The 109,911-nt window shown below is 44.3% G+C and overlaps 2 protein-coding genes and 1 pseudogene across 3 annotated transcripts; 2 read left to right on the top strand and 1 right to left on the bottom strand.

The window, feature by feature from the left end:
- Positions 1-27,047: 27,047 nt before the first annotated feature.
- Positions 27,048-30,186, top strand: LOC134731769 (uncharacterized). The gene is made up of 5 exons (XM_063612587.1): positions 27,048-27,099; positions 27,844-27,936; positions 28,126-28,221; positions 28,307-28,460; positions 29,700-30,186. The coding sequence occupies exons 1-5, from the start codon at positions 27,048-27,050 to the stop codon at positions 30,184-30,186; spliced, it is 882 nt and encodes a 293-aa protein (XP_063468657.1).
- On the bottom strand, positions 29,769-101,032 carry N4BP1 (NEDD4 binding protein 1). Of its 2 annotated transcripts, none has more exons than XM_055297901.2 (7): positions 100,589-101,032; positions 51,720-53,407; positions 44,562-44,692; positions 42,417-42,513; positions 39,026-39,133; positions 37,169-37,276; positions 29,769-34,292 (listed from the first exon to the last, which is right to left on the bottom strand). In XM_055297901.2, the coding sequence occupies exons 1-7, from the start codon at positions 100,784-100,786 to the stop codon at positions 33,935-33,937; spliced, it is 2,688 nt and encodes an 895-aa protein (XP_055153876.1). In that variant the 5' UTR covers positions 100,787-101,032; the 3' UTR covers positions 29,769-33,934. The 2 variants fall into 2 exon arrangements, with proteins under 2 accessions (XP_055153876.1, XP_063467959.1); XM_063611889.1 differs by lacking the exon at positions 100,589-101,032 and adding an exon at positions 100,234-100,363.
- LOC129492708 (probable ribosome biogenesis protein RLP24) lies at positions 90,990-91,658 on the top strand (annotated as a pseudogene).
- Positions 101,033-109,911: the final 8,879 nt, after the last annotated feature.

Below are 109,911 nucleotides of genomic sequence, written 5' to 3'. Positions count from 1 at the left end.
CCCCCAGCAGTGCCGGCCCACCAGCACTGCTCTCGATTTCTCGCAGGGCTTTAGCTGCCTCCCCGTGGGGCAGGGCTCAGGACCTGCAGCCCGCCATGCCTGAGCCTCCCTGCCTCCATGGGCTGCTGTGCCACCCGAGCCTCCCCGACGAGTGCCGCCCCCTGCTCCACGGTGTCCAGTCCCATTGATCACCCAAGGGCTGAGGAGTGCAGGCGCATGGCACGGGACTGGCAGGCAGCTCCACCTGCGCCCCGGTGCGGGATCCACTAAGTGAAGCCAGCTGGGCTCCTGACTCTAGTGGGCACTTGGAGAACCTTTATGTCTACCTAAGGGATTGTAAACACACCAGTCAGCACCCTGTGTCTAGCTCAGGGTTTGTGAATACACCAATCGACACTCTGTATCTAGCTACTCTGGTGGGGACTTGGAGAACCTTGTGTCTACACTCTGTATCTAGCTAATCTAGTGGGGACGTGGAAAACTTTTGTGTCTAGCTCAGGGATTGCAAACGCACCAATCAGCACCCTGTCAAAACAGACCACTTGGCTCTCTGTAAAATGGACCAATCAACAGGATGTGGGTGGGGCCAGATAAGAGAATAAAAGCAGGCTGCCCGAGCCAGCAGTGGCAACCCGCTGGGGTCCCCTTCCGTACTGTGGAAGCTTTGTTCTTTCGCTCTTTGCAATTAATCTTGCTACTGCTCACTCTTTGGGTCTGCACTGCCTTTATGAGCTGTAACACTGTGAAGGTCTACAGCTTCACTCCTGAAGCCAGCGAGACCACAAACCCACTGGGAGGAAAAAACAACTCCAGACGCGCAGCCTTAAGAGCTGTAACACTCACCTCGAAGGTCTGCAGCTTCACTTCTGAAGCCAGCGAGACCACGAACCCACTAGAAGGAAGAAACTCTGAATACATCCGAACATCAGAAGGAACAAACTCCAGATGCGCCACCTTAAGAGCTGTAACATTCACCGCGAGTGTCCGCGGCTTCATTCTTGAAGTCAGTGAGACCAAGAACCCACCAATTCCGGACACACTACCATAGGAACATGCCATGCCCTGGCAAGGTTGAGTTCCTATACTGTCTGCCCTTACAGCACATATGGCATTTACAATTGTTCACTTCCGCATGTGCTCTTCTGACCGTCTCTTATCTCCACTCCACTACACCAGAAGCTTTGGAGGGCAAGGACTGCATCTGTTTTTTTTTTCCTCCATTTCATTCCCAGTGTAGAGTCCAGGGCCTGCCACATAAATGGCCCTCCAGTCAACTAGGATTTGGAGTAACAGTGAGTGAACTCTTAAAGTGGTGACAAAATAAGGACAAAAGAAGTAAGGAGTCCAATCGCTGAACTCGTGCTTATGGCGTGGTGACCTGTGATTGTTGGGAATTCAGGCTTGCTCTCAGTGGTGGCTCAGCTATTCACCACTCTTGGCTTCCACATTGTGCTCTGTGATGACTGCTCAAGTCATCACTTCCAAATTCCAGCCAGCACAGCGGGAGGAGATGAGGATGATGCTTCCATTTTTAAGAATGTTGTATGAAGTTGTGTATACACTACTTCTACTTATATCCACAAGTCACATCACATCACCACATATGCAAGGGTGTTCCTAGATGGAAGTTAGGGCTCAATTTCCAAGAAGGGGAGAGTCACCAGCAGTGCCTGCCACAGCCCTCAATAAATATGTATTGACTGGAGGAATGATCTTAGTCTGCACAACAACCCTCTGAGATAGGTGGTATTATTCCCATTTTATAGATGAATACACTGAGGATCAGAGAGGTTAAAACAGCCTGCCAAAGATGGTAAATGGGTGGCCCTGCAGCCCTGGGGCATCTCACCCCAGGTTTGGCCAGCTGTTGGCTTCCTGTAGCAACCTGGACATTGTCCGCCCCACTCCAGGCCTATTTTTCTGCCTGTCCTGTAAGCCTGTGGGTCTTTCCAGCTCTGACCTTCTGAATTTCCATGACAAGCCTGTAGTCCCTCTGCTCAGAAGAGCCAGAACCTTCTAGTTCCCTGCACGGGGCTACATCAGGTGACGGTGGAAGTCTAAGACTAGCTCCATGAGGGCCTGGCCTCCATTGCTCCCACTGAGGACTCTGACCACCCAGGGAGGACGTACTCCTGACCCCAGCTGCCCAGCAGGCCCCCGTCCTCGCTGTCCCTCAGGCCCCATGCGCCTCCACCATCCTGCTTTGTTTCCTGCATCCCAACCCAGATCCCGCCTCCCAGCCAATGCAAGGCCCCTGATGCTGGGCCAGAAGAGCCATCACAGGCTGCAACTGCTGGTGGTGGGCACAGGTGGGGCTGTCCTCTGCCCACACGCTGCACATGAGTCAGGAGCTGCTGGGAACGCTGTCTGGTTTCTGGGTGTCTGGTCCCAACAAGCTCTCCTCCCATCCCAGACCTGCCTGCCGTCTCCTGCCTGCCTTTGACAGGAGCTGCAGACTAGAGTGAAATGCTTTCCTTCCCTGCCAACCCAATGCTTCCACCAATGAAATCCCAACCTTTGCATAATCCACAAGGAATTTGGCCTCTGGCTGCAAGATTGTCTTGCTGACTGTTTCCTGGACGCCTGTGAGGCTCACCCTCCACAGCCTTCCCATCACATGACGTAGGCTCCCTAACACATTTAATCCCTTCTGCAGAGTGGGGGACTCACCTCCTCTCCCATCTCTTCATCTGCTCACTACATATTTATTGAGCACCTACTCTACGCCACATTGTGCCAAGCATAGGAAATACAGTGCTGAAAAATTGAGTCCCCATGGCCTAAAGAGAGAGATGGGCATTATATACAATCTCTCCATGAACATTTGATGACAGCATGAGCCATGTGTGCTAAAGGAAGGGAACACATTTCTATGTGCTCGTTTATGCCACAAAGATTTATTGAAGGCCTTCTGTGTCGCAGGCTGTGTTCCATGACAGTGTATTAGAAAATTCCAGCCTAGGCTGGAGCTGAGGCTACCTGAGTTATTATGAAGGATGAGTCAGAGTTACCTGGAAAAGCTGAGAAGGGAGCCTGGGGTGGAGGGGTGGGTACGGAAGTGCTCTTGACCGAGGGAGAGCTTGTGCGGACCTGGCTTAGTCTGTCCCTCCAAGAGGAAGGCAGTGTGGCTGAAGGATGGAGAGCCGGGAGTGGGGGAGGGGATGACATTGGGTCCCTGTGTCTCCTTCTTGTCCATTTCACTGGTCAAATCTCACCTTCTCAGTATATGTTGATCACTTTCTGCCTTTAGATCCCCGATGTCACCTGCATGGGCCTGTCCCTGTGTAGGGAGGGGTCTCTGGAGGGCAGGCATTCAAAGGCAGATGAAGGGGCCAGGTGCAGTGGCTCATGCCTGTAATCCCAGCACTTTGGGAGGCTGAGATGGGCAGATCACTTGAGGTCAGGAGTTCAAAACATGGTGAAACCGTCTCTACTAAAAATACAAAAATTATCCGAGAGTGGTGGTGCATGCCTGTAGTCCCAGGTACTCGGGAGGCTGAGGCACGACAATCGTTTGCACCCAGGAGGCAGAGGCTGCAGTGAGCCAAGATCAAGCCACTGCACTCCAGCCTGGGCAACACAGCAAGACTCCATCTCAAAAAAAAAAAAAAAAGAGAAGGCAGAGGAAGAGACATCCAGGTTCCAGCCTGGCAAGTAAGGAGCTTAGGAGCAGCCATACTGTCCACACAACAAGTAATCAACAAAGGAAACAGAACAATCAACAACCTTTCTTAGAATCATCCACGAGGTGAGGTCACAGGGTATACCACTGCCCCCCTCCATTGGAGAGACAGACAGGCGAACACAGAGAACCACACCTTACTGAAGCACAAACCTGCCTATGAGCTGAAACCACTGGAGGAATCACTGCAGGGCTATGGAAACTGGAATTGTAATTGACACATTGCTGGAGGCTCAGTGTGGACAAGCCTAAGAGACAAAATTCCAGTGCCACCCAGTCATGAGGGGCTTCCATGCTGTTGTGAATTTTACCCCGGGAGCTCTACCAGGTCCACGTGGTAATTATAGGAGAAAAATTCCCTTATGCTTCCAGCAAGGTAAGAGAAACATTTTTGAAATTTTGAAAAATGTCAGAGCATTCTGTTCCTCTCAACAAGATCTGCCTTCAGGAAAAACTGTTCTACCAGCTCCTAAACTTCTGAGGTTTTATCAGAGCTTTATTAACCCAGGGAAAGGATAACACCCAACTCCAGCCCTCTTTATAGCAATCCTGTCCGATTTATGGGGGAAACACTGAAAAGCACAGGTGTTCAGTCCAGGGACAGACTCACCAAAAGACTGAGACCTGCTGGGCATGATGGGTCACACCTGTAATCTCAGCACTTTGGGAGGTTGAGGCGGGAGGATCATTTGAGGCCAAGAATTCAAGACTAGCCTGGGCAATAGAGTGAGACTTCATCTCTATGAAAAATTTTAAAAATTGGCCAGGCATGGTGGCTCATGCCTGTAATCCCAGCACTTTGGGATGCCAAGGCGGGCAGATCACTTGAGGTCAGGAGTTAGAGATCAGCCTGGTTAACATGGCAAAACCCCATTCTATTAAAAATACAAAAATTAGCTGGGCGTGGTTGCCCTTGCCTATAATCCCAGCTACTTGGGAGGCTGAGGCAGGAGAATCACTTGAACCTGGGAGGTGGAGGTTGCAGTGAGCCAAGATCGTACCACTGCACTCCAGCCTGGGCAACAGAGTGAATATGTGTCTTAAATAAATAAATTAATTAATTAAATTAAATAATAAAAATATTTTAAAAAGCCAGATGTTGTGGCGTGTGCCTGTAGTCCCAGCTACTCAAGAGGCTGAGGTGGAAGGATCACTTGAGCCCAGGAGCTCAAGGCTGTAGTGAGCTATGGTTGTGCCACGGCACTCTGGCCTGGGTGACAGAGTGAGACCCTGTCTCAAGAAAAAAAAAGACTGAGACCTAATCACAGGACTATAGAAAGCTTCCCTTCCCCCAACTACCATGCCACTAAAGGCCTATTTCCTATAGTTCCTTTTACCCAGGACATCATGTCCACCTTTCAACAAAACTATAAGATGTGTTAGAAAGAAAAAAACACAATTTGAAGAGACTGAGCAGGCATCAGAACAAGACTCAGTGGAGGCTGCAGGGAGCTGAAATCGCACCACTTCACTCCAGCTTGGGCGACAGAGCAAGACTCCGTCTCAAAAAAAAAAAAAAAAGGAAAGAAATGGAAGGATTAAGGTATAGAGTGTCTGGAAAAAAAATTTAACAAAGGAAAGAAATCGAAGGATCAAAAGTAAAAAATCCTGAAGAAGCCACAACAAAAACCATCTTAGCTAAAGAGAAACAAAAATAAAAACTGCATCTAATTTATTCTTAGAAACCACTTAGGAAGATGGGAGTAAACATTTAAAGTCTTAAGAAAAAAATCCACCAACCCAGAATTCTGTATCCTACAAATTTGTCCTCCAGAAGTGAAGAAGAAATAAAAACTTTCTCATACAAACAAAAATTGAGACCAGCCTGGCCAACATGGTGAAACCCCAGCTCTACTAAAAATACAGTGGTGATGCATGCCTGTAATTCCAGCTACTTGGGTTGGGGGTTGCTGAGGCCAGAGAATTGCTTGAACCCAGGAGGCGGAGGTTGCAGTGAGCCGAGATCGCGCCACTGCAGTCCAGCCTGGGTAACAGAGTAAGACACCCTGTCTCAAATAAATAAATAAGTAAATAAATAAATAAATAGAGGGAATTTGTTGCCAAAAGATTTGTTTTGCAAAAAATGTTAAAATAAGTTCTTCAGAGAGAATGAAAATAGTATCGGTCAGAAACACAGATCTACATAAAGAAAAAAAGAGCATGAGAGAATGAATAAGTACAGGCAAAATAAAAGCTTTTATTTTTTTAAATCCATCTATCACATAACAGTTTGCTCAAAACAGGAACAATATATTCAATTATGTATGCTGGCAGGGTGTGGTGACTCACACCTGTAATCTCCGCACTTTGGGAGGCTGAGGCTGGCAGATCACCTGAGGTGAGGAGGTCGAGACCATCCTGGCCAACTTGGTGAAACTCCGTTTCTACTAAAAACACAAAAGTTAGCCAGGCGTGGTGGCAGGCGCCTGTACTCCCAGCTACTTGGGAGGCTGCCTGAATTGATTGAACCAGGAGGTGGAGGTTGCAGTCAGCCAAGATGGCACCACTGCACTCCAGCCTGGGTGACAGAGTGAGATTCCGTGTCAAAAAAAATAAAATTATGTATGCTTAAATACACATGCTTATGGATGCTTATGTATAAGTGAAATGAATGATAACAATGAAACAAGGAACAGGAGAGAGAAATTAGAAATATTTTGTTATTATAAGGCACATGCACTACCCTTAAAAAGGTGCAGTGTTATTTGAAATCAGTCTTGATTTAGTTTCAAACGTATATTGATTTGTGTGTGTCTGTTTATAAAGAAAAATTTTTAAAAATGTATATTGCAAGTTTTAAGGCAACCACTAAAATATTTTTTTAAAGTATAAGTAATATACTAAGCAAGGAGAGAAAATAGAATCCTACAAAATGCCTAATTAAAACCACAAAAGGCAGAGACAGAGTAAAAGACAAAAATAGGAACAAAGAATAAGGGCAGCAGATTTTAAAATATGGTGGATAATAATCCAATTATGTCAACAATTACTTTGAAACCCAATGGTCTAAATGTACCAATTAAGGACAGAGATTATCACAGTATATCAAAAAATAAGATTCAACTGTAAGTTGTCTACAAAAAACCCACTTTAAATATAAAAACACATATACTTTAAAAGTAAAGAGATAAAGAAAGATATTCCATGCCAATGCACATCATAAGAAAGCAGAAGTAGTTATATTAATTTCAGACAGAGCCAACTTCAGCAAGGAAAGTGATCAGGAATAAAGAAGGCATTACAGAATGAGGGAGGGCTCAGTTCTCCAAGGCAACAATACTTAATATGTATGCACCTAACAACAGAGCATTGGTGTCTGAGAGGCAAAAAACTGACAGACCTTCAAGAAGAAATAATGAACCCACTTTTAAAGTTGGAGATTTTGGCTGGGCGCAGTGGCTCACACCTGTAATCCCAGCACTTTGAGAGGCTGAGGAGGGCAGTTCACCTGAGGTCAGGAGTTTGAGACCAGCCTGGCCAACATGGTGAAACCCCATCTCTACTAAAAGTACAAAAATTAGCTGGGTGTGTTGGTATGCACCTGTAATCCCAGCTACTCAGGAGGCTGAGGGAGGAGAATCACTTGAACCTGGGAAGCAGAGTTTGCAGTGAGCCAAGATCGCACCACTGCACTGCAGCCTGGGTGACAGAGCAAGACTCCATCTAAATAAATAAATAGGTTGGAGATTTTAACACCCCTTTAACAGAAATGGACAGATCCAGCAGGCAGAACTCAGTAGTACCATTAACAGCTGGATATATTGATCTATAAATGGCCTCACCCAACAACAGCAGATTACACATTCTTCTGAAGCTCACATGGAATATTCACCAAGACAGACCACATTCAGGGCCATAAAAAACACCTTAAGGCCGGGTGTGATGGCTCACACCTGTAATCCCAGCACTTTGGGAGGCCGAGGCAGGCAGATCACAAGGTCAGGAATTTGAGACCAGCTTGGCCAACATAATGAAACCCTGTCTCTCCTAAAAATGCAAAAATTAGCCAGGCATGGTGGCATGCACCTGTAGTCCCAGCTACTTGGGAGGCTGAGGCAGGAGAATCGCTTGAACCCAGGAGGCAGAGGTTGTGGTGAGCCGAGATTGCACCACTGCACTCCATCCTGGGCGACAGAGCAAGACTCTGTCTCAAAAATAAATAAATAAATAAATAAAAACAAAAAAAATCTTAATACATTTAAAAGAATAGAAACCATCCAATGTCTGGCCTCAGACCACACTGAAATTAAACTAGAAATCAGTAAGAGAAAGATAGCTGGAAAATCCCCAAATACTTGGGGATTAAACAAAACACTTCTGCATAACACATAGGTCAAAAAAGAACTCTCAAGAAAAATTTAAAAATATTTTGAACTAAGTGAAAATGAGAACACAACTTATCAAAATTGTGTGATATAGTGAAAGTAGTGCTTAGAGAGAAATTGATAATATTGAATATATGTATCAAAAAGAGATCTAAAATCAACAATTTAAGCTTCCCCTTTAGGAAACTAGAAAAAAAAAAAAAGAACAAATTAAATTTACACAAAGCAGAAGAAAAGAAATAATAAAAGCCAAAGTAAAACTCAATGAAATTGAAAACAGGAAATCAATAGAGAAAATCAATGAAACTAAAGGGTGGGTCTTTGCAAGACCAATAAAATTGATAAGCCTCTAGCCAGACTAGGAAAAAAGAGAGCAGACACAAATGATTAATATCAGAACTGTAATTCACTACAGATGAATTAAAAGAATAAATTCATGACTTAAAAGAATAAAAAATAATATTATGAACAATTCTATGCCCACCAATTTTCTAAAAAATAATATTATGAACAATTCTATGCCCACCAATTTTATGATCTAGATAAAATACACACATTCCTTGAAAGATATAATCTGCCAATCTACAATGGAGCAAAGATAGTCTTTTCAACAAATGGTGCTGGAATAACTGAACATCCACATGTCAAAAAATGAATCTAGGCTGGGTGCAGTGACTCATACCTGTAATCCCAGCACTTTGGGATGCCCAGGCGAGAGGATCCCTTGAGCCCAGGAGTTCAAGACAAGCTTGGGCAATATAGTGAGATCTTGTCTGTACAAAAAAAAAATAGAAAAATTAACCAGTTGTGGTGGTGCACACCTGTGGTCCCAGCTACTCGGGAGGCTGAGGCAGGAGGATCAGTTGAGCCCAAGAGGTCAAGGCTGCAGTGTGCTGTGATTGTGCCACTGTACTACTCCCATCTGGGTGACAGAGTGAGACCCTGTCTCAAAAAAAAAAAAAAATCTAGACACAGAACTTATACTCTTCATAAAAATTAACTCAAAATGTATCATAGCCCTAAATGTAGAAATGCAAAACTATAAGACTCCTAGAAGATGACATAGGAGAGAACCTTGATGGCCTTGAGTATGGCAATGAAGTTTTAGATGCAACACCAAAGACCTGATCCACGAAATAAATAATAGACAAGCTGGACTTGATTTAAATTTTAAAACTTCTGCTCCATGAAAGACAATGTCAAGACAATGACAAGACAAGCCAGAGACTGGGAGAAAATACTTGCAAAAGACATATCTGATGAAGGACTCTTATCCAAATATACAAAGAACTCTTGAAACCCAACAATAAGACAACGAATAATGCTATTTAAGAATGGGCCAATGGCCTTATCAGATACTTCACAAAAGGAGACATACAGACTGCAACTAGCATATGAAAAGATGCTCCACATCATATGTCATCAGGGAAATGCAAATTAAAACAACGAGATACCACTATGAACCTATTAGAATGGCCAAAATCCAGAACACAAACAACACTAAATGCTGATGAGGATGTGGAACAACAGAAACTCTCATTCACTCCTGGTGGGAATGTAAAATGGTACAGCCATTTTGGAAGACATTTTGGCAGGTTTTACAACACTAAACATCATCTCACATCAAACATCACATCAAACATCATTTGATCTAGCAATTGCACTCCTGGGTATTTACCCAAATGAGCTGAAAACTCATGCCTACACGAAATGCTGCAATAGGTCAGGTGCAGTGGCTCAGGCCTGTAATCCCAGCACTTTGGGAGGCCAAGGCAAGAGGATTTCTTGAGCCCAGGAGTTCGAGACCAGCCTGGACAAAACAGCTCAACCCCATCTCTACAAAAAAGTTAAAAAATTAGCTGAGTGTGGTGGCGTGCACCTGTAGTTCCAAGTACTCAGGAGGCTGAGGTGAGAAGATCGCTTGAGCCTGACAGATCAAGGCTGCAGTGAGCCATGATTGCACCACTGCACTCCAGCTTGGGTGACAGAGTGAGACCCTGTCTCAAAAACGCAAAAAAAAGCTGCACATAGAAGTTTGTAGCAGCTTTATTTATGTGTCAAAATTTGGAAGCAATCAAGATGTCCTTCAGTAGTGAATGGATAAATAAACTTTGGCACATTCAAACAATGGAGTGTTATTCAACATTAAAAAGAAATTAGCTATGAACCCATAAAGAGACATGGAAGAAATTTAAATGAACATTAGTAGGTGAAAGAAGCCAATCTGAAAAGGCTACATACTGTATGATTCCAACTATATGACATTCTGGAAAAGGCAAAACTATGGGAGCAATAAAAAGATCAGTGGTTGCAGCCGGGTGCGGTGGCTCATGCCTGTAATCCTAGCACTTTGGGAGGCCGAGGCTGGCGGATTGCCTGAGCTCAGGAGTTCGAGACCAGCCTAGGCAACATGGTGAAACCCCATCTCTACTAAAATACAAAAAATTAGCCAGGTATGGCGGCGTTTGCCTGTAATCCCAGCTACTCGGGAGGCTGAGGCAGGAGAACTGCTTGAACCCAGGAGGCGGAGGTAGCAATGAGCCGAGATCACACCACTGCACTCCAGCCTGTACCACAGAGCGAGACTCCATCTCCAAAAAAAAAAAAAAAAAAGATCAGTGGTTGCCAGAAGTTAAGGGGAGAGAAAGATGAATAGGGGGAGCACAGAGGATGTTTGGGGCAGGGCAACTCCTCTAATGTATAGTACTACAGTGGTGGACACGTGGCATTATGCATTTGTCAGAACCCACAGAATGTACAATACCCAGAATGAATTCTCATGCGAACTATGAACTTTGGGTGATGGTGTGTGGAGGCAGGTTCATCACTTTTAACGAATGTATCACTCTGTTGGGGGATGTTGATGGTGAGGGAGGCTGCTGGGCATGTGTGGGAACAGGGTGTATATGGGAACTCTCTGTACTTTCCATTCGATTTTTCTGTGAACCCATAACTGTTCTAAGAAAGAACATTTATTAATTTAAAATTTTTTTAAATGCTGGGCATGGTAGTGCATGCCAATAGTCCCAACTACTAGGGAGGCTGAGGCAGGAGGACTGCTTGATCCCAGGACTTTGGGTTCAGCCTGGGCAGCATAGTGAGACCCCTGTCTCTAAAGATAAAACAAAGTTTGGCCGGGCGTGGTGGCTCAAGCCTGTAATCCTAGCACTTTGGGAGGCCGAGGTGGGCAGATCACGAGGTCAGGAGTTCGAGACCATCCTGGCCAACATAGTGAAACCCTGTCTCTACTAAAACTACAAAAAAATTAGTAGGGCGTGGCGGCGGGCGCCTGTAGTCCCAGCTACTCTGGAGGCTGAGGCAGGAGAATGGCGTGAACCCGGGAGGTGGAGCTTGCAGTGAGCCGAGATGGTGCCACTGCACTCCAGCCTGGGGGACAGAGCCAGACTCTGTCTCAAAAAAAAAAAAAAAAAAGTTCAAAAAAAAAAAAAAAAAAAGGCAGAGGAAGGCCAGGCAGTTTTCCTTCTTGCCTCCCAGCACTCAGCAGTCATCCATCCTGGCTCCCTGGACTACCTGGGGTCATGTTGCTTATCCCCAATGTGGAGGGAGACCTGCTACGCTTAGACCTTGGGAACACAGATAAATAAGGCTCAGCTGCTCTCAGGGCGCTCACAGTCTACTGCAGCTGTTCTCAGCCTGGTTGTACGTTGCAGTCACAGGAGGAGATTTAAAATTGTCCCTGCCCAGGCCATACTCCAGACAGCTGAATCAGAATCTCTGGGGGTGGTAGCTGGGCACAGTGGCTCATGTCTGTAATCCCAGCACTTTGGGAGTCCGAGGCAGCCAGATCACTTGAGCTCAGGAGTTCGAGACCAGCCTGGCCAACATGGTGAAACCCCGTCTCTACTAAAAATACAAAAATTAGCTCGGCATGGTGGTGCACACTGGTAGTCCCAGCTACTCGAGAGGCTGAGGTGGGAGGATTGCTTGAGCCCAGTAGGCAGAGGTTTCAGTGAGCCAAGACTGCACCACTGCACTCCAAACTGAGCGACAGAGTGAGACTCCGTTTCAAAAAAAAAAATCTGATTTAAAGTTCCTCCAGTGAGAAAGACTGACTGCAGGAGAAACAGAGCTATGAACAAGCAGATACAACCCACGGAAGAGTTCCTCAAGTGACATTGCTGAGGGCTGGTAACGTGGCCTGGGAGCTATGGAGAAGCTGTTCTGGAGAAAGTGATTTAAAGGAGGAGTCGGAGCATGTCAAGCAAAGCAGGTGGAGTGGAGAGATGTCCCTGCAGAGGGGACAACAGGCACCTAGGCCAGGAGGAACAGGGAGGGCCTATAGTCTACACTAAGGAATTTGGACTCTACCCCAGGTAAACGGGGAGCCATTGAAGGCTTTTATTTATTTATTTTTTTCCTTTGAGATGGAGTGCAATGGTGCGATCTCTGCTCACTGCAACCTCTGCCTTCCAGGTTCAAGTGATTCTCTGCCTCAGCCTTCTGAGTAGCTGGGATTACAGGCATGCACCACCACCACGCCCAGCTAATTTTGTATTTCAAGTAGAGACGGGGTTTCACCATGTTGGTCAGGCTGGTCTCAAACTCCTGACCTTGGGTGATCCACCCACCTTGGGCCCCCAAAGTGCTGGGATTACGGGCGTGAGCCACCACACCCGGCCCATTGAGGAGCTTTAAGCAGAGGAGGAATGTGGCCCACTAGGGAGCGTGTTGGAGACTGGCTTGCAGAGACCAGGCTGGCAGCCTCTAACCTTAGGCTTGGAACCAGCTCCTCGAACTTGGAGCTTGGAACCAGCTCATTCCTCCATTGATTGCTTGTTTCCAAACCTGACTGAAATGTTACAGGCAGGACCGTCGGTGTCCCTTGGCAAAAAGTACATGCTCAGTAACCATTTCATCGTTGATGTTATTTGTCAACCAAGTCAATGCGATGCACACAAATGCCCCAGTGGGAACAGGGAAGGGAGTACTAGAGAGGATGGGACTCAGTGCCTGATTTTTCCTGTCTTCACATACCAGTCAGGCCCTGTGGAGCCACCGTGGGTGACTCTGAGACCATCTTCCAGAGGTTGGGAGAGGGAATTTGGAGAGGAGAGAGTGGTGAGGCAAGGGGGTCCCAGGTGGAAATCTGAACTCTCAAGAGCCAACCCCACCTACTATGGGGCTGGCTCATTACCAGGAATAGACAGTTTTCTGGGGGCTGGGGTGGGAGACTCACCTAGGGGGGGCTCCAATTTCCAGTCCTGCAGAAGGGAAATCTGGAGCAGAGGTTGCTGGGAGTTTCTCGATCCACAGCGGGTAAAGTGGGGCCCAGTTTCCCCCACCACCAGCTTTACTGGCAGATGGGTGGGGTGCAGCGTTCAGAGGGAACCAGGCTGCTCTATGGAAAAGCCACCTGGAAAGCCCCAGCGCAGGCCTTGGGGTTGGGGACCATCTGGCTGAGACAGCTCTTGAGGGAGGCCTGTCCTGACCCACAGGATGTGCTGTTTTCCTGGAAGAAGGCGCCTAGCAACCCAAATAGACCAAGGGGCGGGGTGGGGAGCGAAGCAGTGCAGGCTGGGGTTGGGGGTGGTGGGCCAGGAAAAGATGTGTGGACAGAAGGTGCATGGGCCTGTGTTGAATCCTGGGCCTGGACTGACTCCTTGGTGAGATGGGGACTCAGCAGGACTTACGTGGATGTCAACTTGTTCAACAGGCACATGGCACGTGGTGGAGCCATTGATAAGTGGGAAGCTGTTATTTGGCCCCAAGACAGAGTCTGAGTTTGTTGGCATTGCCCTGGAAACCCAGAGCATGCCCAGGATCCTGGTGAGAAGATGCCCTGACTCCAGGCACAGCACTGAGGGGAGAGGATGACTTTCGGATGAGGGTGGAGTGACAGACACAGACACAAAAAAGTAAAAGGACAATGGAGGGGTCAGGAGGAGAGAGGAATCTTGGACTCCAAATGTAGAGGGCACTCAGGGGCAGGCAAGAGCCCTTCCCACTGGTGAGGCTTGGATGGAAGTTCAGAGCTGAATTCTAGCTCAGGGCCCAGAGTGCTAAAGACAGGCTCACCAGGGACTGGGCAGCCTAGGCTCCCAGCTCTAGGCTGAGCCTCCCCCATCTTGGGCAAGGGAAGAGCGAGGTGGCCCTGCCACCAAACTTCACCCAAGATGGAGCCACCAAAGGCCTTAAAATCCACTCCCTGGCTGGGTGTGGTGGCTCACACCTTTAATCCCAAACACTTTGGGGGGTCAAGCCTGGACGATCCCTTGAGGCCAGGAGTTTGAGACCAGCCTGGTCAAGAAAGTAAGACTCCTATCTCTAGAAGAATTTAAAAAGAAAAAAAAATTATCCAGGCAGAGTGGCCCACGCCTGTAGTCCCTGCTACTCAGAAGGCTGAGGTGGGAGGATTGCTCACCCTCCTGAGCCCAGGATTTTGAGACTCCAGTGAGCTATGACTTTGCCACTGTACTCCAGCCTGGGTGACAGCATGAGACCCTGTCTCTGAAAAAAAAAAAATAATAAAAACAAATCTGCCCCCTGCCTCCATGCTCCAGAGCAGGCCTTGGCTCCTGGATTCAGGTCTGCCAGGATCCCTAAGTGTTCCAGGGAAGGTGTCCTCATCTGGCATCCAGACGGGCAACTTGCAGGGGCAACCAGGCGGCTGGAAAGAGCGTGTTGGGTTTTGTTTTGGAAGCATGTATGGGAAGACAAGAAAAGGCCGCCTTTGTTTAGGAGGCTGGCCCTGGCTGGTGAGGCGTGCTCTCACTGGGCGGTGGCTGTCTGCCTTTTTGAGAGCAGCTGATGGACTGTCTGCAGGCACTGCCCACCAGGCCTAGGGCGAGTTCTCCCCTCCCTGCTAATGCTGCCTAGGACTCCAGTCACTTGGTATTTCAGCACAGTTGGGCCAGTCCTTCTCTCCACTGTTGGGGAAACTGAGGTACCACCACACTGTCACCAAGAGGATGCTACGGGATGAGTTGCTTATACATGTGACCGGGGCCTGCTTTGCACTACTACCAACACTGCACAGAGGTCAGTGTGTCTCCACGGGATGCAGAAGTCAGGCCTGTGACCTTCCTTAGGAGCATGGAGTAAAATGAGGGGCTTTGTGTTTTCCAGGCAGAACTCTTCAGAGAGGCTTAGGCTTATGAGGCGGGGAGAGGATGGACCCCACCCTAGGAGCTGAACTCCAGGAAGGTGGCAATTCTCCCCTTGGTGGAGACCTGGGACCCCTCACACCCAGCACCCGAGAGTGGCTGGGCCAGGGTGGCAGTGGTGTGACATCCCATGTCAACCTCAACAACACCCCTGTGGCAGCCCTAAGCACAGAGATATTTGTCTTCAAATGAACCCATTAGTCTAACCAGGAGTCCCCGGAGGGGGATAGTCCAGAGGGGCCTGGCCCTGGAGAGCCTGCATGGAAAAGTCCTGGAGCCCTTGCAAGCCTTAGCATGGGGAAGGGGCAAAATGTGGCTGGCATTGGTGTCTCTGCAACCTTGGCAAGTGGGGGTTCCAAACAGATTTAATTTGATTTAGAAGATCAAGAAATGTGATTTAGAAATGCCAAGAAGACACATTTTCACCTGGAGTGCCTCAGGTGGACTTGTGCCTGTTGTAGGTATTTGTCAAGGTTTCTTCTCTAGGTCAAGTAGTTTATCTCCGCCAGGCCTTGGCTCACATTGGCTCGTGCCCCCCAATGCCTCTCTCTCTGCTCCCAGCTCCACCCTGCCAGTCCCACCCAGCTTCCTCCAGGAGCCTTCCTTGCACCCTTAGATGGGATGGGTCCTCTCTCGTCTCTTCCCAGGCATGTGGGTTCTCAGATGCAGGCAGAACTGATGCATCTGTCTTCATTCCTCTAAAGTACCCTTCACACCTCAGGGCTGTCCCACAGGCAATTCCTTCTGCCCTTGTGGAACTTATGAGACATCACTCAAATGCACATGTAAACAGCATGATGTCAATGTGATCACTGCAAAGAGGAAACCTGCACACTTGCCCCATCCAAAGTACCCTCCACACCTCAGAGCTGTCCCACCGGGAATTCCCTCTGCCCAGAATGCGCCTTCCCAGAACTGGCTAACGCCAGCTCTGATGGCCCCAGCCAGGCCCCTAGGGAGTGAATGATCTTTTGGGTCATCCCAGCACCCAGCCTTCAAGTCTTTAGCTGAGTCCTCAGATACCATGAAGTAGAGACAGGCCAGACTCAGTGTCCTTTTTACATTTCCGACCCACAGTAACGTGGAAGATAATAAATAACTATTGTTGAAGCCACTGCTCTTGGGCGTAATTTGTTACACAGCAGTAGATGTGAGGGCTGACTCCCCACTCCTGCCTCTCCGTCTGTGAGATGCTCACAGCACCCTACTGGTTTCCTCTTTGCACTGACCACATTGTCACCATGCCTGTTGGCATGCATATTTGAGTGACGTCTCATTAGCTCCACGAGGGCAGGAACCTTGGCTGCTGTGCCTACTGTTTTGTCCCTAGCGGCGAGCACAGCATGGTGCCTGGCTCTGTGTTCAAAACATGAACCTTGAATGAATAAATGAAGCTGGTAAGAGGCAGGAGCCTCTCTCAGTGACCTGGAGGTGGAATTTGAATCCTTCCGAGAACCTCCTGTCTCCTCCTTCTGGGAACCAGCAGATGACAGTGAGTGAGGTGGTATAGGGGGCTGGAGGGGGAGAGAGTAGTAGGTGGCAGCCAAGGGTAGATCCCCACGGCCACCAGCGCAGGGAGGATTTCAGACTCTGATCCACTGGCAGCGCTTCCTCCTCTTTGTCTCCTTTGGCCTCTTCTCATTGTTTTGGACACACCACCTGCTTCCTGTGGCACACCTGGAGAATGGGCAGCGCTGTCCCTCGGCACCCTCCCACAGGCTGTGCTCTCACATCTTTCATGCCCACTCCCACAGGGCCCACATGTTTCTCCTCCGAGGAGACTCCCAGGTTACCCTGAGGCTCAGGCACCTGCTGGTTCCTGTTACCGCCCCAGGGCCCCTCATCAGCACTAGGGAAGCAGGCAGCGTGACGTCTTTAGGTCACTTGAAATGAATATAAGTTGACTAAGACTCAAAACAACAAAATACACAAACAACCCCCACCCCAAACTCCTTCCCTCTACCCATACCATAGCAACCATCATCTGACAAGTAACAGACACCTTAGGTGACCCAAGAGGCACCTTTGCCGCCGTCTCTCCTTGGAGGCGGTACCCTCCCAGGAGGCTCCCACCCAATCCCCTTGTCTTCTTGTCTCTGAGGCTTTTTCTAAGGTCGGGGGAGGGGGCATCTTCCCCTCTATCCAGCATAACTTGGTTGGGTGCTGTGGCATGGACCTTGCTTGGGTAAGGGAGTGCCCTGTGCCCTCCTGCCATCCCTAGTTCCAGGTTTCCTTTATTCTAATTTTCTAGCTTGATGAAAACGTTGGCATGTTTATAGGACCACGAACAAAATGCAGTAAAATTTACCTTTTGCATTCCCTGAAACAGCCTGTTTCCTGAAACAAGCTTCCTTGACCTTTGAACATTCCAGGAGTCACATTTCCCACCCCACGCTGCCCCCACCCACTGGCTAGCTGATCCTTCCACTGTGCTGGGCTAAGGCTATGCTTACGTTGACATCACTGAAACCCTACATGCCAAGCTGTGCGAAGAGGAAGGCAAAGTGTTCTAGGAAGCAAGGGAGAACAGGTGGTCCCTGGCGGCTCGGTCTGCAGGTGAAAAAATGCAGGTGGGGGGTGTTTTTGAGGGCTGTATAGGGACTGATCTGGGAATCAGCCAAGGGAGCATAAAACCTGGCACCACCTCCCATAATCTGGGTGCCCAGCACCCTCCATTTAACTCTGGCATGGTGGAACCCCCTTGCACTTCCCTCCACGAGTGCCACTTGGGTCACAAGCCACCATTCTGTTCATTCACCTTCTCCTAGTCCCTGTACCTCTGACACACACAGATGATGGTGAGTTGACTCCACCTGGTGGCTCCTTGAGTTATCAGTGATGACTCAAGGCTGAGCTGCCTATTTCCTGGGAGGTGCTTCTTAGAAAGGGATAGGCCCTGCCACTTCCCAGGTAGCTTTCAGCAGCCCCTACCACCTCTCCCACGTGCCTTCGACAGAGTTGCTTGCCAGCCTTCTCAGCCGGGGCTTCCTGGCAACTGTACCTTGCTGGGGCTTGCAGCCCAGCAGCATGGCAGGGGCTGATGGCCACAGGCATGTCATGGGAAGCACCAGAGGGCCACAGGATCCCTAGCCTGGGCCTGTCTCCAGGTAACCTCAGAATGCGGGCATGGAAAAGGATCAACCCCTTGTTGGGTAGCAGAGGAGACTGAGGCAAAGAGAAGAAACCTTTCTGATGTGCTCCTCCTCACTGGACCTTTCTTGTCCAGCTTCCCTTCCGCGGCCCACACCAGGAGGCAGCAATTGGCTGGCTGTGCACAAGGATGGAAATGGATTAGACCAGGGTGTGCACTGACCCAGGAACCATGCGTCCAAATGCTGGTAAGCCACCTAGGAAGGATGCCCACGGGGTGGCATCAACTAAGCCAACCAGATTGGCATCAGACTAAAGAATATATGGGGACTGGGGCCTAGAAGCAAGAGGAGACAAGATGGACCAAAGAGCCTGGAGCCAAGGCTGTTGCTGCCCCCAAACCACCTGAGGCACTGTGGACCCCAAGTCCTGATGGGCCCCCAAACCACCTCAGGCACTGTGGACCCCAAGTCCTGATGGGCCTCAACCAGGCTCTCCCTGCATCACGTCACCCTCATCAGGGCTCCTATGTTGGCTGCCCCCTGTCCAAATATATCTACCCACATTCGGTGTTTTCATATTTTTTTCCTGTAAGCTTTATAGTTTTACATTTAGACATGATCCACTTTTTTTGTTTGTTTGAGACACAGCCTTGCTCCGTCACCTAGGCTGGAGTGGATCTTTGCTCACTGCAACCTCCACCTCCTGGGTTCAGGTGATTCTTGTGCCTCAGCCTCCTGAATAGCTGGGATTACAGACAGCTGGGTAGCTGTACCACCATGCCCAGCTAGTTTTTGCATTTTTAGTAGAGATGGGGTTTTGCCATGTTATCCAGGCTGATCTTAAACTGCTGGCCTCATGTAATCTGCCATCTTGGCCTCCCAAAGTGCTGGGATTACAGGCATGAGCCACTGCGCCTGGCCATAATCCATTTCTATTTAATTTTTGTATATGATATGAATATGGGTAGAGGTTCATTTTTGGTTTATGGATTATATCAGTTTTCTGTGCTGCATAAAGACCACAAACTTAGCAGCTTAAAGCAATACACATTTATTTTATCACAGCTTCTGTGGGGCCAGGAGTGTCTGCACAGTTTGGCTGCATCCTCTTCTTAGAATCTCCCCAGGCTGCAATCAGGGTGTCCCTGGGCTGTGTTCTCATCTGGAGGCTTGACTGGAGAGAATCTGTTCTAAGCTCATTCAGATTGTTGGTGGAATTCATTTCCTTGCAGCTGGAGTACTGAGGGCTCCAGCTCCCTGCTGGTCACTCACAGTTCCTAGAGGTCTCCTACAAGTCTCTGTCACATGGACTTCCCAAACATAACTGCTTACTTAATCAAGCCAGCAAGGAGAGTCTGGAGCAGTCAGCTAGCAAGATGGAATCTTATATAATGTAACATAATCATGAAAATGACCTCCTGTAGCTTGTCATGCTCTATTGATTAGAAGCAAATCACAGGTCCCACCCATACTCAAGGGGAGGGATTCCACTAAGGTGTGAACACCAAAAGGCAAGGGACCCTGGGAGTCATCTAAAAGTGAGTCTGCCTGCCATGTGGACACATTATTTGTTAAAAAGAATATCCGTTCTCCATTGAATTGTCATCACAGTGGGGTTTCTTTGTTTGTTTTTGTTTTTTGAGACAGAGTCTCGCTCTGTGTCACGCAGGCTGGAGTGCAGTGGCACGATCTCAGGTCACTGCAACTCCCACCTCCCAGGCTCAAGCAATTCTCATGCCTCAGCCTCCCGAGTAGCTGGGATTACAGGTGTGAGCCACCATGCCCAGCTAATTATTTTCTATTTTTTAGTAGAGACAGAGTTTCACCATATTGGCCGGGCTGGTCTGCAACTCTGGCCTGAAGTGATCCGCCCACCTCGGCCTCCCAAAGTGCTAGGATTACAGGCGTGAGCTACTGTGCCCGGCCCACAGTGTTTTAAAAGAACCAGCCAATCATATTTGAGTGAGCTTATTTCTGGACACTGCCATCTATTCCATTGATCTTTTGTCCATCCTTTTGCCAATAACATTATGTCCTAGGCGGGGTGCGGTGGCTCTTGCCTATAATCCCAGCACTTTGGGAGGCCAAAGCTAGAGGATTGCTTGAGGCCAGGAGCTCAAGACCAGCCTGGGCAACATAATGAGACTCCACCTCTACAAAAACAAACAAGCCCGTAACATACTGTAGCTTTATAATAAATCTAGAAATCAGGTAGTGTGAGTTCTCCAACTTGGCTGTTCTTTTTCAAAATTATTTTTGGATATTTTAGGTCCTTTGCCCTTCCATATACACTTTACAATCAGTTTGCAAATTTTCATCCAAAGAAGCCTGCTGGAATTTTTATTGGGATTGCTTTGAATCTATAGAAGTAATCAAAAAGTTTGAGCCAAGATTTAAAAATTGATGTGAGTTGACATGTTAACAACTTCAGATTTCTCAGTTTTCTGGAAAATGGGAAGAGGGGGCACCACCAGGCCTGCAATCCTACAGGGCAACAACCAACTCCCCTCCTCCCTCGATGGCCACATGCTCAGTGCACCTGCGCTTCCCCCGCCCCTCCACCACGGGGACTCACACTCTCCTCTTCACACTTTGTTGCTGGCCTGGTCCTCTTAGACACTGGAGTTGGTGGCTCCTGTGTTAGATTCTCTTGGCTCTGACTGACTTTTGGGGGGCAGGATGCTCTCCCTCCCACTCTTGGCCTGGCTGTCTTCTCATCCTTCAGAACTCAGGGCTCCAGGAGACCTTCCCATACCCAAGTGAGGTGAGGACTCCAGGCTTGTGATCTTGGAGCTCCCTGTGCTTATCCTCAGTCCTTGCCCCAGGAGTGAGGTGCTTGTTGGGGTGATCAGTAACTCAATGTCTGTCTCCCAGCAAGCTCCCTCAGGCCAGGAACCACGTCTTTCGGTCACTGCTGTATCTCCAGTGCCCACCATGTCTGGCTCATAGTACATGCTCAATAAATGTTCACAGGATAAATGAGCCCTTCTCCCAGGCTGTGGCTGATATCCTAGAAGAGCTCCTGCTGTCCTCCTAGCTCCCCAGCTCACTCCCTTGGTCCTCTTGTTTGATGATGTTCCTGTGAAAAATGACTAAGTAGGACTCTCACGTTCCTGGCCTGGAAACTGCTAACTTCTACCAAGATAGATAAGCTCTTCAGAGCCTACGGCAGGCCCTGGCTGGACACGCAGGACACAGCCCCGTGTGTTGCTCTGAGGGCTCTAGCTTCTTTTCTGGTCGCAATCATTTTAAGAAATTAAAGCATTATTTACATACATTAAAATGCACAGACCCTAATTGTTCAATGTTTTCACAGTTGTATACTCATATAACCACCATGCAAAACAAGATATAGGACATTTCCACCATCCCAGAAAGTCCCTTCACGTGCTTCCCCTCCCCACCACTCTCTGGCTGCTGTTCCCATGTAGTTTTGCCTGTTCTTGAAATTTATATAAATGGAGTCATCCAGTGTGTACTCTTTGTGCCTGGCTTCTTAAACACAACATAATGCCTGGGAGATTCATCCACCTTGCTGCATCTGCCTGTGCAGTCTGCATATACTCTATGTACTAGTCTGCATATCTGTTGCATAGTATTCCATTGTATGAGTGTTCCACAGTTACATGATGCATTCACTTACCTGTTGCACACTTGGGTTGTTTCCAGCTTTGGCTATCAGGAACAAGAAGGCTGCTATTCACATTCTTGTGCAAGTCTTGTGTGTGTGTGTGGACATATGGTTCATGCTCTTAGGTAAATACCTAGGAATGGCACTCCTGGGTCATAGGGTGGATAGGTACGCCATTTTGTTTTCGAAGGCAGCCTTGGCTTGTTCTTCCTGCTGTTGACCTCCTCTGCTCTGGATGGGAAGGGGAGATTCCAAGAATCAGGGCAGGTTGGAGCTGTAAGAGCCTTCAGAGGTCAGCCCCCAGCTCTCATCCTGATACGGGGATCTAGGCTTATGAGGGCATTGCTCATCCATGATGCGCAGAGCCAGACAGGGCCAGAATGGCAACTGGGCCTAGACTCTGGCCCAGCAGAGATGGAGAGGGTGTCTGGATAGCAGTGATGGCAGTGGTGCCAGGCCTGGCTTCTGCAGATGTCGGTGCTCCTGATACATTTGCTTCTGGCGTCAGCCAGGTTGGGAGGGTGTCTGTTCTTGCAAGTAAAAGTTTCTTGATGGAAACATGTAGAAGTGCAAGGTGCGGACCCTGCTCACTGCCCTGTACCCCAACCTAGTGGGAGTAATGGGAGATGCCAACCAGCTGAGTGATTGAAGCCACAGCTGCACAAGGGCAGAAGCCATGCTGAGTTGCTCACAGCCATGTGCTTCCTGTGCCTGACTGAACACAGAAGCTGCCCAAAAAATGACAGCTGCATGGAGGGACAGTACAAGCTGCCAGAGGCTGATGTACTCAGGTGGGGCTCCATAGGAGACTTCCTGGAAGAGGGGGCCTGGAGCTGATGCTGAAGCACCGCCTCTCCCAAATCTCACAGCGCTCTCCTAGTCCTCCATGGGTTCACAGCCGCCCCATCCAGCAGCCGGGTGGGGACTCTCACGTATGTTCGCGCACTTGGACCCTGACACCCTGAGAAGGGAAGGGGCAAGCCCAAGGGAGTCCACAGCAGAGCTGGAATCAGAACTGGGCTGTGCTTGACTGAGAGGAGATGGCTGTGGGTGACACAGGGAGGGACATCCACCCTCGCTGCCCTACAACGATCCTCCAGAGAGCAGCGGTGCCTGGGCCTGGAAGTGTGAGTTTCCACTCTGAACAGATGGTTGCAATTACCAAGTGCAGGATGGGCAGGCGAGGAGCACACTCCCATAGAGGGAGGGGAGCAGAGTGCTGCAGAGACATCCTGAGCACAGGCCAGCTGGACCACGATTCCTCCAGCACTCCAACTTCAAACATGAAACTGCCTTCTTTTTTCTGCTTCTCTCCACCACCTGGGCATATGATTCTGACAATTTCATACAATTTTTAAAGAAAAGAAAAAAGCTCTCTTTTTCTTGGAAAGCTGTGCCCAGTTGGTTTTTTATAGATTTGCTCTCTGGAGGTTGCCCTTGGCAGGAGGTCAAAGCCTTAGGGGAGGCGGGGTCCCCCCAGCTCTCGGGCTTGGCAATTCTGAACATGACAAAGGCTGTGGGCGACGATTTCTCCTCAGCCATGGAAATCAGGTGTTCCAATGCACAGGAGCCCTGGCCCTGCCTTTCCACACTCTCTCTCCACTCCAGGCCCTCACCCCCCACCCCCCACCGCCGTCTCTGTCTCTCTTTCTCTCCCTGCTCTTTAAAAAGGGTCCTTGGCTGACCCAGTTGCTCACGCCTGTAATCCCAGTGCTTTAGGAGGTTGAAGCAGGAGGATCGCTTGAGGCCAGTGTTAGAGACCAGTGTAGGTAGCTCGATCCCTTCTCTAAAGATACATAAGTAACTAAAAATAACAAAATACAATGAAAAGGGTCCTGTTCTGTCCTGTACAGGAGGAAGATGAGTGAAGCCGTTTTTTTTCCTTTGAGGTGGAGTCTCGCTCTGTTGCTCAGGCTGGAGCACAATGGCGTGATCTTGGCTCACTTCAACCTCCGCCTCCCAGGTTCAAGTAATTCTCCTGCCTCAGCCTCCCGAGTAGCTGGGATTACAGGCACATGCCACCACGCCCAGCTATTTTTTTTTTTTGTATTTTTAGTAGAGATGGGGTTTCACCATATTGGTCAGGCTGGTCTCAAACTCCTGACCTCAGGTGATCCGCCCGCCTTGGCCTCCCAAAGTGCTGGGATTACAGGCATGAGCCACCATGCCTGGCCAACCTTTTTTTTTTTTTTTTTTTTTTTCCAAATTTAACTTTTAAGTTTAGGGGTACCTGTACAGGTTTGTTATATAAGGGAACTTGTGTCATGGGGGTTTGTTGTGCATTCTTTTTCCTAATCTTCTCCTTCCTCCCATCCTCCACCCTCCAATAGACTCCAGTGTCTGTTGTTCCCCTCTTTGTGTCCATGAGTTCTCATCATTTATTAATAGCTCCCACCTATAAGTGAGAACATGCGGTATTTGGTATTCTATTCCTGTGTTAGTTTGCTAAGGATAATGGCCTCCAGCTACATCTATATTTCTACAAAATACATGATCTCATTCTTTTTTGTGGCTGCACAGTATTCCAGAGTGAAGCCTTTTAAAAATTCATACAAAGTTGAGGTTGTGGCTGGGTGCGGTGGCTCACAGGCGGGTGGGTCACCTGAGGTCAGGAGTTCAAGACCAGCCTGGCCAACATGGCAAAACCCTGTCTCTACTAAAAAGTACAAAAATTAGCCGGGCGTGGTGGCAGGCACCTGTAATCCCAGCTACTTGAGAGGCTGACGCGGGAGAATTGCTTGAACCCAGGAGGCAGAGGTTGCAGTGAGCTGAGATTGTGCCACTGCACTCCAGCCCGGATGACATAGCAAAACTTTGCCTAAAAAAAAAAAAATAAATAAAAATAAAAATAAAAAAGTTGACTAAAGGGAAAAGAATTACCCCAACCCTGGTTATGTAGGACTTGCTGGATGTAAATGGACAATGGTATTCGCTTGCAAACCAGGGTAACCAAGTGTACAGGTAGGGGACACTGAGACTCCAGGCAGTTAAGGGATCCTCTTGAGTGGAAGTTACATACATTAAGTCATGGTTAGGAATGACTGTGCTCCATTAAAAAAAAACAAAAAAACAAAAAAACAAAAAACAAAAACCAACTTGATTTTTTTTTCCCCAAAGAGGATCCAGATGCATTTTCCTGCTCCCAGAGAAGGCTGTGAACTGTGCAGTCTTAGGCAGCTGGGCTAACTTTCCCCTGGGTCCTGGCCCTTCAAGGAGGGTGCACATGGAGGCCAGAGGTGCAGACAGACTGTGGGTTCTGCAGAGGAGCTGGCTCATCTCAGCGGTCTTGGGAAGACTGAGCCCCATCATCTGGTACCAGGACCTTTGGGCCATCTCATGCTACTGACAGGCTGAGCCCTCCAGAACAGACATTGGGAGCAGCTGAACAGTGAGTCCTCCATGCATTGAAGGCCCCCATCTCGACCTTGCCACCCCTTAATACGCCCCCAGGAATAGAGCTAGGTTAACTGGAAACTCAGGTTGCCCTCTTGTTACAAGAGTCAGTGAGGGCTGGAGCCAGAGTTGTCTCCAAGGTCAGAAACACAGGCTTGGGAAGGGTTTTCCAGAGGAGAGTGTGCACCTAGCTGGCCTTCCATGCTGGGGAGAGGAGGCAGAATACATTCCTTAGGATATAGCCAGACCCTCTTCCCTGACTTCTCCAGCTCCAAGATACTTACAAGTTCCCCTAAAGCTCCCCCATGGAATCTTCCTTTCCATTTTCTGTTTCCCTGTGTGAGCGCTCTCCTATCTGCAGCACCCCTCCCCAGCCCAGTTAGCTCCCTTCCACCCCATCTGTACTTCCAGGCTCTGATTTCCCTGCCCTGTGAGGCTGTCAGCCTCCACAGTGGCCCATCCCAGCAGACATTTAGTATGCAGAAGCTATAAACAGAGGATGGTAGACATCAAGGCATGAATGAATGGCCATCTTCCTGGTGGTCCCTGTGATACTGGGATTCCAAGCCCCAAAGGGGTGGTTTGGGCTGGGGATAGTAATTCTGATAAACTGGAGTGCTCGAAAGTCTGGGATGGACGCCACCTCCGCAGAGGCCAAATGGTGGACAAGGGCCTCTTCCATCTATGCCTCGTGCCTTCTTACAGCCAGAGTTCTTGGAGGGAGGGACCAGGTGACTGGCAGTCCTGCTCTACCGTCCCCACCTCTACGGGTGTGATATGCTCTGGGTGGTCCTCAAAGCCAGAGTTCCTGGGCTGGGGAGGTGGGGGTTATTAAAGCTGGGAGTGTCAGACAACTGGAAAAGGCTCACAGGGAAAATAAACTCTTATCTTCAGGGGAGGCAGTGGAAAGAACAAATGTGGGAATAAGACCTGGACTCAGTCCTGCCTTACCAAACAGCTGATGGCCATGGGCAACCCAAGCCAGCTGGGCCTCTGTCCACACTGCAACTGTGAAACGAGGGCTCTCCCCTGGGTGGCCTCCTCCTTCCCTTCTCAGCTGTGTGGCTGGCCCCACTGGGCTCTCAGGTCCCTGGTGCCTGTGGGATGGTGACCAGGGTTTGCAGCAAGTGCGCAGTGGGGAGGATGAAGGTGCTGCTTTGTGGAAAGAAGCTTGCAAGCTCAATGGGTACTAGCTGCTCTCCTCCCTCTTGTGCAGAAATTGTCCCCACATGTAATTAAGCCAGCTTCTGTCAGGAGGTGAGGACACACAGTGGGGCCAGGTCGGGAGAAACACCTGATGCCAAGGCCAGCCCCACTGGTACTCCAGGAACCAGGAGGGAGCCAGAGGGGTCCTGGCCTCCCCTGGTCTGTGCCCCACTCTGCGCCCCACTCTGCGTCCTGCCTCTGTAGGGCCTTGGATTTGAAAACCACCAAAGGTCAGATGAGGCCCTGAGGGACCCTCGCTAGAGCCACATGTATTCTAGGGAACACTCATTGGCCTGGGTGCAAAGGTGCCTTCCTCACCGTGGGACTCAGGATAGGAAGGACTCTCCCAGGAGCCAGGCCCATTTCTTAGGATTCAGTCCTGGTTGCAACCATTGCAACTACTCTTTAGTAGGGAGGTGTTTCTCAACCATGAGGGCACGCCGGGTCACTTGGGATTACCAGAAAACATGGAAGTGAGATTCTGATCTCCAGGGTCTGGGGTGTGGCCTGGGCAGCGCTGTCCCCGGGGATCCCGATGCACAGCCAGGGTCACAGACCACCAGGTCTGAGGGCAGCAGCACTAGCCCATGACAGATGAGGGCCCGAGGCCTTGAGAGGCTGCGTGACTTTCTCAAGGTCACGGAGAGTAAGTGCAGGAGCAGGCGATGCCCTCACTCCACGGGCTGGCTGGGCATGAGGTCTTCAGAAAAAGGGCCATTCTGGTTGTTCTCTCCCTTCCCTGGCACTGTCCCCTGCATGAAGTGGCTGCTCAAGATCAGGGATGGAGGAACCCTGGAGGGGCTGGGAAGGTGCAGCATCCGGAGGGGATGAGGGGTTTGGGCCCCACCCCTCACCAGCTGGGCCACACAGGGGGAAGAAGTAAGGGTTCCCAGTCCTTCTCAGAGTGGAGGTGTGACATGCCAGGGATCCTGAGGGGCTGGCAAGGGGAGAGGGTCCTGCTGGCATTGAGAGACACCCTGGTTTGGGGGAAGTCCCCTGAACAAGTCCATGTGCGCAGCTGCTGGGGGCAGGCTGCGGGAGGCCCTCTCCTTCCTGCTGCCTGTTTTGGTGGCTGAAACTTTAGACTGATCCAGGAGCCAGACGGGCGGGCAGACAAGCGCATTCTTTTTCGGGGAGGCTGCCGCCTCCTCTTCTCGCTAGAAGCAGGGAGGAGGGGAGGACAGGGCATGCCTGGGCTTGACCCCAGTCTGGGTTTCAGGCTGTGGGGCCAAGCAGGGCTCCCTGGGGACTCGGGGCTGGGGAAGGAAAGCCCCAAAGGCTGGAGTCTGCGGTTTGGAGTCCTGTGACTCTGGGAGCTGAAGCCACCAGGCAGGAGGGGTGAAAGCGGGCTGGTTCAAGAAGCCCTAAGCCTCTGGGCTTTTGGCTCCAGCACTGGCTGTGGGTACTTCTGCTCTGTTTCTGGGCAACTCCCTGCCTGCCCAGCCCATTTCCCCAGTGAATGCCCCTAGCCCTGGCATCCTCGGTGTGGAGGGGATTAGAACCTGAGCTGGGAAAAAGGCCACGTTCAGTTTCCAATCAACATCAACTCATCTGTGTTTCCCGAAATGAAGCGCAAGACGGCTCTGATGCATACATGGACTCACTCCTGACACAGCTTCTGCAGAACTGGTCAACTTCTTTAAAAAAATATGCTCTTGGCATCCTCCCATAGGAACAGGGCTGGATACAGGCCCACCAAGCAGGAAGTGGGGAGGCAGCTTCCTTCCGCGGTCTCCCTGTGCCCTGAAGACTGACAGCCTTGACCCAGGTCTGTCATGGGCCCTCAATTCTTTTCCTTGAAGGGTGGAGGGATCTTAGGCGCCATACCAGCTGCTGAGTCACCTGTGGTGCAGCTTTGCCTTTCAGGGAGGTGGGATGGCCCTTTGGAATTCAAATCCTAAATCCTGGACATCTTAGCTTGAAGAAATGGAAGTTCCTGAGCATCTCTGTACCTCAGTTTCCTCCTCTGCAAAATGGAGATAATAACAGCAGCACTTCAGGAGTGAGGTGAGGATTAAAGGAGACAGAAGCTTGCTGGGCACACGGGGTGGTGAGGTCATGGCACTGGTTGCCGGCCTCAGCTTTCTCAGCACCCTGCGGGCAGGCAGTGGCTGTGCTCACTTCCTCCGGGTGCTCTCTCTGGTGATGGCACCCGAGGGACTCTCCTGAGTGCTTGCCTTGTTCAAGGAACAGTGCCCTCTCTAGACCACAGCTAGACTTCCCAAGGCCCTGCTGAGGCACTGAAAGAAATGTAGGCCCTAGCCTAAGCACCCTCATCATTGGCCCACAGGGATAAAGGAGTGCAGCCACCGAGCGGGGCTCTGGGTTGGGCACAGTTCTAAGCACGTTTATTCCTCATGTCACCCTTGAAGTAGAAAGCATTATTATGCCTATTTTACAGATGAGGAACTAAGTTTCCTTATCTGTAAAACAGACATAATAAAATAATGCTTAGTTACACTTCTGAAGTATACGGAAAGTCAAACTCCAAATGAACAGTGCTGGCATCTGCCCAACTAGGGAACTGGGGAAAAGAACTGCCGTCAGGGGACTGAAGAGGCAGTGGGATGGGCACAGAGCCACGGCAGCAGGGAACAGCTCGAGGGTCAGGCTGAGTTCTCTGCTGAGGGGCCCCAGGCCTGAGTTTCAAGTTACTCAACTCCGAAATGGTCGGCCCCTTCCAGCATTTTCTGACTGGGGTGGATACTCCTGAAGCCCCGTTTGTGCAGGTCTTTGAACCTTTCTAAACAACCTGCAAATCCTTGCTAAAGACAGTAACACGTGTTACTCAAGACTCTCGATTTCAAAGGACGTAAATCCAATTGGAATGACCAGCTTAAGCAAAAAGGGAAGTGTGTTAGAATACTGGGGTGTGGTGATGTCCGAGGAAGGGCTTTCCTGACAACAGGAACCTGAGGCTCATGCTGCCAGGAACCTCTCTCAGGTCGCCGCTTCTTTCCTGCCACAGGTTGGCTTCCCTCAGGGTGGAAAATGGCTTCTGACAGACCTGGGCCTGGCATCCCACGATTCCCACCACCACAGAGGAACTCCCCAGGAGTGACTCGGACTGGTGTAGCTTGGGCCGGGTGTCGGCCCTGGCCAGGAAGCCTGAGTGCATCTGGTACGCAGCCTGCGCCAGGTACCCCTCCCCGGACCTGTGTGCCCAGGATGCCATGTGCTGGAGCCTGGCAGGGGAGGGAGAAGGGAGTGGAGTGACCCCAGCCCCACCCCACTGTCTCCCCGCAGGGCGGTGGATCACGGCGTCTTACTGGTCCTGCTGCCAGATGCCGCAGTCAAGAAGGCACTGTCCTCCAGTTCAGTTGAGCAGACATTTATTAAGCACCTATCAAGTGCAAGGCACTGTGCTAGGCGCCGTGGAAATACAGAGAACACAGGCGGTCCCTGCCCGCGAGGAGCTCACAGTCTAGAAAGGACAGCAAGACAGTACACAATCAGCGGCAACAGCACCAGCCAGAGTGGCAAGTGCCTAAAGCAAGACACAAAGCGCTGTGCAGTCACAGAACATCATGGGGATGCTTCTGGCAGAAGCACTGGAAAGGGGACCAGGAGGACTCAGGCTGGGCCTTCCAGGAGGGAAGCCATTTGGGAGAAGGGCATCTCTAGTGGAGAGAGGTCCATCTGCAGAGCCCACAGGCCATGGGAAACGTGTGGCCACAGGGAGAGTTTGGGGACAGTCAAGTATGGCCGGGAGGTAGACAGCCACGGACACTAAGCTCAGGAGGTGTGAACTTTGTGGTCTGGTCAAACAGCCACTGCAGATCACTTCGCAGGAGGAGGGGTGACTAGAAGTGTTACTGGAAGGTAAATCTGGCTGCACTGCGGCATCTGGACGGCAGAGGGCAGCGCTGGGAGGGGCTGGCCAGTTAGGGCCCACCACCCCTGGGTGTCTGAGAGCGGGAGTAGCAGGCAGGGGCCAGCAAAGCACGAGGGCAGAGCAGGGGACCATACGGAGGGTGGGTGTAGAAGGAGGGAGGGGCCCCGTGCAAGCTTCAGGTCTGGGGAGCCTGATGATGCCTTAGGGCTTCCTGGTAGAGTGGAAAGTGCACTCCTGAAGGTCAGGGCCGGTCACTACAGAGAGGGGACAGCGGGGAGAGGGACAGTGTGGCCCTAAGGGTGACTGCAGTTTCTCAACATGTGGTCCGTGGATCACCTGCATGGGAACTGCCTGGGGAATGAGCTCATTTGCAGATTCCCGGGCCTTCCTCCAGAACTACTGGGCAAGCATCTGCCGGGTCATGCCCGGTAACCTGCATTCTTAACACCAGCTGCCCTCTCCACCACCACGAGCCCCAAAGGTGGGGCAAAGTCTGCAAACCACCTGCTGAGGAAGAATAGGGTGTTAAGGACTGGCTTTAGGCAAAAAGAAGAGACAAAAAGAATGAGGGAGGTCTGGGAGTGAGGGAAGTGGTGGGAAGAAGGTAAAGTCCGGTCAAGCCATGTGCACCACCAAGACAGAGCCGCAGCGCGGCCTTGCAGCCAGGCACCGGGCCATCCCCAAGGGCTGCTCTCAGTCCGCTTTCACTTGGTGGGCGAAAGCCACATTTGCAAACTGGGAGGTGGAGAGTGGGAGGTGAGGGGAAGCACTAGCAATGAATGAAGAGTATTCTTCCGGGAATCAGGCTGTTTCAATCTAAAACATCCAAGATAAGTGGAAACACTGGGGAGGAAGGTGATGAACAGATGGAGGTGAGCCAGAGACACCGCCTGGGCAAGTTGGCCAGGAGGCGGGAGGCGTGGGTCAGAGACACTGCAGGAACTGGGTGAGGACAAGGAGGTGCGAGGAAAGTGGTTGGGGTGATGGTCCCACAGGCAGTCACACCTGAGGCGTGGGAGGCAGGTAGGAGCTGGGGGAGGGTGGGGAGAAGAGTGGTTTCTGTGTGTAGATCTGAGTCCTCCCTCACATCCCAGCCGTGCCACAAGCCTGCATGGGCATGAGGCTGGCTCTCCCTTCACTGGTCTCAAAAGCCACCCAGGCCCGAGTCCCGGCCACACAGCCGAGCCTGCCTAGCAATGCTGACCGGCCGTCCAGGTTGGCCCAGACACCTTCTGTCTCCTGAATGCAGCCTACAGGGGTTCAAACACACTGCTTGCATTAAGGTCAGACAAGGCTCTTTTACTCCCAGAGACAGCGGCCTGGAGCCTCGGGAAGAATGTAGGCCTGGGAATCACCCAGCCCCTCAGGACAACCTCTCTGAGCAACAGACATCCTGCCTGTTGAATGAGGGTGACATCTCTGCCCTGCTAGCCACTTTACATGGATGCCACGAAGTGGGAGAGCCTGAGCAGTAGACAGGGAAGCGGGAGCGGCCCTGCTGCAGGAGGTAGACAGGCTACAGATACTTACGCAGCAGCCACACTGAGGCTAGTACTGGAGGAGGCTGAGAACCAGTAATGAGTTCTTAATGGTTTGATAATTTGGGTTTTTAAATATTAAATATGAGGAGTTTCGGAAGGAATGATGAATTCCATCTCATGCTGTAACTGAAGAAGGGAACCAATGAGTGCTTTGCTCATCCTTCCTTCCCATAGCCGAGAAAGGGAAAGGGGACAGGCCAATCCCTCTGAAGCAATAAGTCAGAACAAAAAGACACAGAACTCAAACGTCAAGGGTCAAGTAGCTTCTAGAGCCGGAAGAAGTGGTGACCCCCTCAGCCTAGCCAGAACCAGCCAGCATGGGTGGAGACTCAGCCTGGCAGTAAGGGAATCTCCTGGGTTTCCTCTGAAGCAGAGGAGAAATAGTGGGTCAGCCAGGCTGCTGGACCGAACAGTGAGCCAGAAGGCCAGAGTCACTGCAAGACAGCCCCAGCCCGCACACCTCAGTTGTGCTTTTGAAAACAGGTGCAAAGCTGAGGCATGGGAGCTGTGACTGAAGTCGCCCTTCTGGCTGGCCTCGTCTTCTACCTCTGCTTCCACAGCTGGGTGACTTGGCCATAGACCCAAACAATGGACAATCAGTTCCACATCAGGAGGCATCACGGACGCATCTGAGAGGAAACATGATTGAAGGACAAGCCTGGCCTCATGGAGGGCTCTGGATTCATCCCTTGAAGAACGTAGCGATCAAACAAAACCAAGAAGCAGGCCTGGAGGGAGCACTCTGGGATGCCACCCAGTCCCCTCACCATTTACAAACCAGCACTGAGTCCTCAGCCCCTGCTCCTCAGGGCCAGGAGACAAGATCCGGACAGTCAGGAAGCCGACTGTGAGCAGCCTGGGGGTGCAGGTGTAAAATACAAAGCCCTTTGAAGGTCCAGACAACAAGAGTAAAGATGTTAAGATTGCCCAGGAAAAGAACTTCACTGACACTGAATTTGGGCAACACCTAGAACAGACAATATTAAGATATCAATTCTGAGAAAGACTCACGGGAAAGGCTGTTTAGGAGGACACTAGAGAGACAAACACAGGGAAAATAAATACAGGGGCTCTGGGATCCCCCCACAGAAGCTACTAATGCTATTTATTGGCTTGGGTCACTTTTGAGAATAGAAAACCATTTTTTGGCAAAGTTGTACAAACTCCACATCGGGGCGTCTCCTGCAGTTGTGGACACAAGATGGCCAAAGTGACCGGGCTCTTCATTAAACTTCCTCACAACCCGCTACGGTGTTCAGAAGCTAAGACGTGACTTCCAGAGCCAGGCCAGGCATGTGGAGGCCCCTGCCTGTGAGCGTGTCAAGCCCTGGCTGGGGAGCCTGCTGCCTGCCCGGCCACTCCTCAGCTGTGGCTGTGGGCATGGCCGGATGGTGCGCACACTGGGCCGTCCCCTTTTGTGCAGGGTGGAAGGGAAAGGAGGGTGGGACTCCATGGGCTCCACAATGTCTTCTAGCCCTGGCATTCTGTGAGTCTAACTTCGCCCTGGTCATTCACCATGGCTAGGCACCAAGTGCCATCTAGTGGCACCGCGGGTCCACTTTCACAATGCTCCAACCAAATGACTGCAGAACAAACCAACTCTTACCCACTTTAACTCCGGGGGTGAGGGCAGAGGAGGCTGGAAGGGTGAGCACACTTCATGGTAGTGACGGGACATATTCATCTCAAGAAAATATACTTTAAGAGGTCTTGCTTTCCTTAAGAAAGCAACTCTTTATTTATTTATTTATAAAGGCTAACCATAACCATTTGTCAATATTTTCGGCTTTAAGGAAAATAGTTTAAAAAACATAAAAAGGTAAATACACTCAAGAGTAACTGCTATTAAACAGTTCTGAACAGGCAGAAAATGTAGACTTTCCTTTAACAGAAAATGTTAAATCTGTAATAGCAGCATAATTTATATATAGAAAAAAGCTGGTTTTGAAAACCCAGATTTATACACAAAACATTTTTTTTCTATACAACTGCGTTTACACTGGGAAATAAGCTTCTTCACATTATGTTCATTCCCATCAGATACAGGTGTGAGCTTGAATTTGATCAGCCAGCCCTGAGCGCAAGCTCAGCGCTCAGCACAATCTTCAATCCAACACCATGGCAGAGAGTGCGTTTAGATCTTTCATGTATGGGTGGGCCACCAAGATCTGGTCTATTTTCAGTCTTTGCTCTGAGTCAGGGAAGATCTTCAGAAGGGCTTCCCTCAGCTCGTTAGTTTCTGCAGAAGATCTCTGAGCTGGCATGGGCAGGTTCTGCTGGAGATTGGGGAGGGCTGGCAGCAGTGGGAAGTGGGGCTGCTGAGGGAGCCAGTGGCTTGAAGGGGCTCCCTGAATCCGGGTCGGAGGCTGGTGGCTGGTGCTGGCTGCCTGGGTGCCAGGGACTCTGAAGCTGGGGTCAAACATGCCCACATTTGGCAGGGCACTGAGTAGGGGCTGCATATCTCTGTGAATGGAAGCGAGTCCTGGTGAGTTGGGTTATAAGTAAACAAAAAATCATGGAGCTATTTTAGAAGGTAACTGCGGCAGGCCTTGAGGCTCAGGATGCCGCTCCCTGGCTTCCAAAGGCAGCATGCAAGACTGAGGTGGAGGTGGTGACATCAGACACCCACAGAGGAGCCTGCGAGGATTCCACTGACGCCATCTCAAGGCATGCCAGGGAATGAATGCGCTCTATGAGGGAGCACCACCCTCCCAGGTCTTCTGCTGTGAGGACTGACCCCATCCAGCTGTTTGGCTCTAACCAGGGTGCCCTTGGGAGCTTTCAAAAGGTTTAACAGGGTCTTACTCTTCTGAAGATTTTCATTTTGTGCAGGACCCTGGTTAACAGAAATTAGAACAGACTCCTTTTGGGGAGAGTGGCAGTCCCCACCGACTCAGTCTAGATGAGGTGTGGGTGGGTGCCCACACTTGTACGCACATGGGTGTGTGCGAGTATGTGTGTACAGGGAGGGCATCTGTATCGCTCAAAAGCCTCCCATTGGACTTGGCCTGCAGGCGAGAAATGAGGCTAGCTGAAGTTTCCCCAACTTCAAAAGCTCAACTAACTTCAACAGCCCCTCTGTGATGGAAGTGATTCCCAACTTCTTAACTGATTTGTGAACAGCTCTACAAAGAGCCACCAGGTGAGAGTGAAAAGGCAGGCAGGACAGACCCTGTGCCAGGTTGCTCAAGGAGTGGGAGGAAGTAGAGGACTCTCCTTCTGGTAACTCTGACCCACGGACCTGACTGATGCTCACACACAGGCCTCAGGCCTGAAGCCCAGCAGGGGATTTCCAAGTTCAGATGTCGGGAAGGAAAATGAGATGGACTGATGAGCGTAGCAGGTGTGGAAAATGGCTGCCATTCTCTTCATGTGGGTAGAAAAGCATGGCGTTTGGGAATTAAGTCCTCATCTGTGTCATAAAACCCAAAGGCTCAAAAGAGAAATGATTCACAAGACCAGGGAGTTGAAATTGTAGTGGTCTCCTAGGTAGAAGAGACCACCATATAAAAAAAAAAAACCCATCACCACCTACCACTGAATCCAAACCTACAACTCCCAATGGTTCCTGTTGCAAATGGAAAAGATCGACTGGAAAGTGTGACTGCCTAAAAATGCTGAGAGAGCTGTGTGTCTTCCTCTCAGCTTAGATCCCCCATCACACCCTCATGCACATATCAGCTGGGAATGCACAGAAGTGCAGCCTGGTTTAGTTTTTAAAAAGAGTAAACATCAGTCATGGGGTCATATGATCTCCCTGTTAGGTTCACAGGAATCTTTAGTTAATGTCTGTTACCGAAGAATTCTGAAAACAGAAACAATCACTAACAAGGTGTCCTAAAAACAAAACAAACCCAAACTACAACAAAGAAAACCTAAACTACCAAATCATTTTCAGATAAATATGGAATACTGGCTTTTCCATTCAGTGAAGGTAGAAAGTAATAGTTCCCCCAGGCAGTGATTCCTGAGCAGTAAGTAAATTAATATAAGCATAACATGTTCAAAGCAAATGACTTTAGAAAATGAATGTAAAAAGACACTCACACATACAAAATGAGCCCATCAGACACTCGTGATTCAGAGGGAGAGCTCTCACACATACATGATGAACCTAAGTAGTATTCGCCAGTAAGTGACCACCAGCTTGAAAAACTAGCTTTGTTTTTTTGTTTTTGAGACAGAGTCTTGCTCTGTAACCCAGGCTGGAGTGTAGTGGCATGATCTCGGCTCACTGCAACCTCCGCCTCCTGGGTTCAAGTGATTCTCCTGCCTCAGCCTCCCGAGCAGCTGGGATTACAGGCATGCACCACCACACCCAGCTAATTTTTGCATTTTTAGTAGAGCCAGGGTTTCACCACGTTGGCCAGGATGGTCTCGAACTCCTGACCTCAAGTTATCTACCTGCCTCGGCATCACAAAGTGCTGGGATTATAGGCATGAGCCACCACACCCGGCTTTGTCTTTTTAAACCTACAAAAAGGCTGGGTGCGGTGGCTCGCGCCTGTAATCCCAGCACTTTAGGAGGCTGAGGCGGGTGGATCACCTGAGGTCAGGAGAGTTTGAGACCAGCCTGGCTAACATGGCAAAACCCCGTTTCTGCTAAAAAAAAAATACAAAAAATTAGCCAGGCGTGGTGGCATGTGCCTGTAATCCCAGCTACTCGGGAGACTGAGGCAGGAGAATTACTTGAAACTGGGAAGCGGAGGTTGCAGTGAGCCAAGATCGCGCCACTGCACTCCAACCTGGGCAACAAGAGTGAAATTCCATCTCAAAAAAAATAAGTAAATAAAAATAAACCCACAAAAAAATTTGGCTCCTGTCTTTTCCTAGGATGAAAACTGAAAGGACTACAGTTGAAAATCCGGGATGCTTGCTACATTAGCTTCCAAATATATGAAACCAGCACTAAATTTAAGGCTTAAAAAATTTTGGCCAGGCATGGTGGCTCATGCCTATAATCCCAACACTTTAGGAGGCTAAGGAAGACGGATTCCTTGAGCTCAGGAGTTTCAGACCAGCCTGGGAAACATGGTAAGACCCTGTCTCTACTAAAAATACAAAAAAAGAGCTGGGCGTGGTGGTATGCACCTGTGGTCCCAGCTACTTGGGAGGCTAAGATGGGAGGATCGCTGAAGCCCGGTGGGGCAAAGGTTGCAGTGAGCCGAAATCACGCCACTGCATTCCAGCCTGGGTGACAGAGCAAGACCTTGTCTCAAAAAAAAAAAACATAATAATTTTTTTAAAGTCATTTTTAGTCTATAAAGACAGCACTTGCACTAAAGCACAAAGAGTTGAAATAGACGTTTTAATACAAGACAATCTGAAAAAGGAAATACCTAAGACAGACTTCCTTCTGAAGAAACTCCTCTAATCGAGGTCCACTTCTTCCCAGAGGATCATCAGGAACCATAAATATGTCCCCCACGAACGTGTACTGCAGCAGCCTACGACACAGAACACCATGAGGCTGAGAAACAGGGTCCTCACTGCCCAGGGCCTGCGTAAGGATCCCAAAGCAGCCACCTGATGCCAAAGCAATGGTCAGGTCAGCCTAGAAATCCTAAGACTGCTCAACTGCCTAAAAGTGGGGAAAATACCCAAGTCAAACCCTTTTAATTTCTGTTTTGGACACAAAAACAATAGAGTCAGAACGTTTTATCAGCTGGCCCTCAAATTTCTCATCAAGACTTGCAGATTTGTACTGGGCTTAGGAAGCCGCTTCTTCTTCTAATATAACTTTCAATATAACTTTGAAAAATAAGATTTAAAGACTGTCAGCTTAGGACACAAATGCTGAACAAATGTTTAATTTTTGAATAAAACTGGTAATAAATGTGTCCATAAGCAAATCCACTGAAAATAATATTTTTAAAAAGGAAAACGATATATGAATAAAGGAAATCTGGGGTCTTTACACCACTATTTATCATATCAGGGGAAAACAGAAAATAAAATAATTTTTAAAAGTCCAAGTGCCTGTGCTTGTTGTCCAGGTCTCCTTTCTGCCTTGTTTTTGTGAATGCTGAAAGCAACAACTTGGCTGGAGAACACCAGTCTTGACTGCATTTAAACCCTCCATGCATACATGGATGAGTGTCAATAAATACTGACAATGAGCCCAGGCAGAGGTCCAACAGAAACATGCCCTACAAGATTAGTAGCTCATTAACTGTGCCCAGAAGGTCAAAGACCAATTCTTGGTTCAGCTATCAACAACCGCTTTTTAACAGCATAGGTGTCAAAATGCATACAGTAATTAACTCTCACCTGGGCATTCATTTTCTAAAATCTTCTAACAATTTAGGAAAATATAAATACCAGGCAAGGTGCAACTGTGAAATCCCAACAGGGATAAGTATCTAGCTGTGCTAGCTATATTGCAAGTTTTACTATGTATTAGTTATACTTAATGTGAGGCATGTTCACTTTACGTTTTAAGATTTCTGGCCTATATGACTTGTCCCTGGCACTATCATAGGCTCTTGCTTTCTATTTTAAATAACTGGTCAGGTGATACTTGTTAACAAGAAGTCCTAGAAGCCAGTGCCCACTGATCTTACGGCATTTTTCAGCAGTGGACACATTCACAGTATTATTACAAATGACAAACAGCAGTGAATGCTAAACTCTTGACATAACTTTGTTTTATTTTGGATGATATCTAAAGATGTTTTCAATATAGATTATTAAACCATGACTGTAAAAACCTCCAGAAAAGCATCAGATATTAAAAAGTGGAAATATTCTCTCCAGACCATGAAGAAGTGAAAGCCCAGTCAGCACACATTGCTTTCAGTCCTTTCCTCTTGCTAGAATCCCAGCTGTCATGAAGTTCACCCTTTCACTTCACAGCTGAGTAAAATACGAGGCCATTTGTGCTCCATGACACTTAACTGTGCCTCCTGCTTCATGCAGGAAAACTCTGATGCCCTAGAAGGCTGCAGTGACAGCAGAGCATGCCCACACTCATCACTGCCAGCTCTGCTGCTCTGTGCTGGGCCCCCCGCTTACCTGGAGGGGCCAGCCACCTATGAAGTGGGAGTGCAGCACAGTCTTATGATACTTTGGTCCCTTATATTGTCTTCTGTGGGGACAAGGAATATAGAAAACAAAACAAACAAAATGTACACAGAAACAAACAATTAAAAACAAAACAAAACTTTTCTGACCAAAGACAAAGAAGAAAATATTACCTTTTTGTAATAATTTCTCTCCAAGAGACTGACTCATTCACAAATTCTCTGAAATTATCATTTGTCACAATTATGCCACCAGTTTTGTCCGCTAAGTGTAGTAGAAACCTATGGTAATATAAGAGAGTTTAAAATGAGCAACAGGCATCCTTGGCTCAGAGAAGCCATGTTATAAGAAGTGAAGATTTCCTCTTCATAGGAAAAGCATCAAAGAATTTAACCAAGGCTAGGCCACAGAAAAGTTTAGCCCCTATCAACTGAAGATCAATCAGAATGGTGAATATCTCTAAAATTATTAGCGTGATTATAAAATAGATTGTCTTTCATACAATTTCTTCTGTTAAATGATCTCAAGTATAATTTATTCAAAAGTTGTATTATCAATAAACAGTGTTAATAAGAATGCATGAGGACCAGAGCAGAGAATGAGAGCTGACAAGCCTGTGAAATCATTATTCAGATTTAAGTTACTGAGCAACAATATTTTGGTTCTAAGATTAGCTGCTTAGTACAATCAGCCTTACAATTCTTTTTCCTTTTTAAAAATTCATAGGTTCAAGCCGAGTGTGGTGGCTCACGCCTGTAATCCCAACACTTTGGGAGGTTGAGGTGGGTGGATCATTCAAGCCCAGGAGTTTGACACCAGTCTGGGCAACATGGTGAAACCCTGTCTCTACAAAAAAATACAAAAAATTAGCCGGGTGTTCCCTGTAGTCCCAGCTACTCAGGAGGCTGAGGTGGAGGATCAGCTGAGCCCAGGCAGGTGGAGGGTGCAGTGAGCTGAGATCATGCCACTACATTCCAGCCTGGGCAACAGAACGAGACTGCTTCAAAAAAAAATTCATAGGTTCACACTGCTCTGATTTAAAGAGTATCTGGAAGTGCCATTTTGTTTAGACTAAGTTAGAGATTCACTCAAATGGAAGATACGACAGGATACATGGTGATTAAAAAAGGGAAAGGATGAAGCAGTAAAGAAGACTTCCATTTCACTGCTGATTATTCATGCTCAGACCCTCTTAATAAGAAATCTGTGAGGCTGTGAATTTTATCCCTTAAGTTAGGGTGACCACATTTGTCTAAGGCAATGTAGACAAAGATAATAAAAAATAAATTAAGGGACTCACTGGAATTAAAGGTAAAGACAACTGCTTTTACTGGCAGTGATGAGTACTTAACGGGGATTTAAAAAACCTCATTAGTTTCAGAGATCTTAGAAAACCTTGGAAAGTAAATATGATGTAGTTCTTTGGCTTTATTAAATAACATTTTACAAATGATTTCTAACTGGCGTGAGTTGTAAGTGGTATTGTTTGTTTGCCCAGAAGTACTAACAAAAATAGGCAGTAAGGCTTCTGAGTTCATGTACTATGAATGAGAACATATATGCACGTCGTCTAAAAACCCAAAGAGCCATATCAGCCAACCAAGAGCTTAGTCTGCATACTTGTGCGTGTGTTCCAACCCTGCTGGTGTGAGAATGAAGCTGCTGTGTTAAAGGACCTGAGCCCTGCAGGGTCCTTGCCCGTGTCACAGGGCTGAGAAAGAAGTGTCCTTCCATTCCGCCTTCTAGTACTTCTCACCTATCCCCCAGCCACCCACATATGGTATCCTCTTTCGGCTCTTCTGTGCCACCTGATTCTCACCCATCAGATCTGGTCTTGCATACCAGCCTGGTGCAGGGCAAGGGACTGTCAATGAGAAGGCCCTTTTGGTGAATGAACATATGTCTGCTGTGGTCCCAAGCCCCCCATCCTTCTGCTCAGGCCCTCTTTTCATCTCTTACCCATTTGACTATCATTCACTAGCTTGGGTCACAAGCTAAACACTATCTTCAACGGAGTGGTGTTTTGGTGGAACACAGGCAAAAACACCAGGGGTGTTGTCAGTGCTATAAGCCAGATGAAAATAAACGGGGCAAATGCAGGGGAGAAAAGAATAAAACAGCTACCACTAGGCTCCCAAATACTAGTAGACTTGCTACTAATTTCATACCATGAGGAGGATTTTAAAAACTGGTCCTATTTCCATTGGTTAAGTTTGGAACCTTCTCTTATTCAACCACAGCAAAACTCCCTTCTGTTACTTATGCACATGTCTTCTCAAAATTTGTTAGGGCAGAAGGTGCATCTGAATCATGCATGTCCCCAGAACCTACCTCGGTGTATCAGATTTGGTTAGTGCTCAATAAAGTTTTTAGAAAAAATTTAAAAAGGGCCAGCGGCAGTGACTCATGCCTGTAATCCCAGCACTTTGGGAGGCTGCGATGGGTGGATCATCTGAGGTCAGGAGTTTGAGACCAGCCTTATCAACATAGTGAAACCCTATCTCTACAAAAAATACAAAAATTAGCCAGGCGTGGTGGTACATGCCTGTAATCCCAGCTACTTGGGAGGCTGAGGCAGGAGAACGGCTTGAACCTGAGAGGCGGAGGTTGCAATGAGCCGAGATTGTGCCATTGCACTCCAGCCTGGGTGAGACAGTGAAACTCTATCTCAAAAACAAAACGAAATATTTAAAAGGTACAGACTAAATCTTGGTGACTCAGATGCACTAGTACCTGCTTCCTGAGTTATATGCCAAGCTAAGAAATGCAGGCTTATAGGCCAGGTGTGGTGGCTTATAGGCCAGGTGTGGTGGCTTACACCTGTAATCCCAGCACTTTGGGAGGCCAAGGTGGGCAGATCACCTGAGGTCAGGAGTTCAAGATCACCCTGGCCAACATGGAAAAACCCTGTCTCACTGCAACCTGCTAAACTAGAAATACAAAAATTAGCTGGGCGTGGTGGTATGTGCCTGTAATCCCAGCTGCTTGGGAGGCCGAGGCAGGAGAATTGCTTGAACCCAGGAGGCAGAGGTTGCAGTGAGCTGAGATCGCGCCACTGCACTCCAGCCTACGTGACAGAGTGAGACTCCATCTCAAGAAAAAAAAAAAAAAAAAAGAAAAGAAATGCAGCTTACTCCTATCACAGTAGGGTCAGTTGAGACACTTCTATTATGTAGAAGAAACCCTGAGGACCCAGGCATTACAATAGGCTAAGTCACTGACCAAAAGTAGACTGAGAGGAGATAATATGTGAAACCATTTTCAAGCCTGCCACACTAAGACAAGACAAACATTACTTTTAGCACCTACCAACCAGAGACTACAATATCTGCTTTTACTTATAGATTTTCAGCCATGTTTTACTAAAACACAAAAAGAGTTTCTTTTGTGGTGTTTCTAAAAACTATGTAGCAAATATCACTGAGCATATCACCTTAATGACCATAAATATTAAACCCACTGCATCAAGCAGGTCCTCTAAAAGTGTGGACCTGTCCAGCAGAGCAGGTGGCTGGCTCCTCACCACCCCACTCCAACCTTAGGAAGGAGAATGGCCTTTCATACCTGTCATCATGAGAAGCAATTCTTTCTCCAAAGACCATCCGGGCAGGAGTTAAAGATAATATTCCGAGCTCCTGGAGCTGGGTTAAGAAGTGCTGTTCTGTTCATGGAATAAGTTGAATATACATTCAGAAAAGGGCTATCTTCTCAAATGTATCAAGAAATGAAAGTACACTCAAATGTTTCACTTGGAGAGCTGTAGAAAACCTTTTTTCTATTGACTCAATTTTACTAACTCACTAGGAAGAAAAAAAAAATACAAGCAAGACCCAAACTAAGGCAAAAACAACATATGAACTAACTTCAGTTATTTTTTAAACATAAAAAGATTAAACTCATTTGCCTCTCAAGAATAGTAGGACAGGCATGGTGGCTCACGCCTCTAATCCCAGCACTTTGGGAGGCTGAGGCAGGTGGATTACTTGAGGTCAGGAGTTCAAGACCAGACTGGCCAACATGATGAAACCCTGTCTCTACTAAAAATACAAAATTAGGCAGGTGTGGTGGTGCATGCCTGTAATCCCAGTTACTCAGGAGGCTGAGGCAAGAGAATCGCTTGAACCCGGGAGGCAGAGGTTGCAGTGAGCTGAGACTGCACTGCTGCACTCCAGCCTGGGTATTTAATGAAGCCTACCATCAAAAACTCTTTCAGAGCTATACTACAAGAAGTAGAGGACAAAGAGAGGGATGATAAGAGACCCTAAGAGAGGGTAGGGGTGGGGCTAGGGCAGATCTAGGGATAGGAGGGACAAATGGTTCTACCCCAAGAAAGATCCCTATGCCAAGAGTCTGTTGAAGCCTCCTCCTACTGGCCTCCTATCCAACTTCTCAAAGGTGTCCATACAAATATTCGCCAGTTTTCATGGGGATGGGTGGTGACAGTGGAGAATGGAGGGTCAAAGCTACATTTTAGAAAACCAGTAATGGGCAAAAGCAGCTAAAAGCTCAGGGCCTGGGATTCCCACACCTGCATTCCCTACAATGGTACTCACCACTGACTTAAGCAATGCAGAGCTTTGTTAAGCATTAAGAGACTCCTTCGGCAGGGCATGGTGGCTCCTGCCTGTAATCCCAGCACTTTGGGAGGCTGAGGTGGGTGGATCACAAGGTCAGGAGTTCGAGACCAGCCTGGCCAATATGATGAAACCCCATCTCTACTAAAAATACAAAAATTAGCCCGGAGTGGTGATGCGTGTCTGCAGTCCCAGCTACTCGAGAGGCTGAAGCAGAACTGCTTGAACCCAGGAGGCGGAGATTGCAGTGAGCCGAGATCATGCCACTGCACCCCAGCCTGAGCGACAGAGCAAGACTCCGTCTCAGAAAAAAAAAAAAAAAAAAAAAAGAGAGAGACTCCTTCAGGGATCCAATCGCAAAAATAACAAAATGAGTGGATCTGCTTCATTCCTTATGTACCCTCTGTTAAGATGAATATGCTCTTCAAAATGGGGGAAGTTGGGAATACTTGGGAATTGTGTGGTTTGACCATTTCTGCCCCACTAGTGACTAAATTTCACTTCCTGTTTAATGTGCTAGGCAAGTCCTGTACTGACCCTCCTTCCCCACAATCTACTTTATTTTTCCAGGCCCTCTGATGTGTTAAGTTGCCTGGCACAGCCCTTTCACCTATCTTCCTATCATGACCTATGACACAAACAACCTGAAGTTTCTCTGGAACATTTCATGTTTCATAATAAGTTCAAATCTTTCGTGTGTGGCCTGCAAGTCAGCCAGAGTACTTTATGGTTAACAGAAATGATTTATATTAAGCCTTAAATAGACTGTTAAAAAGACATAACTTGAAGGGCCCAAATTTATGAAGTGACTTCAAAAATACTATCTAAACAGTCAGAAATCCAGCCTAATAAAAAGATATTTTTTAGAAAGTAAAAAGAAAATGTGATATATAATGAACCCTTAACATAACTTCCAGTATAAATAACTATGTTAACTTTCCATCCTACCCCCTAGTATTTGTGATGCTGTGGCACTGTCCTCAACTGATGTTTTGCTAGGTGCAGTAGATTTACAATTTTATTTTTAAAGCTGCTGCCTATGGCACACAGCTCTATTCTAAATAGCATGCGTTGCAATTATAAGCCGACTCATTAAACATTTCACTAGAAATCTGAAAAAATCAGTTTGCCTCACCTGTGACATTAGGATCACGCCTTGTTCTCCACTGAGGGACAAATACAGTGATGTTTCTGTTGCCAAGCTTCCAAAAATATTCAACTGCAATTGCAATTCCGCGACAAGAAAAGAACTTTTTCAGACCATGGCTAGAAATAACAAAGTAAAGAAAATAAGTAAAATTTATTTCTGTTTAAAGCACAGTAAGTTTCACCATGGAAAGTTAACATACACATACAACAAACAGTAAGAACAAAGTTTCCTTTAATATTCTTACATTTTTGGCATTTAGTTGCATAAAGTTAGGATGGAACCCACTGTAGGGGACAGAACTCTTAACAGTGCCTTAGGATTTTTCTCACATTTTGTTAATCTAACTGGGTGTGTTGTTGTGATAGAAGGCAGTGAGCTCCATGGTAATACTTGTTCCCTGTGACAGAAGAAAGGGACAAAGATGTGACACGGTCATAACCCCTGCAACCTCCGAAGATGCTGCTGTGTCCCGTCCCAAGAGGGCTCCACTCTTTTTAGGGAATGGCTATATTTACCCAGTTTACAGCTTACGAGAAACACGTTGAGGGCAAGACTAAAATGAAACTAATGGGGGGCCATGAAAGGCTCTTTTAAGAAAGCAGAAAGCAGGGAGAAAAGGTAAAAAAAAAAAAAAATTAAAACAACAACAACAACAATGAACAGTAGAGAACACGGGTCAGCACAGTTTTTCTGTTAAGAGCCACACAGTCTCTGTCATACTACCCAACTCTGCATGTGAAAACAGGTGTGAAAACAGCCACAGACAACTGTAAGTGAATGTGTGCGGCTGTGTTCCACATTTACAAAAACAGGTGGCGGGCCTGATTTGGCCCATAGTTTACAATCCTTGGTACAGAGGATTAAAAAATGCCCACCCTTCCATCCATAACACATTTCAGTGGAAAGGAAGAAAGTACTTAAATTTTACCTCCAGCAGTTAATTAAAAGTGGAGATAAAAAAGTGTTAAAAGTTTAAAATTCTGCAGGTGGTAATTTGTCTACTCATGGATATTAGAAAGACAGACTAAAATCTCAGTGATGCTGTAATTTATGAAATTAGCATAATCTATGTTCACAGCTTCAATGGTTGCTTAGATTCCAGCGACAATACTCCCTGCATCTTCAGTCCTATCTTCTCTCCACGTCTAATGCTGCACGCCGAAACTGCTTTGTAGAAATACTTCACTTGAAAGTCCTGCCATGATGGGCATATGTGTCCCGAGTTAAACCCAGGCTCTCCTAATTCCAACCTACCCTGCAAATTCCAGTGAAACTATTAAATGCAGCCCAAGGCCTTTGATTCTGCTCAGGGCCTTCAAAGGCACTGTCCTACACTACCTGGCTTCCAGGACCCCTCCTCGTCTGACTCATCAGAAAGGATCTGGCCAAGTGACCCTTCCACTACCATGCGACAACCCTCTTGGTTTTGGCCAGGTCTTGCTATCTCACCCCTCCCGGTCTCTGAGTCTTTCCTTATATTGCTTTCTGTACGTGCAATGCTCTTGCACCTTTCCTTGCACCTTCTTCAAATGCCCTCAGGACTGAATGGGCTGAATTCTGGCCCCTCTTCTTCTATGAAGCTATTTCTAGACATAGGGCCTCTCTCAGCCTCCTTCCTCTTCTGAGTTCCAATCCTGTATGGTGCACCAGAATCACAGAGATAGAATGGCATTTAGATGCCTGTTAGAAAAAGGAGTCACTAGGGAAAGAGCAGTTTGCCTGGGTTGCACAGCCAGGGGGATGAGCTGGATCATACTCCGGCTTCCTCACGCCTGCCCTATCCATGACCCCACAGTGGGATTGTCACCCCACCTGCACGTGCGTTCCCTCAGAGCAGGAAGAGGCTGGACACTTCACGAACATCTAACGCTCTGTGAGATTCAGAAGAGCTACACAGACTCCTCTTTTTGAAGGCTATTTCTTTTTCAGTGAACCATAAATATTTCAGAGGCTCCTACCCCCAAAAATATATGTAAATAAACACATCCAATCTTGATAATTCAGGAGTGCTTTGTTTATCTAAAGGCATTCAAATATGGCAAGAGGGTAACAAAGTGACATTTTTAACTAGAAAAAAGACTGGGGGTGGTTCTTTAAAGGGGGCCTTTTTTAATCTTTCAAAAACAATAAATCATCCATCACTCTAATTGCTTAACAGCAGGGACATGCCTAGAGTTAACATCAACCACAGCCCTAATTCGAAAATCCACAACAGAACAACCTGCTGGTTCTTAGAAAAACCAAGAAATATGTATATTTAGTCCTCAAAAGGATAACCCTTGAGGTAACTGCACTGAAAAGGCTTCTAAGGTGGCTCCCTGATTATTTGACAGATACAAATGTGTGCTACCTACTCTCCCTCTTTTCCTTAACAGCTTCTGGTGATGGCAAGAGGAGGAACTGGATAGAGGAGGAGTATCCAGTTCAATTCCACTGGGTCACTACGTAACAAGGGAGGAAATGCAGACCGATGAATTCTGCTGCCCTGGACTCCTTACAAGTCTAGAGGGGGAACAGATGGAGTTTCTAGAAACATCAGCTCTCAACTAAACTCCAAAGTGTTATTCTCAGTGATAAGATCATATCACTTTTGATACTCTAAAAAAATCTCAGGAATGGAATTAAAATAGAGGTTCAAAATTCTGGTGGAGAACATACAGATTTACCTAAAAAATAAAACTACAACAAAAAATTAAGTGAAGCCAAATTATTGTCCTCAAAATAATACAGAGGGCCGATTAAGGACCCTTCTTCCTACTTCAAGTCCTATACCCTGAGCAGGCAGACATGTGCTTACTCATCACTGTCTCCTAGCCTCTCTGCAATCAAACCAGAGTAGCATGTTGACAGGTAAACCCAGACCAAAGGTCTATTTCGACCCAGAGACAAAGTATATATATAATAACACCTTGCTACTTATGGGAAGGCCAAAGCTCTGGGGCTCCCAGCTCCAAATGCAGAATGAACAGTTATCAAGTCTGGGAGGCCAGGTGTGCAGGCCCTCAAGAGATTTAAATGCCTGCTTCCATATAATTGGTTAAAGGTTATATCATCTGGTTGTTTGCCATATTACAGAATGCTGGCAACTAAAAGAAAGTGTCCAAAGTGGAGGAGAGACGGGTGACACACAGCTGATAACAACTCATGGCAGCCATGGCACCAGACAGGGCAGTGTGGGGACAGTGGAAAGTCCTTTCTGAGTTACCCAGGAAAAAGCGGTTTCTTTTTATGGAACCCTAATATGGAAAAGACTAGTATGAAAAAAAAATGGTTAAAATACTTAATTCTGGCAAGGGAAGGGGCAAACCCCATCTACATGGAAAACTATCACCCCATATGTCAGGGGCTCACATGCTGAAGTTTCAGGCTGACAGAGCCCAAATGTTTCTTGGCCACTACTGTGCTGTCTAGCCATACACCACAATTTCCACTTACTCATAATTTGACTCATTCATGGTGACAAGAGGGCAAGAACAAGATATACAAAATTGGCAGCATTAAACAGGGTACTGTGGAGGTTTTCACAGTGGTATGGGCTGCAGACCTCATTCTTGATAGGCAAATGAACAAAGGCTTTACAAAAATACATCAAAGGGTGGGCCTAAGCTGCTTTAGGGTGGGGCTCACACCAACAGATCCTATTGCTTAAGGACTCAAATAAGTACTTCCCCAACTACTTGGGTCAAATCAGTGAGCTTTAGTCAGCAGTGCTATGCAACCCAAGACTTAAGTATCCAGTGATGCCTTGGCCTGCAAATTCCAACCTTAACTTCTGCTGGAGGAGAGAGGGTATACGGCAGCTCTGGGGAAAGACATTATGGGCCCAAATCTCTATCTATGTAACCCTGGAAAACATTTTTAAGTCACTTCATGTTGTATAAATTATAACTTTTGCCTCACGATTGGTGTGAAGGTTGTATTTTTAAAAATACAGTGCCTGACACATAATAATGGGTGATTCGGCTTTAAAATCTCAAATATTTGTTGCATTAAATATATGGCCTCAGTTAAAAATCTAAACTGGCCACCGGAATAGTAACCATGAAGTTACAAATGGGTAGTAAAAAGCCACTAAAAAAATCCTAAACTGGGCATAGTAAGGTGTGCCTATAGCCTCAGCTACTAGGAAAGATTGCCTGAGCCCAAGAGTTTGAGTCCAGCCTGGGCAAAATAGTGAGACTTTACCTCTTAAAAAAAGAAAAATTTGCCTTTAATTCATCAACAAGTTTTTACTGAGCTCCTACTATGTGTCAGGGACTATGGGTATTAGAGGTAGTTCATTGAACAGAAGAAACACAAATCAGTTTCTTCATGGAATCTAGTCAAAGTTAATTCACACTTAACATTGAAGCAATTGATTTAAAGTAAGGGCTGATTTTTTTTCCAACTTCCAAAAAAAACTGAGGTAAAATTCACATGACTAAAATAATCAATTCAATAGCATTTACTACGTTCGCAATGCTGTGCAACCACCACTTACATCTAGTTCCAAAATGTTTGTCACTCCAAAATAAAACTCTATGCCCATTACGCAGTTTCTTCCTAGAATATGGGTAAATCTTAATTACTGATATTTTCAGATCAATTTACATCAAATTAAGTACAAGTCTGTCTTCTTAAAGTAACACATTCTCTTGTAAAAGTATTGCCTTTAAACAGAGACATCTGTGAATCCAAAGAAACTGTAAATCCTCCCAAAACAATCAGTTTTCCAAAAAAAATAAAAAATAAAAAATAAAAAAGAAAGCTTGCAGCTTTCCCTTAGTGTAATAATTGGTGGTTTTCAAAAGAGATGATACTGTACTCAGGGCATTAGGAAATATGTGGGAGTGTGTTTGGGGTGTCACAACGACTGGGGAAGGATATTATAAGCAAAGTGGGAGGGACTAGATTTGCAAAACATCCTGTCACGGATAGGCAGCACCACTCTAAATTCCAACAGTGACCCTGCTGAGAAATATGCCTGTTAACTACCCCAAAACGTTTTTAAAAAGCATCAGGATCACTGCTCATTCTATGTTAACTTGCATTTCCTATTTGGAAAATCCTTCCACATATAGAAAAGTGAAAGAGGATGAGAATTGCTCACAATTGTTGACCTAAATTTTGTGTCACCGGTTGGCTCAAGAAATCGTAACAATGAAGAACTTGTTCCAGGCTTGGGGTGTGGGTGACTGAAGTGACATTTTTGCTTAGATATCGCTATGCAGCTGCGGGTCATTTGCTGGGTTTCCCCTAACAGGGCTGCCAAAAACACCAAAGTGAAATGACAATAAACAGTATTATTTGGAAATGAAGATAAGCATATTGCATATTTTTGCTGCCTGTCTTCAAACTTTAACATCTGAAATGATGACATTTTCTTTTTGACAGCAAAACACAGCATTGATAATTCATTCAAATAATAAAAAGCAGAAGAATCCTTATATTTTAAAAAATACATATTAAAATATTTATGAACATATATCTGAGATTTCCTTTAAAATAATAGGGGTGAAGGAAGAAGTAAGGGCTAGGATGAAACGAGACTGATCATGAGCTGGTAATTGTTGAAGGTGGGTGATGAACCCATGGGAATTCATTATCTTATCTTGTGTATTTGAAAATCCTAATAAAAAATTTACAAAACAAAAAATTACAAATATACTATAAACATATATTTCAAAAATAACATTTATTTTTCAATCCTAATAGGTATTCTTAAAAACTCAGGGCATTTACTGATCTCTCAGAACTCCTAAGAAAGAAGTTACACTAACATTCAGCAATTCAGAAAAGTATTTTTAAGATTTGGCAACTTCTCCCTCATTCCATGTCCAGGTGCCCTGTTTCTTGAATTGTGGCTACTTAAAATGCCAGACCTTGAATATTTCTTCAAAAATCAATGGTGTTAAATTAAATTAAATTTGGCCTAAAAGTGCCTCCATACATAGTGACCTGCAACCTTAGTATGTGAACAAATGGCAACCTAAGAGTATTTTTGTAAAAAAATATGGCTGAGTCTCAGCCAATCACAGGCTGCCAATTGTTCAGACCACTTCTACATAAGGCAAATGCCTCATCACAGGATGCCTGGATAAGGCAAATGCCAACCTGTAGGCAATCAAGCTGTTTCTGCAGGGCACTTCCCTTTTCTGCCTATAAATACTGCCAGCCCTCATTGCTGGGTGAAGCTCTCTGAACCTCTCCTGGTTTAGGGTGCTGCCAGATTCATAAATCATTGTTCGTGCAGATCAACTCTGCTAAATGTAATTTGCCCTAAGTTTTTTTTTAACAATGGGGTGACTGGTTTTGAAAACTGAAGGCAGACTTTACATAGTTGTTGAAATGATATGGTAAAGATGTCCTCAAGGACAGGTCAGAAGGCAACAGATTGCAGCAACTGAAACTCCGAACAGTTAAGTGACCTGCCCCAAATCAAACAGCTGGTTCACAGTGCGGGGAGGCTCTTGACCCTCACACTCTCCTTAGCCACAATCTTAAACTGCCCCTTAGAAAAGAAACCCAAGCGTACAGGTTTCAAATCAGAGGATTTTCAACTAAGAGGAGTTCCAAGACAGGCTAACTAGAAACAACAGGTTCATTAAATGATGTCTTTCACTAAAAACAAATATTATAAACTTTTAGTAAGAGCAGAAGCCCACAATGAAGCTCAAACTGACTACTTTTGAAAGGAAATTGCCACTGCTCTATCCACAGAAGTCCATCACATCTATTAGCACTGCACACTCTTGGCTAGAGATCAGGCATACTCCAGCACAATAAGATAAAAAAATCCTTTTGCTTTAAGCTGTGTTCTCTTATTTAGATTAGAACATAATGGTACTCACAGTATTAAGAATTTAATGACTTAAAAGTCACTATACTACATATCACTGAGCAATGCAATGTGAAAAGATAATTTTCTATCCTCTCTTGCCCTTAGAAATTAAGTTCAGCAGAGTGAAGTAAAGTTCATGAATCCAGAAGATGGACTGACAAAACCTTTCCAACCAGTTGGTTCCCATTCCCCTCCACCAACCGACCCTAAGGCTACAGATCAACTATATATAACATGTATGTATAGTTCTTATATACATGTGATTCTGAGACACCATTTAGAGCCCTTTTTAAAATAAAATAATCTGCAGAGAATGGACTTACGTAATTGCAACATTGCTCCCATCTATAACAATGTGTTTCAAATCCATTCTCCCTGGTTCATTTTTTAATTCCAGCTTGTAGGGTACTTTCAGAGTATCTCGAAACCTTTGAACCCCAGTAACTGACGAATCAATATGATCAGAAGGTCCTGCCGACCTTGAATCAGTAACTGAAGGTAACAGCTGGGGCAGTGGTGTTGATGGAGAAAGGGTTGAGCAATTTGGCTTAGAATGAGGAGAACTACAACATCCTAAACGTTTTTCACAGGCAGATTTCATATTATTTGGAAGCAAGGGTTCTGGCTGCTGGTGTAAACCATTTTCAGGAAAAAGTGGAACTCTGGGCTGGTGACTTGAAGCTCCCCTTGAAACAAAATTGACTTCTTTGGGACTTGGAGAGGCAACAGAAGGTGAAAGGCCATCAGTTTCAGGGTCTGTGTTACAAATGTAGTTCTGGTTTGAACCCCAGACTTCATGTTTCTGTTCTATTGGCACTGTTCTGAAAGTATTAATTCTGCAATTTGAGGTACATGGTTTAGCTTCCACTTTGAATGGTAACTGGGAAAATTTTTCTACCATATTTTGCTGTGTGTGAGCCTGTGTTTTCTTTGGAGTGGAATCAGTTGTAAGCTCATTTGTGCTGCTATAAACACCTTTATTTTTGGTTTTGTTGGTCTCTGGATACATTGTACCAGCTGAAAATTCTCTGTCTTCTTGGAATCTTTTATTTTCTTTTTCAATTTCCTCTAAGAGCAATAATGGTTCAGTAGATGGTCCATACACCTTAATGACCTTTTCAACAATTTCTTGGGAGTAGCCCATGGTTTTAAAAAAGTTCACGAGGATGTTGTATTCCATTTCCTCAGTAGTTTCTTTTATATCTGGACTTAAATTTTCAGAATCAGTAGAAGAATCAGATAGGTCAGCTATGACATTTCCAGCCAATGTCTTAGCATCATGTAAAATCTCCCCCTCCTGAACATTTTCCAAAGAAAACTGCTTCTTTGTATGCCTTTCTTCAGAATCAGAAAATCTCCTTTTCTGACAAATTCTCTCATTAGAAAGTGCCTCTTCATCTGGGGTTAGACCATTTATTGGATCAAAAAGCACATCTGGTGAGCTAGAAAGGACTGTGTCCATTTGTTTTGTAAGCTCAGAAACAGGAGTCCCAGCTTTATTTCTTGCCTCTTCCTGCAAAACAGTTTCATCTCTGGAAATATTCAGCCCTGTGGCAGCATTCTGTGTAAACTCTGTTTGTTGAGAATCTCTAATTTCAGTAACATCATTTCCTGTTTCAAAGAGATTCTCCTCACCTTGTGTGAGTGTTAAAAGTTCTTTTTTCAAGGAAGTGGGCAAAATCAACAAATCCATTGTGTAATTGTCTGCATGGGCTTCAACAAATTGTTTGAATTCCCTTTTCACCTCTGATTCTTTCTGACTACTGGGTAGGTTCTCTTTATTTTCAAAGAGCTTTACAAATTGTTGAATGTGACTCCTAGCCATGACCACGGCCTCAGCACTTCCTCTGATGCCAAGAAGGCCAATGTCCAGAATGCAGAGGTCAGCACAAGTATCCTGAATCAAGCTTTTCAGAAACAGGCTCTCTGCCCCAACAAAAATGCAGTGCATGTCCTTGGGGTAACATTCTCTTTCTTCTAGTTCAGGTTCACAGATTCCTTTAATATATTCCTGTAAAGAGAAAATAAGAAATTAGGTCAATTTACAAAAGTTCCTTATAGCACATAATAAATTACCATGTAACTACAAATGCCAGGCCGATTTTATAAAAATCACAAGCATGTTTGTAATTTTGAACAAAATGTCATGTTTTAAATAAAACATTGAAAATAACAGATATAACTTGCTTAAATCATCTTTAGAGGAACTGAAAAATTTGCATCTAAATCTAAAAGGTGGGTATTTTGTAACATTTTATGCAATGTGATCTTAGGGATTTGCTGAGCTACACAGGGAATAATCCCAAGGCTGGATTTATTTACATTTCTAATGAAAAGACATCTTTGCTTGCTACCAGTAATTTATTACTTCCATGACATAATCAAGAGATAAGATAATCAAATCAAGTGATTGACTACAGAACAAATCTTGACTTTTGCTACTATTACCCTTGGTTTCCAGATTTCTTAAAGGCATAAAGAATAACATTAATTTTTTTTTTCAAAGCAAAAGCAAGTTTATTAAGAAGCAAGAATAACATTACCAAAAGATTTTTTTTCCAGCTGGTTGAAACAATCTATATCCTGTATGATTTTTTTTGTCAGTTTTCTTTAGAAAACCAGACTGTTAAATTAAATGCAGATCTAACAGAACAAGTGAATGCTGGACAGTATTGCTGTTCTCAGATGTTGGTATTGAAACAAAAAATTAAAAAAAGTAGTTTTCTTTAAATTTCCCCATTTCTACAAAAAATAAGCTGGGAATGGTGGTGTGTGCCTGTAGTTCCAGCTACTTGGGAGGCTGAGATGGGAGGATTGCTTCAGCCCAGGAGACTGAGGCTGCAGTAAGCTGAGATCATGTCACTGCATTCCAGCCTGGGCAAAAGAGCGAGACCCTATCACTAAAAACAATTTTTTAAAATTTTTAATTGACAAATAATGATTGTATATATATATATATACATATATATATATATATATTTTTTTTTTTGAGATGGAGTTTTGTTCTAGTCACCCAGGCTGGAGTGGAATGGCACGATCTCCCAGGTTCAAGCAACTCTCCTGCCTCAGCCTCCCAAGTAGCTGGGATTACAGGCATGTGCCACCACACCTGGCTAATTTTGTATTTTTAGTAGAGATGGGGTTTCACCATGTTGGCCAAGCTGGTCTTGAACTCCTGACCTCAGGTGATCCCCCTGCCTCCGCCTCCCAAATTGCTGGGATTACAATTAGTTGCTACTGACTGAAACAGTCTATATCCTATGATTTTTTGTCTGTTTTCTAAAGAAAACCAGACTGTTAAATTAAATGCAGATCTAATAGAACAAGTGAATGCTGGCGTGAGCTACTGTGCCCGGCTGATTGTATATATTCATGAGTTACACACGGAAGTCTCAATACATATAATGTATAGTGATCAGAACAGGGTAATTAGCATATCCATTTCAAACATTTAGCATTTCTCTGTGTTGGGAGCACTCTATATCCTCCTTCTAGCTATTTGAAATTATATATTATTGTTAACTATAGTCATTCTACAGTGATACGGAACACCAGAATTTATTCTCCCCAGGGAGGTGTAATTTTGTATCTATTAACAAATCTCTCCCTATGCTTTCTAGTCTCTAGTATCCTTCTGTCTATTTTCTAACTGGATTGTTTCTTTACTGTTGAGTTTTGAGAGCTCTTTATATATTCTAAGAGTCTTTTGTCAAATATGTGGCTTGTAGATATTTCTCCTGGTCTGTAGTTTGTCTTCCCATCCTCTTAACAGGGTGTTTTGTGACAACAAGTTTTTAATTTTAAGGAAGTTCAGTTTATAGATTTTATTCTTCACCAAGTCTGGGGTACTGAAGACCTCTCCAATGTTATCTTCTAAGTTTTACATTTAAACCTATGATCCATTTTTAGTACATTTTAAAAGAAGGTGTGAGGGTTAGCTTGAGCTTCATGTTTTTGCCTATAGGTATAATATTGCTCTAGCACCATTTCTTGAAAAGGCTATTCTTTCACCACTGAATTGCACTTTTGTCAAAAAAACACTTCGCCATACTTGTGGGGAGCTACTTGTGAGTTCCCTATTCTGTTCTAATCTGTGTATCTATTCCTTCATCAAGACCACACCGTTTTGATTACTGTAACTGTATAATTTCTTAAAATTGGGTAATGATTTGCGCCCTCTTTATAATTTTTTAAATTGCTTTAATTATTCCAGTTCCTTTGTCTTCCCATACACATTTTAGAATAATTTTGTCTGTGTCTACAAAATATCTTGCAGGAATTTTATCAGCAATTGTGCTGACAATTAAGTGACATGAATCTGAGCATAACTGACATCTGCTGAGTCTCCTGATCCATGAACCTGGTATTTCTCTCCATTTATTTAGATCTCACTTGCTTTCTTTCGTTAGACTTTTGAGTTTTGAGAATACAAATCCTGTGCATGTTTTGCTAGATTTCATGTTTTAAGAATTTTATTTTTCTGACTGATTGTACAGTGTTGTACTTTAAATTTTGGTTTCTATGTGTCCATTGTTAGTATATACAAATGTAATTGATTTCTGTATGTTAATCGTGTATCTTGAAACCTTCCTGAACTCACTTATTCCTATTAAAAGTTCAAGGATCTGTGTGTATGTGTAGTTTCCTGGGGAATTCCTACACAGACAATTATGTCATCTACAAATATTTCTTCTTTTCTGATTTATATGCCGTTTATTTTCTTGCCTTACTGCAGTGGCTAGACAGTACAGCACTATGTTGGGGAGCAGTGGTGAGAGTGGGTATGCTTGCCTTGTTAATGATCTACAGGGAAAAGCACTCAAGTCTTTCTCACCATTAAGAATGATGTAACAGGGAAAGTTTTTGCCGACATTCTTTATCACATTGAGGAAGTTACCTATTCTCTAGGATCATGAATATGGATGGGTGTTGAAATTTGTCAAATGCTTTACTGCATCAATTGATATAATCCTGTGATTATTTTTCTTCCTAAGCCTGTTAATATGGTTGGTTACACTGACTTCTGAATACAGAACCAGCCTTGCATCCCTGGAATAACCCCTACGTGATTATGGTGTATAATTCTTTCACATATTGCTGAATTATATTTGCAAATATTTTGTTAAGAATCTGTATGGACTCTGGTCTACAGTTTTCCTTTTTGGTACTGTTTTTGTCTGCGTTTACCATCAGGGTAATACAGGCTGTACATGAGTTAGAAAGTGTTCTCTCCTCTTGCAGATCTCGGAAGAGACTGTGTAGAATTGATGTTCATTCTTTTTTAGACATTTTGTAGAATTCTCCAGTGAAACAATCTGGGCCTGGAGATTTCTTTTATAGGAGTTCAAAAATTATCAATTCAATTTTCTTAATAGATAATTTTCAATAGCCTTATAGCTATTTCATATGAAGTGAGCCATGGTAGTTTGTGCCTTTTGAGGAATTGGTCCATTTCAACTAAGTTGCCAAATTTATGTATGTAGAGTTGTTTGTAGTTTTCTTATCTTTTTGATGTCTGCAAAGACACTCTGGTTTCATTCCTGGTATTAGTAGTTTGCAGCTTCTCTCATCTTTGTTAGTGTTACTAAGAGACTTGTCGATTTTATTGATCTTTTCAAAGAACAAGCCTTCATTTCATTGATTTTCTCTATTGTCAGTGTTTTCAACTTCATTAATTTCTGCTCTTTATTATATTTTCCTTCTGCTTGCTTTGGGCTTATTCTGCTCTTCTTTTTCTAGTTCCTTGAACCTTAAATTATCAAGACTTTTCTTTTCTTTCTTTTATTATTATTATAGAGGCAAGGTCTTGCTGTGTTGTCAAGGTTAGTCTCAAACTCTTGGGCTCCAGCAATCCTCCCACCTTGGCCTCCCAAAGTGTTGGGATTTCAGGCGTGAGCCACTGGGCCCAGCCTCTTCTTCTCTAATGTAAGCATTTAAGTGGCAGAAGTTTCCCTTTCAGTACCGTTTTAGTGGCATTCTGAAACTTTGATATGCTGCACTTTCATTTAGTTCAATATATTTTTCAAAATTTCCCTTTGACTCGTAAATTTAGAAGTGTTATTTAGTTTTTAAGTTTTTGAAGATTTCCTGCTATCCTTCTGTTGGTGATTTTTAGTTGGATCTCTTTGTGGTCAAAACACTGTATGATTTCAATTATTTTAAATTTATTGAGCACTGTTTTGTAGCCCAGGATAAGGTCTATCTTGATAGTTCTATGGGTGCTCATAAAAAATGTGTACTCTGCTGTTGTTGAGTGGGATGTTTTATGAATGTGTATTAGAACCTGGCTGGTTGATGGTGGTGCTGAGTTCCTCTAGATCCTCATTTATTTTCTGTTTAATGGTTCCATCAACTGTTGAGAGAAGGGTGTTGAAGTCTCCAACTATAACTGTGGATTTATCAAGTTCTCCTTTCAGTTCTGCCAGTTTTTGGTTCACATATTTTGCAGCTCTACTGATAGGAATATAAAGATTTAGCACTGTTACATAATGTCTTCTTGAACTGACCCTCTTGCCATTATGTAGTGTCTCTCTCAATCTCTGGTAACTTTCTTTGCCCTGAAGGCTACTGATAGTAATATTGACACTCCAGCTTTCTTTTAAATAATGTTTGCATGGCACATGTCTTTCCTCCTCCTTTTACATTTTACTTACCTGTAATATTTGAATTCAGTTTCTTGAAGACACCAGATAATTTGATTATGTGTTTTTAATCCACTCTGACAGAGCCTGTCTTTTAATTGGAGTGTTGATTTACATTTAATGTAATTATTGGCAAATTTGTCCACCATTTTACTTGTTTTCTGCTTGCTTCCTATATTTGATTCCTGTTCTATCTTGGCTTCTTTTGCATCATACAAACACTTAGTATAATAATTTACCTACTGAATTTTTTTTTCTTTGTGAGACAGAGTCTTGCTCTGTCGCCCAGGCTTGAGTGCAGTGGCACGCGGATCTTGGCTCACTGCAACCTCCATCTCCCAGGTTCAAGCGATTCTTGTATCTCAGCCTCCTGAGTAGCTGGGATTATGGGTGCACACCTCCACGCCTGGTTAATTTTTTGTATTTTTAGTAGAGACGGGGTTTTGCTATGTTTGCCAGGCTGGTCTCGAACTTCCGGGCTCAACTGATCTACCCACCTCAGCCTCCCAAAGTGCTGGGATTACAGGTGAGAGCCACCATGCTCGGCCCTTACTGCATTTTTATCTATATCTCTTCATATAGTTTTTAAGTGCCACTGATTACCATATTCTTTTCACAGCCTACTTATCATCAATATTCTAGCATTTCATAAAACTATACCACTTATATTAATCATGTTTCTTATTTTCTATATCATATGATGTTTTGACATGTTGGGGGACCTTTCAGACCATGAGAGAGGCTGCCCCTTCCAGAACCAGCTAATTCCTAGGGGTGGTCCCCAGGTTGTCTGGAGAATGCCTTTTAGGTGCAGACTGCCTGACCCAATGCTATGCTCCCTCTCATCTCTTTAACTCTCACATACCAAGCCAATATTTCCCCTGCACTAAATCAACCTAAGGCCAGGTACCAGACAACCAGAGACAGTCCCTATAGAGCCTGTGAGAATTATTCAAACTATCTAATCCTAAACTGTTTACCTTGCCCTGCCTTCCCTTTCCCACAGAAGCCCCAATAAAGTCTCTGGCTTAGAATTTCCTCTGGCCTGCTTCTGCCTCCTGACCAAACCTTGATGCTTTCCCTGTGGTCCTGCATGGCATGGCATGTCCCCTTGTCTTAGCAAATGTAAGTAGTAAATTCTTTCACTGGCACTGACCTGTGCTGTCACCTCCATAAATTCAAATCCCATTGGGAAAAATTTTAGGACACCAGCATACTAGTTTCTTTATTCCTGGTTCCTTTCCTCTCTCCCAATGTTAGGTTACAGTGATCTCATATATTATATCTACATGCATTTGAAACCCCATCAGACAACATTATAATTTTTCTTTCAATGTATGAAACTCATTTTAAAGAAATCAAGAGGAGAAAGTAACCTATTACATTTGCCCAGATATTTACCATTTATATCTGAAGAACTTTCCTTAGGAGAATACCTAAGGAATAGACTATTCAGTGTAGACTGTGGGCAATAATTTCTCTTTAGTTTTTCTTCAACTGAGAATGCTTTATTTCACTTTTATTCTTGAAAGATAATTTCACTGGACAGAGAATTCTGGGTTAACATTTTTTTTTTCCCCAGCAAACTGAGAATAGAAGAATATGGGTTAACATTTCTTGTCTTTCATCACTTAAAAAATATTGTGCCACTATCTTCTGGCCTTTGCAGTTTCTGATAAGTCACAGTGATTTGAATTGTTCCCCCACATGTGGTATGCTTTTCTCTGGATGCTTTCACAATTTTTACGTCCTCAGTTTTCAGCAATGTGCTTTCGATGTGTCTGGGTGTGGAAATCTCTGGGTTTATCCTGATTGTGTTCCGTGAGCTTCTTGAATCATCATGTTTATATCTTTTGCCAAACTTGAAATGTCTTCAGCAACTATTTCTTCAAATACTTTTTCAGCATCACATGCTTTTGCCATTTGGTTCCTCTATCTTCTATTTCTTTGCTGAAACTTACTTTTTCTAATGGTTTTAAGAGAATTTGGGATTGCCTGCGGAGTGTTTTCAGTTGCCGGTTGAATATTTTAGTCTTTTGTCAAATAATTGCAACATCTGTGTCATCTCAGCACTGCTGTCTTTTCCTATAAGAGTTGAGATTTTCCTACCCCTTTGTATGCCAATTTTGAATTATATCCATTTTGAACAATGCAAAATTATGTTTTGAAACCTTCAATCTTGTTTAAATCTTACAAATACTGAAACTTTTGTTTTAGCAGATAGTTGACGTAATTAGATTCAGGCTGCAAGCTGTAACCTGTCTTCTGAGCTGTGGTTCCAGTATCAGTTCAGTTTTCAAAGCCCTGCAATGCTATTTTTTAATTTTTATTTTTGAGACAGGGTCTTTTTTTTTTTTTTTTTTTTTTTTGAGACGGAGTCTCGCTCTGTCGCCCAGGCTGGAGTGCGGTGGTGCAATCTCGGCTCACTGCAAGCTCCGCCTCCCGGGTTCACGCCATTCTCCTGCCTCAGCCTCTCCGAGTAGCTGGGACTACAGGCGCCCGCCACCACGCCCGGCTAATTTTTTTTTGTATTTTTAGTAGAGACGGGGTTTCACCGTGGTCTCGATCTCCTGACCTTGTGATCCGCCCGCCTCGGCCTCCCAAAGTGCTGGGATTACAAGCGTGAGCCACCGCGCCCGGCCTGAGACAGGGTCTTGCTCCATCACGTCTTGCTCTGTCACCTACGCTGGAGTGCAGTGGTGCCATCATAGCTCACTGCAGCCTCAACCTACTGGGTTCAAGTGATCCACCCTCCTCAGCCTCCCAAGTAGCTGAAAACACAGGCACATGGCACCACGCCTGGCTAATTTTTGTATTTTTTGTAGAGATAGGGTTTCTCCAGGTTGCCTAGGCTGGCCTTGAACTCACTGCTGGGCTCAAACAATCCACCTGCCTTGGCCTCCCAAAGTGCTGGGATTATAGGCATGAGCCGCCATGCCTGGCCTGCAATGCTATATATTTATCCCACATGTATGCCACTGTGTAGCCATTCTGGGACTTGGATGGTGGTCTTTTTGTTAATTCCATTCTCAAAAGCCTTTCTTATGCTGATCAGGAACAGATCCATGCACGTGTACCTTGGGGATGAGCCAAGGGGATCATGAACAACTTCATGGCTCACTTTCCTGAACTCCTCCCTCTCTGCCATCTACCTGGTGCTTTCTGGTTTCCTGGGGCTCTCCCTTTGGTCCTCCACCCAGAAAGATGGGGCTTTTGATTAACCCATTGCCTTGTACCGCTGCAAATGTGCTTGGATCCAGCCAGGACACACAGAGAGAAAAATCAATGGAGCCCACAACTCCAATTAGAGAGAAAGGTTCTCCTATATTGGAATTTTGGCTCCTGCAATCGAAGCTTCCATTGCCACTACATGATTACTTGGGGCTGGGCTGCATGAGAATAAAGAAGAAAAAAAGGGGGAGGCTCACTCTAAGTTTTAGATGTTTCCTTTTCTGTCACTTGGGCTGAAACCAGAAGGCTTTTCCTGGTGTGTCCTGGTGCCCATTTCCACTTCCAGGTGGAGCTGTGTTATGTTTATGCTGGAGGATTAACAAGGGGAACAAATGGTAAACTCACTGCTGGTTTGGTGATACTTTTTCTTTTCTTTTTTGAGACGGAGTCTCACTCTGTAGCCCAAGCTGGAGTGCAGTGGCATGATCTTGGCTCACTGCAAACTCTGCCTCCGGGACTCAAGCCAATTCTCATGCCACAGCCTCCCGAGTAGCTGAGACTAAAGGCATGTGCCACCATACCCAGCTAATGTTTTGTATTTTAGTAGAGATGGTGTTTCACCATATTGCCCAAGGTGGTCTGGAACTCCTGAGCTCAGGTGATCCACCCATTTCGGCCTCCCAAAGTGCTGGGATTACAGGCATAAGCCACTGCGCCCAGCTGGTGGTACTTTAAATTCTGGTCTTTGTTCTAAATCTGCCTGTTATTATTTATTTTTCAGGGTCCTCAAATAGTTGCTGTATGCATTCTGCTCGGGTTTTATCACTGTATTCAGTAGGACTGACAAGGTGGAGTGTGCTTACTCTTTTTTTTTTTTTAATTGATTTAATATTCAGCAATCTTGCTAAACTTTTTTTTTTTTTCTTTTCTTGAGACAAGAGTCTGACTCTGTCACCCAGCCTGGAGTGCAGTGGCACTGGGTTCAAGCAATTCTCCTCTCTTGGCCTCCCGAGTAGCTGGGATTACGGGTGTGTGCCACCTCACGTGGCTTATTTTTGTATTTTTAGTAGAGACAGGGTTTCACCATGTTGGCCAGGCTGGTCTAGAACTTCTGGTTTCAAGGGATCCTTCTGCCTCGGCCTCCGAAAGTGCCGGTATTAAAGGCGTGAGCCACTGTGCCTGGCCAGCTTACTCTATCTTATCCAGAACTGGAAACTTCTTGCCTGTTAATGTAAGTGATGCTGCCCATCCAATATGAGTAAGTGAACAGATGAATTCACATGGGTCAAATACTATTGAGATTACTGTGCAGCCACTTGGATAAGGAAAAGTTGATCATATCTCCTCAGTGGGCCACCAGCAACAACTAGCCAAGCTGAAGAGGAGAGATTTATTCTCCAGATGAAAGACCCTCAAAACAAATGCTCCCTCAAAAGGGGCTATTGCTGTATCTGACCCAAGATAGAGCCCACCTATTGACAGATTCTGCCCAGATACAGAGCTTCCATTTCAGATTTAGTGTCAAACATCAAAAGCACCCACACTGGAACAAAGGCCTGAATACAAAAGATGGAAACCAATTAAGCAGATCACATGGAGAACTGCAGGAAACTAGGTAATGCAGGGCACAAAAGAAAACCTTCACAAAATTTTAATAAGTGGTTTCAAACAGATATAAGATGATACTGAACCCACAGAACAGGAATCAGGATGCTAACAGAAGGGAAAGGAAGGAAGAAAAAGAAGAGGAAAAGGAAAGAAATCAGAATAGAAATGTGGGCAAATTAAGAATATGATGGCCAAAATAAGAATCAATAGAAAAACTGAAAGACAAAGGGGAGGAAACCTTTCTAAAAGTACCATGAAAACAAAGAAATGGGAAAAATAAGAAAAGAGGCCTTAAAGGTCCACCTAGGATATCCCAAATCCAAATAACTAGCATTTCAAAAAGAGAGAATGGCAATTAATCCAGAAGTAACATAAAATCATTTCCCAGAACCAGAATACACAAGAAAGCTGGGTGAGGTCAGGAGCCTCTAATTCCATCACTTTTGGAGGCTGAGGTGGGTGGATCACTTGAGGCCAGGAGTTTGAGACCAGCCTGGGCAACATGGAGAAACCCCATCTCCATAAAAAACACAAAAATTAGCCAGGCATGGCGGCATGTGCCTGTAGTCCCAGCCACCCGGGAGACTGAGGTGAGTGGGTCACTTGAGCCCAGAAAGTTGAGGCTGCAGTGAGCCATGTTTGCACCACTGCACTCCAGCCAAGGTGAAAGGGTGAGACCCTGTCTCTAAATAAATAAATAAAATACATAAGAACCCAAGCATAATTAGTGGAACAATGACAACTTTCTTGGAACGAAAGGACAGAAACATCTTGAAAGGGAAAACAAAATACCTAGGCATGATTACTTTCAAAAGTCCCACAAGAAAAATCCTGGAGCAGGGTGGGAACAGGACATACAAAAGAATGACAATAAGAATGTCACAAATTATCAAAAGCAATTCTGAATGATGGGGGAGGGGGGACGGGCAGGCAGTAATGTATCCAAAATTCTAAGGGAAGATGATTTTCAATCTATAATTCTATACCTATCCACATTGCAAATACAATATAGAATAAAGACCCATAAAATTACTCCTATGGATTCTTTTCTTAGCAAACAGATATCTGACAATGAAATTCACCAAAATAAGGGAGATGAAATAATTAGTTATACAATCCAAGAGTGGCAACTAGAAGTCCAAACTTCATAGCTATGCAGCAGACAAGCCGAGGAACCAGTGGATTAGAGGAGGGAAGAGGATTTTAGAGGTGTTCTCCTCAAAAGGATGCTAAATAGAGATATAAATAAATACTTATAAAGTATTAAGGGTATATATAAAACACATTTCACAAGTGGATGAAAACAGGGCAGATACAAATTCCAGGAAAGGCTTGGGTGTGGTGGCTCGCGTCTATAATTCTAGCACTTTGGGAGGCTGAGGTGGGAGAATCACTTGAGCTCAGGAGTTTGAGGCCAGCCTGGGCAATACAAAAAGTTAAAAAATTAGCTGAGCATGGTGGTGCATGTCTGTAGTAGCAGCTACTCAGGAAGCTGAGGTGGGAGGACTGCCTGAGCCTGGGTAGAGGCTGCAGTGACCCGAGATGGTGCCACTGCACTCTAGCCTGGGCACAAAGCAAGACCCTATCTCAAAAAAAAAAAAAAAAAAAAAAAAGAAAGAAAGAAAAAAGAAAAAAGTAAATTCAGGAAAAAATTAAAAGTTGTACCAAAAAAACCCCATAAATGTAGTACAGTACTTGGCTCTGCACTGGGTAACTAAAAAACATAACTATATTGGAAAAACTGGGATAGTTTTTGTCTCATTTATCTTAAAGAAAGTGAATAATGTCTACAATTGATTTAAAAAAAAGCAGTACAGGCTGGGCACAGTGGCTCGCACAGTGGCTCACACCCATAATCCCCTCACTTTGGGAGGCCAAGGCAGGCAGATTGTTTGAGGTCAGGAGTTCAAGACCAGCCTGGCCAACATGGTGAAACCCCATCTCTACTAAAAATACAAAAATTAGTCGGGCATGGTGGCACACACCTGTAGTCCCAGCTACTCGGGAGGCTGAGGCAGGAGAATCACTTGAACCTGGGAGGCAGAGGTTGCAGTGAGCTGAGATCACGCAACTGAACTCCAGCCTGGGGTAACAGAGTGAGACTTTGTCTCAAAATAAAAAACAAACAAAGAAAACCCAGCAGTATAGTTGACCCCCGAACAATACAGATAAGGGGTACCGACACTCCCCCAACACAATTGAAAATCCACGTATAATTTTTTGACTCCCTCAAAATTAACTACAAATAGCTTACTGTTGATTAGAGGCCTCGCCAATAACAGAAACAGTCAATTAATATAATTTTGTATGTTGAATGTATTATATACTGTATTCATAATAAGTAAGCTAGAGAAAAGAAAATATTATTAAGAAATTCATAAGGAAGAGAAAATGTGTTTACTATTCATTAAGTGGAAGTGGATCTTCATGAAGGCCTTCATCCTTACCTTCACTTTGAATAAGTTGAGGAGGAGGGGCGATTGGTCTTGCTATTTCAGAGGTGGAAAAAAATCTGCATATAAGCAGACCAGTGCAGTTCAAGCTCATGTTGTTCAAGGGTCAACTGCTTATTATTTATAATTCTTTAGGTAACCATCAGAACAAACAGCTAAAAACAGTAAAAAATAGTTGCCTCTAGGAAGTTAGGGAGGGTTAGAAGCAAGGGACTGCTGTACACATAAATCTTTTAGTACTACTTGATTTTCTGTTTTAAACCATGTGTATATATTATTTTGGTACACTTCCCACCTTCTACTTTTAATAAAAAAATTTTCAAGTGGATGCATAACATGCTATGATGTGTCACTGATAGTTTTGGCCCTAATTTTAAGTTTTGCTTGTTTCTTATCTGACATTTGAGAGAAGGAATGTCAGCAGTTATGAAATATTGAGTAATTCATCCACAAAACAAACATTTTCTATTACCTCTCTGTTACTTTTCTGGATTAGTTTAATTGAATATTATTATGCAAGAATAGCTGCTTGAAAATGTTAAATCTATAACTAATTGTATGACTTCAAATGTTCTCCATACTATACAACCAAAATAAAACGTAAAATTAAACTGGATGTTGAGACAGATAAGTAACTGCAGAAAGACCAGTGAACAACCTTAATTTTTTGTCATTTTTTAAATGACAATCACAAAACTCTCGACATTTTAATCAACTTAAGTCAATATTATATATTTGAACTCACAGAAATTTCGTACTAGAAAATTCTCAATCTTAGGTATTATTTACCAACAAATCCACTGATTTCTCATAGCATATAAAACAATCCTTTCACAGAAAGTGATATTCAGGGGAATATGTTCAGATATTGTTTGGGTTACAAAATTAAGTAAGAGTCAGATCCTCTGAAAGCATCACAGAGGGCCAGAGGAGAGCTCCTGGGTCTCCTGTGCTGGAAGTGTGGAAGCACTGGCAAGACTGGCAGAGAAAGGCTCACCACAGACAGAGTTGTCTGACAGTATTCCTCATATAACTAAAACTAGTATCACAAGATGAACTGCATAGTTTTGGGAAAGAGCTGTGCAAAATGCTTATGACTGCTTCACATGCACAAACCCATTTTTTTTTTGGTGTCCCCAAAACAATTATCCCCTAAGATTCAGATTTCATTAACAACGTATTCTTCTGAAGTACTGAGTAGCAACAACGGATTATTATATTCGAGTTCAGAAGTGAACAATAAAGTATACAGCATTATTAAGTTTGAGATGTTTGGCCACTACTTACACGCATAAGAAAGATAATGCAGTCCAAATACCCACCATTTGAATTGGCTGTACTTGGTATCTGGACATTTTTAATGTTAGTTAAAAATATCTCCCCCATCCTACAATGTTCTTATTCTGTTTTACTTTACTCAGGCTTTAAAAAAAAAACGGGGAGGGGCATGATATCCATGATATATAAGTTAACTTTATTTTATATGGCACATGGAATTTGTATTATTCTACCTTTTATAAACTCAGTTTTTCTCAACTCTATCATAACATTTCACAAATCCAGAGGGGAGTTCCTGGCAACTTCTACCATTCAAAACACAGCTAAAACCAGAAACGACCAAAGCAGGGGCTCAAGAGTATGCAGGTTTGACCTGGGGAAATGTTTCTTCACACCGCTATTCAGCATCTTGTACTTTTTAGTACTGGCATACACTAAAGGGGCTCGGCCAGCTTCACCCAGGCTGCATATTCTCAGAAGCAGCTGACTCTAAGTGTAGAAGGAGCAGCACTGGGTGCTACCTGAAGAGCATACAACAGCAAATGACAATGGACAAACAGAGCGAAAAACAAATTCAAGGCAGACACAATGGTTAAAAACCACAGCAGCCCAAGACCAGCTACCATGGGGGTAGGTATGACATACTTGCCAGCTGCGAGGAACATCACTCCACCATGGCACAATGTAAGATGTTCAAGTCAACCACAAGTCACTGGGAAAAGAGAAACTACACAGGCAAGGAAACTCTTAAAATATTAAAGAGGGATTTCTAAAATGGTTCAGACCAGTAGTTCTCAACACTGGATGCACACTTTAGTATGCTATTTTTTTTTTTTTTGGAGACTCTTTCATAAGAGGTGTTCTGTATTATCTCTAAGAGAAAAGGAGAATATGACTTTCAGACATTAACATGAGTCCTACAGCATAAACATGAATTAGAAGTACCACAAAAGCCTCAGAAAAAAACAAACTTTTAATCATTAATCTGTTAGTCTATAACAGGTCTATTTTAGGTCTCTAGCCATCTGTATTAGTAAGATTGCTATCAAATTAATAATGCCTTTCTTAGCCATTTTTCCCCAATATAATTTCAACATTTGCTGTCTGTTCCATCTTTTTCTTTAACCTCATCTCTAAAATGTCTATGAAGTTTATTCCTAGAAGGGTGCTTATCTGCCCCATAGGAAAGGACTTCCCTGCATGGTCATTCTGAGTGTACTCCTAGAGACAGGATCAGCTGCCATACTGTGTCTACTCTAGATGCTATCCCCACTACATCTATAAATCTCCATAATTTGACAGCTTCAAAAACTTTCAGCTCTCCTGAGTTTTTCTTCACTCTTATCCAAAGAACCTCTTCAAGTTCTCAAATCTCATGTCTGTTGTCATTCTTCTCATTCTTAATAAAAAGTATATTTGATCAGAGCCCAGAATTCAATATGTGTGAATCCCTTTGACTTCTCCTCCATTTCATCTAAAAATTCTACCTTCATGACTTCCTTCTCCCTCTTGCTTTTTCAAAGTCATGTCTTTGCATTCTGCCTTATCTCAGGCTTCATCACTTCTCTGTTTACCCACTGCTGCCCCTCTGCCTACAAACATGCTTGGATTTCCCACATCCTACAGAAAGCTTCCTTCAAATCCACTGCTGATGCGTGGAACTACTCCATTTCTGTCCTTTCATCTTCACACTTTTATTTTAGAGACAGGGTTTTGCTCTGCTGCCCAGGTTAGAGTGCAGAAGTGTGATCACAGCTCAGTGCAGCCTCAAACTCCTGGCCTCAAGCAATCCTCCTGCCTCAGTCTCCCAAAGTGCTATGAATACAGGTGTAAGCCACTAGGCCTGGCTTCACACTTTTTGAAAAAAGTAGCCCGAGCCCCATTTCACTGGCAATCCCTTGCCTTCTGGATCTGCCCCCATTCAAACCAAAACCACTTTCTTGAATACCAACAATGATGACTAATGCCAAGCCCAAAGTCTCCTCCTTTGTATTCATTCTGCTTGGGCTGTATGTAGCATGACCAACTTCCCCATGACAAGTTCTTTCCTCTCAACTCTTCTGAGATACTTCCTACCTTTGACTAGCGCCCCCAGTTTTTTTTTTTTTTTTTTTTTTTGCTTTCTTTCTCTATTGCTCCTTAAATTTCCCAAAATTCTCTCCTGGTCCTCTCCCTCAACTATACTTTCACAGACTCTTCAAGCTACAATCCTAAATTTTACTGTTCTGGTAATAACTCCAAATCTCCACCTCTAACCTCTAACATTTCTTAACAGGCATAATTCACTTTATTTTTCTTGTATAAAACCCCTATGTTGCAGCCACAGCTGCAGCCTGGGTCCTTTGCATGGAGACTCTGGTGTGGGTCTTGACGAGGTGGTCAGTGAATTCCTCATAGGGAGACTTGGTGAACACAGTCTTCTTCCAGAGGTCAGGGGACAGGCAGCTGTAGGTCTTGGAGATGGCATCAAAGGTGGTCTTGGCAAAGTTGCCCAGGGTGGCAGTGCAGCTCCTGGCTGAGGTGTAGCAATCAATACCAGCCATTAGCAGCAGCTTCTTGGGTACTGGGGCCGAGATGACATCAGTGCCCCTGGGCACAGGGATGAGGCGCACCAGCACACAGCTGCAGTGGCCTGTCACCTTGCAAAGGATGGTGTGGGGCTTGCCGATCTCGTTCCCCCAGTAATCTCTGTGCACGGGAACAATGGAAAGCTTGGCCAGGACGATGGCCCCTCGGATGGCATCTCCTTGGAACACTTAACACCCACACTAGACGTGGCCGTTCTAGTCCCTGAAGGCAACAAATGCCTTGAACCTGATGCGCTGGCCGGTGCAGGTGTGCTTCTGCACTGGCATAATCTTCAAAACCTCATCCTTGAGAGAGCCCCCAGTTAAAAGTCAATGATCTTAGACTCCTTGATGGGCAGGAAGAAGAGATAGATTTCCTCCAGGGACTTGATCTTCATGTTCTTGACCAGGTGGCCCAGCTTGGTAATGGGCATATACTTCTTGTTCTTGGCTGCGGCCCTGGCCCCAGATGCCAATGCCGAAGCCTCTGCAGTTCCTCAACCCAGGACCCCCAGGGGCTCTGGGTCACACTCCTGCACCCCCTTCCCCCTCACCAGCCCTAGCTACACTGGCGTCATCCACCATTTGATGTTTTCTCAAAGAAGAAGCAACTATTAAGATTTTTTTAGGCTGCAAGACTACTCCCTGAGCACTTCCACCTGGTTATCCCACATGTGCCTCAAACTTAACAGTTCTGAATCAGAGCTCACAGCTCTCTTCCACTCCATCCTTGGCCCAAGTTCCCTTTCAGTGACATAGGCGCTGAGTCTTGTGAACATGGCAACTAATTCTAAACTCTTCTTCCTACTGTCAGTCTTACCACACTCCACTCCTCTGTTACAGTACCAAAGTTCTGAAAACATACCAATTTCACTTCCTTGCTCAAAAACTTTCTAAAGCTCTTCATCGTGTAGGATTAATGTTCAAGATTCTGAGAACAATATTCAAAGTCTCTGTAGTCTAGACTTTAATGTGCTTATTTCTATAACCTAGTTTAAACTTTTCTTCCTTCCACTCTAATCCAAAAGTACCTAAGAAATCCAAAGTGTACTAATCTCTGCTTTCTATACATAACAGTATCTTATTATTTAAACTATAGCATTTATCACAGCTCTATTAGATTGTAAATGTATTATATTAAGAGTGGGGACTGGCCTTGGTCATTTAACTATGGTTCTCAACTAGGTGAGATTTTGCCCTTCCTGGGGGCATCTGACAATGCCAAGAGACATTGCTGGTTGTCACAACCAAGAGGATGCTCCTGGTAACTAGAGGGTAGAGGCCAGAAAAGCTACCAAATATCCTACAATGCACAGTACGGCCCCCACAACAACGATCTGCTCAAAATGTCATCAGTGCCACTGCTGAGAAACCCTGAACTAATCAATAAATGTCTAACAAGAACATGTCAGCACAGGAATTAGGAGGTTTAGGAACACAGGCTGACATCCAGCCTAGTTATCAATGATGTGGTTAACACTGTTTAAGAGGGAAAGAATGGCCAAAAAGGGGGGAAGGGAGTTTCATTTTAGCAGTTCGAATAAAGTTAAATAAAATTATCAAATACTTCTAAATAAGGGAAAAGAATGGCTTTTCAAATATAAGGGAGTACTCTCTTAGGCCTACTCAAAGATTATTTAATTCTCTAGGCAATACACCTTTGCCTAACACATTATTCATTATTGGTTAGGGTCTAGACTGTGAAGCTATGCATTCAAATGAAGATTTCTGTCCAGTAGAGATGCCAACTGTCTCAGTCTGCTAGAAAAATAACCCAAAAGGTTACAATGTTGTTGCTCTGTAAGATATTAGCCAATCTCTACCTAACCAAGCAATTGTATTCCAATAACAACCTTGAATGTAAACAGATCAGAAAAGTGACCAAAAAAAAAAAAAAAAGATCCAAGTATATGCTGCCTGCAAGAGACTCAGTTCACCAGTAGGGTCACACACAGACCAAAGGTGAAGAGATGGGAAAAGGTATTTCATGTGAATGGAAAACCAAAAGAAAGCAGGCATAGCTACACTTATATCAGATAAAATAAACTGTAAGTCAAAAACTATTAGAAGAAACAAAGTCATTATAAAATAATAAAGGGGTCAATTCAGCATGATGAGTGAGACTAAATCAGTAATAAGAAGTCTCCTATCAAAGAAAATCCCAGGAACTGATGGCTTGCTTCACTGCTGAATTCTACCAAACATTTAAAGAAGAACTAATATCAATTCTTCTCAAACTCTTCCAAAAAACTGAAGAGGAGGAAATACTTCCAAATTCATTTTTGAGGCCAGCATTACCCTGGTACCAAAACCAGATGAGGATAAAACAAAAAAAGAAAACTACAGGCCAATATCCCTGATGAACACAGATACAAAAACCCTCAACAAAATATAGTTGGCCTTCTCTATCTGTGGTTTCTGCATCCATGGATTCAACCAACCACAGATTGAAAATACTCAGAAAAAAAATTACATTTGTCCTGGACATGTACAGACTTTTTTCCTGCCATTATTCCCTAAAGAATACAATATAACTATTTACATCGTATTTACATTGTGTAAGGCATTATAAGTAGGTCAAGGAGGTCAAATCATCTCGAGATAATTTAAGTATATAGGAAAATATACATAGATTATACGCAAACACTACACCATTTTATACCAGGGACTTGAATAGCTGCAGATTTTCATATCCGTGAGAGATCCTGGAACCAATCACCCACAAATGACAAGAGACTACTGTAATAGCAAAGAGAATTCAATAACACACTAAAAAGATCATTCGCTATAATCCAGTAGGATTCATCCAAGGAATGCAAGGATGGCTGAATACAAATGCAAATGAAAAAACAGGATACATTAACAGAATGAAAAACAAAAGCCATATGATCATTTCAATGGATGCCGAAAAAGCATTTGATAAAATCCCATGCCCTTTCATGATAAAAAAAAAAAAACAAAATCCCAACACTTCAACACAATAAATGCCACGTATGATAAATCAGAAACTCATAACATACTCAATGAGGAAAAATTTAAGGCTCTTCTTGTAAGATATGGAACACGACAAAGAAGCCTGCTCTTTCAACATCATATTCAAAGTTTTAGAGCAATTAGGCAAGAGAAATATAAGACATCCACACTAGAAAGAGAAAAGTTAAACTGTTCCCAGATGACATGATCTTACTATATAGGAAACCCTTAACAGTCCACCAAAACAAACCCCAGAATTAATAAATTCAATAAAGTTGCAGAATACAAAATCAACACAAAAATCAGTAGTGTTTCTAAACTAACAGTGAACTACTTAGGAATAAATTTAACCAACAAGTTCAAAAATCTTTACACGGAAAACAAAAACACTGACAAAAGAAATTGAAGATACAAATAAATGGAATGTTATCCCAGGACAATCTCTTCAATAAATACATTGGGAAAAGTATACGACCACATGCAAAAGAATGATATTAGATCCTTATCTCACATCATATACAATAATCAACTAAAGATGGATTAAAGACTTAAAGGTTAAGACTCCAAACTATGAAACTACTAGATGAAAATATAGAGGAAAAGCTTCATGACATTGGTCTGGACAACGATTTTTTAAAATACAACCTCAAAAGCAGAGGCTACAAAAACAAAAATAGACTAACAGAATTACATCAAATAAAAGCTTCAGGATAAGCAAGAAGCCAATCAACAGAGATTACCTACAGAATGAGAGAAAATATTTGCAAACTATACACATAAGAGGTTAATATCCAAAAATATAAAAGGAACTCAAAACAACAATAGCAAGACAACAATCCAATTAAAAAATGAGCAAAAGATTTGAATAGACACAGTTATCAAAAGAAGATATACAAATGGGAACAGGTACAGTAGAGAGTCCCCCCTTATGTGTGGTTTCAGTTACCCTTGGTCAAGCATGTTATGAAAATATTAAATAGAAAACTCCAGAAATAAGCAATTCATAAAAATTTTAAATTGTGCCTTCTAAGCAGTGAGGTGAAATCTTCCGCTATCCAGTATTGGAATCATTCCTCTGCCTGGTATATCCATGCTGTATATACTACCTGCCCAACAGATAGTAGCTGCCTTGGTTATCAGATCGACTGTAGCAGTATCTAGGTGGCCGTCTTCAAGTAGCCCTTATTTTACTTAATAATTATCCCAAAATACAAGAGTAGTAATGTTGGCAATTTGGACATGCCAAAGAGAAGCAACAAATTGCTTCCTTTAAATGCAAAGATGAAATTTCTCCACTTAATAAGAAAATAACTTTTATTAGAGTATATTGTTATTATTTTTCTATTATTAGTAATTGTTGTTAATCCTTTATTGTGCCTAATGTATAATTTAATCTTTATCATGGGTATCTACATATAGAAAAAAACGTTGTATATATAGGACTCAGTACCATCCAAGGTTTTAGTTATCTACTGGGGGTCTTGGAACGTATCCCCAGCGGATAAGGGGGACTACTGTATATGAAAAAAATTATTGGCTGGGTGCAGTGGCTCATGCCTGTAATCCTAGCACTTTGGGAGGCCAGGAGTTTGAGCTCAGGAGTTTGAGAACAGGCCGAGCAACATAAGGATACCTCATCTCTACAACCAATTTAAAAAGTAGGTAGGCATGATGGTAAACTCGCCTGTGGTCCCATCTACTCAGGAAGCTGAGGTGGGGGAACTGCTTGAGCCCAGGAATTTCAGGCCGCAGTTAACTATGACCACATCACTGCACTCCAGCCTGGGCGACAGAGTGAGGCCCTGTCTCAATAAATAAATAAATAAATAAATAAATAAAATAATAAAAGAGAAAATGTTATATATAGTCATCCTTTGGTGTCTGCAGGGGATTGATTCCAGGACCCTTTTGCAAATACCAAAATATGGTAAATATAAACAATGGAATGCTTATCAGCCATTAAAAAAAAAAAAAGGAAATCATGGTATTTGCAACATCATAGATAAACCCAAAAACATGAGGTTAAGTGAAATAAGCCAGGCATGGAAAGACAAATGATGTATGTGGAATCTAAAGAAGTTGGTCTCCTAGAAACAGAGAGAAGAATGGTGGTTATCCAAGGCTGGCACAGTTTGGGGAAGGGATTCTGGAGATGTTGGTCAAAGGACACAAGATTACAGTTAGATAGGAAGAACAAATTGAAGAGAACTATTGTGCAGCATGGTGACTATAGTTAATGACAATATATTGTGGTCATGAAAAATACTAACAGAATAGATATGTGTCCTCACCACAAAAATGACATCTATGTGAGGCATGTTAATTAGCTAGCTTTAACCATTCCACATTGCTATGTACTTCAAAACATCATGGATATATAATAAATACAATTTTAACTGTCAATTTAAAAAATAAATTTGAAAACGTCAAGTGCTCTCTGAACCATTTCTACATTCCTGCTGGTCCCTCATTCATGAGTTACCTGTCTGAAAGTCATGCTTACATAACTTCAAAAAAATTTTTACACTTTGGCAGTAGAGTAGTACCCACTCAGATGCCCAAAGGGACTCTCATCTGCTTGAGCTACTAAACTGAGTGGCCCCAGAAGGGCACTTCATCAGCTCCTTAAACCCAGGCATGTCTCATTTTGGCTCCCAGAGTATATCAAGAGAATACCAAGCAGCCAGATAATGTTACTTCTGCTGTTTCTCTGTTGTCTCCTTTTCTTCTGATAATGTGTTTTCATTTGATGATTCTTAGCCACATGTCCCTGTCCACACTGGCCCAGAGATGAGTGGATACAAATCACTAGGCCAGTTTCAACTGCACCATCTGTATACATGAATCTGGTCTATGCATGGCTGATAACTGATCTTGGCTAGGAATCTGATTTTATGGTCTGACCATATGGTGATCTGTCTGGTAGACAATAGGGATCTATTTTCTATCAGATGAGACACCCCAAGAAAATCTGGTTTTAGTCTTTTCTGTGTTTTTGTTAGTGCAAGATCACGTTTCAGGACCAATGAAAGAACTGCCTTTTTGAAATCTGGACCAGTTATGTGTTTCTCAATTAGTTTTACCTGTGATTAAGACTGTTGAAGCTGAAAGTTCTTGTGCATTTGTGACTATAAGAAAAGCCTTATTTTTCATGGTATGAATGAGAAATATCTCCAGGGCTATTAATACATTAGATTATAAAGTTTCTCAAACAATCTCTATTCTAGTTGCTTGACAGACAATTACAAGAACTTCCTTAACTCTATATTTCTAGAATTCTTAAAACATAATGAAACTAAACATCTAATACTTTAAACATGTTAGCCTTTTAAGGACAAAAAAACAAACCCAGGCTGGGTGTAGTGATACATGCCTGTATTCCCAGCTGCTTGGGAGGGTGAGGCAGGATCATTTGAGCCCAGGAGTTCTGAGTCCAGCTAATAACACACTGTGAGATCACCATCTCTTAAAAAATAACAATAAATAGAAAAACTCCAAAACTCACAGAAACCAATAGGTCAGAAACACTGTTAAGAATTCAAATTTGTGTAATCAAAATAATTCTCAGGCAAATCAGTATTATTTGATTATTTTAATACTAATTTAAAAATAGATGTCCTTTCCCTGATTTTACCAGTGTAGAATATAATAAATCTATACTTTTTGGGGGGGGATAGAATCTCGCTTTGTCACTTAGGCTGGAGTGAAGTGGCATGATTTCAGCTCACTGCAACCTCTGCCTCCTGGGTTAAAGTGATTCTCCTGCCTCAGCCTCCCAAGTAGCTGAGATTACAGGCACCTGCCACCACGCCTGGCTAATTTTTTTGTACTTTTAGTAGAGATGGGGTTTCACCATGTTGGTCAGGCTGGTCTTGAACTCCCGACCTCAAATGATCCACCCACTTAGCCTCCCAAAGTGCTAGGATTACAGGCGTGAGTCACGTCACTCGGCCTACACGTTTTTTTTTTTTTTTAAATGTTTTTCTTACAGAGATTAAACTTCCTATGCTTTACTGGCTTACTGATTAGGTAAGCTAACATTACTCATATATATTTATAATTATGAAAAATATAAAATTTGGCCCAGTGTGGTGGCTCACATCTGTAATCCCAGCACTTTGGGAGGCTAAGGCAGAAGGATTGCTTGAGCCTAGGAGTTCAAGACCAGTCTGGGCAACATGGTGAGACCCTGTCTCTATTAAAAAAAAAAAAAAAAAAAAGATTATATAAAATTATATGTTCAACTAAATTATAATAGTAACAAACTTTTTTTTTTTTGAGATGGAGTCTCACTCTGTCACCCAGGCTGGAGTGCAGTGGCGCGATCTCGGCTCACTGCAATCTCCACCTCCTGGGTTCAAGTGATTCTCCAGCCCCATCCTCCCAAGTAGCTGGGATTACAGGCATGTGCCACCATGCCTGGCTTTTTTTTTTTTTTTTTTTGAGACAAAGTCTCATTCTGTTGCCCAAGCTGGAGTGCAGTGGCACGGTCTCGGCTCACTGCAACCTCCAACTCCTGGGTTCAAGAAATTATCCTGCCTCAGCCTCCAGAGTAGCTGAGACTATGGGCAGACGCCACCATGCCTGGCTAATTTTTGTATTTTTAGTAGAGATGAGGTTTCACCATGTTGGCCAGGCTGGTCTCGAACTCCTGATCTCAAGTGATCTGCCCGCCTCGGCCTCCCAAAGTGCTGGGATTACGGGTGTGAGCCACTGCGCCCAGCCAAACTTTTTGATACCAGAAGTTGGATGTTGCTCAGTTGTCAGTATAAGCATAACTTCCAAGATCATTAATTAACTTCAAGACTTTGGTTAGACTGATATTAATTAATGGTTACTCTTTGCAATATGTGATTAATTTCCAAGTGAAACAGACACAGAATTTTTCACTTTTGTTTAGAGATGGGTCTCACTATGGTGTCTAGGTGGTGTGCATTCATAGGTGTGAACACAGTGCACTGAAGCCTCAGAATGCTGGCCTCAAACCATCTTCACACCTCAGCTTTCCAAGTAGCTGGCACCACAGGTGCACACCACCATGCTTAACTACCGAGTATATAATTTTACCACATACATACACATGCTCTTTTTAATATAACCACAATGTCATTACTGCACCCGGCAAAACAGTTTCTTAATCTAATACCCAGTCTGTGTTTAATGTCTTCTTCCAGTTGTTTTCTCCAAATTACTCTGATTTTTTTTCACCGTAACTACACAATTAGTTTACCCTTGTCTATAACGTGACAACAGCAGAATTACAACAGTATATATACTCTTTTAGTAAGGCTCTTCCATGCAGCCTAACAGTTTTGAGATTAATCCACATTGTTGCATGCATCAGCCAGTAATTTATCCTTTTCTATTGCTAAGTAGTATGCAACTCTGTTTTTACATCTAAACTATCTCTGGAGGTTCCCAAAGGTCCCTGGGAAATCACAAAGATTTGTTTTTATCACCTTATAACAAGAAGGATGTTAAAACTAATTTCTTTGGAGTATTCTGTGTTTCTTAAATAGCTCAACATGATTAGTTTCTGTCAAATCAAAGAGGAAGCACGGTCTTCTCTGGATACTTTTGTACAGAGAAAAACATAACTTTTTTTTTTTTTTTAGAGACTACACACTTTACAAGATAGAATGGAAGGCCTTAGCGCCTTGTCAATGCCCACCATATGTTCTTAGCTTTCAGATAAACACTGCTCTAATCTTAAACAGTTATGTACTGTACCTCAATAGATTTTAACTCTTCTCCATCCTGATTTTGTTGGTTACTGTATAAACTGACCATGGTTATCCAGTCTTGTCATTAACAAGCGGTTTCTTCCTTCCTCTCTTCCTTGTGCTATATCTCTGCTACTGACTACAGCATAGAAAGTGGGTCTACAACAGAGGATGACAGTCCCAGAGTCTTGCAGAAGAGACTATCTATGCCAGACACTCTTGACTACTGATACTTCAAGAAACTGACTCATGGACACAACCTTTGGAGTACAAGCGACATCCCTTAAGCAACGAGCTAGACTACACAAAAGGACTCAGTCGAGATTTCTGGGACCCTTTGTAAAGCAGATAACCCAACATCTAGTGGAACACAATGTAATGACTGAATGAATTAATGGAAGAAATCTAACTCTAATTATATGAAATATAGTTGATTTTTTACAATGTTCTATTTTCTCTCAGGTATAGGAAGAAGCCCCTTTTCATTAGTTTTTAACCTTCCACTTAGCAAGCTATGCTTTTACAAATGGAAAGAAAACACTTTCAAAATGTTATCTTGTTTTCCCTGACACTCAAAATTCAGGAATTAAAAATACTTTCACTGGCTCTCTTCACTTTTCATGATATGCAGCTGCTTGCATAAGATCATTAAGAATTTGGCCCCCTTTTTACCAGAAGAGAATCAGACAAACTGATTGTGCAACCCAGGCCATATCTGGAATTACATAAGAATTTTATTTAATAAGGTATAGAATGGCCACTATTAAAGAACAAGAATGGTAGTTCATGTGTTGAACTCATGCTCAGGAAACTGGCCTGGTGCCTATCCTGTGGTGCAGGACCTCAGCCTTCTGTTCTGTATTAAGGTCAATTCCTGGAAAGCCAGAAATTTTAGCAGATTTTGGGAATTCTGAAGAAAGAGGAATTCATCTAGATGTACAGACACTACAGGCGAAATACGTAGAGATAATTTTCTTGATTTTTTTTTTTTTTTCTGAGGTTGGTTTCCTAGTTTTAGAAGAGCCAATAAGAACAGATAAAAACAAAAAATAAGCAAAAATCTCACCTGGCTATTTAAAATGCAATATAAGATTTCTTATGAAATTTCCTGAGGATAATTCTCTACCCTCACTAGCTACTAATACATCTTACCATCACCCAAATACAAAGATGCTACTGTGTGGGTGTGATATCAAGAATAATCTCCAGATGTTATATAGAAGGGGAAGCAATGAACAAAAATTACAAAGATCCTGAAAATAAGGTAAAAACATGGCAGCATGTTCTTTCAATGTCATAGTATGTTTTCTTTTTTTTGGAGACAAAGTTTCGTTCTTGTTGCCCAGGCTGGGGTGCGATGGCAGGATCTTGGCTCATGGCAACCTTCGCCTCTCAGGTTCAAGTGATTCTCCTGCCTCAGCCTCCCAAGTGGTTGGGATTACAGGCGCCCACCACCATGCCTGGCTAATTTTTGTATTTTTAGTAGAGACGGGGTTTCACCATATTGGCCAGGCTGGTCTCAAACTCCTGACCTCAAGTGATCCACCTGCCTTGACCTCCCAAAGTGTTGGGATTACAGGTGTGAGTCACCGTGCCCAGCCTCAATATCACACTATTCTCTAGCAGGCCCAATCAAGGATTACTTAATACTTTAGGGCAGCACTGTCCAAAAGAACTTCTGCAATGATGGAAATGTCCTATAGCTGTACTATCCAAATTGGTGGCCACTAGTTACATGTGACCACTAGCACTTAATTTCACTGAAGCAATTTAGACAGCCACATGGGGTAGTGGCTACCATACTGCTTTGTGAAAATCCAGCCCTTGGACTATTTTGTATATACAACCCCTGAGGTAAAAATAGTTTTTACATTTTTAAAGGGCTATAAAAACCAAAACAAAAAGGAATATAAAACAAAGACTTTGTGGTCCACAAAGTCTACAATATTTATCATTCAGCTCTTTAGAGAAAAAGTTTGCCAATGTACATCCTAGGAGAATGTATTTTTTTGCTTGACATATTTATATTAATGCCTAGAATCTGTGAAATTACATTGTAACTTGTAGATTTTTGTCCAGTATAGATACAGATGATTTGTCTGGCATAAAAGACAATCCCAAAGATCATGGTTTCATTATCTTGTAAGACTGTAATACTGTGAAATATATATTTCCTGGCATACAATTTTTAAAATTTTTAGAATTTGAAAGTGATAGTCTTTTTATATGCTAATGAGTTCAACTATGACTGGCATCCATAGGTAGCAGCTTCAGGATGGGGTTGGTCAGCAGAGAGACCAAAGTAGGATGACAGGGTTGAGATTTCTGCCCTACTTCCAACCTCTCAGGAGGGGAGAGGGGCTGAAGGTTGGTTTGATCATCAGTGCCAATGATTTAATCAATCACTCCTATGTAATGAGACTTCCATAAAAACCCAAATGGACTGGCTTTGGAGAGTTTCAGGATAGCTAATACCTATCCTGGAGGGTGTTGTTCCTGGAGTAGGTATGGAAGCTCTAAGCCCTTTCCCTCATACCTTGCCCTATGCATCGCTTCATCTGTAACCTTTTTAACAGCCTTTACAATTAACCAGTAAGTGTCTTCCCCAGAGTTCTCTGAGCTGCTTAGCTAATTAATAAAACCCACGGAGTGAGCTGTGAGAAAATCGATTTATAGCCCATCAGTCATAATCACAAAACAACCTGGGGAACTTTTCCCTAGATCCCTACAAGGGTATAGAACCTGCCAAAGGAATTCACTTTGTAGATTGGTGAAACCACCTTTGCAAAAATTATAACTGAGGAAATTATGACAGTGAAAGAGATCAGACCTAATTGACTCCATCTTGTATCAAACCTTTGGGCTGTTCTTGTTCATTCCTGGGTGTAGGTCAAAATAACCTTGGGAAGGAATTCAGTTTACGGTTTGACTCTGAAACTGGTAACAGCCCTTTCTCGGAAAGACTCCCTTCTTGCCTGGGGACCAGTCTGCCTTTGAAGGACTAACAAATTAGCTACAAGATTAGAAATGATGGTTTAGGAGTCATACAGCTTCTGGCTCCAAGAGTCTGAACCCCCCCAAATTGCTCCTGGGGATAACATCACTATTGTAAAACCTAAAATCAGTGGTTGAGATATTTTGCAGACTCTGCACTCAATGGATCAGTTGACACCACCCAGATCCATATTCTGACTCAACCAATTCTGCCATCCCACCCAGGAACAGAAGACAGAAAGAAAACCTCACTTTAACCCCCATGATTCCATCTCCAACCTGACCAATCAACACTCCCCACTTCCCAAGCCCCTACCTGCCAAATTCTCTTTAAAAACTGATCCCTGAATGCTGGGGGAGAGGGATTTGAGTAATAATAAAACTCCAGTCTCCCACACAGCCAGCTGTGTGTGAATTACTCTTTCTCCACTGCAGTTCCCCTGTCTTGATAAATTGGCTCTGTCTAGGCAGAGGACAAGGTGAACCTGTTGGGTGGTTACAAATTTGGAGGCTTGTCCAGGATTGCTCTTGTGGCTACCTGCCTGTGGTTTGGTAGCACCCCTCTGGCAATGGATCCAGAGGCCAGCCCAGGTGGCTGCCTAGTTCTCTTGGATTGGCGGCTGACTCTGACACCGTCTCTACCGACAGGGCACTGCCGACCCAATGTGCATGAATTTAATTGCAATGGAGAAACAATCCTGGGCAGATGTCCAATAACTGTTGCCCTATCACAGGGTGTCTGTCTGTAGCCCCATTCTGGGGTGTCTGGTTCAGTGAGTATCCTAGGTGCTGCCACAGCTCCTTCCTTCTCCCAAATGGTTCCATAGCTCCATGGTGCGGTATGTGTCTGCAGCTCCAACACGGAGTGTCTGTCTTGGTTCGGCTCCTTTGGGGTCTCAGTTGGCTCTCTCTAATTAGTAGGAAGAGTCTTAGTTAGGAAGACTTCTCCTCAATCCAGAAGATTTAGGGGAGATTTCTCAGGCAAAGAATAGGAGGATAGTTTGGAAGGGGTACTCTGGAATTATTGGTTAGGGATCTTGATTTGGAAGCCCTTCTGTCTGTCTTGTCTTTGTGTGTTTCTGTATATGGTGGGGATCTCTGAAGGAACTGCTGACAAAAGTCAAAAATTATCTTGAGCAATTAAAAGCCTTTGCAAGCTTGAAATTGGCTCCTCTAAGCACCTTCTGGGAAGAGCAATAGAACCTGCTGAATGTTGTAACTCAGTAGACAAGGCTTTTTGTCTTTTGACAGTGGCAGCCCAGGTTGAATTCTTGGCTTTGGAAGTGATTCCTTTCTGGTTTATTATTTAACTTTCCCACTTTTTGAGGGTCCCACCCCCACCCCAATGGCTAGCTTCTGATTTCCTGTCTTGAATTTTTTCTTTCTCCAAACTGCCCTTGGGAAGATTCTAAATCTTGTAAAAAGAAGCTGCTTACCATCTCTTTGAAACACCTTACGGGTCCATGGTTAAGTTGTAACCTTAGCTAAAACTTATTAATTTCACATGGGAAGTTACCTGTGGCAAAGTTCAAAAGCCAGAAATATTGATTGTCTTGGCTAGAGTCTGATAATAAGAGATTATTAAAAAAAATTTAAAAAAGAGCTCTATGGTTAAAATCAACTTAATTAAAAATGGATATCCAAGCTATACATATTTTAAAAGGCCTTGATGTTTTTTTTTTTCCTTCTTGGATATTGGTTTTGAGAAAAAGTTTTTGTTTTTCTTCTCAGTCAACTGAATTATTTCTCTACTTTGCCCTCCTGATGCCCACATGAGAGAACTTAAGATAATTTCTAACAGCTTCCATTTTGAAAAAAAACAAAAACCTGTTTTCCTCATGGAACCCCAGGAGTTGAAAGTGGATAGATCACTCTCAAAATCTAAGGCTCTGTTCAGCTTTACATTATGTTACCTGACATTCTTTTTTTTTTTTTTTTTTTTCAAGTTTTGGGGGTATCAGAAATTACTCTGCATTATGGGAGAGCTTTTAGCCTTGGTGTGCAAAAATTAGGTACAAAATGTACTTTAAGGGATGGCTAATGACAGTTACAGAGGGATACTTGGCTCACTGCATGCTTTAATCAAAGTATGCTCTTGGCCACCTGAAAGGTAAGGAGGAAAAATCCCCACCCTCTACTGAGAGATGAGACTCCCATGGGGGATGGGCTAATTACAAAATGGGCTGATAGCCGGGAGGTGGAGGTTGCAATGAGCCAAGGCCACATCACTGCAATCTAGCCTGGGTGACAGGGCAAGATTCCATCCCCAAAAAACAGAAACAAAAACAAAATAAAATGGGCTGACTGGGTTTGGGTTACCAGGCAATTAAATGCATGGTAAAAGCATTGCACCATCTTCTCCAACGGCATTTCCCTTTTGAAAATCCAGGATGCAATATAAAAATGAGACCCTTAATTTTGAGAATGTTTTTGCTTTCCAGCTGTGCCTGCTTTTTAGGCCCTAGTAACTGCATGCTTTCCTAGCTTTGTTTCTTGAAGGGCTCTGCCCTGAAGCCAGTAATCCAACTTAAGAAACTGGCAAATGAAAAATGTTATAACTACTGGATATTCTGTCTGTGTATGTGTTGTGTGTGATGTTTATATAAAAGAGCTCTAATTAACTAGCTTAAAGAAAAATAAGCACTTAAATCAGATATTTTGTCAGAAAAACTAAAACTAATGAACTAGTTTAGTTCATATAACTTTAGTAATCTTTTTGGTAATAAACAGTTTTTAAGATTACTGGTAAATAAAAATATGTTCCAAATTTAGACATTTCATCTAAATTAGGTCAAATATTAGGTTTGCTAAATGCTCTAAGGTCATAAACTGCTTCTTTAACTTTTGAAAATTCTTCAATGTATCTACCTTGGAGCCATTACATTCTAGGTAAGGTCTGGGGACATGTGAAATTAGCCCCCATAAAGAAAATATTTTATATAAAAGAATCTTGTATGGTAAATTCTTGTCCTAAAGTAAAAAGACTGGTTGTTTAAAGAGAGGGGTGGTTAGGACAAGTCAGAAAGTCCAAGCATGTCATAGATGGTCTAAGTCATGAAAGGATTCATGAAAGGGAATTTATGCAAGAAATGTTGTACAATTTAAAGGTTATTAGGTCCCCTAAATATTTCATAAACTGCCACTATGACTTTACAACCTGCCTGCTTTACAGCTAGGTAAGGCCTGGGGACATGTGGAGTTAGCCAAGTCCCCTGGCTATGCTGGAAAATCAGACCTTATCTGCACTTCTGACTGGTGTCTGTTCTAGGCTCCACACCTGGTACATAATTACAATTGCTTACTAACCAGGTTTTTCACTGAAAGTAAAAGTTGCTAAGAGTTAACAGCGTAACATGTATTTGAGACTACTGAAGAAACAGTTCTACACACAAGGTGTGTAAGGAAAGCAGAATGTACTTTTGGTAAAAGATTTTAAGGCATGGGAATATGAATTTCTCACCTAAGTTTAGAGGGTTAAAGGATTGTGTTAAGTGAGGAAGGAAAAATTTAAAGGTTTAAACGAGTTGTGAAAGGTTTATAAAAAATTAATGTGTGCAAACATATTGGCTAAAGAGGTATTATTCTGTTTTTCCATAAATTGAACATTGGAATAAAAGTGCAACAGAGTTTTCTTAAAACACTGTTCTGCTCTTTAACAAAAAAAAATATTGTAAAGGGTTATAAAAGGTTTTTAAGAATCTTATCTTATGGTCAAACTAATTAAAACTGAACAGATTTGTAAAATGTTATTAAACCAAATTTAGGCTGGGCATGGTGGCTCACACCTGTAATCCCAGCACTTTGGGAAGCTGAGGCAGGTGGATCACCTGAGGTCAGGAGTTTGAGACTAGCCTGACCAATATGGTGAAACACCATCTCTACTAAAAATTAGCTGGGTGTGGTGGTGGGCACCTGTAGTGCCAGCTACTCAGGAGGCTGAGACAAAAGAGTTGCTTGAACCTGGTAGGCGGAGGTTGCAGTGAGCTGAGATCGTGTCCAGCCTGGGTGACAGAGCAAGACTTCATCTCAAAAAAAAAAACAAAAAAACAACAAAAAACCACCTAGCTTTAGCATTTTAAAGATGCATTAATGCAAACATTAAATTTGGTTTTCTCTTTTGAAAAGAATTTTTATGTAATATTAAAAGATAATGAAAGGTTTTCATTTGCCTTTTAAGTAAACTACAAAAAAGGCGGCAGAGGGGGCGATGTGGAGAGAAAAGACAAATTCAGTTGGCAACATGCTATCTTCACTGGATCTTGTTGTTTGGAAAGCTGAGTCTCCTCTCTACCAGAGTAAAGGTTTTTCCTGTTTTAAAATTTGTGAGTTATCATTTTGGTTAAATGAATGACTTATGGTGACCTGGGATTCTACTTTGTGAATATCCAGTGTTACTTTTTTGAGACAAGGTCTTGCTCTGTTGCCCAGGCTGGAGTGCAGTGACACAATCTTGGCTCACCGCAACCTCTGCCTCATGAGTTCAAGCAATTCTCATGCCTCAGCTTCCCAAGTAGCTGGGATTATAGGTGTACACCACCACACCCAGCTAATTTTTGTATTTTTTTGGTAGAGACGAGGTTTCACCATGTTGGCCAGCCTGGTCTCAAACTCCCGGCCTCAAGTGATCTGCCTGCCTCGACCTCCCAAAGTGCTGGGATTATAGGTGTGAGCCACTGTGCCCGTCTGATATCCAGTATTTTCAACAAAGGAAACACTGTCAAATATAAAATGGTATTTAATTCTCTTTGGGTTACATTCATATAAATATGTTATTAGTATGTGTTACAAAATTGTATGAGATTTCTATAATTCTAATATGCCTCACTATATGTTACCAATAATATAATTGTTATGTTAAATTATTGTGTGCCACAAAGGTAACAAATTTCCTTGTCAATTGTGTCTTTGACTGTGGCTGCCCTAAAATGTTTTTTCATCCACAGACAATTATCTTGTTTTGATCCTCTTTAGAAGATGGTTTTATAATTAGCTATAAAACTTTGACAGGTTCTCCTGAATGCAAGTTTCTAATAATGCTGGAGATTGTCACACTAGAATAAAAAAAAACTTTCAGGACTCCCAGGGATAGCTAAAACGTTCATGAATATCAAGCAGAACAGGAGTTAACTGAATGGACCGAACAGAAAACTGAAGTAATCTTTTTCTTTACTTTTTTTGCTTAAAATGTTGCTGATCCTTCTCATTTTTTCAAAGCCAAATGTAGTGGCTCACACCTGTAATCCCAGCACTTTGGGAGGCTGAGGCAGGTGGATCACTTGAGGCCAGGCATTCGAGACCAGCCTGGCCAACATGGCAAAAACCCCATCTCTACTAAGGGTTCAAAAATTAGCCAGGCATGGTAGCGCACACCTGTAATTCCAACTACTAGGGAGGCAGGAGAATTGCTTGAACCCAGGGGGCAGAGGTTGTAGTGAGCTGAGATCGCGCCACTGCACTCCAGCCTGGGCAATAGAGTGAGACTCTGTCTCAAAAAAAAAAAAAAAAGAAAACTTTCTTTTGCACTATTTACAGCTTTTAACAACTCAGTAAAGTATATTCTTGTAAACAAAATTTGAAGCACATTTGTTTCTCTCTACCTGGTTTCTCCAGAATTTGGAAACTATTTCTATTTTTAACTTATGGTGATATAGTTATTTACATAAGTGCAATAAGAATGTTTTCTTTTCTCACAGGACACAATTGGAGAAACTGGTTATTTTACCAAGGTTTTGACTGGAATGGCATGCTTACCTTTAAGGAATCGAACTTGACTTATACAGCCAATAAAAGCCCCTTGGGAAGAGTGACCTCACACCTTGTCTACACAGTACCTGTACAGGGTTCCTGACCTGTGGTAAGTAAAGAATGTCACTTTCTGACAGGCCCAGGAGCCCCAAGTTATCTTGGGACCTCAAGAGAAGAGGAATTTGCCCAACTCATAGCTATCTGAGGGTATAAACCCATGGCTGGGCTTGGCTTTAAAAAAGTCTTAACTGAGGTTCCTTATGGAACTGAATTCCATCAAAGCCAATTTACAAAGGCTATGTGAGAAATAATTATTCTTGCTCTGCTCTGTGGAAGAAATCAGGCCAAGTATAATAAAGTAAAGTTTATTTTGCAAACAAATCAGTCCTATCATGATTTGTTTTTAATAAAAATAAGGACTAGGAGAGAAACATTGTGTTTCAAAAACTATAGTACGCCTGTTATTGTTGTTTTTGAGTTTTTATTTTACTTTTTTTCCTCTGCAATTTAGATTTGGTGAGCCACAATGCCCCAAACTAATGCTTAACTGGAATTTGCACTCCTTATCCTAGAACTCAGTATTTAAATGTCCACTTAAATGCTTTACTAAAACCATAGATGAGAATACTAACACCTTTGTCATGAAGCCTTGGAACCTCAGCCTCGCCTGCGTGAATACACTCAGACAGCTGCAAAGCAGTTCCACTCCTCTCACTTTGGGGTCAACACCTTCCCCCACTACGCCCATTTAAGAGAAAGCAGCCAGAGTGACTGACGGCCCTTTCCCAACTTCATAGCCCACACCTTAAGAATAAGGTGCTGTTAAACCCAAAGGGAAGGACTGAAACCACCTTTGCAAAAACTGTAACTGAGGAAATTATGACAGTGAAAGAGATCAGACTTGACTGACTCCATCTTGCTTTTAACCTTTGAGCTGTCCTTGCTCACTCCTGGACGTAGGCTGGAACTAACCTTGGCAAGGAATTCAGTTTATGGTTTGACTCTGAAACAAAACTGATAATAGCCCTTTCCCGAAAAGACTCCCTTCTTGTCTGGGGACCAGTCTGCCTTTGCAGGACTAACAAATTAGCTACAAGATTAGAAATGATGGTTTAGGGGTCATGCAGCTTCTGGCTCCAAGAGTTTGAACCTCCCCAAATTGCTCCTGGGGATAACAGTACTAAGATCAGTGGCTGAGATATTTTGCAGACCCTGCAGTCAGTGGATCAGCTGACGCCACCCAGTCCCATAATCTGACTCAACCAGTTCTGCCATCCCACCCACGAATAGAAGACAACAAGAAAATCTCACTTCAACCCCCCGTGATTCCATCTCCAACCTGACCAATCAGCACTCCCCACTTCCCAAGCCCCTACCTGCCAAATTATCTTTTAAACTCTGATCCCCGAATGTGGGGAAACTGATTTGAGTAATAATAGAACTCTAGTCTCATACACAGCCAGCTCTGCATGAATGACTCTTTCTTCATTGCAATTCCCATCTTGATAAATCAGCTTTGTCTAGGCAGAGGGCAAGGTGAACCCGCTGGGCAGTTACATTGGTATCAACTTCCTGAAAAGCCATTACTAAGACAGATTCTGAATTTAGGGTATATGAAGCTGTCCTCACAGGGTTAACAAGAATTCTGGGCAGAAAGATAGTTATAATTAAGCATTAATGAAGCTGAACTTAGACCTACTTCCTTGTAACCGAAAGTCATGTAGTAGTGGACACCAAAAATTTGCATCCCTACTTTCCTATAGATAAAATTTCTGACCTTAGAATCATAAGGCTTTTAAGAATTGCTTAGGATGTTTTTCAGATGTCAAATTCCAGCAGAACAGCTGATGCTAACCAGTTTGAAGACCCCCAGAGAGGAACAGAATCAGCATGAGAATACAGCTTCTTCTTCAACCTGTCCCATGACTTCACCCTGCACTCAACCAATGAATGATATCTACACTTTGGCCCACTTCAAAACCTTTAAACACCCTAACCCCCCAAATCCCTTAGGGAGTCAGATTTGAGGTTTCCTCATGTCTTGTCATTTAGTGGCCCTACAAATAAACCTCTTTCTCTACTGCAACCCAGTGTCTGTGCATATTGACTTGCTGTGGACACGAGGCAACAAACCTATTATGGCTACATGCATAAGCTTCTGTATAATGCTGCAAAATGGAGAAAAAGTTTTGGTGGATGCAGAATGCATGGCTCACAATGGAACAATCACATGGCTATACATGATCCAGACAAAGGTGGTTATTCCCGAGCAAACAGCCAGGCTGGTGGACTAGATAAAAGGCTCCCCTGAGAAGGGGGACTACCCAACTCCCTCTATAAATGCTAAGTGGAACATCCCAGACAAAGCAACTGATGTGCATGCCATATGAGACTGGCTTTAAAATGACTGGGGCACTCATTCAGCAAATATGCCTGCTTCCCAGGTCTTTTAAGAATTGCTTAAGATGTTTTTCTCAGGAAATTGGTAAGTGCTGTGCTTAAGGGAGTCCTTTAGGGTGGAAGCCCTCACATAACCTTACTGCTGCAAAACCACAAAATTCAGGAAGCCATATCAGGTTTCCTTCCTCAGCTTCATTAGGTCTTACAGACACTAATAAAAACATTAATTAACAAAAGAATGGCAAAAGGCAGGGAGGATAGTCAAAGGACTCCTTCCAGGAAAATTTTTAAGGGATCATTAACAAGGTGAGTAAAAAATCACTGATGGGGTGATACAAAAAAGGAAAACAAGGTGGAGAGTCACAGGACTCCTCTCAGCAGGGTGGTTATTAAGAAATGGCATGAATAAAATGAAATTAATGAGACTAAAACAAAGATTTTAAAACACTACTGAAAAATAAGGTAGGTCTAAGGGAGCCCCTCTTGGTCCCTCAATTTGCCCCACGTTGGAGAAATTTAAAGTCAGAAGGCAAAGATTACAATGAGAAATCTGATCTGAAATTGCCTAGGGAGATTAATCAAGGCAAAATTGATAAAGCACAAGTGTCCTTTTGCCTACCCTCTGGCTGGGGGCTCAGAGCCTCTGTACACAAGTGGGTAAAACCTTCGGGGGTGGTGAAGATAAATCCCTGAAACTCCTTGACATAGGAGTCCTATGATCCACTGGCGAAGAAAGCCCCAACTAGGGCTACTAGATTGGGAGAATATGAAAAGGTAAGGGTTGACAGGATTATATAAACTGGAATGGTAATAAACAAGCTTTAAGTTAAAAAGATGTATCTCCTTTACTTGAATGTTTTATGGAAATGGATGTTATGTCTGGTGGGGAAACACTTCCCCTACCTAGTATTGTAAAACCAAAACCGGTTCATAAAGTCCTAACAGAGGCTAAAGTTAGGAAAGTAAGGTTGATGGAATTAGGCTATAAGCTTGGAGAACTGGTATAGCTGAGTGGTATACTGGTATAACAACTATAATTTTTTCTTTCTTTCCAATATCACCTCAATTCCCACTGCCCCTGCCCCTCATCCCCATCTGATACAGTGGTCACAGGACCAGGGCTGCAACTACAGTTACACTAAGCAGAGATGATTCCTAAGCAAGTAACTGCAACTGTTTTCAAACCCTATGTCAGAATTCCTAAGGAGTTAATGGGGGTATGGTTGTTCTTTCACAAATTCTGGCAAAATAGAGGGTAAGCGGAAAACTCCCACACATCTTGTGTTAGAAGCATGTTAGAGTCCACATAAGCAGGAGAAACTGAGTCAGTTATTCCTACATTCTCACAAGGACATTCACCAGTTTTATACCCAAATCTAGCAATCTTATTCTAACACTGTTTTTTCAGCACCTGTACTCATTTCCTCCAATGCTCCTTGAACCAGTTTTCCAATCCAGCTGGTTCCCTCACAAATGAGTTAAATGAATGCTTGCTATATGCTTTTTAGGAATTATAATTTTTAAAACACACGGAAAATAATGTAATCCATATTTTGTTTAGGGTAGCGATGTGCCTAGGTAAAACTGAACATTTCATAGCTTGCTTTACTACTAGTGGTCACATGATATAGTTCTAGCCAATTAGAGGTAAGCAGAAACCTGCTAGGGTTTTCTGGAAAACTCTTACCTCTTCTTCCATCCTTCCTTCTTGAGAGACCTGATGGCTGGAGCTGCAGTGGTCATTTTGTGACCATAAGGGTACAGTTTGTAATCATTACTCACCCTGGGACTGCTGCTTATCTTTAGACTTTTTAAATGAAAGGAAACCCTTATTTTGTATAGGTTTCTATTATTGCAGGCAAATTCATTACCTAATAGAGATATATCAACCTTCATTAACCTACCTATTATAACAAAGTAACAATTTCATTTTGTTAATTTAAAAAATACCAGGGCCAAGAATGAAACATACTGTGAATTTAATATGCTGATTCTTCTCAAGCTTGGCATTTGGTTGGTGGTGACCCATGCAGGTTTAACATGTGTACTGTGAAGTGTTATTTCTGTTTGGGCCCATCTACCCTGGCCATGGCATGATGTTCATCCGCAACGATTGCAAGATGTTCAGATTTTGTAAATCTAAATGTCATAAAAACTTTAAAAAGAAGCACAATCCTTGCAAAGTTAGGTGGACCAAAGCATTCCGGAAAGCAGGTGGCAAAGAGTTTACACTGGATAATTCATTTGAATATGAAAAACGTAGAAATGAAACCATCAAATACCAGTGAGAGCTATGGAATAAAACTATTGAAGCGATGAAGAGAGTTGAAGAGATCAAACAGAAACGCCAAGCTAAATTTATAATGAACAGATTGAAGAAAAATAAAGAGCTACAGAAAGTTCAGAATATAAAAGAGGTCAAGCAAAACATCCAGCTTATCTGAGTCCCTCTTGCAGGCAAAGGGAAGCAGTTGGAAGAGAAAATAGTACAGCAGTTACAAGAGAATGTGGACATGGAAGATGCTTCTTAAAAATCTCTGTAACCATTTCTTTTATGTACATTTGAAAATGCCCTTTGGAGACTTGGAACTGCTAAATTACTTTTTACATAAGGTCACTTAAATGAAAAGTGATTAAAACATATCTTTCCTACACTGCCATCTACAAAACATCAGATATTACGGATGTTAGATTGCATCTCAGTGTTAAATCTTCACTGATAGATATGTAAATCACGAAAATTCTACTTGTAACTATAGAAGTGAATTGTGGATGTAAAATGGTTATGCCAACTGGATAATGGCACTAGGCAGCATTTGTATAATAACTAATGGCAAAAAATCATGGCTAGTGATATATAAAATAAAATATTATTTGCAGCCAAATATTCCCTTTATTAATGTTATGGAAAGGAGGATACAACAAGGAACTAACAATTTGTATGACAGTGTCAAATATTATTTTGATTTTAGTATTTCCTGTTTTGGTTTATTTGCATCTTAGAAGAGCATAATGGCATTGTTTGATGATGCTTAATTATGCTGGACTGTTTTGACCTGGTTTAAACATTCTGATAGGCAGTCGTGGATGTTGGGAATTAGAACTGAATAATCTTTGCATGGACTGTCGCTACACTCTGGAATTTCCACTTTGGAGAATACTCAGTTCTAACTTGTTATTCCTGGTAAAACAAACTTTATTTTTCTAGTCTAGCAATGATCTAGAGGTGGGAATCCCAGTGCCTTTTAAAAGTTATTATGTAGTTTTCCTTTAAAAAGCTCCTGTTTTTGGAAAGTAGAATTTATGGGTACAACACCTGTTCATTATTTGCACATAAAATAAAACCATTTAAAAAGTTAAAAAAAAAAAAAAAGGTGCTGATTCAAGAATGGATAAAGATCCCAGAAGACTGGTAGGTAGGTAATTTCAATCAAAAGATGCCATAATCACAAATGACTTTCATACTTTCAGACGTGAATTTATTCCTACAGCTCTTATTCATCAAGTAATGTAAATTACTAATTCTATCAGCACTAAGACTGAACAAAACCTTTCTAAGTTAGGAATCTTTCTAAAAAAGTTTTTTGTTTTTTTTTTTTGTCTTTAAGAGACAAGATCTTGCTGTGTTACTCAGGCTGGAGTGCAGGGGTACAATCATGGCTCACTACAGACTTGGAACTACTGGACTCAATCCTAATGCCTCAGCCTCCTAAGTAGCTAGGACTACAGGCACATGCCACCACGCCCAGCTAAATTCAGTTTCTTTAAGCCAAAAAAACTCCTTTATGTTGTTTCCATATGAAAAACTGATTTTTGGCCAGGTGCAGTGGCTCATGCCTGTAATCCTACCACTTTGGGAGGCCAAGGCAGGCAGATCACTTGAGGTCAGGAGTTCAAGACCAGCCTGGCCAACATGGTGAAACGCTGTCTCTACCAAAAAATACAAAAATTAGCTGGGCATGGTGGTGCAAGCCTGAACTCCAATTAACCAGGAGTCTGAGGTGGGAGAATCACTTGAACCCAAAAGGCAGAGGTTGCAGTGAGCCGAGATCATGCCACTGCACTCCAGCCTGGGTGACACAGTGAGATCCTGTCTCAAAAAACAAACAACAACAACAAACAAAAAACACAACAACAAAAAACTGATTTTTAAAAAAGTTTTTTAATTAATTACTGTAAGGATTTCCCCCCTACAATTTTGTTCTTGAAACTCAAGACTGCTAATCTTCTATGATTACATCAATTTCATAAAAAGCCAACACAGAACAAGATGTGGTCCTTGATTTAATTACAATCCTACAATACTGCCTGAGAAATGGACAAGAAAGAGGAAACTACAGGCAATCACTTCTGACCCCAGCATAAGCAATACCAGTATCCCTTATTTCAACATTCTGGTATAACCCCAAAATGTTGGCCATAAGAAGAGACTGAACAAACCACTGTTTCTTAAGAAGACGATTTTCACAACCATAGTGAGTAAAAAATATTCTGGGAAGTGCAAAAAAGGCCACCAGCCTTCTTCCTGGTAAAATCAAAACAAAAACTCCATGTCACTACGCAGTATTACATCTATGAATTCTTTCCTTCATGAACAAATCAATTGTTCAAGAATTCATGAAACCTACCTGGGCAACATGAGGAAACCCCATCTCTATAAAAAATAAAAATAAATAAATAAATAAATAAAAGCCCAGCACGGTGGCATGTGCCTATAGTCCCAGCTACTCAGGAGACTGAGGTGGGAGGATCACTTGAGCCTGGGAGGGCAAGGCTGCGGCGAGCTGAGATCACACCACTGCACTCCAGCCTGGTGACAGGGCCAAACCCTATCACACACACACACACACACACACACACACACCCGCACACGCACAGAAAAATTCATGAAACCAGGTACCAGGCTCTTCTAACTGAAAAGGTAGTAAAACAGTACCTGGTCAACTTGAACCCTCTGAAGTCAGTACTGCAATAGGCCACTTCTACTTTAATTACATTTTTTTTCATTCTTACCTTACTCCATAAATATATAAGTAAAAACTGGGAAAAGATTAATTACTAGCTGTTCTTAAACACCCTTTTTCTCACAAATTAAAAATGGACTGGGTGGTAGCCTGCCTGAGTTTCATGGGTGTACTGTAACTTCAATGTTTTAAGACTGAGTAGTCCTTCCCAGGACTCTGCTTGAAGTCCTCCAGGCTGGTACTGTTTAGGGCACTGGCTAGGCCTCTCGGTGGCTACTCACTGCCATCAAGTAATGCCTGAAGCTAAGCATCAACTGATGGGCAGCTGTGGTCAGCAAACTCCACACCTTAAAGGTTCATGGAGACCCCAAACAAGTAGCTGTGCCATTTACTTCCAATTCTTTTATTTGTTAACCATCCAGACTTCACTGACAGTTAGCACCCAGTTTCTTGCTATGGACTTTGGTGACCCCAGCATAGCACTAGCTCCAGATACTTTACATTGCCATCTCCTCTACTTTCTCACTTCTCTAAGATGGATGGAACACTTGCAGCTCACCCACAACTACTGAGGCACCCCATGGCCCTCAGAGTCATCCTCAGAATTCCTTTACATCCAAGATTCTAAGCTCTGAAATTACTCTGATTACAACCTCCAGAATTCTCCAATACTTAACCTCCCTGTGTGCATGACCCCCTGGGTTTCAGAGGGCACAGCGTCAAAGGTCTTGTCCCTCCCTTAATCCTTGCAGCTCACTCTGCCCTTTCTGCTTTCATCTGTTTCCCTGTCCTAGCTTGAACAAGGCCGACCTCTTCAGAAATATTTCCTAGGCCCCACTGTGCCTTGCTCTATTGCACTTCAGACCCCTTACCTCCAATCCTTGTGTCCTGGCTTCACAAACCTCTTGAGTGGAGGAAAACATTACCTACTTGAGAGTTTCACTTGAGAGTTTCTGACTCAAGTGACACTGTAAGTTCATACTATCTAATCTTCCTTGGCCCTTACTTCATCCCAGTCCTTTTAAGTTCTTAAGTTTTCAGTCTGCAGCAGTTCCACTGCACCTAACACATCCCATTATTTCAGAGCTCTTGAGCTCCCTCTCTGGGGATGAACTAGACTGTACTGTACACCACTGGGGCCTTCAAATACCCTCTTCAAGTATTAGAAACATATGGGCTAGGCATGGTGGCTCATGCCTGTAATCCTAGCACTTTGGGATGCTGAGGTGGGAGGATCATTTGAGCCTGGGAATTCAAGATTAGCCAGGGCAGCACAGTGAGATGCCATCTCTACCAAAAATACGAAAATACACCATGGGCATGGTGGCACATGCCTGTAGTCCCAGCTACTCAGGAGGCTAAGAGGATCGCTTGAGCCTGGGAGGCCCAGGTTTCAGTAGGCTGAGATCATACCACCGCACTCCAGCCTGGGGACCCTGTCTCAAAAAGGCAGTCCAAAGCTCAGGTCAAAACAAAACAAAACAAACAAACAAAAAAAACAAAAAAAGGTCAAAACAAAAACAAAAACAAAAAATAAATTAAAACAAAACAAAACAAAGCTCAGGTCCACTAACATGTTTTGTTTAGCACATATAACTGTTTTTTCGAATATGTAGTTTAAAAATATTTTATTCATATAATTCAATGAATTCGATGTGTATGATTTTTAAAATGTAAATTAGTGGCCACTTAAATACAATATCTTATAGAATTAAATCCGGACTCCTTGCTTCTCTTAGACAGTAAGAAGACTGGACATCACTGAGCCCTACCATGTAACTGACTAATGCAATACGCATGGGAATCTGCCCTCTCCAAAAGGGCCACATGGCTTCGTTCACCAGTCCCTCTTCCCGACCACCCCTCTTCCCTACACAGGTTCCCTGCCTGGTCCCAGGAAGCATTCTGAGTTTGTGGTTCTTTGATCTAAAAGAAGGGTTCTTTTTTTTTTTTTTTCTTGAGACAGAGTTTTGCTCTTGTTGCCCAGGCTGGAGTGCAATGGCGTGATCTTGGTTCACTGCAATCTCCGCTTCCCTGGTTCAAGCGATTCTCTTGCCTCAGCCTCCTGAGTAGCTGGGATTACAGGCATGTGCCACCCCACCTGGCTAATTTTGTAATTTTAGTAGAGATGGGGTTTCTCCATGTTGGTGGGCTGGTCTCGAACTCCCGACCTCAGGTGATCAGACCACCTCGGCATCCCAAAGTGTTGGGATTACAGGCGTGAGCCACCGCGCCCGGCCTAAAAAAAGAATTCTAACTGATCTCACCCCCACGGCTGAGATCCCTCAACTTCATCCCTTTCCACCACTGCTTCACAGGCAGGGTCCTACCTCTGCTTCTTCGCTTTAATCTCTATTTGCGAATGAGTCAACAGCTAGCCAGTACCTCCCTTTTGTCTCTGAAATTCAATCCTCACAATCCTTTGCTTCCAAGATGTCTTCCAGCACTGACTTCAGTCCCCTCTCTCTGGGTCCCCTATGGACAATGCCCTCTTAAAACGACTTCTCACTCTCAGACATTGCCTCTCTAGCCCCTGTATTAATGCCAAATTGCATAAAAGTTGCTCAACCCTTATTCTCAATTTCTGTACTCATACTATTGAAAACCAGCAACAGACCACACTGAGCAGCCCCAGCCCAGAGGTGTAAACACTGAGGCATTTGTGGAAATGTCAATTTCTCATGTCCTCCTAACTCTTCCACGACTCTCCACTGACTACCTGCAGGTAAAAATCCATGTTCTTCAGCAGGCCCCAAGCACTTTGTTATCCACTGGAGGAATCTGTAATACAACTGCCCTCTTTCATGCCCCTGTGATTGAGCACAGCTTCTTCCCTCTGCCAGGTGCTCCCTGTTCCCTAGGAAACCAGCTGGCAGAGCAACACTTCCATTCCTGTGTTACAGAAACACCTTGCACACATTGCAGTTGTTATATGTATCACACTTTACTGTATCTTCCCCATGTCTGTCTCCCCTAAGAGGCAATGGGATCCTTGAGGTCAAGGGGCAACCGTCAGTACACTCCCTGGCACCAGAGAAGTTTTCCTTAAATGCTGATGAGCTGGTGGCCCCACCAGTCAACAGGTCAAACAACTTGACCATCCCACCTGCCACCTGGCTTAAAACCGACCCCTAAATCCCTACATCCACACAGCCGCCCTGTCCCTGTAAAAACCTTACCACTCCCCTACCCAACTCATACCCAAGGCTAACTTGCAACAATGTTCATTTCACTGTTGGTCTTCTGTTTCTGGAAGATTCCATGCTTCTCAAAATCCTCACTAACTCTCTATTAAATAAGGTCCAATGACCTTAGCCTGGCATTTTGGTACCTCAGGCTTCATCTTTCACAGGAGCACCTGGACACCTTTTACCATGACACTCCATGTTTTCTGGGCCTTTGCTCCACAACCACCTCTGTCTGGAAGGTCAGGTACCTGGAAATATTTGGCTCTTCAAAAGCCAGCTGAAGTACTGCTTCCTACGACAAATCTTCCCTTTAACAAAAGTGGTCACTGTACAGAGTCAGTGCCTGTTTTTCAACCTGCATGGGCACTATCACTGTCTACTAGTAGTTTCCATTTCACCCCTCTGCACTCAATGGAGGCCCACCTAACTAAGCTCCACATTCTCCTCTACTCTAGCATTTGCAAAAGGCAGTGAATTAACATTTTAAAGGCAAAACACAAGCAAACCACTTGGTGGGACACAAGACAGTTCACCTCATCTTATTTTGAGCAGAGACACTATAGTCGAAAAACTCTTCTTTGCTCTAAATCTTCCTTCCTTTAAATCTGCTGCTCTTCCACAGCCTAACTTAAAATATTATAGATGTTGAATCAAATTTGCTTTCCTGTTCTTAGTTTTTAAAATCAAGATAATGGTTTTCTCCTCCTTCAAGAAAGTAAAACTCCAAAACAAATTCAGAACAAAAAAGCCCTGATTGTGGCATTCAACTCTTACCTATGAGTCTCAAGGGGAGAAAAAAAAGAATTTCTTACAAGTGGGAGGGTTGACTTATGAGTAATACATATCACAAAGATCAACAAGCAGGAGCACATACTAGCAAGAAACTGTAAGACACACCTTTCCCAAACAGCCTGGCTTAACTGTGTGGCAAGGACAGCCAAGAAAACTGGCATTGGGCAGGTCTGGCAGGACCAGCAGGGCTCTTCTGTAGAGTAAAGGAGTCATTCTCCATGCTTGCGATGAGTCTTGAGCAAAAGCAGAACCCAGAGGAGGCAGAACGCACAGCAAGGGCAGAGACTACTACTACAGTGGAGATTTAAGCTGAAAGGTCCTAACCAGAACATTGGAAAAATAAAGTGGGGTTGGATTAATCGTTTTGTAAGTTAGAGGAGGAGTTTAGGCTGAATGAGACAGGTGACAGGAGGCTCTAGGAGGTTCCAGGGCAGAAGAATGACTTTTTGCAGGAGGATTACTCTAATACAAGTTGAACCAGGGAGGGAGGGAGCAATGAATGAGTAAAGGCAATGGAGCAAGGGAGGGGACACACAGGAATGAAAGTCTTAACCGCAGCAAATGCAATAGAAAGGAAAGGAATGAATGCACGTAAGAGATTTTCAGAAGAAAATGCGAGTTAATCTTGTCAAGCTTTTAAGCCCTGAGAAGTGCAGAAGATTGGATAGCTGGGGAGAATGGACGAAGGGGAACGCGCCTTAGACCAGCTGTCTGCAATCCAACTGACTAAAAAAGTTAAGCCCAGGAAAGCAAACTTGGTTCTACATCTACAATGCTGGCTTTTTTATTTGTTTTTTTGAGACGGAGTCTTCGCGCTGTCGCCCAGGCTGGAGTGCAGTGGCGCGATCTCGGCTCACTGCAACCTGCCTTCCGGGTTCAAGCGATTCTCCTGCCTCAGCCTCCCAAGTAGCTGGGACTACAGGCGCGTGCCCCCATGCCGGGCTAATTTTTTGTATTTTTAGTACAGGCGCCACTGCACTCCAGTGTGGGTGACAGAGACCCTGTCTCAAACAGAAAAAAATAGGTAAACACACATCCTTTCTTTCTGACATTCTCCGAGCGTTTCATTACTATTAATGGTTTTTTTTTCCAATTCTCAAGAGGAACACAGTTTTCATCCTGTTGGCCAGGACGGTCTCGGTCTCCTGATCTCGTGATCCTTCCGCCTTGGCCTCCCAAAGTGCTAAGATTACAGGCCTGAGCCACCGCGCCTGGCCTACAATGTTTTAAGCTGTGAAGAACTACACAGCTGAGTGCCCTGTCTCCTCTAAGGATGTGAAAAGCAAACACTCACGATTTTTTGTTAAATCTAAGAACAATAGGAGATACGACTACTCAGATTCAAGGACACTGACATTACTTGACAAAGTAGGATGCAAAAAGAGGGCCCTTCCTGCCCACCCCGCACAGGGCTCATCATATGAGAGGCAAGTATCAAGAACGAAGGCTCTGGAAACAAACTCCCTAGGTCTGAATCCTGCTGCCCTACTTAGGAGATGGAAAAACCTAGAGAAACTTGGTTACCTAGGAGGAGGAACATACTATGTTGCTTTTTGGTTTGGAAAGGGGGGGAAGTAGATAGAGGTGCTGAAGAGGTCTGAAATGCTGATTTAGGCAGAAGGTGAGTCACCACTTTGAGTTTCAGTTTCCCCAGCTGTTAATTAAAAAAAAAAAAAAAAAAAAAGGCGGGGTGGTGGTGAGGAGGATAAAATCTACCTTATTAGAAGCTATAAGGGCTGCACATTCCTTCTGAAGTAACCTGTGATGTTCTTAAGCGTTATGTAAATGTTAGTTGTACGTAATATCAATACAAAGAATAACGCTATTTTTTAACATATTAAATATCCGGCCGGGCGCGGTGGCTCCCGCGTGTAGTCCCAGCACTTTGGGCGACCGAGATGGGAGGATGACTTGAATCCAAGAGTTCGAGACCTGCCCGGGCAACATAGTGAAATCCCGTTTCTACCAAAAAAAAAAAAAAAAAATTGAGCCGGGCGTGGTGGCGCGCTCCTATGGTCCTAGCTACTCGGGAGGCTGAGGTGGGAGGATCACTTGAGCCCGGGAAGTCGAGGATGCAGTGAACTGAGATAGCACCACACTGCACTCCACTGTGGGTGACAGAGTGAGACCCTGTCTCAAATAGAAAAAAATAGGTAAACATACATCCCTTCTTTCTGACATCCTCCGAGCGTTTTATTACTATTAATAGTTTTTTTCCGATTCTCAAGAGGAACTGAGATCCCAAAATGGCTCAGAACTGCAGTAGTGGAGGCCCGGGACTGGGGGATAAAGGCTTAGGTGGTGGACGAGGCTGCGGGCCCAGCAACAGGCCTTGCGTACCATCCTGGGGGCCGGGGAACTGACAACAACAGGCGACATGCGCAGCGCGCCCCGTCCGTGCCACACGCTGTGCCCGCGCTTCATGCACATCCCCCACTTTCATCCTCGCGACAGCCCTCTGAGGTAGGTACTTTCGTCAGCGCCACTTTACAAATGGAGAAACTGAGGATCCGGGGATCAAGCCGCTATCCAAGGTCACATGGCTCGCGAGCCGAAAAGGCAGGTTCGCTGGCTCCCGAGACTGCGTTCCCAACCCAGGCGCATCGCGGCGGACGGCGGGGGCGGGGAGGAGCGGGAGCCCGGAGACCCGGACCGATCGAGGCCGCGGGCGCGCGGGGGCGGCGGCCGGACTCACCTTGGCGCTGTGCACCGCCTCCTGCGCCCCGCAGAGCTGCAGCCAGATGCGCGCGGGCAGCGGCTCCTCAGCCCCCAGCGCGCCGAGCACAGCCAGGCTCACGCCAAACAGGCCCTCGATACGGCTGCGGCTCTGCTCCAGCAGCTCCGCCTTCTCGGCTGGCGCCGTGAACTCGTCCAGCACCGCCCGGGCCGCCATGGCGGGCGCGGCCTCCCGCGGCGGCGCCGGGGGCCGGCGGCGGCGACGCCCCCTCAGCTTGCTGCCGCTGCACCCAAGCCAGTCAGGCGGCGTCGGCCTTTCCCGGCCACCTCGCCCCCGCCCGCGCCCCGCCGCCCGCCCTCAGGCCCGGCTATACCATCCCGCCAAGACCGCAGCAGCTTGGCAAACTGCTGGCAGCGAACCCCTCCGCCCCTTTGCCGCCGCCGCGGGCCGGGCCCCGCAGCCGCGCATGCGCCCCGGCCGCAGCCGTCATTGAGGCTCGCCGCCCCCTAGAGGAAGGGAGTAGGGTGAGGGCGACGGAAGTTGACGTTACCTGCAGTCGCCATGTTGGTTGAGAGTAAAGAGGTGGTTCTGGAGGCCTGGACGGACTTCTTGGATAAGGGCAAACCGCTTTCGCGGGGTCTGGTGGATGTAGATATATGGGTTTATAGTTGGGGAAACTTAATTGCCAGGAGGCGAGACTGAGATTGTCACAGGGATTGGACTTGACCTCAGACATCTTGACGCTCAAACCAGGATTCTAGCAGTTGAGTTATTCAGTTTCACATTACTCCACAGGCAGATGGGACCTTTCCTTCTCTGTTTGTTCCCTTCCTCCCTACCCTTTTACCTTCTTAGCTGCTCTTCTCACTTTTTTCTCTTTCCCTCTTTATTTCTTTCAGTAAAAATGGTAGCAAGAAGAGAAGAAAATGGGCATACTTACGGAGAATTGAAAAGCAAAAAAATGATTAAGATAAATTCAAGAAGGCCGGGCGCGGTGGCTCACGCCTGTAATCCCAGCAGTTTGTGGGGCAGAGGCGGGCGGATCACCCGAGGTCCGGAGTTCGAGACCAGCCTGACCAAGATGGAGAAACCCCATCTCTGCTAAAAAAAAAAAAAAAAAAAAAAAAAAAACAAAATTAGGGAGGCGTGGTGGCACATGCCTGTAATCCCAGCTACTAGGGAGGCTGAGGCAGGAGAATCACTTGAACCGTGGAGGCAGAGGTTGCGTGCGGTGAGCCAAGATTGCACCATTGCACTCCAGCCTGGGCAAGAAGAGCAAAACTCCGTCTCAAAAAAAGAAAAAAAAAAAAAAAAAAGATAAATTCAGGAGAGTGATTTCTTCTGTGAGGGAAGAAAGGGGATATGTTATGGGAGAAGCCCGAAAAGTGGGAGTTTGGGGGCTCACTCATGATCTTACCTGGGACTGGGGCAAATAAACCCTAACCCCTCTCCAGGTCTGTTTTCTGATCTGTAAAATAAAAGGTTACACTCAGTTATCTCTAAGGCCTTTTCCAGGCCTTTATATTCTCTGAGTCCATGAAAACAGATTGTGGAAGATAAAGTGTTGGATTCCTTTCCTTCAGCTAAATATTGTGGCTATAGTAGACAGGGGCTCTGGGAATATTACCTCTCTCTGTTTTAATTCTTCATGTATAAAATGTAGATAATAGTACTTCCTATTGTGAATATTAATATAGTACCCAACACTGTAAGTGCTCACTGAACATTTTTATTGCTAACTTAAGCAATATATTTAAGGCCCAATTTTCAGGGAAAATCTTTGTATGGATTATGCAACCACAGTGAACTTGTGGGCCCAGGAGCCTGTGCCATCTGTGTACATCCCCGCTACAGGAAAAAGAGGAGGAGCTAAAGATGTTGCAGTTGGAAATACCAAGGGGTAGTGGTCTCTGTAGGAGGATTTACCCAAGGTAAAACCTGTGAGAGATCCAGGCTGCTGGGGGTTTCCATATGTCTCAGAAACTCAGGTGTGGTCTCCCAGTGCCCCACCAAGAAGTGATTCAGCACAGGGAAGGGAACAACTAGGCTCACAGACCAACAGATTCCTGCTCCCCTGGGCTTTTCCCTTGATGTCCACACAACCAGCAACCTTGCTCCATCAGGTAGATGACCTGGGATTGGCTGAGGCAGGTCAGGTGGCAAGTGTGGCATTGCTGATGTATTGCTTGCAGAACCGCAATCTATCAGTAAGGCATGTTGTCAACACAGCATGTTATTTCCTGCCTTATTGCACTCACTTTAAACGGAATTGCTATTGTTTAGTGATTGGACAGGGCTTTCCCCAGGGCTGGTTCCTGTCTGCTCCCAGTGACTTCCCTGCTTGCGATTCTTAATTGCTTAATTGTAAGAGGTAAGGAGGGAGGCTGCCTTGAAAAACACACCACAGTGCCTTCCTCTCCCCACTTCCCTCCAAAAAAATCCCACCCAAAACCAACAGAAGCAGTGCATACACACACGCTTAAAAAATGCTGGGCCATGAAGCTGTGCTAGTAAGTCACTGGGTTGGTGTATAATTGAAGATACATAGTTTTGGGAGATTTTTCCTCCAGTTTTAATTTAAGACTTGCCAGGCTGGGTGTGGTGGCTCACACCCATAATCCCAGCACTTCGGGAGGCCAAGGAGGGTGGATCACTTGAGCCCAGGAGTTGGAGACCAGCCTGGCCAACGTAGTGAAACCCTGTCTCTATTCAAAATATAAAAAATTAGCCGGGTGTGGTGGCACATGCCTGTAATCCTAGCTACTTGGGAGGCTGAGGCAGGAGAATTGCTTGGACCCAGGAGGCAGAGGTTGCAGTGAGCTGAGATCACGCCACTGCACTCCAGCCTGGGTGACAAGAGCAAGACTCCATCTCAGAAAAAAAAAAAAAAAAAAAAAGACTTGCCAGTTCATATTTGATCAGCATTTCCCTTTAGGGAACTCTCAAGGTTTCCTGAGTGTAAGGAACAAGGAGAAAGAGAGAGAGAGAGAGAGAAAAATCCCCTTTCAAGAACTCCCTTGCTTCATGCTGTTTCTCACTCAACCACAACTTCCCTTGGTTAACCAGCCTTGCCTATCTGGCTGGCCTGACCAGCCAGGACAGTTGACGCCAGAGATGAAACCTTATGAATTCTGTATTCTAGATACTTTAGCTTTGTTTTTCCTTAATCTCATAACAACCTCATGAGCCCATAAAATGGTGTTGAGAGAATCACTTATTCTTGCTTCTCATATTTTCAAGGACTGGAGGAGATTCCTATTCCATTCCCCAGCAGGGCGAAGTGTGGAGGAACATGTCTATCTAGCTTTCATCCTCCTTTTCCCCAGAGCAGAAGGAGGATTTCTCTGACTGATAACTTTCTGAGAAGGTGCGGTGCTGGGTTGGACCACCCTGTACCCTGGTAATGGGCTGTCTGCAGTTGCTGTGTTAGTGACTGGGGGTAAAATATTTTCACTTCAACCACATCCTCCAGTCTAGCTCTCGTCAGCAGTGAAGATGACATTCTGATCTCTACCTGGCTGACATCTGCTTTTCTTCCTTAGTTCTGAACTCAGAAGGGGCAGAAAGAGTGTTTATTGGTCTCCTAAAACTCCAACAGTGGTTGCTATTGTTTTTCTTCCTGTTTCAAAAATGAGGAAACCAGCCGGGGGTGGTGGCAGGTGCCTGTAGTCTCAGCTACTTGGAAGGCTGGGGTGGGAGGATTGTTTAAGCCCAGGAGTTCAAGGTGTGCCTGGGCAACATAGCGATATCCTGTCTCTTACCTGCCCCCCCACAAAAAAAAAATGTACATTAAGGGGAAAAGAGGAAACAGAAGAATAGAGAAGTTCTAGAATGTTCCACAGAGCTAGTCAGTTAAGTGGTAGAAATAGCCATTTGAATCCAGGCAGTCTGACTGTAACCAAGCAGCTTGGCTTCAAACTGCATTTTAAAACCTTGTTTTCTTTCCTTCTTTCTCCCCGGTCTCAAGATACAATTTTGAGACAAGCTGCATATGTGTTTCCTGTCATCTTGACATACAGCCTTGGAATGGACTATGAACCTCCACTCCCTATCCTTCCCCATTCCATGCTCCCATGCCATATGCACATTTATTTACCCAAATGCTTGTCAAGCACACACCATGCTCACTTACCTGGTCATGTATTTCCTTAGAAGCTTCAGGGGCTGGATTTTTTTTGTTGTTATTTTTGTTTTTTTTTGGGGATGGAGTCTTGCTCTGTCTCCCAGGCTGGAGTGCAGTGGCACAATCTCGGCTCACTGCAACCTCTGCCTCCCAGGTTCAAGCAATTCTCCTATCTCAGCCTCCTGAGTAGCTGGGATTACAGGCACGCACCACCACATCCAGCTAATTTTTGTATTTTTAGTATAGACAGGGTTTCGCCGTGTTGGCCAGGCTGCTCTCAAACTCCTAATCTTGGGCAATCTGCCTACTTCAGCCTCTCAAAGTGCCGGGATTACAGGCCTGAGCCATTGTGCCCATTCAGGGGCTGGATCTTGACATGGACCGTATGCCTCCAGAATTCTCTCCCTGGTCAAGGCTGAAACTTACTCCTGGCTACACTCACTCACGTTTACTCACGTTCACGCACTAGAAATTAACTGCAAGATTGGCTGCAGTTCATTTGTAACCTGGTCAGGCCCAGGATGGCACTTGCCCCTTCACCAAAGGGAACAATAATTCAAGATAAGCTGTTGGAGTGGATTGCACCACTGACCCCTCCTAGCCCCCTCCATTCCAAACCCCTCTCTCTTTAAAAACCCCTCCATTCCCTCCACAAATTGAAGGGTGGAAATTTTTGGAAAGAATCTCACCCACTCCTTCCCTTATTAGCATGGATAATAAAATCTCCTTATCACACTTTGCTCCTGTTATTCTGGCATTTTTGTACCAGTGGCAAGCAGACGGACCCTTTGCTGGTTACATGACTCTGCTGAGTGGCCTTATGTGCTATGCCATAATGACAGCAGCAGCAAGCTTGGATATGCAGCCAGCCCCTTCTTCTGCCCTTGTGCAAAGGTGAGCAAGAGGAGATCACATGGTCTCATGACCAACCCCTTAGTCTTGGACCCTCCTTGCCGTAGGATGCTGTCAAAACCAGACAGGCCTGCACATGGAATGTTGCTCGGCACACCCAACTAATCAGATCAGCAGACAAAGATGCTTCCTGGCCAGCAGTGTCAAGGTTGGTGTGCCTTCCTGGGTTCTGTGTTTTTGGTACAATCACATGTAGGACCTTCGAGTAAGAAACAGTAATATCATCATTCTTCAACTACACACACAAGGTTTTAATAAATTTGCAAACTGTTGAACTTCTCTCATCCCCTGTCAACAATCCAAGCCACCATCATCTCTCTGACAACCATGATGTCTCCCCATAGTCTTTTTGGCCTCTCTGTAAATGTCAAGAGCTACAACCAGTACGAGATTTGGATTAATTATTTACAAATATTGATGCTGCAGCCAGAGTGATCTTCTCAAATTGCAAATCTCATCTGTCAGACCCTTACTTAGGATCCTCCAAGAGCTTTCCCTCAGGGTCAGAATAAAATCCAAAGCCCTTGCCTTGAGTGGCAGCCCTTACCAGACCTGTCTCCTTCCTGCCCCACTTCTGCTCCTCTCTGCACTGGGCCCAGCTCACACCATGGCAAGGCATTTGCACTCACTGTTCCTGCCTCCTGTTTTCTTTTTTAAATTATTATTTTATTTATTTATTTATTGAAATGGAGTCTCACTCTGTCTCCCAGGCTGAAGTGCAGTGGTGCGATCTCAGCTCACTGCAACCTCTGCCTTCTGGCTTCAAGCTATTCTCCTGCCTCAGCCTCCTGAGTAGCTGGGATCACAGGCGTGCGCTACCACTCCCAGCTAATTTTTTGTATTTTTAGTAGAAATGGGGTTTCACCATGTTGGCCAGGCTGGTTGCAAACTCCTGACCCCAGGTGATCCACCTGCCTTGGCCTCCCAAAGTGTTGGGATTACAGGCATTTGCCACTGAGCCACCACACCCGACCACTTCCTCCTATTTTCTTTTCTTTCTTTCTTTTTTTTTTTTTTTTTTTTTTTTGAGATGGAGTCTCACTCTGTCGCCCAGGCTGTAGTGCACTGGTGCAATCTCGGCTTACTACAACCTCCGCCTCCTGGATTCAAGCAATTCTCCTGCCTCAGCCTCCCAAGTAAGTAGTTGGGATTACAGGCGTGAGCCACCGTGCCTGGCCAAGCCCTATTTTCATTTAGTTAACTCCTCACCCTCCAAAGCTCCACTGAAGAGTGATTTTGTCAAGAATTCATTCACTGGTCTCTCTGGTGAGCCAAGTCTCCTGCTGTAGGCTCTTGGCACTGTGGCCCTGTCACTTGTGGCACCAGGGCCAGTTTTATGTGTGCTTGAGTGATGGGATTGATTCAGATCCACCTCCACCATCAGACTGTCAACTCTATGGGGGCAGTGATCTGAGGCTGAACTGAGCTCGACATATTCCAGGAACAGGTGACAGGGCAGGATGCAGCCCTCCAGAAACACCCAGAGACAGGATAAGGCCAGACCCTCCAGAATGTATGTGGTGGGCCTGTTACAGATTTTGTATTTTATTTTAGTACAATGAGGAAAAAAAGCCTTGCTGGGTTTTGTTTTGTTTTGAGACAGGGACTTGCTCTGTTGCCCAGGCTGGAGTGCAGTGATGCCATCATAGCTCATTGCAGCCTCAAACTGCTGGGCTCAAGTGATCCTCCTGCCTCAGCCTCTCAGTCTGAGTACCTGGGACTACAGACGAGCATCACTACACCTGACTAATTTTTAAATTTTTTGTAGAGACAGAGTCCCACTATGTTGCCCAGGCTGGTCTGGACTCCTAGCCTCAAGCAACCCTTCTGCCTTGGCCTTCCAAAGTTCTGGGATTGTAGGAGTGAGCTGCTGCCCCTGGTGTTCCCAGGTTAAGCAGTGAATACATCATCTAATTTATGCTGTAAGATCTGTCTCCCTTCTCTGGGGAAAAAGAGTGGAGAAGGCCAGGGTAGACTGGGAAGAACATAGGTATATATATGTTTATATAGAATATCTTCCATACCACAGCAATTCCATCCAATCCCCTTTCTCAAACATGAAGGGGCTGGATTTCCTCTCGGCATGGTAGCCAGGTTCCAAGTAAGACTATTTCACCTGCAAGTGTTCCATGAAAAAGGAAGTGGAGGCTTACTTCTACTTCCAGCAAGAACACTTGCTGGTGGAATAGTCTTACTTTCTTACTTGGAACCTGGCTACCATGCCGAGAGAAGCCCAGCCCCTTCATGGTTTTTTTTTTTTTTGAGACGGAGTCTCGCTCTGTCACCTAGGCTGGAGTGCAGTGGTGCGATCTTGGCTCACTGCAAGCTCCGCCTCCTAGGTTCAAGCCATTCTCCTGCCTCAGCCTCCCTGGTAGCTGGGACTATAGGCGCCCGCCACCACGCCCGGCTAATTTTGTTTTTGTATGTTTAGTAAAGACGGGGTTTCACCGTGTTAGCCAGGATGACTTTGATCTCCTGACCTCGTGATCCGGCCCCCTTCATGTTTGAGAAAGGGGATTGGATGGAATTGCTGTGGTATGGAAGATATTCTATATAAACAAATATATATATATATATATATATATTTTTTTTTTTTTTTCTTCCCAGTGGCAGTATTGGTCTAGGTGCCAGAGGATGGGGGCTTGGACCAGGGAAGTTGCAGTGGGGAGGGAGTGGAGGAATCTGAGAGCTATTTTGGAGGAAGAATCTCTCCATTCAAGTGTGGAGGGCGTGCTTCTCCTTAGCGGCACGCGTCTGCTTCTCAATGCGTCTGCTGCTTCTAGTCCTTTATTCTCTCCCTTTATATATTTCCTTTGCATTTTTATTATCCATGTATTGAAACTCCTCTGACATTGATTCAAACTGCTACAACTGCCACAATACTGAGAGGAGCTATTTATAACATGCAGTCCTTAGGTGGGAACGCAGCTCTCTGCCAAGTGCTACTACAGAGATTGTCGGCTGTCTGCCAGCTCCCAAATGTTTCTAATTCAAAGCATTTTCCCATCACCCTCTACAGTTAGGATTTCTCAACAGGGGCACAATTGACATTTTGGGTGAGATAATTCTTTGTTGTAGGGGCCTGTCTTGTGAATTGTAGGATGTTTAGCAGAATCCCTATCCTCTACTCACTAGATGCTAATAACAACCACTCCCCTACACCCGGTGTGACAAGAAAAACGTCACTAGACATTGTCTAATGTCAAAACTGTCGCCAGTTGAAAATGATTGGCCTACAGAGATAATTCAGAGAAAGCCCTGCTCCTAGGGCTGAGCTAATAATTCAGAATTCAGCCAGGTGCAGTGGCTCATGCCTGTAATCCTAGCACTTTGGGAGGCTGAGGTGGGTGGAATGCTTGAGCCCAGAAGTTCAAGACCAGCATGGGGCACATAGCAAGACTCCCCGCCCGCCATCTCTGCAAAAGATCTTAAAAAGTTAGGCTGGGCACAGTGGCTCATGGCTGTAATCCCAGCACTTTGGGAGGCTGAGGCGGGCGGATCACCTGAGGTCAGGAGTTCAAGACCAGCCCAGCCAACATGGTGAAACGCTGTCTTTTTTTTTTTTTTTTTTTTTTTTGAGACAGTGTCTCGCTCTGTCACGCAGGTTGGAGTGCAGTGGTGCGATCTTAGCTCACTGCAAGCTCTGCCTCCCAGGTTCACGCCATTCTCCTGCCTCAGCCTCCCGAGTAGCTGGGACTACAGGCGCCTGCCACCACACCCAGCTAATTTTTTGTATTTTTAGTAGAGACAGGGTTTCACCGTGTCAGCCAGGATGGTCTTGATCTCCTGACCTCGTGATCTGCCTGCCTCGGCCTCCCAAAGTGCTGGGATTGCAGGCATGAGCCATCGCGCCCGGCCGAAACCCTGTCTTTACTAAAAACACAAAAATTAGCCAAGTGCGGCGGTATGTATCTGTAATCCCAGCTACTCAGAAGGCTGAGGCAGGAGAATAACTTGAACCTAGGAGGTGGAGGCAGCAGTGAGCCAAGATCGTACCACTGCACTCCAGCCTGGGTGAGAGCGCAAGACTCTGTCTCAAAAAAAAGAAAAAAGAAAAAAGAAAAAAAAAAGCCAGGCAGAGTGGTCTTAGCTACTTGGGAGGCTGTGGTGGGAGGACGGATTGAGTCTGGAAGGTTGAGATTGCAGTGAGCCATGATTGTACCACTGCACTCTAGCCTGGGTAATAGAGTAAGAACCTATCTCAAAAAAAAAAAAAAAAAAAAATTCAGCATCCTCTTTCTACATACTCCATGGGACACACACACATCAAATCTAATGAAGGCTTCTCAGCTCCCTGTATGGGGTG

This window comes from Symphalangus syndactylus, chromosome 11, assembly GCF_028878055.3.
Source record: "Symphalangus syndactylus isolate Jambi chromosome 11, NHGRI_mSymSyn1-v2.1_pri, whole genome shotgun sequence".
Lineage (NCBI taxonomy): Eukaryota > Metazoa > Chordata > Mammalia > Primates > Hylobatidae > Symphalangus > Symphalangus syndactylus.
The sequence above is the reverse complement of the archived record's forward strand: the minus strand, read 5'-3'. Positions and strand labels throughout refer to the sequence as shown.

Bases quoted from the DNA above. Each gene is read 5' to 3' on its own strand.
- LOC134731769 (XM_063612587.1), top strand. From the start codon at position 27,048: ATGAGGGCCCGAGGCCTTGAGAGGCTGCGTGACTTTCTCAAGGTCACG. The intron at 27,100-27,843 runs GTAAGTGCAGGA...TTTTGGCTCCAG, and splicing joins CTTTCTCAAGGTCACGGAGA to CACTGGCTGTGGGTACTTCT. The intron at 28,222-28,306 runs GTCTGTCATGGG...CCTGTGGTGCAG, and splicing joins GACTGACAGCCTTGACCCAG to CTTTGCCTTTCAGGGAGGTG.
- N4BP1 (XM_055297901.2), bottom strand. From the start codon at position 100,786: ATGGCGGCCCGGGCGGTGCTGGACGAGTTCACGGCGCCAGCCGAGAAG. The intron at 44,693-51,719 runs GTAAGTCCATTC...TGTTATTTCTAG, and splicing joins GGGAGCAATGTTGCAATTAC to CCATGGTCTGAAAAAGTTCT. The intron at 37,277-39,025 runs GTAATATTTTCT...TCTGTGTCGTAG, and splicing joins AGAGAAATTATTACAAAAAG to GCTGCTGCAGTACACGTTCG.